We start from the raw sequence: 144179 nt of genomic DNA on the forward strand, positions 1-144179 counted from the left end.
AAAGTTTTCGTACTACCCCAATTATTTTCATTGTCCCTTGACATATTGCTTTTATATTTTGCATATTTTTTTACCAACATGACCCCAACCTATAAACAAGAGCAGACAACTCTATCAAGCATTTTGTCATAATTATGGCCCCTATCCCACTTAGAATATGCAGCAAATGTTAAAGTTATCGTACTACCCCATTTATTTTCATTGTCCCTTGACATATTGCTTTTATATTTTGCATACTTGTTTACAAACATCACCCCAACCTATAAACAAGAGCAGACAACTCTATCAAGCATTTTGTCATAATTATTGCCCCTTTTATACTTAGAATATGCATATTATTGATAAATCTATGTTAAAGTTTGCGTACTACCCCAAATATTTCCTATATCCTTTGACATATTTCTTTTATATGTTGCAAACTTGTTTACCAACATGACACCAACCTATAAACAAGAGCAGACCACTGTATCAAGCATTTTTACATAATTATGACCCCTTTTACACTTAGATAATTGAACATTTTGCTTAAATTGCCATAACTTCTTTATTTATGATCACATTTTGTTATTACTTTGACAAAACAACACTTACCTGAATACCACAATGGATTCCACTTAAACAATACCCCACGCCCCTACCCAGAATCCCCCCAACCTCCCCCCCCCCAATTTTTTTTAAAACATCATCTAATAAATTACCACACCCCACATAATACCCCCTCTCACCCCTCCACCCCCCTACCCCCCCCACCCCCCAAAAAAAAATTAATATGTTTTTTTAACATCATGTAATAAATTACCACACCCCACATTATACCCCCTCTCCCTCCTGTAATAGATTACCACACCCCACATTATACCCTCCTCTCACCCCCCTCCCCCGAACTACCCCCCCCCCAAGCTCTCCCCCCCCCATTTTTTTTAAACATCATGTACTTAATTACCCCACCCCACATTATACGCCCCTCTCACCACCCTCCCCCCCAACCTCGCCCCACAACCTCCCTCCCATTTTTTTAAACATCATCTAATAAATTACCACACCCCACATTATATCCCCCTCTCCCCCCTCCCCCCCCCCTCCCCCCCGAACCTCCCCCACATTTTTTTGAATGCATCATCTTATAAATTACCACACCCAACATTATACCCCCCTCTCCCTCATTTTTTTTCCTTTTCTATTTTTTTTAACATCATCTCATAAATTACCACACCCCACAGTATAGCCCCCCCATTTTTTTTCTTTCTTTATTACCTCGACTCTTACATATGAAATATATATATTACCTCGACTTTTATATATGAATTACATATATATCTATATATAAATATAGTGGAGCTATCCTTCTCACCCAAACAATACCCAACACCCCAACTCAGATTCCCAGTCCCCCCCCTGACCCCCACACAGACACAAACAAATTATTTTTATTTTTTTATTTTGGAATTTTCATCTTATAAATAACCACGCCACACATTCTAACCACCTCTCAACCACCTCCCCTCCCCCACATTTTTTTTCTCCTTTTTTGCATCCTCTAATAAATTTCCACAACCCAAATTACACCCCATCTACCCCCCCCCCCCCCCCCCCAACCCCAAAAACCCAACCAAATTTTTTGTATACGTCCATAAAATATGCACCCTCTTTCACATCTGTCTTTCCACAAAAACATATTTCTCCAAGATACGCATTTCAATACATGTAGTGGTGATGTTAACATTGAAAACAATTACTGGCTAAGAAACGTTTTTCAGCTCGACTATTTTATATGAAATATATATAGTGGAGCTATCCTACTCATCCCGGCGTCGGCGTGAGCGTCTGCATTAGCTTGAGCGTTAGCGTCTGTGCTAGCGTGCAAATGTTAAAGTTTTCGTACAACCCCAAATATTTTCTTTGTACCTTGACATATTGCTTTCATATTTTGCATACTTGTTTACCAACATGATCCCAACCTATAAACAATAGCAGACAACTCTATCAAGCATTTTGTCATAATTATGGCCCCTTTTCCACTTAGAATATGCAGCAAATGTTAAAGTTTGCGTACTGCCCCAACTATTTTAAATGCCCCTTGACATATTGCTTCCATATTTTGCATACTTGTTCACCAACATGACCCCAACCTATAAACAAGAGCAGACAACTCTATCAAGCATTTTGTCATAATAATGGCCCCTTTTCCACTTACAATATGCAGCAAATGTTAAAGTTTGCGTACTATACCAACTATTTTCATTGTCCCTTGACATATTGCTTTCATATTTTGCATACTTGTTTACTAACCCAAAACATTTTTTTTCTTTTAAACATGGAAACAAAAAAACCCCATATATTTATTTTATTTTTGAACGACCGTCAAAACTTCCCACCCAAGCTATTGCTATCAAACTTTACATATAATCTTATTACTTTGTTTTATGTCTTTACAAATGTTCAATAGATTGTGGAAAATATACCTGAACTATAACCTTCACCCTATTGAATAATTTGAACAATTTTACCATGATGGCTTACGTTATACTGTCAAGCAATCAAATAGTCGAGCGCGCTGTCCTCTGACAGCTCTTTTTGGTTATATTGTGACCAAACAAAAACTGGGTACCTGTTAATGGAGCTCGATTGGTCATTGTCGGCTCAGGTACTACTTACATGTACCCCGGGTACTCTTAAGTATACTTACATGTACCCCGGGTACGGTAAACATGCTTAATCGTACCCGGTCGATATTAGACTGTATCCGAGTTGTATTCCCACCCAAAGTCCGATGTCGTGAAACGCGCTACCGATTATCTTAAACAAACTTCTATTTAAAAAACAATATCATCATGCTTTTTAAGTATGAGTTTCGATAATATAGAGGCCATTTTACAGAAAATTGACATTAATGTGAATATAGTTTATTATAAAAATATAGCCGACAATGACCGATTTAGCGTTCAAATTCCCGGTACGTTTAAGAATATTTACCGTACCCGGGGTACTGTTGTATGGTATCTTAAATTTAGTTCCTTGTAAGTCATTGTGTTTTTATTGTTTTGTTAATTTAGGACATAGTGAAAATTAATATGTATGTTGTTTATGCCATCATTATATTGATAGTTTTCTTGATCATGGATATGAATGGATATGAACATGAACATTATATATATTGTGTGTTCACTTTACATATATAAACACTATAACTCTCTCTGAATATAAAATGAAATGCAGCACATGTTTTCACAAGTCTATAACTCTCGGTTTCTTAAATGAAATATTCACATTTTATGTACTAGAACTTTCACTACACAAAGTTTGGATCAAGATCAATTCAAGCGCAGTCTGATCAGGATCCAAAGTGTTCGCTTAACATCTTTAGAAGAACTGACTGAATGACAATTTTGTTGAACAGTTTGGATCCTGATAAGACTGCTCTTTTGGAGCCAAAATGGTCGCAATCGTCCTAAGGTCCATTTTCCTGTTACGTGGCTCATTTTTTCTCATGATTGATACAAATTATCATGATATAAAGCAAGTCTGTTGTATGTTAAAGAGTATTTTTTAGTGTACATATTCCACCAATGGATGAAAGTTACAAAGTTGGTTGTTAAAGCTATTGAACAATGTATAAAGTTTTCAAGTATTTTTTATTTAAGTCAAATGCATGCTATATTTGTTAAAAATATACATATGATATACACTCAACAAAAGTTTAACGATAACTATAATGCACTACACACCTGGCGTGTTGAATAGTCTCTATTAAAGCAATATAGTATAATACATGTGAAAGGTGCTTTTACCTATTAATATATAAAAAACTATGTTTACTATTATTATAAAAAACTTCTACAACAGTGTAATGAGATATATAAAACACTTAAAGGTTAATGCAAGTATACATAAGGTTAAATAGGCTGAATTTTAAATTTTCAAAAATAAAAAAAATATTTGGTTGAGACAGTTTTATTTGGTCGGCTGCTCACTTTTCATGCTTTTATTTTTGACAATTTGCCGTAAAACAAATGCTGGCCTTATAAATTACGAAACAATTAACCTATGGTGGGTCGGTGGGTTGCATGTGCGCTTGTCAGCTTGCACGAAGCCCTAATGATTTTAAATTGTTTTCAAATAATCACGAGATTTGTTTACATGCAATTTGATTATTTTAAAATACACTGCAAAAATCGGGTTTCAAATACTCTAAGAGCTCTCCAGCAGACTATAAACGAGCAGTAGAATAAGGGATGGGAGTCAACACAGAGAAGTCGAACAACATGGTGAACAGCACGAGCAACACAAGTGCAGACATCACCATGAACGGCGAGGAGCTGGAAGAAGTTAACGGCTTAATAGTACTTGGGGTCAACTAAGTTCAAGTATGGAAAAATAATAAAGTTAGAATAGGACTTGCCATGACGACTGCAGCGATGGTTAGAATAATCATGTTGTGGGCAAGCAGCGCAAGCACATTTCCAACAAAGTAAAGGCTCTACAGGTCGCCAGTAGTCTCCATCATGCGGTACGATTGCTAGATCTGGACGTTTGTACGATTGCTATATCTGGACGCTTTATGCCGACACAGAACGCAGGATACATGCCGTTTGACCCAAGTGTCTTCGGATACTGCTCCCCATCTGCCTAGATGTAGAGCAAGAATAACATGTACGTCCGGAACATGACAGCCGCAAGTGTTGGTCGACATGAAACGACATGCGCCAGTCGGGTTTGTAATCGTCATCGGGCACGACCCCCTGGGAAAAGATGTACTCCATATCGGATTTGGTTTGTCGATTATGTTCAATACATTATCGTGAAATTAAAACTTATATTTTGTCTTCCGTTCTATGTTACTCGTTTAATAAGTATATTAGACGTAACAAGTGACAATAGTTATTCCAATCCATAAATTATATAGTTTTAAACTTTCAAGTTTAGTAAAAAAAAAAGTCAACATTGTTTACTTAGGGACCCTCTTAACCATAACTGAAGCATTTAAGCAACACAATCACGGTACGTCATGAGATATACATGAAATAACTCCAGAGGTTTCAAGTTTCATTTCAAGTTCATGTTAAGTTATGTTGATATTTATATCTAAGAACTTCAAATTCTGGACGGTTCTTTACGTATGTATTTTTTCGGAGAAATGTTCAATGACATAAGTTATGGATGGTTTCTGCGATAGATACATAGGATCCAATACATAATGTAAGCATTCAAAATGAAAATCATACTGTTTACAATAAAAGGCACAGGATGACAGGACACATCTTCACCTTAAACAAGTACGTTCTTAATGATTTCAAGAGTGTCAATACCTCATTATGTGTTGAGGGATCCTATAATAATGTGTATGCTGGAAATTGTGGGTTACATACCGTTTATTAGTTAAGTGACCGTTACATGGGTAAGGAACTTGACTCTCATTTTGGTAGAAAAACATCTAGTCTTCTATAAAGGCCTCAAAGATGTTTAAGGACGTTTGTCACAAAAGATTAAATGCATGACGACTGGTGAAATTAATAATTCTATCAAAACTGCCATGGCTTAAATTTATGGTTGCGCATAATACAAGGACATACTTTTTTAACTTAACAGACCTTAGGCATGTATATATAACACAACTCGCGATTAAACCACACTATGATGGATTTGTTGTGACAGTTGTTGACGAATTGAATTGTTTGCGTCAGTTAAATATCCTTCTTAAGTTTTATGAACTTGAATGTCAAATAACTTCAATGCACGAACGTCCCCTGATTTATATTAATATCGTGAAACCGCAACCGCATTGCAACCGCGATGTTATTTAACATAATGTAACTAAGCCTTGTTTTGTTTTAAAAGTAATTTTATACTCTCGTTTGTAAGAAAACAAACTTTGGATTTCTATTCTTAAATGTTGATGGTGTCAAATAAACACTAACATGTGTGAAGCAAAAGAGGTAACAAGTATTAAGGCTGTGTAGATTGTAATATTTCCTAAATGAACATATGCAATAATACATCAAAACAAAATATCATGCGTTATTGAACAGTAGGTATAATAAAACCAAAATACTCTGAAGCATGTCAAATGTTACTAATACAAAATGTCATCACAAGTTAACGAGTAATTTGATATTTATCAAACTGGTTTTTTAAAGAGTGTTTGTAGTCATTTGTTCTGTCATCAAAAATAGTATGTAATGGGCTCAAATTTATCCATTTTCTATTTTGATCACCAAAGCACTAAAAACAGCGGCATCCACATTACTTGATATATAAATAAAGCAACTCAATACTTGAATCAGTTGTTTTAAAACTTTCTACGAGGAACACGTCTTGACTAGACTTTTATTCTGATAGCAGATACATTTTTTTTATAAATTGAAGTTGAAGCAAAGGCAGACCATTATAACAAAATAACTTCACTTAACACATACCTCAAAGACTTAAACTGGGGTAATCGCCTTTCAACGGCCATACTAGTTTCTATCTAGTTCACCGTGAATACAATTATTCTGAGTTAAAACTTTACATTCAGAAGCCCTTTTCAAAATTAAAATGGCTCATTAGTAATAAAGTATGATCGTGTTTCTCGAAAACTTCAGAATATTAATTCAATATATTTATCAAAATACAGTTTTGTTAAAAAAACTGTTCTATATTTCTTTATGTTTCATAACTAAAATTGAACGATTCACCGATGGAAAACATTTTTAATGTGTTTTACATATTCTTTGTTACACTTTAATGACATATTATCATTTATTAAACTTTTGTATAGTACACCCATAGCTTATACTATTCGTGTGTTTGTGTACAAATGCGCATGTTATATTAAGATACTTCTATCTTCTGAGGAGACAATTCCCTTCTGATTTCGAAGACAATACTTTAAATGACAACTAGTCTATTTTTTAACTTTGCAACTTAAAATACCAAACGAAACAAGTATATTTATTTCAATATGTTATATTCATGCTTACTACATATCAACACATAGTTGAAACAATAGTGTGTTTGCAATGTAACCAACATATGAAATAAAAACATGCATATAAATATATAAATATAAATACTACTATTGGTTTACATTTATTGAGCACTATTACTTTATCACATAAATGCATTTTTCATGAAATATTTATCCGTTCTTTATATGATACCTTTTATCTTCTACACTTAAAACTATCAAAACATCAACGCACTGACAAAATGAAGGTTTGCATACATATAGCATTAGTCAACTTTTCAAGTCCAACACCATTACATATAACATACAATTATAATTCTTTACAAGAACTGTGTTATATACTTTAACGAGTATTTATAAAAACAACACAAAACCTGTAAATACATGTAACATGTTTTAAAGTTATCACACATTAAATTACAAAGTTAAAATACAAAGCTGGCGGTACGAATGCACATCAGAGACATGTGTGGAACATTGTTTACAATATAAAGCTTACGGCACCTTTAAGCGACGGATACCAGGAAAGCACTCTGTTATCTGGTTCTCATGGAACACCATCCAGCATCAAACTCGTTTTAATCACATTTTAATTTGCACGGGCACTGGGCTGAAATAGGGAAACATACCCGGAATGTGATTTATCACAAAACAGTTTTATATTTCATATATATTTATTTGTTGACTTGATACTCGATTTACTATTGCAATATTCAAAGCATTTAAAGCAGTAAAGATTAACCCTGATACGCATTACATTTAATTATTATTTTATCAATATTATTAAAAAACAAGAGATGTATTTATCAGAAACTCAATGCCCTCTAAGGCGCCGCTTTGAAATTATTATTTTTTACCATTGACCTTGAAGGGTGACCTTGACCTTTCACCACTCAAAATGTGCAGCTCAAAGAGATACACATGCATGCCAACTATCAAGTTGCTAGCATCAATATTGCAAAAGTAATGACCAAGGTTAAAGTTTTGGGACAGACACACTGACAAACAGGCCAAAAACAGTATACCCCGATCATTCGATCCGGGGGGATACAAATATATTTTATAACACAATACTTAGTATTTGTGTACATATTTAAAATGAACACATTGAAGATAATCAGCTTTAAAATATATTATTCCTATAAATAATTGCTAATTTATCTTAGGTAAATAACACAACAATGGTCGATAAGCAATCGAAATTCATATCGAATATAAAAGTTACCTGTGCGATTGTAAACACAAATTTGCCATATCGTATTGCAATTGAAATAGTGTTGCATTTTGCATAATTGTTTAACAGCTATACAACGATTACTTTTCGTTCCACTTCGTGGTTTACAAACCACATAACAAATATTTTCCCAACCACACCGGTAGCCGACAAACAAATACTATGTTTCTTAATATATTTTAAGAAGGCCCAGATATATAAAAGCATATCCGTATAGGGGACTTTTCACGTTTTGGTAAATTGACAACTTTAAAAAAAAGTTGTTTCAGATTCGCACATTTTTGTTTATGTTATGATATTTTGTGAGAAAACAGTAATACTGATCATTTACCATGCTCTAAAATAGCCATTTTATGAATGTTTTGACGATTTTAAAACCTGAATATTATAAAGCGTTTCAACGCGAAACGATTGTGTGTGTGTGAATAATTTGGAGAGTTCTGTTGTTGTCGCTATATTTTGTAAAACTAAAAGGACTGCTTATATGAAGTATTAAATACATCATTCAATGTATGAGTACGGATGGCCGAGTGGTCTAAGCGATAGACTTTTAGACCAGGACTCCAGGGGTCAGTGGTGCGAGGACTGTTGAGGGTCACTTGTTTTCTTTTCTTAATTTTATTCTTAATTTTTTACTGGAGCTTTTTAGGTCCAATGTTTACATTGATCAATATAAAGCATTTAATGACAAACTTCAAAACATGCCAAAATCTGTGAAAATGCCGCTTTAACCATGTTTGTCTAGCATACACATTAAAACAGAATGATCAAACCTTCAGCTTGCGGCAGCATAGCCACCATACATCAACACACCAGCAACAGCGCAATAAACAGCTTAGCCATGATGTCAACACCAGGATAAACACCCTGATTGTGGCTATCCAAAACCGACAAGCGTTATATTAACGGTGATAACACGCCAGTAAGTGTTTCTACTTGATTTTTGATAAAGCGAAATACGAATATTAAAGTCCCATACGTGTTTTAAGAAAAAAAATCAGAAACGACTTTTTAAAGAGACATTGCACCAATATAACTACAAAAATCAAAACAAAGGTCGTCGTGGCGTTATGGATATGGTGTCCGCCTGGATATGGTGTCAGGAGGTCACCGGTTTGATCCTTATTATCGGGGAATTCTTTAGATATCCCTAAAATCACGTAGTACTGGTTCTAGGCCCAGGAACCGGACTCGAGAGCGTTCTAATAAACCTCATGATTTCGATGCAATCGATCTGAAATAAATTGGTTTAAACTAAAACAAAACTTGAAATCAAATGACGATTCCGTAATGTGCAACGTGTTTAAACACAAAACATAAACAATGCATCATTATAAAATTCATAATAACAACTGTTTTATGTTTTATCAGATTCCAATGGCTTGGTTAAACGTTTCAATGCCGATGTGAACCATACTAGTTTACGCTTACTTTTAGTTATTTTGTGTGTCGTATGGAAATACAAAGTCTAGATAAAACAGCATGCTGTTTGAATATAAAAATTTAAACAAATACATATTTGACCAGTTATATCTTTTCTCTAACGTTCATACATTAAAAAACTATATGCGAGGAAAACGAGTTTGGCAGCTCTTAATCACAATTTGATTACGTATTACAATTTTAGCTACGTATGACAATATATTTTTATACTATACCTTGGGTGACGAAATACTTTCCGCCCTCTGCTCCGGCTGTTGCAAGTTTACATCTAGGTCCATGAAGTTGGCTATTAAGTGGAATGGATATTTCAATACCGAGTCAAAGTCGAAATCCTTGCTGGTACTCGGTATCCGAAGCGAATAACGACCCAGGAACAGAGGAAGACTGTTATGTGGGTATTCTCACTTAAATCGAACATCGAGATAAGGTCGAATACTCTGCATGGTATTGAGAATCCAAATTATTAAGAATATTGAATCATGGTAGAAATACCAACCGTCGATTGGGTATTCGGACTTTTTCAAATATCGAGCTGATATTCGAATAGCAGGATTGGACTGGGTTTTTAAACCACGATAGACCAAGGGTAGATTACCAAAATTTGTAGTGGGTATACACATTTATACTATTTAGCAAATATTGAGCCACAGTTGAATATTATGTTTGATATTGGGTATTATTACGAATAACGAGTAAGATAAGAATACACATGTTGGTATTGGTTGTTCGAACGGGTAAATCTATGTCAAAATTATTAGGGGAACCTGTTCTTTAATATTTATATTTACAAACAATTTTGATATTAGTCAATATTATGCAAGAACATGGGTCGTGTAAAGTTTTCAATGACATCAACAATCGAAATTCGAATATCGAGCTTGTGCGAATACCATACTAAGCTCTGAGACGAAATTAAAATTTCATGAAGGTGCGAATATCGAGCTTTCTGTCAGATCGAAATTAAAACGCTCAACGCATTTTAATACCATGAAACGCATTTTAAAACAATAATGTTGATTAGGTTTTAAATGAAGTAATTAAAGAAAACAATAAATGTTTTGTCTTGAGGTTTCAATTTTTTTAATGAATCAAACAGAAAACTGAAATTCCTGGACTACCTAATACCTATACCTAATCTGCATTTTAATTTCGCAATTTTTACTCTTCTAGACTGAAAATGCGTATTTGTATATACTTGAATTAGGCACATTGCTTGCACGTATATTTTCTTTACATTAAAACAACGCACATTTCAACATCTCATGAAGAATAAACTACGCATATCTGCTCAACCAATAGAATCTCATCTGTGTGATATATTTCCTCCCTACGACCACAATGTTTACCACAAGACGGATACTTGCGCGTCATAAACCATTTATAATTATTATCGATGGTTTAAAAACGCATTATAATCTTAGCCACGTTATCACGTCAGAAAACAACAATTAACTGCGCGACATCCTGTTTTAATTGAGTATAAAGCTATCTCACCTTTTATTGATGGTTCATTCCGATAGCAAACACTGAAAGACGAGTATCATCATGAAGACTGCTTGCCTAATTGTTCTCTTGGTCACGTGCGTTTTGTTTTCAAGTATGCCACAGGCTGAAGGTACGTGCATTTATTTAGGATTATTCCCTTATTGTAACTTTTTTGACATTTTCTTTGGGGTATTTCGGTATATCATAAATCATGCGGAGTGCATGCACATATTTAATTGTTTTTTTTGCTGTTGATTAAATACCACTTAAAATTCTTGCTCATTTGTGAATAGTTTTTCTGTGAGGCATATATAATGTATATATTTATGGATAATTTTAGTTTGATATAAATAGAGAACAACTAAAATCATACAGCAACAGCTAAAATGTAATCGAGTAACTAAAAAATATTCAATGTGCAACTATTCATGACTTAACGAAGATAGTAAGGATGCCTTGGAAGTTAATAATTTACATTCCATATTTCTTGTAGTTCTCTGGTTAATGACAATCCATATATATAGTGCTGTTTTCCCCAGGTGGGATACGACGTATATACATTTTATACAATGACAAAACACGGGTACAATTAGATACATCAAATTTGCTTCTGCATATTTCACTGTACAAAGTATACGATACACTTGATCCTATATTACATTTTTAAGTAAATAATATTTTCCAAAAACAACAACAACAACAACGAACTATCAACAATAAGCACACATTCTACTACATCTCCTTGTTATATAGTTTGACATATACTTTATTCAGTAATTTTGTCCAGTTCTAGTTACCGTTTGCTACAATCATATAATAATTATGATTGATTTCTGCACAATTATTACAAGTAAACAAGGTCAAAATTAATCGTTGACAGTTACGCCGACATAAACAACATGCTTCTGGTAGTAAAGGTAATATATAAATTGCATTAATTTGAGTAAATATTGTGTTTGTTACTAGCACAAGACTCATATCTGACGTTAACTGATTAAAGTGATCGTTGTGATGTGAAATCTGTTGAATCATTAATGGGTTTGTGCATTTAAAAGTTTCGAGATTTGTCCTGGTCGTAGGATGAATTTCACGAGGACTGATGTTGAATGAACTTTTGAATAATACCCAGACTTTGACGCTCTAAAGTTGTTTGTTTTCTTTAATGACTCGTGCTGTTTCTGGCGCTAAATGATTACCACGAGAAAACCGTGTATGGGCAATTGTACCCGGGTCTCCAAAGTACGGACCGCAATCGATTCAGATGGTCTATTGTTTTACAGCCCAGAATGATTACTATCCACCTGGTGGTAATAATTGCGTGTGCAGAATGCAGTGCCGGCCAAGAGAGTGGAATGCAGGTAGCTGTTCTTGGAATAGAATCAGATGTTGCAGCAGGGGTAACACCAACTATTAGGTAAGCTATCATAAAATGAATGTTTATACACTTCTTAATTAAAACACGTATTGACTTATATAGGATAAGAAAATATTTTTTATTATGAAACATTGTATTCCTTTAAAAAAGTCAAACCAATTGGCCTTCGTAATGTAAGTCATTTGCTTACAAGCAGGCGCTCTTGCCGTGTTCGAAATTTACTCGTTCTTTAATACAATTCGCTATTTGTCTTTGTATGTATATTAGTAAACTACACAATGCTATTGCTTCGAATTTATCTTTGAGTAATCCACGACGAAAAAAATGGAAATATATTTACAGGTCTCTTTGATGAAGATGATACACTTTACTTTTTCATGTAAATAAAATATATAATGACAGTAGATCTTGTAAAATATATGAAAATTAATGAAAACACATGAAACTTCGTCACTTTTATAACTTGAATGAATTCTTTTTTCAGAAGTCAGCCGACCATAAGGAACCCATGCAGTTGGATTATTGAGACATCGAATTATACAATAAAGTTCAAGTTATGTAGAGTTGTTGTTGTCATTCGAATAAAACAGCTGCATTTACATTATCATTATCACTTACATGTATTACGATCAACGTGACGTGCTTCAACGGTCGGTTGCAATCTATATCTAGCTTTGCATAAGAAAATATATTTAAAAAATAATGTTTCGAATATGTCTTGAGTACTGTTAAATAAAGTAAACGGGAAAATGTTTTATTAAAGGTTTATGTTGATTTAGGTAAAAATCAATATATAAGAGTAACATGAAACGAAGCACTGAAGAATGTTTATGTATAGCATACGGACAATTGTATTAAATACTCAAAATAAGACCAACAACAATAGCCTAGTTCATTTGCAACATGCATATATGCGTTAATATGAAAATAAAGTGTATTTTAAAATATGTATACTTATATTTAGAACCGATCCAAATTCAAATCCGTGCACTAACGTCGTTTAATCCATAAGATCAACATGACATCTGAGAGTTACATCGATAATATTAGATTAGTTTGTGTGTACGTAAGTTAATATGAAGAGTTAAATACAAGGATTACCTTAACTGCACTGTTTCTGTGTTTGAGGCCACTGTGTTTTTATCTGTAAACAAGCCCATACCGCCCTTCTGACGTGTGCGTAAGTCTAATATCCATGAGTCCATGAGTCTATAACAGTTATAATAATCCATCAAAATCACATGTACGCAAACAAATAAAAAACGTTTTAAATTGATGGGAGTCGACCAAACGTTTTAAATTGATGCAAATAAAACCGTTTCTTTCAAGACTTATACTTCATATTTCCCATTTTCATTCACAAAGAAGAAACCGAATAATAAACGCTTTTAAAAGTATATCACAATAAACAACCAAATATGAGTAAAAACATATTTTCAAAGTGAAACTAATATTTTTAAAGTTCGAATCGATCCACTTCATAATTAGGACAATATTAATCTAGTTATTGCGCCAAGGGGTATATAAAAGCATCTGTATAAACCGTTCTATGTATATTTGTCCGTACGCATTCGACCCCCTCCTAAACTCATTTTCAATAACTGCTCTTCAATTGAGTCTTTATTTAGGTTTTAGATGATTTTTCGAAATACCAGTTGTTCTACTGTATGTAACAGGTTGATTAAATAATAAAAAATACACCAGAAAGTGAAATAGCACTTTGCTAAGAATTACATATTCGTATATGTAACCAACTAAACAACACAGAACACAATATTATTCAATGAAGCAGATAACATCTAAAATTCATAATTAGACCACAGGTGGTTAGCGATATTAATTACGTTTTTTACAAATGCTGGGCCAACTTTTAAGAAATAACACGATACACAACTCGCATGACCCAGTTGACAGTGATCATACAGTCTTTAAGACTGAAATCTTCACGGAGTAAAGGGCAACTTCCCTACAAAGTTCATGTAGTTCAAATATATATATAACAATGTATGCAACTCAAAATCACCCCAAAACGGTGTGCATCGCTTTGAACAGCCATATCTTCATCAATTGTGCAGCGATTTTCACGATCTCGGTCTTATTCAACGCAGAAATGAATATCCTTTCTGAAAATGTATATGTATTACAATATTTTTACAAATGCTGGGTCAACTTTTAAGAAATAACACGATACACAACTCGCATGACCCAGTTGACAATGATCATGCAGTCTTTATGAATGAATACAAAGTTTAAATACAAACCTGACGGTACGTATGCATATCAGAGACAGGTGGAGAACTTTGTTTACAATACAAAGCTGACGGCACCTTGTAGCGACGGATGCCAGGAAAGCACTTCTTTATCTGGTTCTCATAGGAACACCAGCCAGCATCAAACTCGTTGTAATCACATTTTAATTTGCACGGGCACTGGGCTGAAATAGGGAAACATACCTGGAATGTGATTTATCACAAAACAGTTTTATATTTCATATATATTTATTTTTTGACTTGATACTCGTTTTACTATTGCAATATTCAAAGCATTTAAAGCAGTAAAGATTAACTCCGATACACATTAGATTTATTTATTATGTTATCAATATTATAAAACAAAAAGTATATTTTATAACACATTACTAAGTACTTTTGTACATTAACAATGCTTTAAAATGAATAAATTAAAGATAATCAGCTTTAAAATATATTATTCTTACAAAAAATTGCTAATTAATCTTAGGTCAATAACACAACAATGGTGATACAGAATCCGATAAGCAATCGAAATTCATTTCTAATATAACAGTTACCTGTGCAATTGTAAACACTAATTTACCATATCGTATTGCAATTAAAATATTGTTGCATTTTGCATAATTGTTTAACAGCCATACAACGATTACTTTTGGTTTCACTTCGTAGTTAACAATCCACATAACACATATGTTACCACACCGATAGCCGCCAAACAAATACAATGTTTCCTTAATATATTTTAAGAAGACTCCGATATATAATATCATATCCTTAACCATTATTGTCTAGCATACATGAAAAAGAATGCGCAAACCTTTAGCTTGTGGCAGCAGAGCCACCATACACCAGCAACAGCGCAATAAACAGCTAAGCCATGTTGTAAACACCATGATAAACACACTGATTGAAGTTGTCCAAAACGACCTGCCTAATAAGCGGTGATGTATTTTGATCGACTACTTTGAATGATGCGACATTTTATTGTTATGCAGAATGCATGCATAACACGCCAGTAATAAAATAATTGATTATACTTGATTTATAACTAAAGCAAAATTCGAGTATTAAAACCCATTACTCTTTATGGATACAATCACAAACGACGTTTTTACAAACATTGCACCGACACATTGACAAAACAAATTGAGATCGAATGGAGATTACGTAATTATCTTTAAATGAATGCCTTCTCTTACAAATGCATAGAACTATAAATCGGTAGGTAGGATATTTAATGCGTAAAATATATAAGCGCATGATATAAATAAATAAATACGTCCATATATAGATTAATAAATAGATACAATGGAGATGTTACCGCATCATGCTATCGAAGTGGTGACAACTGGTATTGGCACAGATCGTTTGTGTCATTCTCTTTGTCTAAATTTACTTCATGACCTGAATGGGTTTATGAACGCTGGTCGTCGTGTGCAAATTAGAATCGCACTTGTAATTTAAACATTTAGAAACACATATTTGCTGCTTATTATAGTACACTTTCTGATTATGCGAAATTTATTTGAACTGGAAGTATGAAACCGAGGTAACATGTTTCCTTAAACATGTATGCCTTCACAACAGAAACAAACATGAAACAACACTCAATATACAAGTCAAAACAATGTGGATGTATTTAATATTTAAGGTCAGCAGAGTTTGATAAAAGATGGTATGATATCAATAAGAAATATTCGACTTCTAAAAGTTGACTCTTTTTCTCAAAATCTACGAGCCCAACACATATTTTTGGGGGCGAATGCCTGCGAAGGTCCAGCTTAATTTTTTACAAAATTGATAAAAAATTTGTCACCGACTTTAAATGGTAAATGCAAAGCATAAGCTATAGGTTAACAAATGGCACGAGAAGCCTCACATTTCGCCCGGGATTTATTATCAACTAGAAGTGGCGCGGCAGAGGCCAACGTGTATCCCCACAACGCATAGATGTTATATTTAAAGACAATTTTGGGTGGGCAAGGCCTATGTTGGTGGGGCCCCATGTGGGTAATGTGGACATGGATGGTCGAGATAGACCGTGTTGTCATAAGAGATGTTCAGTATTAATTTGTAGTCAATTTGTGAATAAATGAAGAAGAAGTTATGTAAAAACATAATTTTGGGTGGTCGTGGTTTATGTGGGCGGGGCGCCCAAGGGTTGGTAATGGGGCCATGCATAGTTGAGATTGACCATATTGTCATAAGAGAAGTTCAGTATCAATTAGAAGTGAATCGGAGTAGAAATGAAGAATTTATAGTAAAATGCAATTTTGGGTGGGTGTGGTCTATGTTGGCGGGGCCCTGAGGTGTGTTATGGGCACATGTACGATCGAGAAAGACCGTGCTGACTAAATAGATGTTCAGTATTAATTTGAAGTCAATTAATGAATAAATGAAGAAGTTATGTTAAAACAAAATGTTGGGTGGGCGTGGTCTATGCGGGCGGGGCGCCCCAAGTTTTGTAATGGGGCCATGCATAGTTGAGATTGACAATATTATGATAAGAGATGTTCAGTATCAATTTGAAGTAAATCGGTGTAGAAATGAAGAAGTTAATGTAAAATAACCTTAAAAATTAGTGAAAATCTCTGACCCGGCCCCATACCGTCCCCAATAACATTTGACCCAGTGGTCAGATCAAAATTCCAAATAGTGCACTGTCGCACATATGCTCATAGCTACCATGTGTTTAAGTTTCAAGGTTTTAGTGCTAATAGCGTAATAAAAGATAGTGGCCAGGACGAACGGACGGACAGACAGACGGCGAAGATAACCACATTATCACCCCGCTCCTATTTAAGCATCAATTTAAGTTTATCTACATCACACCAGTTGTGAATGTGGGTACGACAATATTGGGTACGAAAAAAAATTTGGGTACGAAAATTGTGGATACGAAAAAAATATGCCAAAAAGAAATTTGGGAAAGATAAAAAATGGGACGTAAAAAAATTGGGTTCGAAAAAAATTGGGTACGAAAAACAATTGGGTACTACGTAAAAAATTTGGGTAGAAAAAAATGTTGGGTACGAAAAAAATGGGTACGAAAAAAAATTGGGTACGAAAAAAATTGGAAACGAAATTTTATATGGGTCCCATAAACTATGTGGGTACGAAAAAAAATGTGTACGAACAAAATAAGGAAACTACGAAAAAAAATGGGTAAAAAAAACATTTCACGAAATCAAATATTGGGTACGAAAAAAAATTGAGTACGAAAAAAAGTTTGGGTACGAAAAAAAATTTGGGGGTACGGGGAAGTAGTACCCGTGGACCTCTCGATAAATTTGAAAGAGGACGGGAACCAAACTGCCTTTCCCTTTATCAATAGCCCTTGGGTGGGCAATGTGGACATGGAAGGTCGAGATAGACCGTGTAGTCATAAGAGATGTTCAGTATTAATTTGAGGTCAATTTGTGAATAAATGAAGAAGTTATGTTGAAACAAAATTTTGGGTGGGCTTGGTCGGCCACTATCTCCTTCTACACTATTAGCACTAGAACCTTGAAACCTACACACATGGTAGCTATGACCATATGTGCGACGGTGTACTATTTGGAATTTTGATCTGACTCCTGAATCAAAAGTTAGTAGCATGTGCGTCGCATGTTGTTAGTAAAAAGTAAAAATGTCCTAATTTTACCCCCATTTTACCCCCCCCCCCCTAACTTGTGACCCAGGGGTCAGCACCGTCGCAAATATGCTCATAGCTACCATGTGTGTAAGTTTCAAGGTTCTAGTGCAATAGTTTATTTGCATATATGGCCGCCGGCCCAAACACAATATACAAATAATAAAAATAATAATACACAGCATGTGGTAATGGTCATAACAATACAATATGAGTATGATAATATCAGCATTATTATCTGTACATTTCCACCAACTGATACCTCTTTTTAAATGAGTAATATATATACATAGCAATGTTTCGTATTAACTTTTCATTTTCAGTAAACATCAAATCATAGAATTTCTCTACAGTTGAATGTTGAAAATAGTACAATGGTATATACATAGAACGAAGATTAGCATACAGATGACATATCAACATAAAATGATACTCATCTTCGATAAGTGTTTCACAACATATTCATAAACGAAATTCTTTATCTATATTAAACTGTCTTCCCTTTTCTATCATGAGGTTGTGTGATGAACTTTGGAAATTTGCAAAACATTATCTAAACTTGTTAATATCTATAATGGATATATACTTTTGCACTTTAAAACTCTGTTTAAACAGAATAAAATTACACAATTTGCTATTCTCTCTACAGCTAGCATTCCAATTTTGCATAGCTTGATCTTTCAGCTGTTGTTCATATTGTAATAAAAACAGTTTAGGGTTTATAATATTTTGCTTTTCCCAGACATAACCAAAACCATTTCTATATAAGTTTAGCCTAACATCACAAGCCCTATTATTGAAGTCTAGATTATCAAAGTACAAAAGTCATAGCATAGTCTGTCATATCTATATCTAGGTAGATCTAATAACCGTAGCCAATATTCAATACAACGTTAAGATGAATAGATATGCATAGGGAATCGACCGTTATCTCCCAGTATGGCATCATTTCATATGCTGTTTTATTTACATTCAAATATCTTTTAGATGCATATATTTGCAATGATTCTATACAACGTGGGTGTTTAAGACCCCATAATTCTGAGCCATATAACATTTCAGATGCAATCTTCGAGTCAAATATCTTCTTTTTTTTTTTAAAATGTCAAACAGGATACATGTTGAAAAGAGTTTAAAATACAAATAAGAACCTTCTTAGCCTTGGTAGACATAGTCTCAGCCATTTTGTAGACAGACAGTCTATTTAAAAACTATATACCAACATAATGTAAAACCATTAACAGCATTTATTCGACTGCTATTGTATGTCCCTTTTTTTCTACTTGCTAATTTGCCACCACGTTTAAACACAAGTATTTTTTTAATATTTACTGTAAGTCTGTTTTATGTACAAAATTCATATAAAATGTTTAATTATTTTTGCAAACCAACAACAGTATCAGCAAGTGTGGCTATATTATCAGCAAACATTAACATAAATATTTCAACAGTATCAGAGAATAATTGGATTCCTCTGGTAGTATTATTGTTTAACATTGTATACAATTCATTGATGAACATTGCATATAAAATTGGGCTTAAGCTACACCCTTGACGAATTCGACAGGACATGAAAATGTACCAGATACTCCTTTATCTGATCGCACACATGCTTTAACAGACGAATACATTTGTTGTATAGCTTTATACAAATGACCTTTAACCCCATTTCGTTTTAGAAGATTATACAAAATACCCCGATTTACTGAATCAAAGGCTCTCTGGAAATCTTTGAAAGCCACATATACAGATCTACCTTTCATGCTTAGATATTTATTAAAAATGGAATATAAGATAACGGCATTATCCACAGTTGTATATTCAGCTCTAAATCCAGATTGAGCTTCTGAAAGCCTACTGTATGCTTAAGTATAAAATGTCATTCTTTTAGTACTAAATGGTTGCACTGCATATTTTACTAAATACATCTAACAATGCTATACGCCTGCAATTATTTGGATTATTTAGACTACCTTTTTGTTCAAGGGTATGATAACTGTTTTTTCCCAACTATCTGGACATTCACATCGTGTAAAGAGCCTCTGAAACAGTTTACGTATATAGGTATTAATGCACTAGCGCCATAAATTAATTGTTGGGGTATAACATTGCCTCCATGTGCTTTCTTCATATTAAGTGATTTGATACCCTGTAGTATTTTTTCATCTGTAATACCATAATTGAAGCTGTTCAATTTCATCAAAATGTATGTTTACATCAAAATTATTATCAAAATTTTCACATCAGTCCTCTTCAGTATTATCGTTCGAAAATAATGTACTTAAGTGCTCAAACCATTTGTCCAGAGATATATCAGCTTCCGATTTTGGTTTGCTTAAAACCTTTTTGAGTTCACACCAAAACTTTCGTGAATCATTTACAGAACTCTCTACATTTTGCATATACGTTTTATTAAATAACAAGGCAAGTCAAAGTCGGTGAGGAACGCGACTAATTAAGGATTTCGAGTTGCTGTTACTTCCTTAGGAAGCTTCTTTTGTGCAACATTCAGAGACGCTGCAAGCTGTGTGTGAAACGAATATGCTTTGGTTTTGCATTGTGTTTTGATACTTGGTAGATGACATATTGGATTAATTACTGTTTGAAATTCGAACTCATGATAACAATAGATAAACGCATGTTTGTGTTTTGAGGGTATTCAATTAATTAATGTGGTTGGTTATGACTTGTACGTTTGTGTGACCATTGATCTTATGAGAGCATTCTGAACCCCGCGGCGTCTGCATAGCGTGTTTCCTGGACTAGAGGTTTCATTTCGTATTGCAAGTTTAAATATTATCATTTTTGTAATATTGTACTATAAAAATGTTATTGATAAACTCTCTTTAGACATTTTATTTCATGTTGGATTTGTTTAATTTTATTATTTTAATGTTTTAATCTAAGTGGTAGAGCGATGCGATCACACATTTCATGATGATTCGCCAAAATGCCTCGTTCGTTACACCGGTCCGAGTCTCTTTCTGCCTCTCGGCCAACACAAAATAATCGTCTCCCTATGCATCCCGGCACAGCTTTATATCAGCCCATCTTATTACATTTTCGGAATTTTTTTTTTTTAACGAATTTATTTTTGAGAGTTTTTTATGTGATTGTTTTCATATCTTTGAACGTTATACATCTAAATTCATATACATCGTTGAATAATAATTCATAGATTTTTTAATTATTAAAGCAGTTGCGTAATCGATGTTTTGGGATGCTTTTTTCTAAAGGTTTCCTTGTTTTATGTTCAGGTTTCAGGATAATTCTATTTGTGTAAGTTAAATGAAATGTTTATCATGACTGTTTTAATTTTTATTCATCTTCAACAAATGATAGCAGCGGTCCAAAATTGTATTTGTTTTTATTCTTTTCCCTTGATGAATTTTCATTTTATTCATAAATCAGTTTGTTTATATTGTATTAATGATTGGAAATGTGTTCCTTTTTTCAACAAATACTCATCGTTTAGAAATTTTCTAAATAAAATATGAATCGCTAAGTTTGTTGACATTTTAAAGACATAAAAGGCATTCCATTCCGCAACCTAAAAAAGTAGCGGGACTAAACAAACATGAAACGCAACAAATTTGCATCATAAACTCCAATGTTGGTGGAGTTAACAATATGTTATTGATGACTTAAGTTTAGGAGCGTTGTCGGATGGGGTATCCAATAACACTTAAAAATATACATTTGGAGACTTTTCTTACACGAGAAAATGAGGTGTGTAAAGTTTTCAATGACATTAAAAATCGAAATTTGAATATCGAGCTGGTGCGAATACCATACTTAGCTCTGTTGCGAAATTCAAACATTAACCGCGAATGTCAAGGTAGGTTGAATTTCGCACATCGAAATTCAAATTCAAAATTAAAACATGAATATCATGCTAGATCTATGAGTGAAATTAAAACTTGGGCTGAATTTTGAGACCACACTGATGTGCCATAGATAGACGAATTACGAATTTCATGAATGTTCGAATATCGAGCTATCTTTTAGATCGAAATTAAAAAGTTAAACGCATTTTAATACAATGAAACGCATTTTAATAACATGATGTATTTAACGTTAAAAATGAAGTTATTTAATAAAACAATAAATGGTGTGCCTTGTGGTTTAAAAAAAGTGTTTTTAATAAATCAAACAAAAAACTGAAATAACTGGACTACCTGAAACCTTAACCTAAGCTGCATTTTAATTTCCCAATTTCAGCTCTTCTGGAAATGCGTATTTTTATATACTTGAATAAGGCATACTGCTTGCAAGTATATTTAATTTACATAAAACAACGTGCATTTCAACATCATAAAGAATAAACCACGCATACTTGCTCAACCAATAGGAACTCGTGTGTCTGATATATTTCCTCGCTACGACCACAATCTTTAACACAAAGCGAATATTTGCACGTCATAAACATTTATTATTGTTATTGATGATTTAAAAACGCATGATGATCTAAGCCACGTTATCACGTCTGGCAATCAATTAAGTGATCAACATCCTGTTTAACTGAGTATAAAGCGCGCTCACCTATCAGTGATGGGATATTCCGATCGCATACACTGAAGGACAAGTTTCATCATGAAACTGCTTGCCTAATTGTTCTCTTGGTCACGTGTGTTTTGTTTGCCAGTTTGCCGCAGGCTGAAGGTACGTGCCTTTATTAAGGAATATTCACTTATAATAACTTCTTCGACATGTTCTTATGCGTATTTCTGTATATAATAAATCATGCGGCGTGCGTGCACATATTTAATTGTTTTATTTACTGTTGATTTAATGCTACTTAAAATTCTCGCTCATTGGTGAATAGCGTTTCTGTAAAGCATATATAATGTGTATATTTATTGAAAATCTTAGCTTGATATTAATAGAGACCAACATAAATCGTACAGCAACAGCTAGAATGTAATCAAGTAATCGAAAAAAAAATACTCAAAGTGAAACTATTCATGAAGATAGTTTGGATGCCCTGGAAGTTAATAATTTGCATTGCATATTCTTGTAGTTCTCTGGTTTATGATTATCCAGATATAGTGATGTTTTCCCAAGGCGGGATACGACGTATATACATTTTATATAATGATAAAACACGGGTACAATTAGATACATCAAATTTGTTAATGCATATTTCACTTTACAAAGTATACGATACACTTGATCCTATATTTCATTTTTTAAGTAAATAAGTATATGCATATTTTTCAAAAACAACAACAACAACGAAGTATCAATAATAAGTACACATTCTACTACATCTCCTTGTTATATAGTTTGACATACACTTTATTCAGGTAATTGTGTTCAATTGTAGTTACCGTTTGCTACAATCATATAATAATTACGACTAATTCCTGCATACGTTTTACAAGAAAACAAGGTCAAAGTTATTCGTTGACAGCTACGTCGACATGAACAACATGCTTCTGGTAGTAATGGTAATATATAAATTGCATTAAGTTGTGTATGAATTGTGTTGGTTACTAGCACAAGACTCATATCTGACGTTAACTGACTAAAATGATCGTTGTGATGTGAAATCTGTTGAATCATTAATGTGTTTGTGTATTTAGACGTTTCGAGATTTGTCTTGGTCGTAGGATGAATTTCGTGAAGACTGATTTTGAATGAATTTTTGAATAATACCCAGACTTTGACGTTCTAATGTTGTTTGTTTTCTTGAATGGCTCGTGCTGTTTCTGGCGCTAAATGATTACCACGAGAAAACCTTGATAGTTCGAAATGTAAACATCAACCAAACTCAAATGGTCCGTGTATGGACAATTGTACCCGGGTCTCCCAAGTACGGACCGCATGTAGCAATCTATTCAGATGTTCTATTGTTTTACAGCCCAGTACGATAACTATCTACCTGCTGGTAATAATTGTGCGTGCAGAAATCAGTGCTACCCAGGAGAGTGGCAATCGGGTAGATGTTCTTGGAATAGAATCAGATGTTGCAGAAGGGGTAACACCAACTATTAGGTAAAGCTACCATTGAAATGAATGTTTATACATTTCTCAATTGAAACACGTATTGACTGAAAAAAGAGAACAAAACGTTATTTATTATGAAATAATGTATTCCTTTTAAAACGTCGACTCAATGGGCCTTCTTAATGTATGTCATTTGCTAACAAGCAGACGTTCTTTTCGTGTTCGAAAATTACTCGTTCTTTAATACAATTCGATATGTCATTGAATGTATATTAGTAAACTACAAAATGATATTGCTTCGAATTTATCTTTGAGTAATCCACAACGACAAAAATGGAAATATATGTACAGGTCCCTTTGATGACGATGATACACTTTACTGTTCATGTAAATTAAATATATAATGGCAGTAGATCTTGTAAAATATATGAAAATAAATGAAAACACATGAAACTAACTTCGACATTTTCATTACTTGAATGAATTCTTTTTCAGAAGTTAGCCGACCATAAGGAACCCATGAAGTTGGATTATTGAGTCATCGAATTATACAATAAAGTTCAAGTTATGTAGAGTTTTTGTTGTCACTCGAATATAACAGCTTCATTCACATTTTCATAATCACTAACATAAAGTACAATCTACGTGACGTAATTTAGATCTAGCTTTGCGTAACAAAATACATTTTAAAAACTATCTTTGGAATATGTCAGGAGTACTGTTAAATGACGTGAAAGGGAAAAATTGTTTATTATAGGTTTATGTTGATTAATTTTAAAATCGATATAAAAGAGTAACACGAAACGAAGCACTGAAGAATGTGAATGTATAGCATACGAACAATTGTATAAAATACTCACAATAAGACCAACAACAATATCATAGTCCATTTGCAACATGCATCTAATAGTATGTGTTAATATGAAAAAATAGTGTATTTTTAAATATGTATACTTATATTTAGAACCGATCCAAGTTAAAATCCTTGCACTAACGTCGTTTAAACCATAAGATCAACATGCCATCTGAGAGTTACATCGATAATATAAGATTAATTTGTGTGTACGTAAGTTAATATGAAGAGTTAAATACAAGGATTACCTTAACTGCACGGTTTCTTTGTTTGAGGCTACTGTGTTGGTATCTGTAAACAACCCCATACCGCCCTTCTGACGTGTGCGTAAGTATAATATCAATGAGTCCATGAGTCTATAATAGTTATAATAATCCATCAAAATCACATGTAAGCAAAAAAAAAAAAAAAAAAAAGCAAACGTTTTAAATTGATGAAAATTAAACCGTTTCTTTCAATACTTATACTTCATATTTCCCCATTTGATTTACGAAGAAGAAACCTAAAATAATAAACGCATTTTAAAGTATATCACAATACACAGCCAAATATGAGAGGAAAAAACATATTTTCAACGTGAAATTAACATGTTTTAAGTTGAATAGATTCACTTTATTATTAGGACAATATTATATCTAGTTCTAGCGCCAAGGGATATCTAAAAACATTTGTTTAAATCGTTCTATGTATATTTGTCCGTACGCATCCGACCCCCTCGTAAATTCATTTTTAATAACTGCTCTTCTATCGGGTCTTCTTTAGGTTTTAGATGATTTTTTTAGAATTAACAGATTTTCAATTTTATGTAACAGGTTCATAAAATAATAATAAAACACAAAACATCAGAAAACGAAATAGCACTCTGCTAAGAATTACATATATGTTTATGTAACCAACTAAACTAAACTTATGCATGTTGGTTAGTCTTTTCGTTTGTAACATTGTTCTTTGTGAAATCGTTTTTTTATCATGGAAATAATAATTTATCATAGTGAACATTTGATTTATCTTGCAGAAATACATGTATTTCTGAAAATGTAACCGTCTACACGTGTGCTCATTGTTCTTGACGATTTGTTAATTGAGTTTGTGATACATCATCAAGGCGACGCACATAAAATGCATTACTCGTGTTAATAACTTAGTTGATACTGCTAAACGATTATATTTCCGAATCGAAACTTCAGTAACATCAGAACATTCTTTAAAGACCTAAGACGTCATTCAATTAAAGCAAACACTTTTGGATTAATTATCTATATAATTCGTTCTTTATTATGCATATACAAGAATACTAGTTGCACAGCCTTAGATAGCACGTGCATATTGGCGATGCAATCGTTCAGATCTTTCACTGTTTATGCTACTGTTCACTTGTCATAGGACCAACAAAAACGATAACTATAAGAAATAAAGTTAAAATTTAATATTTCATCCTGTTATAAGTTTTGTTAACTCGGTTTATTTCTTTTAATCTTTGAAACTCCCTCCACCTACTTGTCCTGAGTGCGAGCTATGGATATGCATATATTTTCAATTTGCTATTCTTATATTGAAATTCCTTTACAAAGTTTTCAAAATAACTCGTATTTTACCTATTTGAATAGAAGACTTAAATGTGAGCACCGCTATATGTATAGGCAAAAGTGAATACGTGTAGTAACCTTACTCACATGGTACGCACAAAGAGACTCTCACATGAACACATGAGTATTTGCACTGCGAACATGAGAAGAGATCAGCAATTGAACAGCCGATCGCAAATACTTTAAAGCAGGATGCTACTTGCTGTTACGATCTGCTCCCGATTTAAAATTGTATCGCTATACCGATTATCGTCGGACTGTGTTGAGCCTTTAAAATTATGGCCCCATTCCACTACGAAAACATGCCCACGATTCGCTACGATTTATCACATTTATTGAATCGGGAAGACTCGTGACAGTCTACGATTCAGTTCCGACACTGGTACGATTGAGTTACGACGAATCGTGGGGTTCGGTTGAAGTCTTGCGAATAGGGTCGCGAATTCAGTACGATGTGTAAGATTCTATTGCGACTGTACTACGAACGATGCAGATCGGTCACGACTAAGCTAGGACCTCACGAACGCACCCATGAATTAGGCGCCAATATCCATTGGTATTTATCTAAATCGCGAGAATCTTAGCGGGCTCGCAACTCACTCGGGTTGAACTCGTGAGAGTCTTGATCTAAATCGCGAGAATCTTAGCTTGCTCGCAACTCACTTGGGGTGAACTCATGAGAGTCTTGACAAAGTATTTACAATCACTTCACTTTCTAGTCAGTTTGAACACGGGACAAAAGACATGCTTTTTCTGGATAAGAAGAATAATAGCTTAGATCTGCCGGCTATTAACATTCAAAGGTCACGAGAACATGGTACACCTGCCTACAACCATTGACGAGTACATTGTGGGTTAGGTACGTGGGAAATCAACATCGAACATTTTGTATATGACCTAAATTAATATGCCTGTTTCTTCTTTTCAAGTACATTTGTATTAATTTATTAGAATAAAAGGTTCATACAATCTTTCTATGAGTGTATGTATTAATTTATAAGTGGTACAGAAGCACGAAAGGGCTTTAATAACATGATATTCGCAGTTATAAACAACAAAGAAATGTCTTTAAAAACGATTGGCAGTTATAACTAGTGTCATTTTTTTCTTCTAAATAAATTAATACAAGACATAGATGATTGGTGAAACATTTTCTCGGATCCCCGATTTTCACTGTCTAGCTATTTACGGGAATTCTCGAATTCTCGATTGTTAGAACACGACCTTAGATTCAACTGAGATCAACTCTATCATTTTTTTTTACCTCTGCATCGAAAAGAATTTAGTCACATATCACTCCATATTTCCAATAGAGAAAATACTGAAGTAAGGTTAATTTGTTAAATATTTGTGAGGCACATTTTCTCGAGTATCTAATAAACATTGTCAGAAAAAAATAACAAGAGTTAATGAACAATATGTATTGATCTTACAGTCAAGCGTAATAAGATCTGCTTACGTTAAGAACATAACAGAATAGAACGGAACAGATAGCTCATTTACGAATAAAGCATGCACAGCTCATCGTGACAATAACAATATAGCAATAATAAATACATACACATCCGTCAAAATAACAACAATTTTGTTAATGCTTTTTTCTAATATATGATTTAGTGAGAATGTAATATGTATGAGAAGGCTCTTTATTATTTTTTAACAAACTTAAGTGGATTTTAAAAATTCGTAATTGATTGAGAATAAAATATGCAGTAAGATAACATAATATACACAATTTCAATTCTGGGGATGAATATTCTCTATATATTTTCGGCCAAAAGTTTAAATGCTTTAATACAGAAATAAGCAAGACCTATCACTATAGATTTTGTGGTCTCAATTAAAAATTGTGAAAATTAAAACATACTTGGTCTTATTCTGAAAACAGCAGGTATAAGTTCATTTCTTAAATTATCTTACAAATGGCATCAGAACAAAATGGTACTCATCTTCAATTTCATTAAGTGTACACAATTTACAAATCCCTTCATTGCTTGGAATGTTTTGTTGACTACCAGTTGCTATAAATAGAACATGGGAAGAAAATCTTAAATTTGCTTATATGTTTCTAACTGTAGAATTTTCAATTTGATCCAGGTGAATGGATCTTTCAAAAATGGGTTTTAATTCCTTGCAAATAAATAGTGACGAAGTGTCGAAACATCAGTTTGACATTTTGAAATACACAAATCATGTAATCTATTGCGAAACATTACAATAAAGCTGTTAACATTAACAGATCTTGGATATATCCACACGTCATTAAATCCTTACTCTTGCAAAAGATTTCGAACGTTTGAAGCCCATGAAATGTAATGAGATTTATCACATGCTTAAATACATTCTTTACGAATAATATTTCTTCAAATACAGTTGGACGATTTTTCATAAATATCGACATATACACATCGGGTATTTACCAACTTCGGCATCCAAAGCATTTGAATTTGTAGAAGCTTTCACATTTAAAAGCCATTTGCAGGATTTGCGGTGGACTCGCTCAATATTTTCAGCTTTAGTGAATCGCTTCCATAATAAAGAATAGAAGCAGCATAGGCATCAAACAGATTAAACATGATTTTAACATGTATATTCAAAGAGTTTGTTCAAGTAATTAATGAGTTCATCGCCCTCAGCGCCTCGGCTGACAAAGTATTTGTGGCATGTATCAATACTCCGCTGCTTGACATAACTATTCCTAGATAATTAAAATTCTTCGCGATTTCAAGAGAATTGTTGTTACAAACACAATTATATCCCTTTTTAATCTGTCTTTGTGAAAGATAACAACTTTTGTATTGTCGACATTGACACTTATATTCCACATCGTGCAATACTCAAGCAAATTGCTCAGAGAAGATTGTAATCCATCAGCGGATTCAGAGATTAATACTGCGTCGTCGGCAAATTATAGAAGATGGATTGATATTGATCAATAGTTATGCCAGCATTTATATCAGCTTGTAAGTGCATCTCAATATCATTTAAAAATTATGAAAACATTATCGGCAAACATATCTCACCTTGTAATAAAGCGATGTCGGATTCAAGGTCGCCGTGGTGTAATGGATATGGTGTCCGCCTAGCGACCGGGAGGTCACGGGTTCGATCCCCACCGTAGGGGCGTTCTTTAGATCTTCCCAAAAGACACCAAGTACTGGTTCTAGGCCCAGGAAACGGACTCGAGAGCGTTTATATAAGCCTAAGGCTTTCGATGCAATCGAGCTAAAATAAATAAAAATAAATAGGTTTAAACTAAAAATATCTGAAATACTATTACTATGTTAGTAAAAAAACCCAAATTAATCTGATTATACAAAGATAAACGGACAATTATTTACCATCGATACCAGACTGAATGAGCTTAAACCAGAGATGCATACGATCCGTTAAGTCATATGCCTGAAAATAATCGACACAACAGCACAGATATTTTGTTTATTGTTTATATGTCTTTCAATCAATGATTCAATTGCAAATATTGCGTCTTCAGAACTATAGCCCGGGTTGAAAACGAAATGTGCGTCTCTTTAAATTTCATAAGCAGAAGCCCAATGTTTTAAGCACTCATTTAGTATGTTATTGAAAAACTTTGCAAAACAACTCACAAGGGTAATACCTCGTTAATTCTTGGATATAGACGGATCGCCTTTTTTATATAAGGTAATAATCAGACCGGTTCTCCAGCTGTGTGGGAATTTCCCGGACTTGAATATAACATTAAATAACAGTTCGAATGCGTTACTATTACATGGTCACTTTCTTCAAAATTTTCGTAAATAATACTGTCCGAAAAACAAGCATTATTATTACCTAATCGTTTCGTGGCCATGACAGTTTCTTCCAATTATATATGTCTATCGAGCTCCGGTCAAGAACTGTCAGCGTTGTGGTTACTGTCAAAATTGCGAAAAAAAAATTATACTGCTGTATTGTGCTGTTTTTTACTGTTTGGGCAATTGGTCACTTGCCTTAAATAAAGGACCAACTAATTGTTTTTAATGAAAATTCAATACTGCTCCAGCAGCTGGAGTTTCACTTCTTTATATTGCATTGCACAACAGTTTGATGTGTGCTGCGTGGATGCATTAGCGTGTATCCCCGTACATATCTTCGATGTTGTTATATTTTCAGCCTTCAGAGGCTGGTGGCGGTATTGTGTTTTTATTATTTTTTAAGAAACCTTGTTTAAGACCTTTCTTATACTTAGATTCTTATACATTCTCTGTACTTATAAAGTAAACGTGTATGTTCATCAATTGAGAGTTCTGCAGGTTATACTGAATTTTTACAGACCATTATCTGACAAGCTGCCTCTTACTCTTTTATGTATGTTGACTTGGCAATGTGTATTAATGTGATTATTAGATTGGTGGTTTCGCCAAATAAATAACCTATGGACAGATTGATTACAAAAAACCCGAAAGTTGTTCTCTCACCATTGAGAATTCCGATTACACGTAGTATTCATTTGCCGTTAAATTATAGACAATTACTTTTTTCTAAACCTACAGTCAAATTAAGTTTACTTCGAACATCTTTCATTGGAGGTACAATGCGGCTGGGTTCTAGTTCGCAGCGTAATTTAGCTCCGTGTAATCGGTATCCTACAATAAATAAGTGCAACTCCAGGAAGTGTTTATGTTGCAAGATTTTAAATATGTCCTCTTTTATTCTTTCATCGGTTAATAACCGCAAATTTTCAGCTAATATTAAATCCGATGTCTCATGAAATTCTATGCATGTGGTTTATGTTATTACTTGAAATGTACCCTGTTGTGGTGCGCAATACGTTGGGCAGACGGGTAGATCACTTAAAACACGCTTTAGAGCACTTTTTTTTTAAATTAAAAATAACAATAAATTTTATAACTTCATTTACGAGCACTTTTATAAAACAGGTCATAGCGTAACAAATATTTAAATTCAACCTGTGGAGCAACTTATTTTTAATAATAGTACTTCAAGTCAGTGCCAATTAAAAGCAAGGTGCATGTCAGAATTTGAATGGATTAAACGTTTCCAATCAGCTTACCCTCTTGGATTGAATGATAATATTATAAATATTGGAACAATTTCTAAAAATAAATCGATTAATTCATTTTCTCTGTTTAGTAAACGTCTAAGAAATAAACGTTCACATGGCATTAGGAAAAATGGTAACTTAAGGCGTAAATTTAAACGTCTGCTTTCTTTAAATGATTGCTACACAGTATTACAAAATGGGGGTAAACATAAATTACTAAGTACACTTTGCTCTCTTTCTGTTTCTTCGTTGGCGCATATTGATAAGGAATGTAAACTTATTTTACTTCAATCTCACCGTCTATATGAATGTGCTTGTATTATTGAATCTTTCACTGACTAGTATCTTAAACCTTTTATTGAAAATGTACTTAACAAAACTAGAAATCGTATCAAAATTGAGTTTTGTAACAAAGGTCTTGATTTAATTGACCTTCCTAAAATATTCAATGATAAAAATGTACGTCGGTTGATTCCCCCTTATTTCCGCAATACTGAATCACCACTTATTTGCTACAAATATAGTAAACCTGTAAGAAGTATCGTTTTTAATTATAATTCTATTTCCACAGATATAAATGTAATAAGAAATTGTCCTACATTATGTGACTGTACTAGTTCTAAATATATATATGGTCCAGTTGGACATGTTATTACTGGGGACCTTAATTTCATTCAAAATAAAAACCTTAGAAATTTGCTACGCAGAGGCCCTAAGTACAGACTGCCTATTCCTGTTGATTTTGATGACTGCATTACGAATATCGTAACATCCTTACATGATTATTGCACTAAATGGTGCAGGAAGGAAAATGCTGAAATTACTGCACTCAATGATTGGAAAACTAAAATATTTAGTATGGCCATGAATAAAATATGTTTTTATGATACACATCCTTTGGCCCTACCACATTCACCTAAATTTAATAAACAAAATCTCTGTAAATTGCTTGAAGACTTAAAATCTAAATTCGTCTTAGTTCCTGCTGATAAGGCTGCTAATAATGTTATCATTAAATGACGAGTGTTTTATGTTCAAACTATTTCACAAGAACTTTCACAAACTACATCATATTGTGAGTACAATAAGCAACCTAATGAAATAATTATCGACCATATTGCCCAATGCTTAAAGTTAAATGTAATAGTCAATATTACTGACAAGAAATTGCCATCACTTTACTGGATACCTAAATTACATAAGACGCCATATAAAAGTCGTTTTATCGCTAATTCAATGTCTTGTACCACCAAACAATTATCAGTGTATCTTACATCTGCATTGAGTGCTATTAGATATCATATAGCTAAATTTTGTAATAAAGTTTATGAAAATAGTAATATTAACCTATTTTGGTCAATAAAAAATACCTTAGAAGTAATTGATAAAATTGAAAATAAAAAATATAAGGTGTCACAGGTAAGTACTTATGATTTTTCGACACTATATACAACGCTTACTCACGCTTTAATAAAATCCAAACTTGTTTTTTTTATTGAAAAAACTTTTGCTAGAGAGAAGTGTTTGTATCTAGCTTTAAACACTAAAACAGCTTTTTTTTACTAATCAGATATTAGATAATTACATCATTTGGACCGGTCTTGACTTTTGTGCAGCACTTACTTTTCTTTTGGATAACTTGTTTGTTGAATTTAATGGTAAAATATTTAAACACATTATTGGCGTTCCTATGGGTACTAATTGTGCGCCACTTATAGCTGACCTTTTTTATATTGTTATGAAAGCGAATTTATGTTAGAATTATCTAAAACTAAGCAAGTAGATTTGATTAATTGTTTTAACCTTACTAGTAGGTACATTGATGACATACTTAATTTAGATAATCCATTATTTGAACAATATCTTCACAAAATCTACCCAAAAGAACTAGTCTTAAATAGATCGTGTATATCCAATACAGACGCTGCGTTTTTAGACTTACATTTTACTATTAATAATAATTTGATCAAAAATAGTTTATACGACAAACGGGACGATTTTAACTTTGAAATTGTGAATTTTCCGTTTCTAGATGGCAACATCCCTAAAGAACCTTCCTATGGTATTTACATTTCGCAGTTGGTACGTTATGCCAGAGCATGTTCGTGTATTAAAGATTTTAATGATCGTAATCTACTATTAACTAAAAAAATTGCTAAAACAAGGCTTTTTGTATCATAACCGAAGAAATAAATTTGCTAGATTTTACTCTAAGTATGGTGATTTAATTTCAAAATATAATGTTTCTTTAAAATGGCATTTAAATAATGGAATCTCCCATACATCATTTTACGGAGATGTTTTGAAGCGTGTCCGCAAATTAAAATATGTTAAACCAAATGTTCATATTAAACTTTTCAATTTAATTAACTTGTTTTTATCAAAAGGATACGATACTTATGTACTTAAAAACACGTGTTTGATGGTTTTCGATTCACTATATCTTTCTTCCCTTAAAATTTGGAATCATTAGTGATATTATAGGCATTTTTCACTGTTGAATAAAATTGTGTCATTGTGTCGTATGAACAAATCTGCATGAATACTACATTATAGGCATTTTTCACTGTTGAATAGAATTGTGTCATTGTGTCGTATGAACAAATCTGCATGTAATCTACATTTGGACTCAAATCGTACATCAAATCATTTCTGTCTTCAGTTGTCAAAACACCTATATACTGTTTGATTCCAATAATGTCGCTTTAATGGAATTACCATTTTTATTCATTTGCTTCTTAATATTAAATCACCTAAACTTGTTTTATTAGTAGCACTGCCCCATTAATATTTTTATGTAGTACTGCCCTTGGAATTTGTTCACGTCATTATGTCATTATGGATTTTTGTGACGTCATACGACCGACTTTCCCAGTTGTAATCTACATGCATAGGTCATTGGGTTTATAACGTTCCATTTTATTTATATTTTCTCTCTGATAAGCGTTTCTTGTTTGATTTAATTATTTTTAATTTTTTTAGCAGTCACATAAACAACCAAGCTATGTAATATGGAATTTTTACACCCATTATTGCTGCTTCTTCCTGTATTTGCGCGATGATTATCTTAGATATTAACTCTATGATTCTATATTCTCAAATCTTTTCTATAAAGAAGGAATGTAGTTGACAATTGTTAATAGTTTTATTTGATCGTTTGTCAAAAAGTTGTAATTCTGTTACTCTTGTATCTTCAATGCAATTGAGTAATTAAATTGAATGCGTTTTAATTCCCTTTTATTATTGTTTAATTTGAGTTACAATGCTATGACGTTAAATTTTATTTACACTTAAATGTATTATGAATATTGCTGGGCCAAGTGTGAGGTTGAGCGCTCTATAACCAGGTTTAAACCCCCAATGCTTTGCATTGACCGTTCCAAGGCGGTGACACCAGCTTTATTCATATTTTGTGTTTATGTTGGTTTGTATTGTGCTGTATTGTGCTGTTTTGTACTGTTTGGGCAATTGGTCACTTGCCTTAAATAAAGGACCAACTAATTGTTTTGAATGAAAATTCAATACTGCTCCAGCAGCTGGAGTTTCACTTCTTTATATTGTTAAGCATTATTTTATACGTATCATTCCCATTGAAACTCGTGAATTCATCCTAAATGCTTTTAATTTTATAGCAAGGAACCAATTGCCAAACAGAACTTGTAAGACATTATGCCCAGATATTTCGTTAATTAGCAAACGAATTCCAATATAAAGAAGTGAAACTCCAGCTGCTGGAGCAGTATTGAAATCTCATTAAAAACAATTAGTTGGTCCTTTATTTAGGGCAAGTGACCGATTGCCCAAACAGTACAAAACAGCACAATACAGCACAATACAAACCAACATAAACACAAAATATGATTAAAGCTGGGGTCACCGCCTTGGAACGGTCAATGCAAAGCATTGGGGGTTTAAACCGGTTATAGAGCGCTCAACCTCACACTTGGCCTAGCAATATTCATAATACATTTACGTGTACATAAATTTTAACGTCATAGCATTGTAACTCAAATCAAGCAATAATAAAAGGGAATTAAAACGCATTCAATTTAATTACAATTTAATTACTCAATGGTATTGAAGATACCAGAGCAACAGAATTACAACTTTTTGACGAACGATAAAATGAAACTACAAACAAGTGTCAACTACATTCCTTCTTTATAGAAAAAGATTTAAGAATATAGCGTCATTAAGTTAATATTTCAGATAATCATCGCGCAAATACAGGAAGAAGCAGCAATAATGGGTGTAAAAATTCCATATTACATTGTTTGGTTGTTTATGTGACTGCTAAAAATTAAATTAATAATAATTAAATCAAAAAAGAAACGCATATCAGAGAGAAAATATAAATAAAATTGAACGTTATAAACCCAATGACCTATGCATGTAGCTTACAACTGGAAAGTTGATCGTATGACGTCAAAAAATCCATGTACCCAGGAACAGAGAAAGAGTTATGACGTAATTGACAGGCGAAGACACAATGACGTGAAAAAATCCAGGGGCAGTACTGTAAGGTAATAATAAAACTATTCATGAGGGGCTACTGAAAAAAACGTGATTTGCATCATTGAAATAATCGTCAAAATAAAGTAGCAGTTTTTTTATAATAATTATTAATACTGATTATATCTTACAATCATTTGATTTGTTCATAAATACATTCAGTACAAGAAAACATGAGTATAAAATATAATGAAGTTTATTTTATCATTATTTTGTAATTAAGTTGTTTATGTAAACAACTATGTACATTTTAATTTCCAATGTGTATTGTTATACAGTTATCTTTCTATCTATGTTTGCATTTCTTTTTTCAATTCTATTGAAAGTTTATGATCACTCTGCATATAATTATCGAAAGAGAAGTAGGCTATAATCCCATCTTAGACAGTTATGTCGACAACTTTTCGCTATTTGTAAACATGTGTATTTAGTATTGCAACCATTTATGTTTGTAGCAAAAGCTGACATGACTAATGACGGCCGGTTTACTCTTCTTCACACAGCAGAACAAACTCAGAAATTACAGAAAGCATACAGGTATACACATGAGGAAAACGTGAACATTTTTTTTCAGTTTTGTTTTGTGTTTGTCCATTTTGTAATTTGCGTGTGTATAATTGAAGTATTATACAGGCGTAAGTAGTTCAGAATCTTATTCAAGATAACAGTAATTATAATAGTATGCAACTAAATATTTACAAAGAAAATGTGTGATAAGAAAACTACAGGTTTATAATATTTTAAAGTCCTTAAACGTGACTGAATCATGCACAAGCGAGAAGTTTGCTTTGTCCAATATATCAAACAATAATGTAAGCGATTCTTTAACTCATTATGGCGTGTGCGAAAACGGCGTGACGTACTGTCTCGTTACGTGTAGGCATGTTGATGGCATTGATCTATTCGCGGGCGCTATGACGGAGACGTTACTTCCGCAGAGCGCAGTGGGTCCCACGTTCGCATGTTTACTGGGCCGTCAGTTCCGGAGGCTAATGCGAGGCGACAGATACTGGCACGAACTCCATTTTGAGTACAACAGGTTTACTAAAGGTATACATGACTATGGCTTTCCGATGTATTTTATGGAATGTATGTGAATGTGTTGAGCAACGCATATGACAATTGTTTTTGTCAATACAAAACAAAGTAATCATTAATACTTGTACTCTTAAGGACATATGTTTCAAATACACATGTGTGTAAAAATAGATACCCAATTAAATCAAAATCAGGTTAAACAAAAACTGTGTCCATCGAAAACGGATGCCCAAACATCCCACCTTTGTCTCGAAACTCCACTCATGTAAAAAAACAAGCTGTTGTATGGACAAATTTGACTTTTTATCTTATTTTGATTGACGCGACATGTCGTCTGCTAAAAGTATTTTAACAATTGCATGATCAATAACAAACTACCTTCCTAGAGAAGCTTTATTTTGGCCTAATTTGATATGTGACCTTTACGTATGTTAACTATGTCGTCCTTAACGTGTATGTGTGGTTCAGAGATTTTTTCTTGTATGTATCGTAATTACTAATGAATTTATATGGGCCGTGCGCAGTGAAAAAGGGATATAATACACGTGCGTAAAGTGTCGTCCCATATTTGTCTGTGCAGTCCGCACAGGCTAATCAGGGACGAGACTCTCAGATTGTATAATATTTATGTTAACAGAAAGTCTCTTTTCAGCAAAAATCCAGCTTAGGCGGAAAGTGTCGTATCTGATTAGACTGAATAGGCTTATATGGGACGACACTTAACGCACATGCATTAAACCTCCTTTTCACAGAGCACTGCTTATATGTATTAAATCTATCTTAAATATATATCTTAAATGGTATATTACCCGATCAAATGTTTTGTTTACAAATAATATTTAAATATTGTAAAGTTATGCTTGTATTATATATTTATGAAAATATCATAATAAACAACACAATGTCCTCTTTCAGGCACTTGTCACATGCAATAACGTTACGGATATTATTTAATAAATAGTCAACACAATTGGCACGTAAATGTTAAAAAAACGTTGGTGTTGTTCATATCTACCCTTATTATTTATATTTGTATTGGTATTTATTAATATTTTTATTGTTATATATTAGGTTTTAATTTCATTTGAATAAAAGATACGCGTGCATTAATCTGATTTTCCTTAAAATCCTTAACGCTTTGGTTTGGGAATGTAACGAAAGATTAGGGCGGAAGACGACTTCTTTCGATATCGAAGACACACAGCCTGCTAAGTTGCATAAATTCTGTACCTTCGATGTTGTTTTTTTATATAGATTTTTGGAAGTGTTAATGTCCATAATGAACTAATTAAATGTTTCAAAGTTATGATTAATACGAAAGCGATGCGCTATAAATATCATTAGGATATTGACAAATGATACACTTATAATTATTATGGGAATCAATATCCGTTGTTATTTAAGCGTTAAAATGAAACATAAATGTTTAGGGTGATTATCCTATGCTATAAACTAAATAGCAAGTGGACAATTGCTTAAAAATGTATATTGGGCTTCTCCAGCGAGGATAAAATGTACACATTGGTTTGATACAAACCAACTGAACTTGAACTTTTTTCATGCACGATGAAATTAATACAAATCCATAGCATCTCGTGTTTGATTAAAATATATGATCCTTTAGTATTTTAACATTAAGATGCAAAGTCATGACAGTAATTAGGTTTGTAGACGGCCATTTATATAGTATTGTTTTGTATACTCAAATAAAACTGTACAAAAACATTTTAAATTTTATGAAGAAAGGTAATATTCTAATGACAACAATTTGAAGTAATAATTAACAAATCGCTATTAAAGTACACATAAGAAATCCGACGTGCCTTTGCGTTTGCAATGAGCGTTGTGTTACATGCTTCGAAATACAGCACATACACCTGATCTGACACTGATGGAGTAATATAATTGAAACATGATGCTAACGATTATTCTATAACAATTTTACAAGGTTGTGCAATCAGGAAAATATTTAATTCAATCACGTAACAGTGTATAAGTAGAACATATACCAACGTGGCCATTACCGAATTGTTTTATGCTTTCAAGAGACTTGTTAGAAAATATCAGTGTTTTAAAATTGTAATATAACTGTAAACACTATTAAACAGCAAAACAGTTTATTAAAATCGTTAGTTTGTTATGTTTCATCGTTATTTTGTTTTGAATATCGATTAATAATTTACCGAAATGGATACCGTTCTAAAACGTTGTTTAACCCATTTATGCCTAGCGTCCTGAAAAAAGGACATTGCAAACAGCGTAGACCCAGATGAAACGCCGCATAATGCGGCGTCTCATCTGGGTCTACGCTGTTTGCTTAAAGGAATTTCTATATGAAATATTCTAAATATAGAAATAAATATGGTAGACATCCCTAATTTTGGAAATAAATTGATCCAATTTAGAAGGATGGGAGAGTTTACTAGGCATGAATGGGTTAGTACGTCAGTCTTAATACGCACATACTAAGGGTGGAAATTAGAACTCAATTGTTGGTTTCGACATATTTCTGCTCAAATCAACTCGTTATCGTAGCAAATACATGTAACCACTTAAATGATAATGTTTTCTCATGTCACTTGTTGACAAAAATCGAGAATCCGAATAAACAACTAACCTCTTTGTATGTGTATCTTTTGTGACGCCCATGTCGCTCTCTTGGAACACGTTTTATTTCCAGTTTTCGTCAATATGGCTGTGTCCGGGCTAGTTTAAGCAATTGAAATAATGGCGTTATGAACGCGTTAATTATAATACTAACGATATTATATAGCGTAACCATTAATTATATTAATTACGTCCACAAAATTACACTGCATTACGTTTCAATGACAGTGTAAACGAAATGCGTGTGTGAACGAATACATTGCTACATACTCCACTGTAATACACGACAGACGTGCGATCTTTGTATGTCTCGTGCAATATCGCAATGAATGTTGCACAACTATACACTAAAAGTTATTAAATGTTTAGCTTACTTACTTAAAATGTACGATTGGAGTGATTTATTATGCACTCTATCAGAGATGACACATACCGTGTTTATAATGTTAACAGACTTTCCGTGTTATTCCCCACGCTTTTTGAAAAGATATTGTGTGGATATTGTGATAATCTCCGCCGTCTGTCCGGTTGTCCGTCTGTCCGTCCGTCCGTCCTGGCCACTATCTCCTCCTACACTATTAGCACTAGAACCTTGAAACTTACACACATGGTAGCTATGAGCATATGTGCGACCCTGCAATATTTGGAATTTTGATCTGACCCCTGGGTCAAAAGTTATGGGGGTTGGGGTGGGGCCGGGTCAGAGATTTTCACTCATTTGTTTAGATTATTTTACATAAACTTCTTCATTTCTACACCGATTTACTTCATATTGATACTGAACCTCTCTTATCACAATACGGTCAATCTCAACTATGCATGGCCCCATTACCAACCCTGGGGCGCCCCGCCCACATAGTCCCCACCCACCAAAAATTGCCTTTTACTATAATTTCTTCCTTTCTACCGATTCACTTCTAATTGATACTGAACTTCTATAATGATTATATAAAAATACGGTAAATCTCAATTATGCATGGCCCCATTACCAACCCTGGGGCGCCCCTGGGTCAAACATGCGGCGTGGGGAAACGCGTCGGCCTCTACCGCGCCATTTCTAGTTAACCATGTAACCAAAACATTACATATATGAATAGAAATGTATATTTATCTTATAATTTCGATTTTAATCTACGTCTTAAAAACAGAGTATTTAACTTTCAAATCTACTAAACAACAAAACACCCAACACGCAGATTGTCTTGGGAAACAACGTATGTTTTTAGACAAAACTGTTCCTGATCCTATGTTAACAAACACATTTTGAAAACAAAACGGTGGATGACATCTACCACACATAACAACAGATGCAGGAAAGGACAAACATGGTAGCGGGCAACTCAGCTAGACTGGGATTCACCATTAACAGAGGGAAAAGCAAGGTGTTCAAGACGAACGCATCCAACGATAAACCCATCCTAGTCCAAGGCGAGGCGCTGGAGGAGGTGGACAGCTTCACATATCTCGGCAGCATTCTGGAAAACCATCGAGAAACGGATGCTGATGTTAGAACCCGCATCGGTAAAGCACGAGCAGCCTACCGTCAGCTGATCCATCGCAATTGGCATCACCACAAAGATAAGTCTCTTCTATGGAGCAGAGACCTGGAGAACCACTGTAACCACTATAAAAGAACACAACACCTGCCTCAGAAAGATCCTCAAGATTCGTTGCCCAGACAAGATCTCTAACGAAGAATTATGGAGAAGAACAAAGCAGCGGCCAGTTGAAGAAGACATTCTTCTGACGTCGGCGTTGGATAGGTCACACCCTTCGCAAGCCTGCATATAATACGACAGGGCAATCTCTCACATGGAACCCCCAAACGCAAAGGAAGAAAGAGAGGCATAGAAACGCCAGGCGCCGTGATCTGGATGCAGATGCTAAGCAGATGCGCAAAACATGGAGGCAGCTGGAAAGACTCGCCCAGAACCGAGACGCCTGGAGGAAGTTGGTTTGCGGCCTATGTCCCAAACGGGTCCTCAGACGAAAAAGAGATTAGACGAACATGTACAAATGTACATTATTAATCGACATCATTGTCTTTGTATAAAAAAAAACGTTGGTTTTAAAGTTACCTTCACTGTAGATGTATTCTACTTTAGTTTTCGTCTTTTGCATAGAACATGTATTTGTTGTCGTAACGCGTAACGCGTTGATTGCTAATATCAAAAACGTAACATATTAGAAAACTCTATAGTTTCCATATTAGCAATCCAGATCATTTAATTAGTTTATTATTTCAAAATAGCTTACTGAATACAATGACCGTATTAATGTAGATTTCGTTATAATTGGATTATTTTGAAAATGTTTATTGTAAATATTTAAGGAGAGCACTTTGACGGATTTCACATTAAGTTATACAAGGCATTAATTAGAAGCATATCATGTGTATTCATAAGTTATTATGCCAGTAAAAATAAGTATAACCATATCTCATCCATTCTTAAATATCATAACTTTTGTTTCCTTACACCTTAATACCAAAACATGCGGTTATTTGATCGAGACGATTGACCTGCATGATTTAACTAGGGGGAGCGATTTCATTTTTGAGCTATGAAAAGCAGTTGAGATTGACACACTTTTTGATTGACATAGCAGGCACATCTAGATTAACATTAACTACTCCACGTGTTTACCTAATGTATGACAGCAGTAATTTGTCTGACCTTTGTGTGAGCGTTGTGCGGACGTGAATTAGAATAATGTAAGCAAACCGATAGAGAGAGTCGATACGAAAAACTTACCAAATGGACACGGCAGTCGAAGATCAAACAGTTTGGTTACTAATTTTTCAGACTAGAGAGTTTTTATTATTTTGGACGTTGTTACTCAAATACAAAATGCGTGACTAATATCCCCTGATCAAAAACGGCAAAAATAAAGTATCAGAAATATAGCCATATAATGATGCATTTGCAGCAACAACGACGTAAGGAAGAACGTTTGCTCTCTTCAAAACCTAGGCAGTTTCAATTTACTTGACTCGAATTTCAAAATTATGCGTGCATTTAAATCACTAGAATTTCTTTCCGAGAAATGTAGATTACAAAGCAATACATAAAAAATCATTTGACTGACAAGAGAAAACGACGCAATCAACAGACTTTAACAATATTTGATGTCGAAAAAAACATAATGCGTTCGTAATTGTTTTAACATTTTTCAAGCTTGCCCACTCGCAGCACATGTTCCGTCAACACAACATGGGGCTTTCATTTATATTGGGACAGGCTCTTTTCTGCAATTGAAAATTCGGCAATGTATGAACGTACTTTAAAATAAGTAACGATTGTTACATAATCTATGTAACGGGATACACTGTATTAATTACAGTGTATTGCATCCTTTGTCAACAACTATACGACGTAAATTCGTAACTGCCAGTCATATCCCGCGTGTGAAAGTCATATTTTAACCTTACATCATGTAAACGTTTACATATGTCATATCAGACGAACTTTGGATGAGCACGCGGTTTGCTTGACAAAGGAGGTACAGCTTGTATTACATAAAGTACTCCACGTGTTTACCTAGTGTCTGACCGCAGTAATGTGTCTGACCTTTTAGTGAGCTTTGTATGGACGTGAATTAGGTAAATAGAGAAACCAATAGGGAAAGGCTATGCGATAAACTTATCAAACGAACACGTCAATCGAAGTTCTTTAGATTTAACATAATATTTACTAATTTGTTCGACTTAGAGCGCTTTTAATGTTTTTGACGTTGTTACTCAAAATACAAAATGCGTGTCTAATATCCCCGGATAAAAACCGCACAAAATAAGTTTCAGAAGTAGAGACAGACAATGTGCACTTGCAGAAACCGCATTAACTTCAACAGCAACTATTTGAGCAGCTATTTCATATATCGTCCTAAGTCACTTACACCTTAAAATGAAGATTGTCAATCCTTCATCCTAAATTGCCTATTTGCTTATTGTTTTCTTTATTTTTTCTTTTATTTAGTTCTCGTTTTTTTTTCTAAATAAATTTCAAAACCTACGTATATGTTTCACTCACATTTCCTATGTCTAACATCAAATAAGTTATATTGTTCCTAATACACTGCCAATAATGTGTAAACATATTCCCAAGGATAGAAACCATATAAGAATTATTACTTTCGTTTCAATACTTTTCTTGGATTGTGTATTTTGACATACTGTACTTGACCAAAGTAATAAATATGTTTAAACTAAGATTGTCAGAGATTCGAAACCATACAGATTTCATCAAATGGCGTTAAGATAACACTTATGTCGTTGACGGTGTAGGCATCGAACTCGTGATTCACCAGTTACATTGTGTGAACCTTATAATTGTATTAAAAGTGTGCCATAAATAAATAAATGTACTCAACAACAACAACAACGGAGAAAACGCGGAAAAATGCAAACACTAATTTAAACTTATTTTGTTCCAGGATGTGTTTGTGTCGAATTGCAATTAAATATTCTCCATCAATATATTGTATGAACTATATTCTTCAAAAGTGGTATTAAACTGTGCGGATTGTACATTGTTTCTATACGAGTTTGCATAGTTCACGATTATTCTAATTAACATGTTTTATATAGGCAAATACATTTCCTCACAGTATGTAGTGTTCAAATGACATACAAAACATGGTTTCAATGAAAAATAACAGGCATGTCGGAAGTGGATGTCAAGTGTTGCTTTACCTCTTAAAATTAACATGAACTAAGATGCTAGCATTAATGAATGCCGCTTTATAAGCGTTAACTGTTTCTTACTTGATTTCAATTGCAATCAACATGAAAACCTAACGGGGCCTCAATCAAAGATAACATTTTATCACGAAATGTTCAATGCTCCGTAAATAAAACTAGACATACAGCGCGGTACAAAATGGCGGTTTCGAAGACATTAATACATAACTTCTGTGATGTATAGCGGTCGGTCAACCCTCAATGCATGATATTGATGCACCTAACACGGAATCGAAACATAGAAGAACTTTGTACTAATAACTATTAGACGTGCACATTGGGCTATTTTGAAGAATAACGAAACAAAGCAATTTTATTTATAAGTAGATACCACTAATATTGAATTGATACATCACGTGGAGGCGTGATTACCTTACGAACAGCGTTTGCAACATGTTTAATAAATTATTGAACATATCACAAAACGTTGCGTATGAGGACAATTATAGAGGACAATTAAATGAAGAAGATTATAGTGACAATAGTCTGCAGCATAAATGGACATAATTAGATCATGAAAAAAACTATTTAAAGACAATATTCGAATGTTAAATAGTAAAGGTATCCATGGTAGTAATGAAACAATATGTGATCACAATAATAACAAATTCATGCATTGAATTGAATTCCTTATGAGCGTCGAGTTCTGTGTTCCTACAAAGGAATGTTATGTAAGACGTTTTATAGAGGTAATGCAGTACGTATTCTCCTTGTTAACAATTTAGCAACTGAATTAATTTTTTTATATAGAACACATGGTAATGTTTGTAAAGTGGTTCAGTTTCAGAAAGAAATCTTTCTTAACAGTTTAGATACATGTTTCAATGTATTATTGTAAATAATACTTAAGATTTAAAAAAGTTAAATTTAAGACTCTAACAGCAATTAATGACCTGCAGAAATTTAACGTTCATAAACATAAGGTATAGCACTAGTTTGCAACGCTGAAGAAATCGGTGTACCCTTCATTTTACATAGGCTAGTATACTTGAAGCATTGTATTTATAACATACATTAATGACCTGAACGTAATATGTATGCCACCACAAAAGTAATTTCGAGTTAAAATGGAAAATGGATAAGGGCATGTAAGATTTTTATATGTATTGAGATTAAGATTACTAGAAGCATAATGTGGGCCTAATAGTAAGGTATTTAAATTCATTAGATCGCATAATAAGTTTTTTTACATAAACAAAACATGAACAATAGCTTCGTCCCTTGCGGGAAAATGACCTGTTTTACCTAATGTGCATAGGATAAAGGATAACGCGAAAATCGGTTACGTCGATTTAAATGCAGATTATTAAGGATGGATCTGGGGAGCTGATCGTCTCACGTCGTCCAGGAAATAAAGCCGCCTACACGGCTGATCGATTTTTGTCGTGCAAGTATTGTCTTGGCTTCTTTTAAAATGTATTTCTTTGGCTTCACATGAAGAGTTGTGCATTAAAGCCAGACAATGAACGGCCATCGAAAAACTTCAGGCCTGATTCATGTGTACTACTTTCGCCTTTCATAAAACCAGTCTTCGAAGAGGAATCCGTCGTTGAAAGCCTTATACAAGGCATGGAAGAAACGTCGGCAAATCCGGGCATCCCTGTATTATAAAGGAGCGATAATTTAATTCGCGACTTTGCAAATTCCATGTTATGCCGTGTGGGTGGATATTCAAAACAAAGGGTGAAAGGCATGGACAATGTAATAACTAAAGTTAGAACGATAAGGCGACTTTTGAAGAAATTGCATATTCAAGGCGAACATCCATTACCGTTTTAACATTTTATGTTAGGACAAATATTAATTCAAGTTGTGAACGCTACTATTGCAATACCAAAGCAAAGCAACTCTCCACAAAGTACTTGTTAGGACAATATGTTTAACACCTGGTATTGCTAAAAGTAAGTGTGTCTATTCAGAATTACCAAAAAGAGGACGCGAATGAAGAGAGTTTCAAGAAATATATCAAGCTCATTGGAGCAACAGGGTGTCGTCCGTCGCAAAAAGACGACAAAAGCTCCGGCATATAAATCAGCCAACACGAATGCCCCTCTCTGAAGATTTGAAAACACTGAACGAATGGCTTTGTGATGAAATGATTGAAGGTATACAAAACAATTAACCTGACAAAAGGGAGAGAACTGCACTGATTACGCTTGTGCGAATTGCGCTTTTTAATAAACGTCGTATCGCTGAAGTCGCCGAGTCAAAGGTGGCGGATTTCATTCAAATACATCAACATGACGAAGACGACAGAGCAATATATAACTCCGTCGATGTCTCCGAACGAATTCTGTCGAAAAGGTAGTAAGTTTGCTGTGTTTAAGTTGTCGCTTTCTGTATGTCTACCCTCCTTAGGTTTTAATCGGCTGATCTTTTAGCGGAAAATTTAAATACGAAAACCATTTATGCACAGCATATATTAATAAAAGTCATTATCTTAGAAAATTGCACTTAATTTGAAATATATCTTTATAAAAAGCTTTTAGTTAGAAATAAAAAGAATGCACTGGAATGATGAAGAAAACAGATTGTTCAGAGACACCTTCCATGACAACATTCGTAATAAAGCAATGTCATCCGGTTCAGAAATAAGCGCATTGTCTCAAAAATTGACCGAACGAACTGCAGCTCAAATCCGCACCAACGTGCATAACATCATATCAGGAAAGTGAAAGAAACACTAGTTCAAATGTTATTATAGCGTATTTTGGTGACATCGACGACAGACTGTCCTTTTGTGTCGCTTAAAATGCAAAATGGAGGCGTTATTTTGTGAGTGGCGGTTGCGGTGTCATAAACAGTTCATGTCGATAATATGTATGATTATAAGGGAAAATTACTAGGCGTTAACGGATATTTCAATTTGAAACACGGCATGTTTGTTTTATGATTCTTGAGGTATGCAATGTCAGACGTTAAATTTTGAATCCTTAATTAAATTACTTCTGTTTCTTTCCTTTTTACAAAAGCAAATATTTTACTAAACTACTTTTTTTTATTTACATAGACTGTAATTGTGAAATTCAAATTCAAATTATTCACCTATTTATATTATATACATTAAATAAAAAAAGAAGTTTAGAAAATAAATCATTTTAATACAAGATGATTGAATATTTTATTTTACACAAAGCTTTTTTGTTGATTCTCTATTATGTCTTGTGTGGTAAAAGTGGGCAAAATTGTGTACATCAATATTTATGTATTCATCCTTTTTGTATTTGTGTTTAGCAGATTGCTATATATTGGCATGGTAAATTTAGACGTTTGACAAAACTTGTGAATATTAAATGAATTTGAAATCATAACACGGTATAAAATATACAACAATTTTGTGTAGTAACACTTGTATTGTTCAGGGGAATTTATTTCGATGTTGTAACCATTTGAATTTCTGTAATGCAATAAAAAAAAATTAAATAATTAAGATTTAGTTTATAAAATGTATCAAATTCCGTTTTCGCTGTTACACGTTTATTAACAGAAAAAAATATTATGGAATCTATCTCTATATAAATGCATTACTTCTTAATGTTTTGTTTATTTAACACCATTTCGGTTCATAAAAGAAATGTAGGAAGGTTTTTCGTGAATACTTACTAACATTTCGTCTTAAAATTACAAATGGACGTGTGTTTTATGAGTGAATAATACAGTCATACAATTAGACAATATCACAATATAACTTTAAAATATGTAACGAATATTCTGGATTTGTCTTCTTGCTTATCAACTGTCCCTTCGGATGTTGATAACAAATCGTTTACCAACACATGTACTTGATTATAATGTTTTCCTTTATTTCGTTGTGTGCTTTTTTGGTAGTTTGCTTTGATTTCAGATCCCTATTCTTGTAAAATCTGTATTTACATGCGCATATTGTGTATCGTATTTGTATCTCCAATACTTGTGGAAAATAAATAATCATCCAGAATGAATACTTTAAACTTCGAACTTTGTTATATTGGCTTTATTTTTTTATTTGCTCGGACCGAACACCCACATCACATAGGCTTGCGGTTTATGTTTTCTAAGAATCGGTACATAGGCCTATATTTTTTTAAACTATTTTAGTATTTTTGAAATGCATAACGTCATGAGTAGTCGGCAATGATTTACATTTCGTCAGTGGTCCGACACTGGGCAACAGTCTTCGGTTACTATATTATTTTGGCTTATCATATCGGTTTGCCAATCGCCAATTATTACATTGTCTGTCGTTTTCTTGAATGTAATATCGCGTTTGCTCATTGGTTTTTTGGGCTGTTGGTGTTTTTTATTAGATCATCACGTAATGGTCTGGAACGTTGATCAGTACCTCTGGGATAATCACTTGCGATAATGTAATTCATGTAACAGCCTATAAGAATATGATACCTTCGTTAGAAAACCGGCTTGCTAATCCTTGCATACCATCAATGTATTCAATATAATCTTCAATCTCGTAATTCACAAGCGGCATATATACTGCAAACACAAATTGTGGCAATGATTTTTCAGCACATATTTTAACTCCGTATATATTTTTATGGTTATGTCAAGCTGATGGTTTTGGTGAAGAAGGACAATGTCTTCTTTGATAATATTGCGACTCCTCCTTTTCCGCATCTATGTATAGTGCCTTTTGCAGATGGAATAACCTGCATAATTCATGTAAAAAATTTTTCATCAGTTTGTAATCGCTCACGATTGCAACATCTTTTGTGTGTTTATCAATGATATGAATGGGACTGCCTACCGACGACATGATGCATCGGACGTCCCATGTGAGAACATTGCATGAATGAGTCGTAGTTATATTTAAGTCATTGTTTAGATCTCGGTGGAAGCAGTACACGTTTAGCACACAATTCACTATTCTGCATATCATTTTCCGTATGGAGTAGAGCGTCCCATTTTTGTTCTAAGAACATACGTCTACAATGCACGTTTTTTGGCCATCGTCTCTTTTCTCTACACGATGCCAATCGTTTTGATAATATGGTATTAAACAGCTTAAGTTTGGTGATAATGTTTATTAATTTAACTTTCAGAGGTTCGACTCCTATTTCAATCAGGAATGCTTTGAGGCCGGCATAGTAAGAGTTTTCTGCGATGCCAACAATCTAGTAACGGTTGTCGAATATATTGCCTTCCACCGTTGTTATTTTTTATTTTTTTTTTGGGGGTGGGGGGTGGTTATTCCTTTTTTGTTATAGGCACAAGAGAAGCATACATACATCTGTTGTCCCATTTTGGGTCTATATCCATATATTTACGATGCTAATATATATATATATATATATATATATATATATATATATATATATATATATATATATATATATATATATATATATATATATATATATATATATATATATATATATATTTTTATACATATAGTTTTTTTATAATAGCCCTTTGTGCTCTTCTTCTCTTTAGAGAAAAGGGTAATATTCATAAATTTTGTGGCTCATTTTGCTTCTATATCCATGTATCTACGATGCTAATATTTCAATTATAGCACATGTTCTAGACACTGTATACTATTCTTGCAAATATTTGTCAATATACTGCCTTTTCACGGTATTGTTTGTAAAAAGATCGAACGTGAAGCATGCAATTATTTGTTGTTGCAATTACTTTTATACCTATGTGTCTACTTTTTTAAGGGCAGAATTGCTACATGCAATGTTTCCAACTTTCTCTTAAATATATCTCTCAATGTTACATTTGTTAAATTCCTAAACCGCATCTCTTTTTTTCATTTTCGCAAAAGAGAGCAACTAAGGAAAATGATATAGCATATTTAACAATTTGTAGTATCTCCATAAGTTTCTTCTTTTGGAAGATTCATTCCCACGGGGATCCGCACATACTGTGTTTTCTATACAAGTCCTTTATTAAGTACCATTCGTACTAAATAGTCTAGTTACTTGTACATATTTTCCTGTATTGTGTATGTTCGGGCTACACTATCCTTACAAACAGTTGTCAAATACATTGCATTTTCAACAAACGTAAAGTGGTATATTTAAGATGCACCTTTCTATTTTTATATTTACTGAATTTATTCTGGCAACACTATCAGTAAGTTGTCCAATATATTGCCTTCCGCCTTTTTTTGTTTCCGTATTGTTCCAATATATTAAAGGCAAAAAGGAAACACATAAATTTGTTGTCTCGCTTTGCTTCTATACCCATTGATCTACAATGATAATATTTGTTTAATGGTACTTTTTCACGTTATTTTTTTAGGCAAAAGGGAAGCATAAATAAAGGTGTTGTCTCATTTTGCCTCTATATTCATGTATGTATGTATTTACGATGCTATTATTTCATTTATAGTACATGTCCAGGATTTTTCCGCCCTATGCCACGGGTCCGAAATTCGGCCCCATTCCCAATGCAAATCTGGTTGCTTTTTTCCCAATTGAAAAAAAAATTCCCAATTCAAAAAAAAACAAATTTTTTTTTTTTTTTTAACTTTAAATATATAAGTTAACCTGATCCGGTGTAGGAATTAGAAAGTGTTGCAAAATTAAATTATCTGTTGTCTTGAATTTGTTTTAAAAACTGTAAAATATGTTAATGATTATTTAAGACTTTCCTTATTTTCCTCAAAATCCGGCGCTTCGGAAGCACGATTTTTTTCACCTCAAAAAAGGCCAGGCCTTTTCCCGAAATTCAGATTAAAAAACCTGCACTTATCTCACATGTTCATAATACTTTGTAAAATTTTAATAATAAGTTATCAAAATAGTCGTTATTTACCAGTTAATGGCTTCTTTGAAATATAAGAAACACTATTTACATGCGATAATTTTTCCCAATTGAGCCAATTTTGCGAATATTTTTTTCCCAAAAAGGGAGTTTTCACGACGCGAAATTCCCAAAATTCCAGTGTGGCGTATTCCCAAAATGGAGCGGAAAAAGCCTGATGTCCTAGTAAACATTTGTCAATGCATAGCCTTCCACGGTATCGTTTGAAACACTAACGATAAAGATGTGTAAATATGCGCAGTGCAGTGAAAACTGAAATTCTATTTAATTTAAAAGATAAGAGAATCTTGACACTGCACTAAATATTGCAATTATTTTTTATCAAATATAATCCCTTTATAGGATATAATTGTAAGAATTTATTACAATCCACAAAACCTTCCAATTTTAATCTTTATTCATTTAATCACTGTTAATATAATGAACGTGAACTAAATTTATGCAATGCACTGCATATTGTAATAATATAGATGATTTAGTTCATTTTCTTGTATTAACACTCGGTATGTTTTCCAGCTGCATATTTTATGTCGATATAGCTATACATTGTCACAAATTGTATAAAATGTGTTTATAGAGCTAATCCATGCTTAGGCTGTCTGACTAAATTGTCAGGTATTGTTTTTGTACATATAATATTTTGTTGTTGTCTCCTTTTAATCTATATATGGTTGCATAGAGAAAAAAATACGTTCTCACGTATAATTTTGTTAAGCATAAAACAATGTATTGTTTATGAAACATCCATTGCTGAGACTTGGGACATGAATTTTTGCATACAGAGTACTCATCTGACCCATAACTCCATTACGCTTAACCTATTGTGTAGGATGAATAGCTCTTCTCTATTTTTTAAAATGAAACGAACCGGACAACCACACACACATAATCATTGACATCACCTTCCACCTTTTTTAAATGATTAAAATATGTACTTTGAATGTAAAAGGGCTAAACAATAAAGACAAACGAATAAAAATCTTCAAATGGTTAGACGAAAAAAAAAAGTGTATGCCTACTACAAGAAAGTCACTTGACACATACTTTAGCACAAACCTTAAAAGATGAATGGGACGGAGACATCTACCTCAGTGGGCAACATACTAATAAACAAGGCATTGTCTTTCTGATTAAAAACAATATAGGGATCACAGTCGATAACTTTAACGAAATAATAATTGGCAGACAAGCAAGTATAGATATCAAAATACATGAAACGCAATTAACATTAATCAACGTTTACGGCCATAACATAGATGATTCCACATTTTACGAAACATTACACTCGTTTGTAATAAATAACCAAGATAAAAACATTATAATCGGTGGTGATTTCAATACTGTTCTTAACCCATTATTAGATAAAAAGAAGGGAAACCTTTATGCTCATTCTAAAAATAGAAACATTTTGAATAACATAATTGAAAATTACAATATGATAGACATCTGGCGTACAATAAATCCAAACGAAAGCAAATTCACCTGGCACTCAAACACAAAACCAACAATATTTTGTAGATTAGACTATTTTTTAATATCTGAGTCACTTTGCAACATTATTGACACATGTAACATAAAACCAGGATATATGACTGACCACTCTCTAGTTGAACTTAAAATACACAACATAGAGCCTGAAAGAGGCCCAGGATACTTTAAAATCAATAACAGCATATTATTAGATACACAATACCAAACGTAAATAAAACAAGAAATACTCAATACAGTTCAAAATAATAAAGATGCGAACTCAAACATCTTATGGGAAGTAATTAAAGGAAATATACGTAACACAACAATTAGATACTCATCATTTAAACAAAAAGAAACACGCAAACTTGAAACTGAAACCATCAAAATCATTGAAACACTTAAAAAAAACAATTACATGAAAAAAACACAAACGATACCAAAGACATTGAGAATGAAATAACATTAAAAAAAACAAGTATTAGAAGGAATTTATCATACACAACTCAATGGAATTATATTACGAGCACGTGCACAGCATGTTGAACACAATGAAAAAAATACAAAATATTTCGCAAACATCGAAAAACGTAGAAGTGAACAAAAAACTGTACACAAATTAGTAGTTAATGGCGAAGATATAACACACACAACTCAAATACTAAAAGAACAACGTTTATTTTTCGAAACCCTCTATAAACGAAAACATGTTGAAAATAACACCCTCTTTAAAAATACACATCATGCTTTAAATCAAGAAGAAAAACAACTGTGCGACGGATTACTTAATGAATATGAATGTGGATTAGCACTTAAAGAAATGCAAAATAACAAAAGTCCAGGATCTGATGGCATCACAGTCGAATTTTATAAAATATTCTGGAACGATATTAAAATACATTTAATTAATTCACTTAACTATTCATTTAACAACAAAAACCTAACTACGCTACAAAAACAAGGTATAATATCACTCATTCCAAAACCTGGAAAAAAACTAGAATCCTTATCAAACTGGCGCCCGATTAGTCTACTTAACAATGATTATAAAATTGCAACTAAACGTATATCAAACAGAATAAAAAAAGTATTACCATCAGTCATTTCAAGATCTCAATCTGGTTTTATTAAAGGACGATACATTGGTGAAAATGTACGTCTGATACAAGAATGCATAAATTATTTCAACCAACCAAACGATTCTGGTCTCATTTTCTTTGCAGACTTTGAAAAGGCTTTCGATTCACTAGACCATTCGTTTATGTTCTCTTGCCTAGAAAATATGAATTTCGGTGAAAGTCTTATTAAATGGGTAAAACTATTTTATACCGATATTAACAGTAAAATAATTAACAATGGCTTCTTCTCAAACAGTTTTAACATCGAACGAGGGGTACGACAAGGATGTCCACTCGCATCCTCACTATTCATTATATGCATCGAGTATATATCACACTATATCCAATCAAATAAACATATAAATGGAATATCGCTAGAACCAGACGAAGATATTAAACAGTCCCTATTTGCTGAAGACGCAACTTATTTTTTAAATGACAGTATTGACTATTTCAATAATCTTATAGAATCGCTTACCCTTTTTGGAATGGCATCGGGTCTTAAACTTAACAAAAGTAAATGCACTGTGCTACGAGTAGGTAAATTTGAACAAAGTAATATTCAACTTAAAAAAGAAATGAAATTCCACTGGACATCAGATGAAGCAACAACGTTAGGAATAACCTTTACAAACAATGAAAATGAAACAGTTCAACAAAACATACTGCCTAAATAACAAAAATTTAAAAATTGTTTAAAATCATGGCAGCATCGTAAACTTACATTAATCGGAAAAAACACGGTGTTGAAAACGTTTGCACTCCCTAAATTAATTTATACACTAACAGTTCTCCCAAACCCACCAAATGATATTATTAAAGGAAAAAATCAGAAATATTTAATTTCATATGGGACGGTAAACCTGATAAAATTAAGCGAATCAGTTAATTCAATCTGTAGAAAATGGAGGTATCCAATCAACGGACATCGACTCATTCTTGAATGCAATCAAATGCAGCTGGGTTAAAAGATATCTAGATAATACCAATACAAATAAATGGAAATTATTCTACCAGAAAATCCTAAACAAAATATGGTGACTCCTTTCTTTTTGAATGTAACATCAGAAATACCATTTTGCATGAAATTGCAAACGAAAACATATTTCTATCTAAAGTTTTATCGGCATGGACTAATGTTACTCATAATCTAGAAACCCAAATCACCAGTCAAACTATTTTATGGAACAATAAAGACATAACTTCAAACAATAAGACTTTTTTCTATAAACTTTGGTTTGAATAAAACATTAAATATGTCGACCAATTGTACGATTACAGAATAAAAGACTACCATTCTTTTGAGAATATATGTTATATATACGGAATACCTTCAAGCAATTTCCTAATATATTACACATTAATTAAAAGCATACCCATATTAAATCTACAATTAATACAAATAACACACCATGTACTCAAACATCATTCACGGAAAACATATTTGCAAAACAAAACAAAACAAACAAAATATTTTACAAACTGCAAATTAAACACCCTGCAGAAAACTCCAAGATTCAAAATAAATGGCAAAGCCTTCTTGGGGAACAAGAATTTATTGGAAACAAATATTTATCATGCCATATAAAACAACTATAGATAGCACACTGAGAAATTTTCAATATAAATATGTCCATAGAATCATAGCTACAAATAAATACCTTTTTAAGTGCAACCTATCCAACACAAATTTATGTGATATATGCAGCGAATACATTGAAACAATAGAACACCTTTTCTGGGAATGCAAACATATTCAAATTCTATGGAACCAGTTAACATCATTTCTAGAGAAACAACAATTAAAATTAAAACTGTCTCTCTTAAATATCAGTTTCGGTGTGAATACTTATAAAAAAAAGAAATTAATAACACTGTGAACCACATTATCATATTAATGAAATATTTTATATTTAGCTTCAAATACAAAAAACAAATACCTACTTTCAACTGTTTTATAAACTATTTAAAACTAAAGATCCAAATTGAAAAAAATAGCCCTCAACAACGATAAACTTCATATTTTTGAACAAAAATGGAAACGCATAACCTTTCATAACCCAGTCAAGTTGTCTTCTACCTAACTCTACGCAACTCATCTATAGGATTGATTATTACATTTAAAAATAACAGCATACACCACTTGCAACCAAGGAAAAACAACAGTATATCCTAGCATATCATGTATAATATGTGTTTGACATGATTACTGTTTTATTATACCACTTTTGTTCTTGCTTATGCACATATTTATATTGTATGTTTTTATATTGAATAAAAAAACAACAAAAATAACAATCTAGTAACGGCGTGCGCGGCTTGGGCGAACAGTTTGGTATATCGGTGTTTTAAGATTTGCTTAGTTATTATCAAGCGTGTATGGCTTGGCGCTATTTCCGCTTTGTATTTTGATATTTTCGACGGCGAGGGATATTTGCACAGTTTTTCTTTGATAAGGTTAAACGTTTTCAGTTTTGGTATGTTGTGCACATGTTGTGGTGTCTTGGTTACATTTTCTAGTAGCAATCACGGGTCTTGCATGTCCCTTCAGTGGTTATGATTTCAAAATGTCTGCATAAGTCTGTATTTTTTGTTTTTTTTTTGCTTGTGCAGTGTCACTTCCGAATGTTACGTGCACTGGGCATTCAATTTCTCGTTCAGCGACATCAGAATGTATTTTATCTTCTGTTTACATTCCTTTGTAGGAACACAGAACTCGACGCTCATAAGGAATCAATTCAATGCAGGAATGTGTTATTATTGTGATCACATATTGTTTCATTACTACCATGGATACCTTTACTGGTTTACATTCGAATATTGTCTTTAAATAGTTTTTTTCACATGATCTAATTATGTCAAATTTTGCTGCAGACTATTGTCACTATAATCTTCTTCATTTAATTGTCCTCTTTAATTGTCCTCATACGCAACGTTTTGTGATATGTTCAATAATTTATGTTGCAAACGCTGTTTGTAAGGTAATCACGCCTCCACTTGATGTATCAATTCAATATTAGTGGTATCTACTTATAGATAAAATTGATTTGTTTTGTTATTCTTTAAAATAGCCAAATGTGCACGTCTTATAGTAATTAGTACAAAATTCTTCTATGTTCGACTCTATGTGAGGCCCCGTAGTTTTTCATGTTGATTGCAATTGAAATCAAGTAAGAAACAGTTAACGTTTATAAAGCGGCATTCATTAATGCTAGCATCTTAGTTCATGTTAATTTTAAGAGGTAAAGCAACACTTGAAATCCACTTCCGACATTCCTGTTATTTTTCATTGAAACCATGTTTTGTATGTCATTTGAACACTACAAACTGTGAGGAAATGTATTTGCATATATAAAACATGTTAATTAGAATAATCGTGAACTAAGCAAACTCGTATAGAAACAATGTACAATCCGCACAGTTTAATACCACTTTTGAAGAATATAGTTCATACAATATATTGATGGAGAATATTAAATTACAATTCGACACAAACACAAAGTTATAAAGACACATCGTGGAATAAAATAAGTTTAAATTAGTGTATGCATTTTCCGCGTTTTCTCCGTTGTTGTTGTTGAGTACATGTATTTATATATGGCACACTTTTGATACAATTATAAGGTTTACACAATGTAACTGGGGAATCACGAGTTCGATGCCTACACCGTCAACGACATAAGTGTTATCTTAACGCCATTTGATGATATCGTTATGGTTTCGAACCTCTGACAATCTTAGTTTAAACATATGTATTACTTTTGTCAAGTACAATATATCAAAATACACAATACACTAGATATCAGAAAAGGATTGAAACGAAAGAAAATTAATATATTATTTCTATCCTTGGGATAATGTTTACACATTATTGGCAGTGTATTAGGAACAATATAACTTAGTTCATGACATAGGAAATGTGAGTGAAACATATACATAGGTTTTTAATATTTTTTAGAAAAAAAAGAGAACTAAATAAGAGAAAAACTAAGGAAAAAAGTAAGCAAATAGGCAAGTAAGGATGAAGGATTGACAATCTTCATTTTAAGGTGTAAGTGGCTAAGACAATATATATGAAATAGCTGCTCAAATAGTTGCTGTTGAAGTTGATGCTGTTTCTGCAAGTGCACATTGTCTGTCTCTACCTCTGAAACTTATTATTGTGCGGATTTAATCCGGGGATATTAGTCACGCATTTTGAAATTTTGAGTAACAACGTCAACAACATTAAAAGCGCTCTAAGTCGAACAAATTAGCAACCATGATGTTAAATCCAAAGAACTTCGGTTGCCGTGTCCGTTTGATAAGTTTATCGCATAGCCTTTCTCTATTGGTTTCTCTATTTACAAATATAAAAAAATATAAAATAAAATAAATCGTACAAACACGTCACTGTTTATTTAAATGTCTTTGGTACTAAACATGTTTCGGTCATAGCCTTCATCAGTAGTACATTAATATAAACAAATACAAAGGAATTGACGTCAACGTCATACAATAACGTAACGTCGTTTGGCGGAAAAATATAGGGTACATAATATTACATAATACATAATACAAAGATGGATCATTGCTGATACATCAGTATATTAGTAATAATATAATTTATTTACCTAATTCATGTCCATACAAAGCTCACAAAAAGGTCAGACACATTACTGCGGTCAGACATTAGGTAAACACGTGGAGTACTTTATGTTATACAAGCTGTACCTCCTTTGTCAAGCAAACCGCGTGCTCATCCAAAGTTCGTCTGATATGACATATGTAAACGTTAACATGATTTAAGGTTTAAATATGACTTTCACACGCGGGATATACCGGCAGTTACAAATTTACGTCGTATAGTTGTTGACAAAGGATGCAATACACTGCAATTAATACAGTGTATCCCGTTACATAGATTATGTAACAATCGTTACTAATATTAGAGTACGTTCATACATTGTCGATTGTTCAATTGCAGCAAAGAGCCTGTCCCAATATAAATGAAAGCCCCATGTTGTGTTGACGGAACATGTGCTGCGAGTGGGAAAGCTTGACAAATGTTAAAACAATTACGAACGCATTGTGGTTTTTTCGACATCAAATATTGTTAAAGTCTGTTGATTGCGTCGTTTTCTCTTGTCAGTCAAATTATTTTTTATGTATTGCTATGTGATCTACATTTCTCGGAAAGAAATTCTATTGATTTAAATGCAAGCATACTTTTGAAACTCGAGTCAAGTAAATTGAAACTGCCTAGGTTTTGAAGAAAGCAAACGTTCTTTCTTACGTCGTTGTTGCTGCAAGTGCATCATTATATGGCTTTATTTCTGATACTTTATTTGTGCCGTTTTTTATCAGGGGATATTAGTCACGCATTTTGTATTTTGAGTAACAACGTCCAAAAATAATAAAAACTCTTAGTCTGATAAATTAGTAACCAAACTGTTTGATCTAAAGTACTTCGACTGCCGTGTCCATTTGGTAAGTTTGTCGTATCGACTCTCTCTATCGGTTTGCTTACATTATTCTTATTCATGTCAGCACAACGCCCACACAAAAGTCAGACAAATTACTACTGTCGTTCATTAGGTAAACACGTGGAGTAGTTAATGTTAATCTATATGTGCCTGCTTTGTCAATCAAAAAGTGTGTCAATCTCAACTGCTTTTCATAGCTCAAAAATGAAATTGCCCTCCCTCCTACAATCATTTAGGTCAATCGTCCCGATCAAATAACCACATGTTTGGGTATTAAGGGGTAAGGAAACAAAATATATAATATTTAAGAATATATGTGATATGGTTATACCTATTTTAACTTGCATAATAACTTATTAATAAACATGATATGCTTCTAAGTAATGCCTTGAATAACAATTTGTGAAACCCGTCGAGTGCTCTTCTGAAATATTGACAATCAACATTTAAAAAAATAACCCCATTATTGTAACGTAATCAAAATGAATGCGGTCATCGTATGAAGTAAGCGATTTTTAAATAATTTACTTATTAATTGATATGGTATGCACATATGAAAACTATAGAGTTTTTTAATATATACCGTTTTAAATATAAGCAATCAAGCGTTGCGCCAAAATATAAATGTTCTATGCAAAAGACGAAAACTAAATTAGCCTACATCTACAATAAAGAGAACTATAAAATAAACGGTTTTAATACAAAGTCAAAAATGTCGATTAATAATGTACATTTGTACATATGTAAACCATCGCCTCAACTCTTCTTCGCCTGTGGTCCCCGTTTGGGACATTGACCGCCAACCGGCTTCCTCCAAGCGTCTGGCTTCTGGGCGAGTCTCCCCAGCTGCCGCCATGTTTTGCCCATCTGCTTAGCATCTGCATCCAGGTCACGGCGCCTTGTGTGTTAACATTATAAACACATGCATTAAAGAGTGCAAAATAAATCACACCAATCGTACATTTTAAGTAAGTAAGTAAGCCAAACATTTAATGACTATTAGTGTATAGTTGTACAACATTTATTGCGATAGTGCACGAGACATAAAGAGATCGAACGCCTATCGTTGTTAATATAATTGTTTTTTACAGCGGAGTACCGGTATGAAGCAGAGTATTCGTGAACACACGCAATGTATGTGTATTGTTATTGAAACGTAATGCAGTGTAATTTTATGGACGTAGTTAAAACCATTAATGGTTAAGCTGTATAATATCGTTCGTATTATCATTAACGCGTTGATAACGCGATTATTTCAATTGTTTGAGCTTGAGTGGACACAACCATATTGACGGAAACGAGAAATAAAACGTGTTCCAACAGAGCGACATGGAGCGTCACAAAAGATACGTATACAAAGAGGTAAATTGTTTATTTGGATTCTCGATTTTTATCCACAAGCATCATGAAAAATTATTATAATTTAAGTTGCAATTTGCTACGATAACGAGTTGATTTGAGTAGAAATGTGTCGAAACAAACAATTTAGTTCTGCTTTCCACCCTTGGCATGTGCGTATTAAGATTGACGTATTAAACAAAGTTTTAGAACGGTATCCATTTCGTTAAAACATTAATCGATAGTCAAAACAAAATAACGATGAAACATAACAAACTAACGCTTTTAATAAACTGTGTTTTTGCTTAATTGTGTTAACAGTTATATTACACTGATATTCTCTAACAAGTCACCTGAAAGCATAAAACAATTCGGTAATTACCACGTTGGTATATATTCTACTTATACACTGTTACGTGATTGAAATTAACATTTTCCTGATTGCACAACCTTGTAAAATTGATATAGAATAATCGTTAGCAGCATGTTTCAATGATATTACTCCATCAATGTCAGGTGTATGTGCTGTATTTCGAAACATGAATCACAACTATCATTGCAAACGCAAAGGCACGTCGGATTTCTTATGTGTACTTTATAAGCGATTTGTTAGTTATTACTTCAAATTGTTGTCATTAGATTATTTCCTTTTTTCATAAAATTTAAAAAATTTTTGGACAGCTTAATATGAGTATGCATAACAATACTGTATATATTGCCGTCTACAAACCTAATCATTGTCATGACTTTGCATCTGAATGTGAAAATACTAAATTATACAATATCTTAATCAAATACGAGATGTTATGGAATTGTATCAATTTCATTCTGCATGAAAAAAGTTCAAGTTCATTTGGTTTGTATCAAACCAATGTGTACATTTTTCCCTCGCTAGAGAAGCCGAATATATATTTTAAAGCAATTGTCCACTTGCTATTAAGTTCATACCAAAATCGCCCTTTAAGTGGCCTTTTCACAGATTTTGGTATATTTTGAAGTTGGTCATTTTATGCTTTATATTGATAAATTTAAACATTAGATCTTAAAAGCTCCAGTCAATCAAGAATAAAATTTCAAAAAAGGAAAAAAAAAGTAGCCGGTACCAGGGCTCGAACCAGTGACCCACGGAGTCCTGGAGTTAGTCTGAAGTAAAAACGCATTAACCCTCTTGGTTATTCCGCCAGGTATACACAGTTGAAGAATTTTTTTCCTTCTATAAGCAATCTTCGTAGTTTCGTACCTTTAAACGACAACAACAGAACTCTCCAAATTATTAAATTGTTTCGCGTTGCAACGCTTTATAATTTTTAGGTTTTCAAATCGTCAAAAGATACATATAATGGCAATATTGGACTATGGTAAATGTTCAGTAATACTGTTTCCTCACAAATATCATTACTAAAACGAAAATTTGCGAATCTGAAACAACTTCTTTCAATTTTGTCAATTTACCAAACCGTAAAAAGATCCCTTTAACAATAATGTTTCATTTTAACGCTTAAATAACAACGGATATTGATTCTCATAATAATTATAATTGTATCATTTGTCAATATCCCGATGGCATTTAGAGCGCATTTCTTTCGTATTTATCATAACTTTGAAACACTTAATCAGTTCATTATGGACATAAACACGTACACAAATCTACAATAACATCGACTGTACTGAATTTATGCAACTTTGCACACACAAAAGTAACAGTTTTTCAACCAATGTGAGTCACAGGCTGTGTGTCTGTTATATTGAAAGAACTAGTTTTTTGTTACATTCCCCTACCAAAGCATAAAGGATTTTATGGAAAATCAGATTAATGCACGCGTACATTTGGTTCAAATAAAATTAAAACCTAATAAATACCAATACAAATATCAATAATAAGGGTAGTAATGAACAACAACAACGTTTTTTTCAAACATTTACGTGCCAATTGTGTTGACTATTTATTTAACAATATCCGTAACGTTATTGTATGCGACAAGTGCCTGAACGAGAGCATTGTGTTGTTTATGATGATATGTTCATAAATATATAATACAGGCAGAACTTAACAATATTTTTAATATCATTGGTAAACAAAACATTTGATCGGTTAAAAAACCATTTCAGGCATGTATGCTTGATATATTATACAAATTATACATATAAGCAGTGCTCTGTGAAAAGGAGGTTTAATGCATGTGCGTTAAGTGTCGTCCCATATTAGCCTGTGCAGTCCGCACAGGCTAATCACGGACGACACTTTCCGCCTAAGCTGGATTTTTGCTGAAAAGAGACTTTCTGTTAACACATTTTTTTATAAAATAATAAAATAAAAGCTGAAAGTGTCGTCCCTGATTAGCTGTGCGGACTGCAGAGGCTAATCTGTGACAACACTTTACGCACATGCATTTAATCCATTTTACACAGAGCACGGCCAGTATAAATTCACTAGCAACTACGATACATACAAGATAAAATCTCTGAACCACACATACACGTGAAGGACGACATAGTTAAAAATCGAAGTATAAAGTATAATTATAGCAAGATGGAAAATAGTATAGTATACATTAAAGTGTGCACACGTTGTTTGACACACAATAATCACAAGTGCATAGATTTTCCTCGGTAATAGTTAAAAGCGTGTTCAATAATTGCCTTCACTTATACAAAGAATTCCCTGTCACGTGCAGTTGTTATAGAAACACACGTTTTTTCAGAAATAAGATTTTCGGTCAAGTCATGCACGATATAACCTGATTTCGAATCAGGTATTCTTCTACGGTTTTGAAATAATTTCCAACGACCTAACCCTCCTCCCCTGCTACACTGAGCGGCGATATATATTAGGCACACGATGATAATTATACACCCGAACACTGATATTATTCCAATTTTTATTTCATATATGTGTTTTTTGTTGTCATCCATGAGGTGATGATATATTTCCACTTGCGATAACGATCCTGACTCTATCTCGTCGTGAAATCGTATGTCCGAACCGGTTTCTATACCACTTCCTTGCGAATCTTCCATGTTGGACAAATACTCCAAAAGACCCTTGCTATTTACATCAATACCAATGAGAAATCAATTTTCTAATATTATTCCTAAGAAACTATGTTAGAATTGTACTAGAAATTCAACTCGGCGACGCTCAATTAAATATTATTATGAAACACGTAAAATAGGAAATGTCGTTTCATTCGTTTAACATGCGTGCTGTAAGCGCTTCCAGTAAAACTGTCGCTTAATTGACGTTCTTTACACTTATAACATCCCTATGTTGATGTAAATCCAGCCTTTTTCGATTTGCTGGCAATTTTCACAGAGCGATTTGTGATTCCGCATTCATTAAGTTGCTTTATTGCACTCCAGTGGATATTGACTTTTGTTAAATTGATTTCACTGCTACGTTTTCCGATACTTCCAGTATATTTGTTTTTTAATGTTTAATTATTTAAACCTGGCTTACTTATCATTCGTTGCACATGTATTTGGAAGTTATATATGAGCCGCGTTCTGAGAAAACTGGGCATACTGCATGTGCGTAAAGTGTCATCCCATATTAGCCTGTGCAGTCCGCACAGGCTAATCAGGGACGACACTTTCCGCCTAAACTTGATTTTCGGCAAGAAGGGTTTAATGCTTGTGCGTAGAGTGTCGTCCCAGATAAGCCAGTGCAATCCGCATAGGCTAATCAGGGACGATACTTTCCGCCTAAATTCGATCATCATTAAGAAGATACTTCCTATAAACGAAACATTCATTAAAAGCGGTAAGTGTCGTCCCTGATTAGCCTGTCAGAAGCGGAAAGTGTCGTCCCTGATAACATTCATTAAAAGCGGTAAGTGTCGTCCCTGATTAGCCTGTCAGAAGCGGAAAGTGTCGTCCCTGATAACATTCATTAAAAGCGGAAAGTGTCGTCCCTGATTAGCCTGTCAGAAGCGAAAAGTGTCGTCCCTGATAACATTCATTAAAAGCGAAAAGTGTCGTCCCTGATTAGCCTGTCAGAAGTAGAACGTGTCGTCCCTGATAACATTCATTAAAAGCTAAAAGTGTCGTCCCTGATTAGCCTGTCAGAAGCGGAAAGTGTCGTTCCTGATAACATTCATTAAAAGCGGAAAGTGTCGTTCCTGATTAGCCTGTCAGAAGCGACACTTTACGCACATGCATTAAACTGCGTTTTTCAAGAGCGATGCATAAATATACTACCGACAAATAAGCATCAACTTTTCAAATATTTTTGCGAAGATTGTAATTTTTGAATAGTTATGATTTCAAAATTTCAATGATTATACATGCCAATATTGCTTAAACAGGTTACATAACATTAAAAATGCATGTATGGATATAATTCATTTTATTCAAAATAAATTGGGCATAACTTTCAAAGTATTTATACCTGAAAGCCTGAAAAAGCATATACTTTCTTATTTAAAATCAATGCATCACCAACGAAGTTTACATAATTTAAATCATGTTGAAGTATGCTTTATGCAGTCAAAAAATATTTAATGAAAAATAAATGACAATGTTAATTTGTAATAACACCACGAAACGCATGTGTTGCAGTGAAGTAGTATATATGGTTTCCGCCTAGTGATCGGGAGATCACGGTTTCGATCCCCACTGTGGGAGCGTTTTTTCAGATTTCCCGCATAGATACCAATTACTGGTTCTAGTTCCAGGAAACGGACTCGAGAGCGTTTACAATAGGCTCCCTATACAATCGAGCTAAACTAAATAGGTTTAAGCTAAATGCATTATGTATATATACGTATCATCTAATGCATTACCCTACGCGGGATAACGGAGGTAAAAGGTAACGTCAGGTGCACATTTGGTTAATGGTATAGTGCTATCAATGTTGCTGAATTCTTTCTTGAAAAAGTTATGTTGAAAAAAAAATAACTAAACAAATATGATGCCTACAAATATGAACTTGAGCGTAAATAGAATAATTGAAAAAATATATAACATGTTATATATACGCATAGGCCCTAAGCATATTATTTGAATGCTTATGACTGTTTTAATGTTTGAATGATGCAGTTTAAATTCCAAACTCAAATTTCATACCTTAACATATAACTATTTTATTTTCATCCAAGCATTTTATTTTAGACTCAAACAGACAATGGCTGTGCTTTACTTTTCTGCTTCATACTGATTATAATTAAAGGCATGTATTATGTCTTGGTATCCGTAATCAATAATTGGCATCATCAGTTATTGATACCACAACTAACTCCGTGCCAAGGCATTATTACTGCGTCCCGACATACTCTGAAATATTGATGACTGCTGATTACCAGCTGCTGAACATTGACTGCCTGGCGCCGTTCATTCCTCATAAACACTATCGATTTGTATATACCTATGTCACACGGGTTGTACATAAAATACATGCATACACTATTTATTATAATGTTTAGTGCATATGTTATTTAATAGTAATAATAATAACTCTCAAGTATTTTGTATCACGTGGGATAAGTTTCTGCTTATATTTGTTAAATGATTTTAACCATCAATCTGGTTTATGACATATATTCTAGTGCTACGCAAGAAATTCTAAAAACAAAAAAAATCGATTGTAAATTAATTGTTAATGAAAGGGAATTTCATGGTAGTCAGTTCAAGTTATGTTTCTTTTCCTAAAATATTAGCATATTAATTGTTAACGATGTTTTGCACTTGTGCAGTAAAGGCGAAAATTGATTTCAAGACATAACTGAATGTTTGTTGTTATAAGTATAGCTTGTTGTTGATACTGCAACAATCCTTTTCATGCACTGTTTTCAAATAGTTATGAGAGTTAATAAGTTTGTATTTTAGAATTGCCCATAAGCCTCGTGTTCTATCGGTTTTTGCTTAATATGACATAATATACTCCGTATGTAATAAACGATTGTTATCTTTTATCCTGATATTGATTGGTTCTATTTGTTTTATTCGACTTATTTCTTCCAATATGTTTGTTGTCTACAATACATGGCACCACATAATATATTTAATAATGTATAGAATCATATTATGCCGTTTGAAATATTAATACGATATCATACGCAGATATTCTCACTTTGAATTTATTAAATTTGATTATATAAAACGTTTTGTGAATAAACGAATGCATCACATCAAACAAGGATTTGAAATCAATCAGACACAATTGATAGTTACCGCTATCAAAAAATAGAAATTATGCGGAATTCAGTTTCCTTATTTAAAAGGAATGCTTAAACTCTACGATCCGAATAATGTCAACATTTCTTCTTTCAACGAATCTTGCATTCAGGGAGATTCCATGTATGCAACGGTACAGCAAACATTTACAATAAGATACCCACATCATATATGTATAATTCATTGTGAATCAATACTGACAGCGATGAAGATTTCTTCTGTTGGAAAAGTTTGACTTTTTATATGGGCCGTGCTCTGCGAAAAAGAGGTTCAACGAATGTGCGTAAAGTGTCGTCCCAGATTAGCATGTGCAGTCCGCACAGGCTTATCAGGGACAACTGTTTCCGCTTTTATGATATGTTTCGTTTCTTCTTAACAAAAATCAATTTTAGTCGGAAAGTGTCGTATCTGATAAGCCTGTGAGTACTGCATAGGCTAATCTGGGACGACACTTTACGCACATGCATTAAACTCCTTTTTCACTGAACGTAGCCCATATTGATAATAGTCTGACCAATCGGACCAGTTACCTTTCAAATAAAACCCACCTACATGGATAATAATTTTAACATAAAAGGTATTGATTTATTGATACCGAGCCGGGAATTGAAAATGTTAAGCTGTTTCTTCAAAATACTAGCAGTATTTCCACCGCCAAAGGTTGTGTAATGCTTCACACAGGTAATGCTAGTGTTATTGTATACTTAAAAAGGATGTGCATTTTAATTATGAGCTAGGTTCCATTGATCAAGCATATGCATTTCGCGTTAGTTTAAAAAAAATTAGATCCCATAGTTAAACGTGGTACGTATTCGCACCGTTACTCCTAGTGCACACTTCCCGGTGTAACTTTTAATCCCGGTACACACCATAAAGCGATAGTAGTTAGCAATAAAATTAAAACAGGTACATCAATCAAGCTAATTCGGTAATAGAGTATTTTGCCAAGTATAAATCTCAACGAAGAGTTGTCATTCCTTCTCTCACATACAATCTGGTTCCAGTCAAATCTTTGCGCTGAGGTTGGCCAAGTATAGCACATTGGTTAATCAGCAGCCATACCAGTTAAAGGCTAGAACCAGTAATCATACACAAGTTATCATATATAAACGTTTGCAGAACGGAGACACCTGCCGACAAATAGCTATTAACATACACTATAATAAATAGCGTACGTACATGGAATTTGAGTGTGTAACTTAAATTTTATTACGTTTCGTTAAGCTTAAAACCGAAATCGCCTTGTGGTAATCGAAAATTAATAAAAACAATTAAAAAACTATTACTTCCTGTGTTTATGTTTATATTTACAATAATATGAACAGTATGGATGAAACTTGTATAGTATTTAAGAAACACAAAAAAACAAAGCTGATGTGTTTGTGCGACATATTTTTTATGTAATAAATACAAAAATGTATCCATAAATTATATTTATGCTTGACGTATTTCATCCAAACAACGGTTCCTTTGGACAGTGTTTCGCAAAGCTGGGGCGGCCGTCGGCCAGCGGGAATTCGCACGCTTTCCATTTTGAGAGGTCAATGCCAGGTATGTTGCTGCAGTCGATTCTTTGATTGTCCCTAAACACGATTTGTTTTAAATTAAACAACAATCTTTTATATTCGTTTTTCACAATTGAATAAAGATACAAAGTAGCCGTAGCCGTTGTTTAATGACATTAACAAACACTTTATATCAATATACAATTATAACGATACTATTTATAATTCTACTACTTCTACTAACAATAATAATAATAATAATAATAATAATAATAATAATAATAATAATAATAATAATAAAATAATATATTTATAATCATAATATGTGTAATAATAATAATAATTATTAGTAATATTATTTAATAAATGTTCGCACATAAAGGTTAGGTTTTCGCCTTACCCAGTTGGCACCCGGAATACGTTTGGCTGAAGTTTTGTGATGTTATAATTGTCGCAAAGGACTTTAGCCAATGAAACTTTTCGCACTTCATGTAGTTGATCTGTGAATGTAAAGCATTTTCGATATGGAGTATAAGATCATAGAAGGGAATAAGGCATACATACCTACCATCATACAGTAAATATATATTATATTCGGCACAGTGTGGAACACATAACATATATGTATTATATCCCTCTCGATGACATAAAGCAGTCGCAATTACCATATATGCCTCTTTTGGTTTGTGTATCCGTCTCGTTGTTTGGATATCCGTGCGTAAAATGCGAGTGTGTATCCTAATGTCAGTTCAAACATATATGTCTCAGTAATAACTGAGACATACATATTGATGTATTTTTCTAATTCTGCTGGACAACAGTGAACTCTTCTCTTTTTTTATAGTCTGGGTTCATTTAAAAGTTAAGCTTTGCCATAATCATATCAAACCTTTATGTCACAGCCATATTAATATCATTAACATAATTATTTGACGGGTTGCCGGTTGTAATACCCATCTACTTACCCTAAGTGAAAAAGGTTAAATTGGCAATACACAGTTGATCTGGACTTTTTACTTGTCATTCATCAGACAATTTAAAAATAACTTACCACTTATGACAACAATAATAGAAAGTGTGTCACGTTTAACACAAATCCTCGTACTTCAAAGGTCAAAGTCATACGTAAAGGTCACATATCAAATTGGGCAAAAATAAAGCTTCTCTGGGCAGTAAGTTTGTTATTGATCGTGCAATTGTTAAAATACTTATCGTAAACGCTGACATTTAGCAGACGATATGTCGCGTCTATCAAAAATTAGATAAAAAGTCAAATTTGTCTATACAACAGCTTGTTTTTAACATGAGTGGAGGTTCGAAACAAACGTGGAATGTTTGAACATCTGTTTTTGATTAACCTGATATTGATTTAATTGGGTACCTATTTTTACACATATGTGTATTTGAAAAATATGTCCTTAAGAGTACAAGTATTAATGATTACTTTGTTTTGTATTGACAAATAACAATTGTCATATGCGCTGTACAACACATTCACATACATTCCATTAAAAAAAACGCAAAGCCATAGTCATGTTTACCTTTAGTAAACCTGTTGTACTCAAAATGGAGTTCGTGCCAGTATCTGTCGCCTCGCATTAGCCTCCGGAACTGACGGCCCAGTAAACATGCGAACGTGGGACCCACTGCGCTCTGCGGAAGTAACGTCTCCGTCATAGCGCCCGGGAAAAGATCAATGTCATCAACGTGCCTGCACGAAACGAGACAGAGTTTAGTTATACGTCCAGCCGTTTTCGCACTAGCCATAATTAGTTAAATAATCGCTTTCATTATTGTTTTATATATTGGACAAAGAAAACTTCCCGCTTGTGCATGATTAAGTCACGTTTAATGACTGATTAATATTATATACATTCGATAATAACAAGAAGTCCTATATTATCCATAAATCATATTGTAGTTTTCTTATCTGTCATATTTTCTTTGTAAATATTTAGTTGCTTACTATTATAATTACTGTTATCTTGAAAAAGATTCTGAACGACTTACGCCTGCATAATACTTCAATTCAAATCACGCAAAAAAATGGACAAGCACAAAACTAAACTGAAAACAAAATGTTCACGTTTTTCCCATGTGCATACCTGTATGCTTTCTGTAATTTCTGAGTTTGTTCTGCTGTGTGATCCGGAAGAGTAAACAGGCCGTCATCAGTCATGTCAGCTTTTGCTACAAACATATATGGTTGCAATACTTAACACACATATGTTTACAAATAGCGGAAAGTTGTCGACGTAACTGTCTTAGATTGGATTATAGCCTACTTCTCTTCCGATAATTATGTGCAGAGTGATCATTAACTTTAAGAAGAATTGAAAAAGGAATGCAAACCAAGAACAAAAGATTACTGTATAACAATACACATTAGAGATTAAAATGAACATAGTTGTTTACATTAACAACTTAATTACAAAATAATGCTAAAATAAACGTCATTACATTTTATATACCATCAACTTGCCAATAGAGATTCGCATTTAAAAAAAGTTAAATATTTCCATTAGAATTTTGTCCTTTTGGCTTTTGTGTATAAATGACAAGAGGTAAAAAAAAAAGCTATTGTATCATTTTTTCTGTATTATTATTTAGCCGCAGTACACTTCTGATTTTTTGCAAAAATGACCAATGAAAGTACGACAATGAAAAAATATCATATGATCACAATTACTGTAAAATAAACAGTTTATAACGTTGTCATTTAACCATATTTCAGATTTAAAAAAGTTTCATTGAAAATAAATGAACATTATCTATAATAAAATATGTACACAAATGCACTCACTATCGCCAATAAAGGATCACTGTTTACAGCATTATCAGATCGACAGTTGGAGCATCTTTTCACAAATTTGTAAAATTGTACATTTATCCAAGGGACACACTATGCAACAATTGTTTTTTATTTGATTATATTTTTTCATGAAATACACGATAGTGAAACCCTATTGGTGTGACCCCCTGTTGGCAAGTTGACTGTGTTTTCTAGTACTTCATATATTTATGAACAATTTTTATGATTGCAAGATATAATCAGTATTTAATAATTATTCACAGAAAAAAACTACTACGTCATTTTGACGATTATTTCAATGATACAAATCACGTGTTCGGAATTCGTTTTCTATGTAACGATATGTCTGAGCATAATGTCTTCCTAGTACTGTTTGACAATTGGCCTTGCTATAAAATTAGGGCAACGTGCAACGATACAGTCTTTCTATTGCTTGTAAAAATGAAGTTTACGTATGTTTATATGTTTAAATGTGTAATTTGTAAAAGTGTAAAAGTGTAGTAATGTCATCAAAAGCATCTAGGATGAATTCACGAGTTTCAATAGGAATTATACATATAAAATAATGCTTAACAAGCAGTATACATTTTGTTCGCAATCTTTACAGTAACCATAACTCTGACAGTTCTTACCCAGAGCTCGATAGACGCATATAATTGGAAGAAAGTGTCATGGTCACGAAATGATTTGGTAATAATAAGGCGTGTTCTTCGGACTACGAATATTTTAAAGAAAATGTCCATGTAATAGGTAACGCATTGGAACTGTTATTTAATGTTATTCTCAAGTCCGGGAAATTCCCACATAGCTGGAGAACGGGTCTGATTATTCTCCCATATAAAAAGGAGATCCGTCTATACCAAATAATTAACGAGGTATAACCCTCGTGAGTTGTTTTGCAAAGTTATTCAATAATATACTAAACGAGTACTTAGAAAATGGACTACTACAAATGGAATTTAAAAAGAGGCACAGTTCGGTTTCAACCCGCGCTATAGTACAGTAGACGCAATATTTGCCCTTGAATCATTGATTGAAATACATATAAACAATAAACAAAAACTATTTTGCTGTTTTGTCGATTATTTGAAGGCACGATATGACTTAACGGATCGTATGCATCTCTGGTTTAAGTTCATTCAGTCTGGTATCAATGGTAAATTGTTGTCCGTTTATCTTTGTATAATCAGATTAAATTTGGTGTTTTACTAAGATAGTAATAGTATTTCTGTTTCTTTTAATCCAACATCGCTTTATTACAAGGTGAGATGTGTTCGCCGATAATGTTTTCGTAATTTTTTAAATGATATTGAGTTTCAATTACAAGCTGATATAAATGCTGGCATAACTATCGATTAATAATCAATCTATCTTCTATAATTCGCCGACGACGCAGTATTAATCTCTGAATCCGCTCATGGATTACAATCTTCCCTGAACAATTTGCTTGAGTATTGCACGAAATGGAATATAACTGTCAATGTCGACAATACAAAAACTGTTATCTTTCACAAAGACTGATTAAAAAGGGATATAACTGGGTTAATAACAACAGTTCTCTTGAAATCGTGAAGAATTTATATTATCTAGGAATATGTCAAGCAGCGGAGTATTGATACATGCCACAAATATTTTATCAGCCAAAGCGCTTAGGGCGATGAATTCAATATTTACAAATTCTTTATTCTTAACATCATGTTTAAAATAATATGCTTTGTATGCCGAAGTTGGTAGATACCAGATGTATATTTGTCGATATTTACGAAAAATCGTCCAATTGTATTTTAAGCGATAGTACACGTAGACAATGTACTGAAGCATGTGATAGACCTCATAACAAGTTATGGGCTTCAAACGTTCGAAAACCTTTGCAAGAGTAAGGTTTAAATGACGTGTGGATATATCCAGAATCTGTTAATGTTCACATCTTTATTGTAATGTTTCGCAATAAATTACAGGATTTGTTCATTTCAACATGGCAAACTGACGTAACGACACTTCATCACTATTTCTTTACAAGGCATTGAAACCGATTTTTGAAAGATCAATTTACCTGGACAAAATTTACAATTCTAAAGTTAGAAACATAATAGCAACATTACGATTATCTTATCATGTGCTATTTATAGAAACTGGTAGACACCAATACATTCCAAGAGATGCATGTATTTGTAAATTGTGTACACTTAATGTAATTGAAGATGTATACCATTTGGTTTGTTATGTCCTTTGTATGATAATTTAAGACATGCACTTATACCTGAAGTTTACAGAAGAAGACCAAATATGTTTTAATGTTCACAATTATTGAATGAGACCTGAAAATCTATACTGATATGTCTTGCTTATTTCTGTATTAAAGCATTTAAACTTTGGGTCGAAAATATATAGCGAATATTCTTCCACAGAATTGAAATTTTGTATATTGTGTTATCTAACTGCATATTTTGTTCTCAAACAATTACGGATTTTTAACATCCACTTAACTTTGTTAAAAATAATAAAGAGCCTATATATTGCATTCTCACAAAAATCATATATTAGAAAAAATGCTAGTAAAAAATTGCCAATCGTTTTTAACGACATTTACTTGTTGTTACTAACTGCGAAGACCATTTATTAAAGACGTGCCTCTGTACCACTTGTAATGAAATACATTAAATCATAGACAGATTGTAGGAACTTTCATTCAAACAATTTAATAAAAATGTACATGAAAAGAATAAATAGGCATATTAATTTAGGTCATATTTAAAATGTTCGATGCTTATTTCCACGTACCTAAGCCACAATGTACTCGCCAATGGTTGTAGGCCGGTGTACCATGTTCACGTGATCTTTGAATGTTAATGGCCGGCAGATCTAAGCTATTATTCTTCTTATCCAGAAAAAGCATGTCTCTTGTCCCGTGTTCAAATAGACTGGAAAGTGAAGTGATTGTAGTTAAAAGCATTGTGTTTGTATATTTGTCGACTTGTTTGAGGATATATTTGCCCATTGAATCACTCAGAAATGCCACAACACGATTCGTATACAATCAATGCTTTGTTTGCATTATAAATAGAACTGATACTAAAACACATAATGGTGCTGTTGTTTTATCCGAAGATTAATTAAATGTAACGTGCTGTCAAATTAGTATTATGTAAAAATGAAGCATCATTTTAAATGTAATGTACACCGCTGCCTCAGAATTATAGGAGTTCTCTTTAAAAAATCCTATATATAATTCTGGCAATTTACACATTTCTTAAATATAATTTAATCGTGCAGTACAATACACTTACATAGTACAAAACAGAATATTGTGTTTGTTAAATGGCTGTCAACATAATAAACATTTTTTGGTTTCAAATGTCTCGTCATTGCCTAGCACAGATACATTCAAACACATACAACTCAATAGAATTTATTAATGTTCGACCTGCGTTCAAGCAACTGAAGGTCCATAGTATTGAACAAAATACAATAAATAAATAATCGATGTAAAAACCTGTCAGCTAACGGTTGAGGATCTGTAGACAGCCACCTCGCAATGCCGTCTAAAGCATGGCCGTGCTCATATATGACCATATGAGGCTTGTGGTAGGTCTTCCAGATAGGCTTCTTTTCGAGGAAGTTGAAGTTTTCGTCCATCGTAGCTTGATAATCCGCAATCTGAGAGTGTCCAAACCTACAGGCATAAAGGCATACAACACAATACAAAAATGTAGCTTCTTTTTACGATACATATCTTCGAAGGCGAAATATTTGTTTTAATGGGATATGCAAAAGTTGTATTTTAAAAATAAATTAGTGAATAAACAACAAACTTCGCAACCTTGCCCTAATTAAATTAGACATAATGATTTTTTGGTCGAAATTCTGAATATCTAATGATTATATGATAAGTTTATAAATACTTTCCGAGTTATTATCGCACCAAAATATGTCAAAATGCATATAATTACTAGATCTTTACGAATTTAAAGCCAGCCAATAAATAAGAATATAGGCGAATTTAATAATTGATGCGATTTTTTTATCAAATGCTTATACTGCGATACTCATTGAGTTAGGTCATGTTGATTTGTATATGTTGTATATGATTTGCGAACAGATGTAATAAATAGATGACGAGTTTCGCAAATGTATCATTTATTCATGACTATGTTACCTGAAAGCAGCTACTGCAAACTCGTTTGTGACCGATGGGTTCAGTTTTGGATGGTAGGTATTTGCATAGCGTGTCGAATGCAGGTTCAGGCGGTATTTTTTCATTGTTTCCTCATTTAATATCGACGGAAGGTATTCCTTGTATGTTATGACCTGTTACATAAGATAAGTAACGTTTAGATTGTGCGAAATTCGTTCAATGTACATCAATAGTATTTTCAACTTAAACTACCTAAGTGACAGTGTTGATACAATACGTCACTTAGTAATATAGAAAACAACAAAACTCGTTAAGCGTTCTTAAAATGAAACTCTTAGTTCAGAGGGGCGATTTAACATGCATTAAAAACTTGTAGATGTTTTCAAGATGATAAAGTTTTGTTTTAGAAACGGTCCAAATCACTTACACAGATAAGTAATTAATTTGCGTCTGATTTCAACTTTCCTTCACATGAGAATAAGTGTATTGGTCGTTACTTTACATGTATATTTGCCGCGTTGAGTATTTTTTTGCGAACGATCAGTTAGGACCTTGTTGATTGACGGTTAGCCAAGATTTTCACAAAATGTCAAAGTAATTTGCCTCTCAAAGACACTGAAATATTCATAAGACAATAAGATCTGTAGTCCTCGAGCGTTACAAATTACTCTACTTGTTCTATGGCGGCGATAATTCGACGTGTTTGCTGATAGATGGCATCGTCATCCCAGTGAGGATTGATGGCAGAGAGCGCCTTGGCAATGCGGTTGTGCTCGCGGAGCAGGGTGGTGTGACTCCAGCCCAGGCTTGGAACCACGTTCACCCGGATATCGCCTGAGTAAATACGAACATTTGTATATGAGCCGCGCTCTGTGAAAAGGGGTTTACTGCATGTGCGTAAAGTGTACAGTTCGCACAGGCTAATCAGGGACGACACTTTCCGCTTGTATATTTTTCATTTAAAGAAAGTCTCTTCTTAGCACAAATCTAGTTTAGGCGGAAACTGTCGTCACTGGTTAGCCTGATCGGACTGCACAGGCTATTTTTGGACGACACTTTACGCACATGCATTAAACCTTCTATTCACAGAGCACTGCTCATATAAATGATATTAGTACTTATAAGCTTTTTTTTATCAACTCTTTCTATTGTGTTATATATCGAGTTACAAATATGTTTCGCCAAACAACGTTGACGTCACTTTTGGTGTTTATTGTAATGTTACTGCTGATGGTTTAGGCTACCAAAAAAACCACAATTTTCGTCCAAAAAAAATTGAAATAATGAACCCGATTTATAATACATGTAACATGGGAAAATACTATCATGATTTTGAAATGTTAAGTACTCTTTCATCATATTGTTACACATATTGTTACAATGAAATTAATTTTAAACAACAAAAACAGACAAACATAATATTAAAAATATTCAACAAAATTTGCATTAATCACATGTAATCTACAAGAATCAGATACTACTTGCGAGTAGAATTTTGTTTCACGTCTATTTAAAGTATACAATTTACAAAACACTCTTAAAGTATGTCGAAAATATTATTAATGCCTTTAAGTTATCTCCACAGAACATCTGCAAAAACAAATATTATTGTTTTATTGTTTTATGTAAACAAAACCACGTGTAGACGTTTCCTAACAAAACACGTATTCAAACCAATATAGCCCTCTTATTTTTTAAAAAGCACTTTGTTGAAATTTCGACTCAGAATAATTCAAAACATAAAAAAATCCTGTAAATTTAATTAGAGTTAATCAACAAAAAACTTAAATGAAAAACATAACTACAAAAGTAAAATTCTCAAAATAGTTAAGTGATAACAATGTGAAGTAAAACGCATAAAATTACTTGCCTTAATGACTGAGCGGCCTGCAACATGCCGGTTGCGCTCTTGACTATTCATACGAGAAATAGTGTACCCGGTAGGGAGACAAATAGCAGCCGTACTGTCCGCCCATTAGTCCGTATGTCTGTCAGTCAGTCCATACGGAATCCGTTTCCGGATTTTTTTCACAAACGGTTTAAGATTTTTTGGTATGTGAGTCTACCCGCATGACTTTCAGATCAAGTTCCAGTTTCGGTCAGGTACATAGATTTTTGCGAAGTAACAAGCCTCTAAAATAACAGGTTTTTTTCATACACGCTTGCAGATATTGGCCTTATGTTTGGTTTGTAAGTCTACTGACATTACTATCAGATCAAGTTTGAGTTTCTTAACGGTCTATTGATTTTTGACGAAAGTATGGGCCTTGGACTAAAAAAAGTCGTTTTAAAGTAAAACTTGTTAAAATTGTTATCCTAAACCTTTCACATAATGACCTGATTTTTGGTTTATGAGTATATAAATACATAACATACAGATCACGTTCGATTACCATTCCGATCCATTGATTTTTGACGAAGTTATGGGCCTTTCACTTTTGTATACAATTTTCCTCTAAAATATAACTTTTCCGGAATGTTTCTGAAACGCTATTAGATAATGACCTTGTTTTTGGTGTATGTGAGCCTAACTACTTGATATACACATCAAGTTTAAGTTTGTTTGCGGTCCTTTGAATTTTGACGAAGTACAGGGCCTTAGACTTAACATTTTTCTAAAAATTAGTTGCTGTGTGTCTTCAAAGCGCTGAAGGGGACCGAAAAACAGCTTTTGTTGCAATTAATTTTATGATATCCTGGTTTAAAAATCCACCTAGACGATAAAATTGAAAGTAAATTAGAAATATATCGCTTACCACTATTTGCATATGCGCACAGATCTAACAATACCTTTCCCTGGTGCTAAAGCGTCCGATCGTGACGGTGTTGCATTAGAAAGTCTCCAAGTGTATATATCAGAGATTGATAACTAGCGTTTATGGCTAGATAATGTATTTTATACTACGACATAAACATACCGGCTTTCATGCAGTAGTTTCCATCGTGTTCAAGAACACATTTGTCAGGGGCAAACATACCGGCTTTCATGCAGTAGTTTCCATCGTGTTCAATGACACATTTGTCTAAGGGCGTACATACCGGCTTTCATGCAGTAGTTTCCATCGTGTTCAATGACACATTTGTCTGGGGCGTACATACCGACTTTCATGCAGTAGTTTCCATCGTGTTCAAGGACACATTTGTCTGGGGCGTACATACCGGCTTTCATGCAGTAGTCTCCATCGTGTTCAATGACACATTTGTCTGGGGCGTTCTTAGGAAGCATCTTACCAGCGGGAAAGTCATCAAGGGTCCTCATCAAGCCTTCAATTCACATTGAATAAGCAATAAAACATTCAATTCTCATTGAATAAGAAATTAAACATTCAATTAACATTGAATAAGAAATAAAACCTTAAAATTACATTGAATAAGAAATAAAACCTTCAATTTACATTAAGTAAGAAATAAAACCTTCAATTCACATTGAAAAAGAAATAAAACGCCGATGATGGAATAGAGATTTGGGTAAATATATATTGCAATAAAAATTACACGTGGTTGACGTTTATTTTTACATTACATAATACACATGTCATTTACCATTTTAACTATTGATTAATTTGGTAAAATATCGTATATGTGTTTAATCAGCGTGTTAAAAAAAATCAAAAACTAGAACCCATTTTAACAAAATCAAGAAACTGGTAACATCAAATTTACATTAAAAATCTAATTGGAATCTGAGATTTTAGATGAAATGTACTAACCGACATTCAATCTTTAAACATGATGACATTTACAGAATGGCAGTATTTTGTTTTAAAAACTGTACCTACCCGATTTCATTGTTCTCAGGTCCATTGCCGCTTTGTATGTGGACCCATACAGGGCAGATCCGTCAATAAATGAGGTCACTTGGTTTATTTGTTCTCGGATACCTGTTGGGAGAGATATTATATGCTTTTCGGTGGAATATAACATTTTCTTGGCCAATATTTTTAATTGCAGTGAAAATCTTTATAACAAATGAAATACTGTTCCATCACAAACATCGGTCTTCCAGTGCAAGCTAACTGTCTCTGTAAAATACAATGCATATTTTCATCGTATTTGCTATGCATAAATACAATGCAAATATGCATTGTATTTAGGAGACTTGAGACTTAAAGAGTTAAAAAGTTCTTGAGACATAATATCGACGACAAATTGTGTATTTGTCAACTCTCATCTACCCATATAGGTTTCACTTAACTCATACAAATCTAAAAAAACGTATTTATCAACAGCGTCGGACAAATTTTGACAATATGTACCGGTAATCTTACCATACTAACCAAGCTCACCATAACAGAATAAAGGTCGCCGTGTCGTAGTAGATATGGTGTGTGCCTAGCGACCGGGAGGTCAGGGGCTCGAAAACCTTAGTGAGCGTTTATTGGATCATCCCAAAAGACACCAAGTACTAGTTCTACCCAGGAAACGAACTCGAATGCGTTTCAAGATGCCGTAGGCTTTCTATGCAATCGAGCAAAATTGAACTGGTCTTAATTAGATTTAATTAACCACGCCATTTGATGACGCCATATGAGACCAACGTACGAAGTGTTTTTTTCGTGTAATATTTTAATTTAAGGAACTAATCCATTTACAACTTTGTTGCTCTCTGTGAAGAATTTAATGAATATTTTCACTCATAGACACCGAAATACAAGTACTATTCGTCTGAATCTTAAATTTGCATAAGACTCTTTAAGCGTTAAACTGCAGTTTTATGCTGGAATAATTAAGCAATAACGTCAAAAACTACGTGATTTCACAGTTAAACAATTTAAAACTTAAGATATTTTTTTCACCAACGGAAACAGTAAACGTTTATTTAACTCTCTGATAAGCCCCTATAACACACAGAGAAGCTTTAAGTAAATAGAATCTAATTTTATAAAACTGTTCTGGTAACTTATTTCGAAGACAACAATTTAATAGCGGCATCGTTAGTGGTATTAAGGTCAAATGAAAACATATTCTTGAAAAAAAAATATATTTTTTTCAGATACAGCTTTCTTCTGTTGACGTGGATTACGGGGATTTCAGTCGTGGTTGAGTACTAAGGATGACCTACATATCATAGTGGTGACCATGCAATTAGTGTTTGGTTTCAGGTTTACAGACGAGTACCTACAATGCATCCGAGAGTTGACGGGTTAATGCCATAGATCCTGCTTACCAGGATTACAGTCGACGTTGGGAACCGGGGATGACCTCACGAGATTCATACATCTTGTCTTGAAGTGGGGGTCGCCCTCCGGGATGTCGATGGGGAAACACTGCGATCTGCATCAAAGGCAATTAGGCGCATCCACATTTTAACATTCTAACACGACACTGATGTGTGTGCTATAGAGGCAGGGCAGAATTATTGTTATTGTTGTAGTAGGCGAAAGGCAATTTGCCCGCTCATCAATAAACGTTAAATTTTGTATTTATCAATTTATAACATTGTTTCGCTCTGATGCATTGGCCACTCGTGGCTAGTTAACAATGCTTATTTTCATCAACTAGAAGTAAGTCGAAATCTGGGATAATCGGGCTGAATACATGAGCGTCAAGTGCGCAGTCTTCAGGAACCACATTTTCCGGTTAAATAGAATGTTTGTTCACACGAAGTTTCTTCTAAACGAACATGTATTATATGCAGACATAATCGTATTTGTTAGCTTATGATGACTGCTAATCTGTCTGCGCAGCCTTACCTGCGACGATACTGTAAGTACATTAAGCACGTTTTTGCAGAGATCGGCTCATTATCCTATGGTCGTATCAAATGATGAGAAATGAATCTCACACATTAAGTACGTTTTTGCAGAGAGCGGCTCATTATCCTTTGTTGGTATCAAATGATGAGAAGTAAATCTCACACATTGATTCAACATTATTCAGTGCACTCATGCATCGTGAAAAAAAGATGAAAACAATGGACATTATAACATATACGGCCCGCTGCTCATAGCGCGTGGTCTTTTTAAGGCTATGGCCGATTATAGACGTCCAGCTCAGTTCTGCTGTTCGTAAGTTTTTATTTTATCCCATTTTCACCGCGACATTGACGGTATAACACGTTGTGGAATATACTTGCTTGTATTCAACACTGTGGAATATACCTGTCGCGTGCACGGACTACTTTTTAAATGACGTCATGCGATATGCGCTAAAATTAGGTCGATATTGTTTGGTTCATTGATTGAATTTTAAGGTCACCCATTAAAAGAAAATGTGCATATTTTGCAGAAAAAAATATATATGACATATTCACCAAAAGAAATGTTGAAATAAAATATAAAATTACACGATTTTTGTTTTGTTATTTTTTTATTTATATTTACTTTACCACTGAATCATTTTTCATAAGAAACAAAGTCGACAAAACTTGAGCTTCAAAATTATACGACATTATTTAGTGTAATGTGCATTGTTTATAACCAAAGCATATACTTTTGACATTTAACTTAAATATTAAGAATGTACAACAAGCCATACACATATCGCACAGTTCATAAATAATCTGCTATGTTTGCTTTCCTATTTAATTCACGTTAGGCATAGAACTGTGTAAAGTATAAGATGGTAAAAATAGCACCACACTGGAATTGGGAACGTCCCATTTTTTACACGGGTATTTTCTACTCATTTATCTGTTGTGTACTGGAATGTTTTCCATTCTTTGTGTATTTATATATTAAATTATTTTCTCGTACAATAAGTGTATTTACCATAGATAAATAAAACATTGTGCAAGTTTAAACATAATTATGTTTGTATGCAGAAATCTGCAAATGCAACCGAGTTTACCAACGGCTATTATTAGATAAACTGCTCCGGTTCATTTGAACAGCAGAAATGTAGAGTAAATGACGTAGCGTGTGACGAAGAAGAAAGTTTATCGCGTTCATAAACTCATTTGAATAAAGTGATAGAATGGCATTAGGGTCTTTATTTAACTATGCTAAAATAATTATTAATGACCCTAGATGCAAAATCGTCAATTATTTAGTTAAATGGATTATTAGATGGATTTTAAAGGATAACTAAAGGTAAGATACTAGTTCTTACGTGTTTTGATTTTTGTTTGTACTTTTGTCGTTCCCTGTTCTCGGGGAAATGATTTTAACATAGGCGCCATTGATGCATCGGATCACACACGGCATACCCATAACATTATATAAAAAACACGTTCTGCGCGTCCTTAAATTCATCGTCCGAAGTCGGAAAACGTATTGCCCTGTATATTTTGTCAAATAAAGTGTCAGTCGCTGCAATTGTCTGTTTACTCGTCAAAATTGTCAAGGTCTTCGATAGCTAAAGAAACTTCAGCGACAGCGTACAGTTTATTTAGTATTGATAGACCTGTACAAAGTCGCGCCAGTCAAAAATCATAAAAAGCGACATTTAAAGTTATGGTAGCCAGAACTAGGTCGTCGATGGTGTACATGTATGTTGACATCGACAGCATTTTGTCAGGAGCAATCGCCGCCATATTGGATTTTGATCATTTTCTTTCGAAAATAAAATAAATTATAGTAAAGTAAAATCTTCTTTTCGCGGTCGTAATGTGTTTAAATTCGCATACTGCGTAAAATAGAATATAGGCATATGGTGATATTTTTACTTGTTTTACAGTTTGTGTGTGAATTTTTTAAAGACTATTTTGCGTACCAGAACAAATACATGTATATCACTACGCATGGTTACATTTGTTAGATTTTAAGCGCTTTTATGACTGAATTAAAATTATTGTTAAGGTTATTAGATCTATTTATGTTAAATGTCACGTTGAAAAAATCAAATGGGATAAATAGAATACTAGGATTAGCGTTGAATACAGAGAAGTTTATGTTGCTCGGCTCGAACACCGAAAGCGCTCGCCAAGGCTCGCGCTTCCGGCGTTCTAAGCCTCGCAACATAAACTTCTCTGTATTCAACGCTAACCTAGTATTCTCTATGTACACAACGTACTATCGTGTTCTGTTGTAGACGTATTTCATTGTTGTAAATATATTTAGTTCATAAATATATTTATTCTGAATGATATTGAAGTAAATTATTTTTTAAAGGAAACATTGCTCTGATTGTTCAATAGTTTGACAGAGTAGATTTTAACTGTAAATAGGATTAGTAGCGTTCTTTTGTAGTAGTTGATTAGTTTTCAGTATGTAGAGACTGGGTAGAAAGGTGAACTGTTTTAACTAACATTTTAATACGTTAATTGGCTTGTCAAGCATGAGTTTATTCACTCAACCACATCCGTGTGCATGAATGACTATTTCGAATGTCATTCTTTGCATATCATTCATGCTGTCAACCTGTATGTTTATGATATTAAATCATAAATATAATATATTTAGGTAAATATGCATTTTATACATCTTTTATATTCATGTCTGTCGGTTGTATTATTGTAATTATTTTGTTTTAATAGTTGTATTTGTGTATTAATTCTGTTGGTATCTTACCGTCGGAACACATCATTTTATATATAATTGAAATGTATACTTATTATAAGAATGTCATTCTTTGCATATCATTCATGCTGTCAACCTGTATGTTTATGATATTAAATCATAAATATAATATATTTAGAAACCCAAACGTGTTGTTCGAAGAAAGAACCCTAAGCGCCCATACGGCAACACTGGCGCCCATACGGCAACACTGGCGCCCAACAACGAGTCTTCGGCAACAACAGCGTTTGGAACAGAAAAACGGAAGTAGCGGACACGTTACTACGACGAAAATCCCTGAACAGACAGGAGCCTCAGACCGGTAGCGAGGAGGGGGAGAGTCCAGGAATTTAACACAGCGATTCCTTGGAAACCGGTTTTTGATTTTTCCCGGGGAGTAGGAGTCCACATTTTTGCGCGGCATCGAGCTCGAGCACCGATGTGAGTACAACTACGTATTTCTTGTGCACAAAACTTTGACGTCAAAACCGTTAAAACGTACGTACAGGATTTCACGTTCTGCTACGCAAGGAAGGATTCACGTTCAATCAGGACGGAGAGTGATGGACACTTAAATCGTTGTGGACATTGTGTATCGTGTCATTATTGTGTTTTGCTTGTATTTTGTAAGTGTTCCGACGGAGTTCGGTGAGTGTAAATATTTTTATAATTATTGTGCAATGTACATATATCTATTTATTGTAGTTTCATTGTCGTAAATGAATGATTTGAAATACCAATCAGTTGACTTACAAAAACAACAACAACATATATAGCTAATTTAAGTTTATGTGGTCATGCATTTTGCGAATTGGTCGAGATAAATGAAACGACCTTTTGTCAGCTCATTGGTAAATTAGTGTCATATGAAGTTATTTTAAGGAAATTATAGTTCCTTCACGAGCACAAAGTTTATTGCATGGCGAAGTTAAATCTACTCACCACTTACATGACGTTAAGTAGTAGATAGGTTTGAGTAACTAGATTTATTTAGAAGCAGTAGATTTTGCCCAAGGGTTATAATAAGTATCGAGAGGTTTCAATGCGTAAATTTGTTAATTTGTCATACTTTACGTATGGTTGAATTGAAAACGCTTTGTGCGTATTTTTAAAGAGAAAACTCTCTTTATAAATACCGAAAAATAATCACTGTTTCTTTAAAAAAAAATTAACTGCATTATGTAGTTTAATGCGTGTATATGCGACTGGCGTCTTACCGGTAAATGCACGTGCTCGCGATACCGTAGCGCAAGAAGAACGCTATTTCGGCAGTGTGGTAAACACGCGATAGTAAACCAGTTGCGGGTTCGAATCGAAATAAAATCGAACTTAGTAAACACCTGGTACAAAATAAAAGAGCTTTGATTAGATATTTGTGATAGTCAGGCTGTTGGCTTAAGATAAGCCAAAAGGGAGGTAATACAGGTGTGTTGAGATAACTGTTTCGGTACGTTTGTTGGAAAAAAAGGAAAACGGCGATGTGGGCATTAAAACCGTCCACCGGAATCATCTGCTGCCGTGTTCCTTCTTACCGATACAGGAAGTACAGCGTGTTTCGTCACCTGAAGTTTCCGACGAGTCCTCCACGGACGTGGATGAACGCACAGGGAAGACGAGTTCCGACAGCAATCAGTCGGAAGATGAAACAGATACACGACGCTCCAAACGGAAGAAAATACCACGGCGCCGCAGCCAACGTCAGACCCGTCGGCCGGCGTGGTTTACATCCGGGGAGTATAAATTGTGATAGGTGTTGTTATGTATTTGCAATAATGATTAAGTACAGTGACACCATACATTTAACATGTGTGGATTTGTATTGGAAAGATACACAGCTGTTAACATTCACTTCTGAGTATTTAAATACAAATTAGTGTATTATGTTTTTATTTGTCAAATTGTCATTGTTTTCAAATTGAAAATAAACAGTTGCAAACGAAAACGTTAATATTGTGGTTGTCATTATTTTTTAACAACGATGCTTTCATAGATATTTTGATCACGAGATTAATCAAACCTCGCTTTACAAGCGATGTTTGAATTTTAATAATGTCGAGGACGACATTTTCTTAGAGAGGGGAAATGTGTTGTAGACGTATTTCATTGTTGTAAATATATTTAGTTCATAAATATATTTATTCTGAATGATATTGAAGTAAATTATTTTTTAAAGGAAACATTGCTCTGATTGTTCAATAGTTTGACAGAGTAGATTTTAACTGTAAATAGGATTAGTAGCGTTCTTTTGTAGTAGTTGATTAGTTTTCAGTATGTAGAGACTGGGTAGAAAGGTGAACTGTTTTTACTAACATTTTAATACGTTAATTGGCTTGTCAAGCATGAGTTTATTCACTCAACCACATCCGTGTGCATGAATGACTATTTCGAATGTCATTCTTTGCATATCATTCATGCTGTCAACCTGTATGTTTATGATATTAAATCATAAATATAATATATTTAGGTAAATATGCATTTTATACATCTTTTATATTCATGTCTGTCGGTTGTATTATTGTAATTATTTTGTTTTAATAGTTGTATTTGTGTATTAATTCTGTTGGTATCTTACCGTCGGAACACATCATTTTATATATAATTGAAATGTATACTTATTATAAGAATGTCATTCTTTGCATATCATTCATGCTGTCAACCTGTATGTTTATGATATTAAATCATAAATATAATATATTTAGAAACCCAAACGTGTTGTTCGAAGAAAGAACCCTAAACGCCCAAACGGCAACATTCTCTCAATACAAATATTAACGAAACAGCTTTCCGTATGTGTATTGTCATTAAAAAAAACAAACCTGTTTAAATAAGACCCTCTGGATTATCGGTGCAACGAGTCTGAAGTTGTTGTCTTTTTAGTACAGTAAAATATTAGGACAAAAGTTTAATAAACAAGCATTGCAAACTCTTAGATATGTTTCGGATTAACATTGTCATGAAACTACGCGAGTCGTTTATTTAAGTTTGTTTTATTTCCTCTTAGATCAAACCGTGTCGTCTACCTTATCTACAGTGTAACGTGTAATGGGTATTTGCATATTCCTAATGTTTGTAACTTTTAATTTATTCAATTATCCGATTTTGATTTGTGGCTTATTAACCATTGTTGGATTCTTTTCAGATGTAGAAAAAAAACGGCCCGGGGCCGATATGATCATATTCGCTCAACAGAAACGATTAACGACCCGCTCAATTTGTTTTTGCTACTATTATTAGTAACATTATGTATAATAGGTGATTAAAACGAATTGTTAAAAAAAGTACAAATGCAACCAAAGCTGCTTCAAAAGATAAACGAATGTAAATATAATAAATTTACATTTCACAAAGTAGAAATAACTTTAATTGGCACTGGAAACACTAGTTACTTTATTAAATGTCCACTGTTAAAGTCTTCAAACATAAGCTGCGTACTTGATAACACAATCGTGAATTTTGTACAATTTGGGTTGTTATTGTTAGCAACACTGGTTGTATAGTTAAGAAAACACCCATATATATGGCATATATGAATATAATAATTTGTATTCATGCATCAACCAAAGCGGTAACTTAAAGTGCGTGCCTTTTTACCTGTCTATGTAAGTAAAGATGGTTCAATATTTCATCTTATATTTGGTTGACGTAGTAATAAAAAATGGAATACATTTGTATTGAAGGAGTCTAGCAAGAATGAACACTGATGTTTCAGCTCTGACAATATTCCCCTATTTTGACGTTTGAATCTTTGGGCCAACCGTCGTATTAAAGATCACTAACCTATTGACATTTTCATCTCCACAGCATTCAATATTCGCATCCATTGCACCTAAACAGAAACAGTATGAATACATTTGTATTAGTAACGAACAGTGTATTTAGTTCATGAATATTCAATAACGCTAATCCTGAAGTTTGTTATATTGTTTGTTCTTTTAATTGCATGTATAACCTTTACGGGATACAAACATGTTAGGTCACGAATTTACCTATGTGTTCATTTCTTTATACTTTAATACGGAGGTAGTGTATTACTGTCGGTGTACATAAAGTGACAACAGAAATGTCACAACTGATAGAGCGAATTACCCCTTAAAATTCCAAAACAAAACAAATGATATTCGGTTATTCAAATATTTTATAGGAAGAAATATAAAACTTATTAAATTCTGTAACGCGTCAACCCACCTTTGAGAACCGGTGTGGACACAAACTCGTGGTCAATGAATTGGCCCCATTGCATCACCATAGAGGTGAAGTCTTTGTCGCGAGGCGACAGGCCGTCCACACTGTGAACCACGTTACTGATAAGCCTTGCGCTTGGCAGTGGGTTGCCCAGTCTGTCCTTGCGTCTAGGTTCGTCAACACCTATGTGAACAGAAATTAGATGCTTATAAATACGCATATTAATGTGCTTTATTGAACCTTTTTTTTTATTTGTCTGTCCATTTAGCAGATCCATGTAAAACATCTGAAAGCATTAACGATAATGATGTAACACAATGCAATGATTCATTCATAATGTAAGTCATTTTATTATTAATGTATTGTCAACTTAACAAATCGATAACAATAAAAAACCCAACGTATCCGTTATAAGTTATACTGAACTACTGATAACAAGCCAATTCAAAACGAAACCATGTTTCAAACAAACACGTTTCAGAGACACAATCTGGCAATCCTTAGTGATAGTATTCAAAACATTATTTCTTAGTTTTAGCTTGAATTGAATAGCCACGAATGAGTAACTTATGTTGACAATCTACATATAATAAATTTTAAAATATTTTAATATTAAAAAAATGACACTCGATTCAATCGATTGTATTCCAATTTTTTATAATAATGATAAAACGATATGTTTTATCAGGCATTACTAACAAAAAACATCTCATCAAAATACGTTTGACAATGGTAGCATTGAACATGTTTCAACATGTGTTAACCTCAGAGTCTCGATACAAATTGCCGATTTGAAAAATGCGCGCTTCTTTATTATTCATTAACGTATAAGCTATATATATTTTCGAGTGTCGTCATTAATAATAGATATTTCTCTGTGTCGACAGTGGGTGGATAAGCGGATATAAAGTGACACAAACACTCAATACAAGTATGTGGCAAACGTATTGCGTAAAGGGCGAATCAATTTGCATGAAACTACGTTTGACAAATCCTAGACAACTCTATCTATGTAGTCCTTCATCATATGACAAGAAAACCAGCGTAGTAATCCGCTATTATCGTGTTAAGTATGTGATCTTTGCGATCTTTAGGGACACGTGGTAACATGTGGTGGCGACAACTTATGAATGCTAGAAGAAGCGTAAGCTCTTAGATTATACCTCCGACGTAGGTGAGAAATTGATTATTCGTGAAGGAAGTGCGTTATAAAACTATTTTTATTTTCAAATTTAACTAAGATTTGTATACGTTGAACTCAAACATATTCGTTTTATATAAAAGTAAACATGCATTTTTGATGAAACAATAATAATAATAATAATAATAATAATAATAATAATAATATTAATATTAATAATACTACACAAACAACTGTGTATTTACATTTGTATGACATAGAAACGGCAAAAACATGTATCAAACTCAACGGGAGACACAACGTTAAAGTGACTCAGCGTGACGAATAATATTTACGAAGCAAAGCACGTATTTATGTATTTAACACAAATAGGTATAGAAGGTTTATAGAAAAATGCAATTTATATATTCTTATTAATATCGCAAAATGCAAACGAACAGCAATTTAAAAGTAAATCCAGCTTTATTCCCCCACAATTTCTACTAAAAAAATGCGAGTTACAATATTGGAAATATCATAGAATACAAATATAAATGCAATCAACCTTTACGGTATATTTACATGGAGGTAGAGAGGTAATTTTATGTGATTGCCACCCGTGTATCAAAGCGAGCACGAGTTCTTACCGTCGTCATACATGGGCGGTATTTCCCTCAGTTGTGGTGTGAGAGAGGCGCCCCAGGTCGGGTTGACCACGTTGTTACACGTGCCGTCATATGAACGGTAATAGGCTTTCTCATCACATGGCGGACCCTGGATGTGTAGGTACATAATATTAAAATCATTAAGTTGTTTTATGGAAGTTGACTCTCAAAAGAAACAAACATGTTAACGAGCAGCATTACGTTTCTATGAACAGACATCCAATATTAGCAGACCCAACTACAAGAGGAACATACACATTATTCAGAAGCAGTTACGTGATTTAATAAGAATACCGTTAAAGTATACACTCGTAATGGGCAGAAAGATTTTTATAGTAACACGCACTTGTAAATAATTTGAGCCGTGCTCTGTTATAAAAAGTAGTTTAATGCATGTGCGTAAAGTGTCGTCCCATATTAGCCTGTGCAGTCCGCACAGGCAAATCAGGGACGACAATTCCGCCTATTTTTTTTTGCTAAGAAGTGACTTTGTTTACACGAAAAATATCATTTTTTTAAAGCCGAAAGTGTCGTTCCTTATTAGCCTGTGCGGACTGCACAGGCTAATCTGGGACGATACTTCACGCAAATGCATTAAACCCCCTTTTCACAGAGCACGGATCATTTTTATTTTGCAGTTGTTTATTATGTTTCATCGAACAAAGTTATATACAAAATAAAATCAACAAGTTATTTATTTCGAAGACATTGCGCTTATCAAATGTTAGAATAGGGCTTAGTTGTTTTGAATTATTTTCTTAATTTGTTTATTTTAAACTGGAACATAATTACTTTCATTGTTATAGTTTGGTATGAATGCACTGTCCAACATAAGTCATTTGACGCATGTACGGACGACACTTACATCATAAGAGATAGGACAAGTGTGTTGAAAGCGTTTCTTCCAAACCCTTAGGTATCGGCGGCTTACTTGAAGGCGAAACGGATTCAATTTTTCCCTGAAACAATGTCATGTAAAATGTTTTATATAACAAGCGTTTTTGGACACCTGTGCTTAATACATGTGCGTAAAGTGTCTTCCCAGAATGGCATGTGCAGTCCGCATATACTCATCAGGGACGACACCTTCCGTTTCTATGAAATGTTTGTTTTAAGATGGTATCTTCTGAACCAAAGTCAAGTTATGCAGACAGTGTTTCCCTGATACGCCTGAGAAGACGAATAACGCAACGCACTGTTTCCCCAGAAAGCGGCTCATAATGACGATTGCGTTTCACTGTTAACACTTATGTTGCAAATATATTATATTTAAAAGCGCTGTGTAAGGTTGAAGTAATTTAGACATTACTATTTAACAATGCATGTTTACTTTCATAGAAAAAAACTATTTTATTATAATATTTCACCCAAATGGGCTTTATCAAAGTTTACAAACATGAATTAACTACACAGTTATAACTGTCATGTACATAAATACACTACTGGATACAACATACTGGTTATGAAACTTAGTAATTCATGTTTAATTCGAATATAACGCAAAACAGATTAAACCGACAGTGTTTTACTTAGAGTGCTAATTTTCTTCATAAACCAGATTGTGTATTTGATAATAAAAAGCCGATCTAAAACATGAATTAAATTTATTTTACTTTATAACTTCGTTTGCAGTCGCTCGAATTTGAGTGAATTGAGTGAATGCATCGTACACAATTAAAATAAGGTTACACAGATATGAGTTCCTTGAGTGCTTTGATTTGGATGCTGGCCAGCTTTGCCAGACGCTTCGTTTTTTCGTTTGAGTCGGCGAATAAACCCATCATGCCGTTGGCAGTTTGAGAGTCCTTAGTCTTATCAATGCCTGCAATAGATCAAAACTCCAACATTCATATTATGTCAATTGCAATTTTCGTTAACCATTAACGCCGGTTTAAGCATTGATATTTACACCCTTAAGTATGAAGCCAAGACAATGATTTTAAAAAGAAAAGACAAAAACTACAAATTTTCTCCGCGTGAGTTCGAACCAAAGACCTTTGAGTGAAAAAGCCGTTATCTCATCTCATCAGTCTTTTTAGTAACCAGTCAGTTACGCGGATATTTTTAAAACCTTAGTAAGTAATGAGTATTATATGGAATCATTCATGAATATCACCGTATAACGTTCATGAAATTATTTCTTGTCACTATTAGCACTGCTCTTATCATTGCTTACCGCTGTCCTTTTTCTCTTGATCCACCATTTCGTCATGTTTTACTGCCTCTTTTGCATTTTCCACTGCAGTGTCCATGTTTTGCTGCGCGGCGCGGAGGTCTTCGCTGCCCATACCGCCCATACCGCAAACTGCTCTGGTTGTCATTAGCAACAAGAGTAACGGCAGGAGCAGCGGCCCCATCTGGAACATTAACATATATTCTGACAACGCCACGAATGCAGGTTTTAAACGTTTAAGCTATTTATTAAATATAATACTATGCAAGCAATACAAAGCTAGGTCTGTATTTGAGCTACCTTCATACGCAATTTCAGCGAAATACTAAAATTTTAAGTGATTTGTTTTCTACTTTACGTAACAATGGAATTGCAATATACCTGACTGGCCCCAAAATGCAATCCTAATCTAGGTCTTCATATAAGATACCTAAACACAAACTGTGAGTGCAATACTGAACACATTGAGTGATTGCTTTGTTCTATTTTTAGTAACATTAACAATCGTTGTTAACAGACACGTCACAAATATATTCCAAAGTTAGGTTTACACGCAAACTTACTGTATAATAAGTTTCATCACGATTGGTCGATTCAAACAGTGACCTTGACCTATATCCGACTTGCCATAAAGTAATCCAATGCCAGGCCTCACATATGCAAACAAAATGACAGTGCATGTATTTTCCTAACTCATGTTTTTGAGCGACAACGTGTCCGGTTTTTAGTAAAAGGGACCACGACCGGACACGGTCCAAATACAATCCAGGCAAGGTACCCAAGCTAGTATGCTGTAATCAAATTAACAATTCAAACCAAATATATTGACCGCAAACTACTTGTTTGATGCCGCCCACCTTTCTGCAATGTCCCAATAACCCATGTTTGTCAACTCCGTCAAAACCTTAGTTAAACATTTTGAAGCTAACGTATACGTATACATGAACGTCGTATCTCAAAGCAAAAATATGCAGCTCACTAATACTCGCACACGTACGCCGCATCTCAAAACGTATATTTTTTACTGCATCTCAAAACGTGAAATATTAAGCTAACGTATTCTTATACCCGTACCGTTACTTAAAAAAGGAAATACTATGCAGCTTACGAATACTCTAACATACACGCCGTATCTTAAAGAGTTATTTGCAGCTAATGTATGTTATGTACGCAATGCCTCGCAACGTAAGTGTATATTTAGAAAAGGTTTGATAGTACATGTTCATAGATATATTCAATTAAAAAGGAAATATGAAGAAGTCTATGGTAACCAAAGCAACAAAACTAAGGTCCTGTTTTGATTATTATATCAGGAGAAGTGCAGTCGTACACAGGTAGATTGTAAATTCAAAACAAAAATTAGCGGTGCTATGTGAAAAGAGGGGCTTAATGCATGTGCGTAAAGTTTCGTCCAGGATTAGCCAGTGTAATCCGCACAGGCTAATCAGGGATGACACTCTGCCTAAACTCGATTTTTGCCAAGAAGACGTTTTCGGTAAACGAAAAATGCCATAAAAGCGGAAAGTGTCGTCCCTGATTAGCCTGTTCAAACTGCACAGGCTAATCTCTAACGACACTTTACGCACATGCATTAAACTTCCTTTTCACAGAGCATAGCCCAAATATATTAGATATGTCGTTTTATTAAAATATATACTTCTAAACATAATGCTACTTTCAGTACACATTGAACGAAGATGACATACGTTAGGTATTGCTTAATAACATTCATGGTACTACAAAGTTCTGTTAATTTTATCCGGTATGTCATGCATACGTTAGATGCTGGTACGACCTATTTCGAAGAAGGTTTCGATTAGGAAGTATTAAACTGGTAAAAGAACGTTGTACCAGCCTACCCCTGAGATCCGACAAGGGTTGACATCGTTTGTAAATCAACTTGATTAAATTGCATGACTTCATTATTTTATATTTCAATTAGTAAATTAAAACAGCATGTAGACTATTATAATGTAGACATTCAGGTCAAGCAATTTCTATTTGTTGACTTTAAATTGACAAGTTGCTATTAAATAAAATGAAGCATATATCAGTAATGTTTTATTCCATTATATAACATTGTTTTTGAATGTCAAATTTATTTGTGCATATAAGCAATAAGCATTTTTAAATTAGAATTTACCATCACTAAGTTACAAGCAGAGAGTCATTACCGTGCAATTCTAAAAGATGGATAACTCTGTTTAGATGCAGATTGATTAGGAAAAAGTGGACTGGTGGCTGGATTTTGACTGTGTTATATAAGTTATGACCTATCATAGTTTGAGTTTCGGACTGGCTTCATCCTTCAGACACGTGAGGCCATGACATATTCACATGACTCTTGGAGTCCCCGCGATAAACTGTTTGAAATATGATTCGAATTTGATAGAGGAATATTTAATTTCACAGAACTTACGTGGGATGGTGATTCTCTATGTGAGTTGTTCGGTAAGCTTATTGTGAAGAGCCCTTGCATTAATAGTTAGAGATCGCATGTTCGATTTAATAATTTTAATTTACACTTCACAAACCACATATTAACAAAAAACAAACTGTACATGTTGACAGAAATCGGCGTTAACAGACAAAACACTGTACATTCATTTCATATTAAACGGTAAATGAATAAAAATAATAAACGTTGAGTTTACTAAAAATTCCTTTATTTCTTTTTGAAAAGCATGTAAGACAGTAAATTTATAACGTTCGAAGAATCCCTTTATTATTACTATCTAAAAGTTTCAAAACTGTTTCATACTTGGTCTTATTGAATAGTAGTTTGATATGTATTTGGCTCTTCTTTCTAATTAACATGGCCATTCAAGAATTAAGTGATATTCGTCTTCTTTATCCTTAGGACTACATAATGTACACATTCTTTCATTACTGATAACGTTATAATGTCCTCAAGTTTCAATTTAAGTGATATTATGCGCATTTTCACTGTTAAATTGAGCTGAAAAGAATTAACAGGTCAAAATAGTAAGTTAAAATGCGGTAACTGACCAATTATCTGCAACTCATCTTGCTAACAGCTGTTTATAAAATATATATATTACATATTCGATATGCATGACTGTCCCAGTCCTCTAAGCCGAGCGGAACTGTCTTTTTTTATAAGAATCGGAGTTAGTGTGCGTGTGTCGTATGAACAGATATCGTTGTAGGAAATTAAAATAATCCGTAAAACAAAATTGTGTCTTTGTGTCTTGTGAACGAATCTGCACTAAAACTAAATTTAGATTTACATCGTACATCGAATCATTTTTGTCGTCAGTTGTCAAAACGATTGTAGTACGGTTGATTTTTTCTCTTTCCTGGATATTGTTTTAGTATGCTGATGCTGCATTAACAAATATAAGTGTATATGAAGTGAAAACACCAAAAATAAACAACGGTTGCGATAGACACCAATAAACATAGCACATACTGTTAGATGGGCATAATATCACAAATTATGTGACGAAAGACGTATCTTAGCAATGCTGTTTCTATGTTTTTTTATTGTCAATGACATCTTAATACACAAATCTTTCAAATACAGGTATAAGGTCTTTATAAAACAGTAATGAAGTTGATGCATCAACATTAACTCTCCACTCAGATAATACTTATCCCTGAGTCTAGTTTTTAACAAAAGATTTGACCAGGAAACAACCATTCATCTGTAAATCCTCTTTGGTTTTATATTTTGCGAACTTTAAAGGATCAATTAAAAGTGTTATTTGGTGTTTCAATTTCTTATATTTGCACATACTTTCCTTGTTTCTTTTGATGTAGTGTTAAAAATATTTAACAATTCTTGGGCATCTATCAATGTATAAAGGGACAACTTCAGCATAGAGTGACATTGAATTTGTTGACAGTTTTTCATTTAACAGTTTTTACAGAACTTTCTGCGAATGCGTTCAATATAAGTTGCCGCAATAAATCCTCATATTTCGCAATTATATTTAAGGATTGACAAGATAAATGAATCAAACAGCTTGAACATAACATTTATTGGCACTTCTATATCTTTCGTAATACAACAAAGGGAATTCATCGCCCTTTTAGCTTTGCCATGAACAGTGGCAAGTATAAATGAGACCCCATTTGACATGACAATACCAAGGTAGTTTACTTGCAAACTATGTCAACGATTCCCTGGAGTCCTTATTTAGTTTATGAGAAAATGACAGTAGCATCCGCACATAGGAGGAGATAAAAAGACAATTGATCTAACGTTATTCCGGCCTTTATTCCATTTTGCAAACTAAATATTATATCATTAATAAATAACGAAAACATGATCGGCGATGTTATTTCTCCTTGTAATAGACCGGCATTGCCACTAAAAAGGTCCAAAAGTGAGCCCATGTGATTTACTTGAAGTTTGATCTCGCCCTACATAGAGCGATTAAGTGAAATGAACTTCGTCGATTCCCGATAAATCATTTTATGCAATACCTGTCCGCGATTATAAGGTCGTAAGCCTTCCGGTAATCGACATAGCAGCAGAAAAGTTTGTTTTTACTATGTATTTGCTTTTCAATTAAATGATAAAGAATTGAAATTGCAAGGACATTGCTGCAATAGAGTTTGAACCCAAACTGAGCGTCTGTAAGAATGGCATTGGGGTCCGCTATAATGCACAGTTCACTTTGTTAGTTGGATAGCTACTAGCAATACCGGCGGTTAACCCATTTATGCCTAGTAGACTCTCCCATCCTTCTAAATTGGATCAATTTATTTCCAAAATTAGGGATGTCTTGTATATTAATTTCTATATCTAGAATATTTTTTACTGAAATTCCTTTAAGCAAACAGCGCAGATCCTGATGAGACGCCGCATCATGCGGCGTCTCATCTTGGTCTTCGCTGTTTGCAATGGCCTTTTAAATAGACGCTAGGCATAAATGGGTTAAACAGAAAAATACCGAAACAATTGTATCCTGGCTAGTTATGAATTGACATGTACACATAATTTCTGCGACGAGCTTCAGAATGCAAGCCTTTTATGATAATCAACACACGAAGGAAACAAAGCATCAACACACTTATAAACTTCAAAAGGTAGACCTAACTGAAGAAATAAACATATACACTGTACGTGTATGATAACAAATATACTAAGTACTTTGTCATTAACACAAATACAAGTAACAAAAAACGTGTAAAAGTGTTGACTTTAAATAAAGGAGTTTCAACTAAATATTATATCTTTTATAACAGTTTCGTACATACTCATGTCGGAATTGCGAATACAAAATTATAAGCTAACTTTGTAAGTCCAATTTACTGGATATGGAATGTAAAATACTTAAGTGATATATATATATGCAAGAACTCGTCATTTGTACGCAAGGAAAAATCCTTAGGACGAATCTAATATTTACTTTATTTCTGTTCCATTTAACTCAAATCAAGTCAATGTAAGTACCTAATCGCACGTCACATTATTATTATTTGTACACCACGTTTTATATTTTATGGCAGTTTAAACATCGCAAAACAGAGCACAATTTTCCGATTTAAAATAACAGACTGATATTTTTTATTCCATTTACGAGTTCTATTGTGTAACGTATGTGAACATACCTCTAACATAAACTCCGATTTGTTATTGAGAAAATGGCAAGACGTGCGTTAGTATATACGTGTGTATCAACATATGTCACCATGGATTTAGGTATTATCTCAAAAAATTGCATACAGAGGATTGCCTCTATTTTATATTGCGATCTGATATAAAGGTATCCTTACAAGAAATACGGACGTCATGAACATCATCAATCGACTAAATTACATGAACGCATAAACTCTACTAGAAACGTGACTTTGGTGTATATTTGCAATCATATAAAAAATTAAATACTTTAATATAAAGTGTATCCAATGTTCGTCTTAGTGATACTTATGTTAAAGCGGCCGTTTAAAGAGTCACTCAGTGCCGTAGCCAGACCCAACTATAAGCCGAGGCAGTATCTAAGGTCCTTCTAGGGGGGTCCGGGGGCATGCCTCCCCTGATTTTTTTTATCCCTAGAACGTCTCTGGTGCGTTTTAAAGGCCACTTAAACAACATTTTATACCTAAATTATCGGAATCGTGGACGTTATATATTACCGTTTGGTATCAATAAAGTTAACAAAAAAAATCTGCTACAAGTTCATTGTCAATTTTATATTCTGGTACCATTAACGGCGTTTGAAGTGACAATGATGTAACAAACTTAACTACAGAAAAATAGTCATATTCTTCATTTGAAGTCAGATAGAAACAAAAAATTGAGACACAGCTCTCTCATACAAGCCATAGTATGTATATGGATAAAAGAATGTGCTTTACATATTTATTATTGAAATACTAAAATAAAATAGATCTACCTTATAATATGAAGAAACACATCTATCAAACATTTTAGCGAATAATGTTTCATGAACATGTTTTATTATTCTTCAACTTTTAAATATCAATCTTATTGAACGCTAATTCAACTCTCCTGTATCCAGTCGAATCCCACATTTTTAGAATTTGTTTTCGATCAACTGGAATGTGTTTATGCACAAACATTAAAGCGATGCCATTAAGCCGTTCCTCTTTCATAGTAGAACGTGTCCACGTTTTAAGCCTTAGCAATGCGCTAAAACTCCGCTCACATGTACACGAACCAATAAAAAATATTAATTCTTAAGATAACTTCAAATCAGCTTCCGCAAACTTGCTGTTGTAGTTCAGACAAGTTCACCGTGAAAAAATTCGTGGACGATTTGTTTTTCCATTTAGAGCTTGAAAACACAATAGGGCTATTTAATGAAATATTTAAATGCATTAAATCAAAAGCGTTTTCAATCATAAACACAGATAAAAAGGATCATTGATGGAATTTACTTAAACACAGACCTACTGGGATTCAAACCAACGCAGTGACAATAAAATAGTGAGCAATGGATCCATAGTCTGACGCCTTACCGATCGCGTCACAGGGGCATATTGCTTATTATGAGGAGTACAGATATTTAACTTAAATCAGTAAAGTTTTTTGGCCATTTTTTTCAATTTTCTTGTGTAACATTTTGTTTTTGCACTGCGTCATCATTTTCTGTCAGTTTACAGTTTTATCATCAACTTCATTGACTATTAAAAAGAAAAAACTTGAACTTCTTTATATCAAAAGAGTTTAATACGCGGGATATCATAATTTGAAAATTCTAATGTAAACAAAGATTCTTACCACCTGAAACGGTCCTTGATTAAACTCGACGCCGGCCATAAAGAGGAGGATTCCAATAAAGGCGAAAACGCCAACCACCCGAAGTGTGTCTAGGTCCAAAATAGACCCAGACCTGGCCGTAAAACACCCGATCCTCGCTCGGTACGTTCCGATCTCCACAATGATTGTAACATCGAAGTGTACAGTGCGACGCTTTGTTTAATATACGGATTTTCCTAATAATTTAATTTCATTTTGCTGAGACATTTGGCATCAATAGAAGTGATTAAAATGAAATAATTATCTGCCTCAACATGAGCCAATTGTACTCAATGATAATATTAAATTGCCTCAATTTCTTATATAGAGTTTATTCTTTGACATAAATTTTCCTTTTCCCCATGTAATCTCAACATTGCTCTGCAAATTTTAGCCGAGGCAACTGCCTCGGTGTGCCTCAGCGTGGCTACGGGCAGCTTTTTACATCATTTTACAATAAAGACACACATTTTGTCATTTAAACGCGACATATATGTTTATATAGAGGTTATTTGTTGGATTCGGTGGATTATCGATTTTAATTCACGAGTGATCATAGAAAATATATATTTAATATGATCATGAGTTTTCTTTTCTTGTTATTTTATGCTTTTTTCACAGTTTATATACATTGTTAAAGAGTTCAACTTAAGAATTTCGCTGGGAAAATGACGTCATTTCGTAAAAAAAATGACGTCATTTAACATAAACATTGATAATTTTCACTGATAATTTTCATTATGTGAACAGTGAAATTATCAGTTTTAATTCACTGATATTTCTCTATAAACCACCGGAAAGCATAAAATAAACCGATATAACTGTAAGTTAAACGTATTACATCTTATCTGCTTTAATTATTCAACGTTCAAGTCGTAGACGTGCCACGTTCAGTTATTGTTTGTGTAATGTGATACAATACTGACAGTGTCAGGGAAATGTTTATTAATTCCACAGACAAAATACCAAAATACACTAATTTGGTGCAGTGAATTAAGGCTGCAAAGGGTCTTGATTAGTCTGAAAAAAGTATGTGTTCGTGCTTCAAGATGTTTAGAAAAAATATAACGGGCAGCGTTCGTTATTGAAATAATGAGAGTACCGGCGAGATGTGTAACAGGAGCCGAACGATTTACGCAATTTTATATGTTGTGGTCACAAAATCACTTGACCTTATGCGAAGACTACCCTAATCGAAGACGAGCATTTTGAGCTCTATGTACGGTCACTCTGCAGGCTCGAATTGGACCTCATCGAATGGAAGAAGTGTGTATGTGTTCCGGTCTTTGCGCTTTTGGACGCCTTTAATTTTTCTGCACTGTCGCCCTCCATTAGGACGTGAAATTGTCAATGGTAGATATAAGAAAGTATTCAACGTATTCCTTGTTTCCTTTTCTTTTTAGCTTTTGCCGCCCAATTGTATCTGGTGCATGGCAAACACAGGCCGAGTTTCGTTTTCAAGCCGCCTTGCGGAAAGCATGACAAAGCTGTCACAATTCTAGAATGCGTTCGGGCTTGCGTCTTAACATGTTTGTCAGCACTTAAACTTAATAAACAATCATACAATTTCCACATAAATTGTCACACATGTTCGCTTTTGGAATAATGTGTACCATGTGTGAGACCAATTCCGCTACCTCAAAGGTCAAAGTTGCTATGTTGTTATCCATAATGACTTTGTTTAAAGAATATTAATACTCTCTCCATATGGTATTCAAGTCGGATTATTGGTACTTAAACACAGAATATTTGCCCACCATAGAATCTCTCATCATTATTTATCTCAGCTGACTGAGCTTAGCAATAGCTCTGTGGGACTTTATTTATAAGCTATATTATTACAGTAAAATATATTGAAATGTACTTTGTGTATCTTAATGTTTCTTGCTTATTGTTTATTATGTATTGTTTATCATCATCATCATCATCATCATCATCATCATCATTATCATCATCATCATCATCATCATCATCATCATCATCATCATCATCATCATCATCATCATCATCATCATCATCATCATCATCATCATCATCATCATCATCATCATCATCATCACCATCACCATCATCACCATCACCATCATCATCATCATCATCATCACCATCACCATCATCACCATCACCACCATCATCATCATCATCATCATCATCATCATCATCATCATCATCATCATCATCATCATCATCATCATCATCATCATCATCATCATCATCATCAATCATCATCATCAATCATCATCATCAATCATCATCATCATTATTTGAGAAAATTAGTTTCATTATTTATTTAAAATTGTGTTCGGATTAATAAAGTGAGTATTTAAAAAAACAATCAATAAGAATATCTTTAATTATAAATCATTAAATTTAACATACTTTAATGTTGACAGTAATCCGATGTTCCCATTACAGTAGCCGGGTTTCCCGTTTATTGAGGCTCGATTGGTCATTGTCGGCTCAAGTACTACATAAATGTACCCTGGGTACTCTAAAGTATACTTACACGTACCAAGGATGCGAATAATATCCTCAAACAATCAAGGCCAATTTAAATTGTTCGCGAGTTTTATTCCCGCCCAAAAGTGGATGTCGTAAAACGCGCTACGGAATACAAAACAAAACTCTCTTTGAACGACACATGCCTGAACATTTTTTTTGAGTATGAGTTTCAATAATATAGAGTGTAATTTACAGAATATTGACATAAATATGACCATAATTAATTTAAAGAAAACAAACCGACAACGAACAATTAAGCGTTAGACTTCCCGGGTACATTTTAGAATATTTTCCTTACCCGGGGTACATTTCAATGTACTTAAGAGTACCCGGGATACATTTAAGTAGTTCCCGAGACGAAAATGACCAATCAAGCTTTAGTGAGGTGATAAGATGTGTGCATCGGGGGGGGGGGGGGATGGGGGGGGGGAATTATAGGAGAGCTTAACTAGTCCTTTAAGTAATTTGTGCATTATACAATTGTAGTTATATATTTTACAACATTTTGTTATTTTAGCAAATATACCATAATATCACCTATGCATTTGTGTGTCTCTTAAGTCAGTATTTCCAGCATCCACATCGTCAGACTTGTTTTTAATTTGGTTTATTAAGGGGCATTGCCAAACTCGATGTCGGGAAAGTGACAAGGGGTTTTCAATAACTATATTTACAAGAATACTGAATCAAATTTGATATGATGCTAATATCAAGTAATACTGTATGTTTCTCTATAAAATTGTCATACGCCAAGAAAAAAAACTACATGAGGTATTTGCGTATTCACCCAATCACAATATTGACAAAGAATTAAGGGACAAAAAAATCTTGGAAAAGCAAAAACATGGAATAACCCTGCTATTCTGCTTAAGCTAGATCGCTATATATTTATGATTTTTAATTAATTGTACAAGTGTTTTTATATAATTGAATTTTAATAATGAAAAAAAAGATCGTCTTACACACTTTTCACTTGTTTAATGTCCGTAAATATATGCGCGTGTCGGAAGAGCTGTTTAATCAGTTTATTCAACAAACTTTGTATAATAACCTGATATATTCCATAACAAACATAACTCGCGTTTTGTGACATTGATCTGTGTATAGAACGACATACAGACAACCCTTTTTCAACAATGGTGATATTTGCATATGCAACATCTGTACAGTGTGATAATAGCAAAACATGTCGTGTCACAAAGAATCAGAAAGTAGGTCAGGATCTCGTATATAAGCTCATGTTATGTGTGCATGTATGTAACGAAAACATGACGATATTTCATGTGTGTTTAACAAAATCCAAATGTACTGCAGATAAGAATGTACAGTATATGGTATCAGTACATTTTTGAAACCGTTATAATTATGACACTTACAAATAATTTATTTTCTTGGCCGAAAATATAGATGCTCAGATTATTCCCCTTCTACAGTGTCCGAAAAGTAATAGACACACGGACCATATACCGAATGCACTGGATGTTCCTTAACTACCGTTCATAACATCACCTATGAAAAATAGCTTGTGCTTCTATACATCACACCGTGTATAACTAATTACCAAAGGATATGTATGCAATAATTTAAATATAATATCAATGTGTTTGTTTTTTATCGAAAGATATTTGAAGGATGTACTTCGACAACAGTACGATGATTAGCATTGATTAACTGTTGTAAGAATGTTGTATATGCGCCACAACAAACAGTAAAACATTTTGAATCGTTGTCTTAAACATATGACCATTTGGAGAAATAAAAGCTCTGCCAGTTTGTCACATTTAACTAGGAGCATATAGCTGTAAATAAATTAATTGTTGATTGAAACTTAAGGGAGAATCGTTCTTTTTATAATATAAAAAACACATTCTTGCGTCTATATAAAATCAAGGAGTTGTACCAGAATTGAAATAGACCAAAAAGAGAGAACGGATTAATCATAAGTAAATGTATCCTTACTATGATCACTTCATTAATCATCGGGTAAAAATGTGTCTTATTGCGGAATATATACCTATTTACAAAAATAAAAACAATGTATTGGTTCAGTCAATTCTTACATACACATGCAAGGTTTAATGACAGTTATTAGGTTTTAAAACGCATGTGTGATGTGTCAGCGGATTAACGCACATAAGGTGATTTCTGATATACATGCAATAGTAAAAACATTAAGAGTCATACATTTGTTGTGATCACCTTTGGTGTCCGCAAAGTTGGCATAAGAAATATTGCTGCTAAAACAGAGGATTTCCAAAAGCTTATCGTGTCCTAAAATAAAGACCGATTACGTCACTGCAGTTTACAGTGCGATGAAGATAATTTTAATAATTGAAGGTAATTTTTATCTTTACACATTACTCATTGTTTGAATGTATGGAAAATATTGAATGCCATTATTTTTTATAAATATGTGTGTAATTTAATATGAAATCCATGTGTTCACCAAAGTCGATCACCGAAAACAGATATTGACATGATATTTTAACGCTGAAAAAAGGAACAATTTTTAGGGAACATATTACGCAATAAAAATGTATACCACACCCTCCGTAAAACATACAAAAATGCATTTCAATATGAGAAAGTCGATTTACTTATCGTTTTTGGATGCAAAGTTATACACTAATTATAGAATGTCAATCGACTCTAAATAAACGTAACGCACTTTTTCTGAAAGGATTATACCGTGAACATACGCATCGTACACATGTAATCTTCATCGTCAAGCAGGGACGTTACAATCAAAGGAAATATTATTTTATAGAATTGAATAGGCGCGGAAATAATGTGCGGCGGTGTGTAAGGAATTATATTTTTATTTTGCGATGTACAGGACTGGTTAGTATTTAGATGTCTGTTTATTGTATAACATTATTTGAGTATATTTATCAATTTTGTAAATTACATATTCTAAGCATCTGTTTATTAAAATGCTATATTCTTTGCAATAAATAAGTGCTCATATTGTCTTATTAAGTGATGATCTCAAAAATACAGGTCGTGCTAAGTGTTTTACAAAAGCTTCAAACTATGTCAGTCACAGTCATATGGCTTAGATGTTAGTTGCATAAACCCGTAATAGTATTATAACATGTGATTAATCAATCTTGAAATAAATATATAATCTTATGTTCAATGTTCTATCAATGTTCCCGGATTGAATGGCCTACTGACGCAACAGGATTGTTTCCGCTGTACCCCTTCAAGAAATCATATACTTAAACAACTTTCATTGAATTTTCATTTAATTTTGGTGATATTGTGGTATATTGCAATGTGCTTTTGCATTGCAGTCTTTTTTTGCAAACAAATGTGAGAAATTTCTTTTTGTTTTTCTTTCGATTGCTTCGAGTGCGTATTGCGTATATATTGTCAGTTTTGTATATGTAACGATGAACTGCAAATATTCAAGTTATATGAATAAACTTTCTGGTTTGTTCTGTTCTGTAATAATTGGCAAAGAACGTAATGGTCTGTTCTATAATTTCTATAAATCATGCAATGTAGATCAAATTCGAATGGGATATAAATGAACAACTCGTTTGTCTTATCATGATCATGTGTTATGTTATCAGCCTAACGTTCGTTAATGAATTGTGTCTCTGTTCTTCAGTCCGAATGTCCTTCAGTACGAACGTACATGGCTTTTTTTCTACTCACTGATGTCGACGTTAAGAGAATATGCTATTTGCATATACAATTTCCTGTTAACAATTTCAACAATTTCTTAACTTTACTTTAATGTATATAGAAGGGATACAACTCGTATTGGCAATGCGGACACGAGTTGGCAAACACAATTTCAGCCAGTCAAGTATTGAACTTCTTTCCCGACTACCGTCACTGGAGATTAACATGATTCATGCATTAAAAAGTCGTAATTTTTTAGGATAAAGGTATTCACAAAATAGGTAAAAATATTTGTTTGAACAAATGTGCAAAATCAATAAACACCCAATTCAGGGTAAAGAAAGGTCGATCAAAATAACATATGAATTTTAATTGTTACTTCTAAGTTCTTTTAGCTTTTAAAATATCATTATTCCCGCTGATTCAACTCAATGGAAAAAGTCATACTTTTATTACATAGAATACATAATGTATTTGAAAATGCGACTTATTTATGTGATTTATTCTGTTTCAAATACCTATTATGTGAGTAAGTAATATGCATAAGACTTACATTGTAGATGGATGCTAGTTTTGTACACAATGATTATTTAAGTTTCCAGGTTAATTCTTGTGTGCATGTAAAGTGTATACTTAGTTTACTTACTTATCAATCAAGTACTGTGATTGAATAAATAAATCAATTTGAGATAGAAAACACTCGCCAATTTTATTTATCGCATTTTTTACGTATGTGACAGTGTCTTGACTGGACAATTCGTAAACGACGTCGTTAATTAACAGCTGATAGGAACTTAACGATAATCAAAGAGATAAATATGATATTTAACTCGTTGTTAAGTTTGTGTGTGTCGTACATTGTGTTCAATATATGAGATGGTAGATGATATAACCACAGTAACAATCTATGACATCGAGTTTGTGTTTACATACATGTATAATATATTGCACCAATCTGCAATCATGTTCCTTTTTGATTGTCGACTATCAACATGTTCAAGTATGCGGAGTTCAAACGCATTTTCTACACATTTAGTTGACGTTTGTGGATTTTCAGTTTCCTGAATGGGAAGCGAACGGGGTAAGTCTTGGTTCCAGGACCTAGCTGAGTTTGCGTTGGCGGTCTCTACATTCCGCGTGCTGTCTTCTGGAATATGGTTGTATACTGATTTATATTTTTTTTATATGTTCTACCATTCATGTAGTGTATGCTGTATATTGATATATTTGAAAAAAGAACACGATGATAGCGTTTCAATTATCTTGCAAGTTAGGACACGATGCAAGAAAATATATTCTGAAACTGGTTTACGAATCGCATGTAACTTAATTTGGAGGATTTCTATATTTAATTCCTGTAGAGATTTTGTAATAACATTTTAACGTGTTTAAGTACTCAGCAAGAAGCCATTAGTTCACTACTACTCGTTTTTATACATCGTGCAAAACACGAAGAGCAGTTATGGTGTAGAGTACATTGAACTTCCGATCCATTCGCATATCGCTACAAATGCTCTAGCGTTGGGCAACGGGTCCGTTTCAATAGTGCATATGACTAGTGGGGTCATATTACCTTGTGACATAAGCTGATGTTCTTCTGTGGGTTCCGCTTCAGTGTGAGTGTGCGGAGGTCTATTGTTTCCTCTTATGTTATTTCGTTTGAGCCGAACAATCTGACATGCGAGTGCAAAGATACCACACAATGATATTGCGAGCACAACGACTACTATTACCAGTGCCGTTCTATCTCCTGTAATACAGTTAAACTATTTAGAATTATATATATCACTGCAATATGATCATTTAAACAGGTTCTTACTATCATCGCCCAATGAGACTACCAGCAAATTTTCATCCTCTTAATTTGCAATTTTCAAATTCGATCGGACGTCATTTTCAAAGATTGTGAGAACAGATCTCATAACGTCCTGTCAAGAAAACAATGTCATTCTGGTTCATGAACGGGTGGACGTTGCGGTCTGCGATACCGACGTTAAATCTCATGTGTATTTTATGCAAAGAACCACAGCACCATCGCTGCGGCCGAAACAGTCATTGTGCCAGTATTATATCCGCATCTAATGAATAAGCTAGACCAAACATAAACAACTATCACTGTCATCCAATTTATAAAATAAAAACTTGTTTAACGGCGCAGTTCTTCCTTGGTGATATCAATTCAAGGAAAATACCATAACAACGATGTTGATATATTTCGTATTTTCGAACCAAAATAATTACCATTGCAATGCGTCATTCTGCAATACATGTTTCGATATAGGCATATAGCCAAATGAATGATATATTTTGTGTTTGAAACCAAAACTTGATATATAATTCTTAATTAAACATGTATATGCTCATAAGCGCAAGGTTTTGAACCCAGTGTAGGCTTATACCTGATGAGGATATATCAGGAAGACACACGCGAAGGTACACGAAGGACTCCCTTTCTCCTGATGACGTACATGTTACTGTCGCATCCCCATTCACGTGGTACCCAGCTTGACACTCCAACAAGGCATTGGTTCCCGGCAGAAGCCTGAGGTCTGGTATAATCCACTTTCCGTGTGATATTGGACGTAAAGTTTGGCACGAAATTACTGAAAAATACCCATCTTTGAACATAATATATTTTTACATATTCAAAACAATATTTGTTCTTTAATATAGTGTATTAATGAATGTAGGTGGAGTCAGTAGTTTTCATAGTCCAATATTTAGTTTTAAAAATTATACAGACAACACTTCTAAGACGTTGTTTACACGGAACAAGCAGTTTGTCATTTAGAAATCTCACGCTTATTTTGCAGCAAAAATCACGGTTTACACACACAAATATATGTATTTAAACACAAATACAAGTGATAAACGATTGTATTAAAATCTGTATTGATTGAAGTGTGAAATATTCGCAAAGATTATTGCAGTATCAAGCTGGCATATTGCATATATAAGCTTACAGTACTGATAAAAAGACAATAAGTTGTAGTGAATAAAGGTCCATTAAACTAAATAATACAATACCTTCACAATAGGGCGATGGCAATTCTAGAACAGAGAAATCGCCGCATCGTACAACTGGGTTGCCTATTAACCGGAAACCATCAACGCAGGTAATCTCTAAGGTTACATTGTGCGGTAGGTGTGTTTCGTTCCTACTGAAACGACCATTTTTTTTGGCGGAGACGGTAAGGTACAACCTTTTACTGAAATTCAAAATATAAACTGTGAGTTTTTTAACATTGCGTCTCAAATTGTGAGGAAGCAACGCTTTGGTTTCATATGTGGTATATGGCTGGGTATATCAGTTTATGTACTCTTAGACATTTTTTAAATTATTTTTAGCGTAGGCATTATCAATAATCTCAATTGTACTTTAAGTGTGTTTCCTTTATTGACCAAACCATGGCCGTTAATCACGGGCGCCACCTCTTTTTTGCGATGCATTACGAAATGAATAAAATTAATAATAATTAATTAATATTTATCAATCTTCGCTGAATCGCACTACATCGCCCGATTATAAAAACAATCGAACTATGTTGAAAAAAACAACAACATAAAAAACTAACTCACTATGTAGAATTATCCGTTACATTTAATAACATCCGGTCCTTAGCGCCAGCTCGGAAGTAGCATTGGCTCATTTATCAACGCAAAAAGGAGGTGGCGGCCGTGATTAACGGCCGTGCAAAAAACAATAACATATCCAAATAGACCATCACTTATCTCAGTTGAAGATATTAAGTATGCCCAAACAATTTAAAGTTCCTATAAACTTCGATTTAGACTGTCCGCTTACCTCGCTGAATCTCCAAGTCCTGGTGATGTCGATACTCTGAAATTAAATAGTGTTAGTTATAATGTACCAATACTACTGTTCATGGTATGATACATACATCCAAAGAACAGAAAGTTATTACGGCACTAGGTATCAAAGGGCGATAACGGTTGAGTTGAATAAATCCTTCATATAGCCAAGTGGCTAGACTGATCCAACTTTGAGTATACGCAGCTTGGGGGCAGGACCAATGCGATTGATTTTATTTTCATTTCTTATTATTTCAACTTAAAAATATACGCGTAAATGCATATGGCTGTACTACTCTTAAACTTATGACCTTTGAACAGCGTCCATCTCTGTATCTGCCGGTATATAGCGATTAAGTTTAGAGCCCTGTGTTTTCATATCTTGTCTTTCCAAATTACAAACACAAATAACAGAACACCTAAGATGGGAGTTTGTGCATTTTCATCTTTAAAAAAGCCTACCGTAGCAATATTCGGAACAGTTAGCTTCCTGCTTTGACGTAAAACAATCCTGACGAACATCCGAGCATTGTCGACAACGCCGGATCACATCTGCCGTATCACAGAACTCCTGTTGTTCGTTCCTGTAACATGGAGATTTATTTTTTATATTGCTGAGATTTTATTGACAGTGTATTAAGTCTGGCAGACTTTCTTAAAATGTTTGACGTATCAATATTGTAATACATTCAAGTTTGGTGAGCGCTGTTTGGTTTGAAGAACTTTCACCCCGACGGGCATACAGACTATTCTTAGGTCGAGCCAAACATACCGAACGTCTGCATGACATCGTTGACTTCTTAGTAACATGTTTACTAGACAGCGAATTTTTTTTAATTGCTCTATACACTATTAAGCAAATTTCAACGTAGGGCCTACCATACATTTCAAATATTGATGGCATTTATAACAGGATATCATTACTGTGTTTGATCATTAGAGGGTACAATGTGATGTTGAAATGACGATTTAATTGTGTTTCCTTCAAACACATTTCATTATGTTGTATCTACGTTTTTAAGGTTATCAAAAAAAAGCTGTCGAAAGTAATTTCCAATTAATAAACAAATCTTTTTCTATCAAGTTTCTAAATGTTGTCTTATTTAAATAACCCTTTAGTTAGTGCAATTATACCTTTATACACCTTGTAGGACATCTTTGTTTTTATCGAGCATATAATTTATTATTTTTAATGCATAGAGTATAAGGTTATACACATGAACACGATACATATGCAAGTTAAACCATCTCAGAGTTTTGTGACACTTTTTAATGGCACTCTCAACCCTGACTTTCACAAGTATTTTTATGTTTGTTTAAGGTGAGCTTTATTTTTAAAAGCTATCCCGAGGGGGGATATGTATAATCCATTATTTTAACATTTCAAAAGACAGCACTTTATTTGTTCAAACCGACCACTGTTTTAATAGTCAAAGATATCGCATGCTCATTCAAGTTTAAAATAACTGTGACTGCAGTTTATTTTTAGACATTAACAATTTGTATTGTATCATATCATTTTCCAAACCATTTTATGTCGTTAATAATACAAGCTCTATGAACACTATACAAAGTCGGCTTGGCAATTTTAAGTACAATTCACATTTAATACTTTCACATTTTTTTGTTTTGGTCGAAAACTAATGTAGTGGTTTAGGTAAAACAAAAGATGCTAGAACTATCTGTAGAAAAGACAATCCGGATTGACATAAATAGTTTGTTGCTTTCACGTATATTAAGTTCATCTATGATTATCGGTCACGTGATTTCCCACGACATTTTCAATACTGTTAATGGTTTTGCAAGTATTTGTTGCAAACTTATACACAACTGCATAGTTTAAGAGTTCATAGATATGCTTATTTTTAAATATAACCGCATCCTTTAAACAAGCGTGAAAATTGTTTTCGTCGTATTATATGTTATTGCTTAATGATAGACATTTCTAAATTAATGTTGTTTGCATTTCCTTATTTTGGACACTTTCGCAGAATTCTTTTGTGCGTTACATGTTGCTGCAGGACGAATTATCGCAAAAAATCTAGATATACACTCAGCTTAATCAGATATGTCAAAAACAATGTTGTCTTTTAGGTTTCTTATTGCAGCATAGAAACAATTGTGAACTATAAGTTACTTACGCATTGCAGACATCCGCAAAACACTGAAACGGTGGAAAGGTAACTGGAAAAGCCGAGACCACGTGGAAAACACAAATGTAAGCTGCGATCTCTGGTGACACTGTAATTGTTTAACGTATTAAATATTTAATTGGTTGTTTTTAAATGCAATGCCGTACTTTCATAATGAACTCAAACTTCAAGTATACTAAAATGATAAAAAATGTATTAAAACAGACACATTACAGTGAATTAATATTGAGATGTTCTAAATAAAATGCAAGAGAACCAACATGATTTGGTGCGCGATTTCTTTGACCTCTTTTTACACTATATGCTTTACGTGCATATAGTATTTAAGCGTACACTTTTTTTGACTCGCATACAGAAGTTTAAAAATAAAAATACACACGTTTTTTCCTCTTGTGAAAATAAAGCAAAAATTAAGCCCGCAGTAATGCCTAAGCACATTGTGCAAAGCCTGTTATGAATTACTGAAGTATCTCTTTCATCATTGTTTTTTTTCTATTCATGCCTTTTAAATGGGTCATAATAATAATAATAATGTTATGTGCTTTAAGTTATATTTGTAACACATATATACTTATTTTTATGCCACTAGTGCGCCCTAAATTGAAGACGCTGACTTAATATTTTTAAGTTTTAATATACCACAGGCCGGTTACATATAACTCCACCCGCTTTCTGTTACATTTCCTCACTGAGCGATAACATTATTAAGACCTACCCAAAATGGTCGTATGTGCTAATCATGCTGAACTGCAATTTGTTCAGTTTTTTAAGTCACGCCATTTTTTATGTGTAGGAATTCAGTTTAAAGACCAATAAAACATCAATTTTGGTTAGGAGTTTCATAAAGCATTATGAATGAGGCATACCTTCGACAGTTTTAGCAAAAAGACAAAGAAGCTAACAGTACAAATACAAATTATGTATAATATGTACAGGAATAAGTAAACGACATTCATTTGCTGAAAAATGAAATAACTTTAATTTCGCCGATCGCCCATCGCCATATTTGCAATTTATCGTCATCAATAACACGAATATGTGTATGGGACAAATAAAAATTCTCCGCATGCTATTATAATCACATAATTATAATTAAGTAAGCAATTATTTTGGAGATCGTTTTATGTGTTGTGTTTGTCTCAAAGTATAATATCTAATACCAGATTGTGTGTACGATGTTACTTGCAGCCAGCGAGCATCTCAATTGACGCAATACATTCAGGTTATAGCTTGTAAATATGTCATGCAACTGATGAATTTCATGAATAAAAACTCATTTCAATTATTCTGTTTCAAATTGTATAAATAAACTTTGATAAATTAAATAACCTACAAAGAATCCCCAAAGATTCAATACAAACCCACATAACTACCGCGTAAAAACCAAACTTTGATTCTGCTTTCCCATACCTTTTTTGACATCTTAATTTCCATTAACATGTGTGGACAAATTTCCCGCTATTCGTGGTAAATATGATCTTAAAGAGCTTCGCCTAAACGGCATATCTGTACTTAATTGTTTGTACTTTTTGCACTGCGCTTATATCCTTTTAGTCACAATGTAGACAATATATTGACTTTTGCTACAACTATATCGAACCAACTCAATAAATATACATGTAATTTGAGATTTATTGACGTTTCACTGTGGGAAACAACATTCTTAAACAAGTTTATTGCTTGTCTATGAAATATAGAACTACATTGATGTACAATACACACGGATGTGTTTGGTCATATTTTTAAGAAATAAAAATAAAACCAATTACATAAATACATTACTCTTTAAACAACGTGTACAATGTCCATATCGATCGAGCCTCATAAAGTAGGAATGTGAAAATGAAAGTGGATGGACTTTCCCCTGTCACACATAATTTCGATATTTGACTTATTATTAGGATAAAGAATAACAGAAAAAGAATCGATTTTATTGTAAATAGTTAGTCTTGATAAGATATATGATAACGATGATACTTAAACTGTATCTATTATACAAGAGTATCGTGTACAAGTACTGGTAAAACTGTATTAAATGTTAATTTATAGGTAATGTAAATTTATAGGCAATCATACTCACCCATCTTGTAAATCCTTATAATTGATTTCAATCTTGGGGATATTGCTTTTGATTTTATCAAGACAGCTGACTTTATTTCTGATCTTATATGACACAGTGCACTATGGGATTCGGTTGAATCATATCAATGTATAAACTATAAGCTATATAACACTGAATCGAAAAGTAGCATACCTGTATGTGAATATCTAAATATAGTATCTTTATCTTTATTTGTTCTATTACTACGGCAAACAGGTAAACAACAACCAATTAGGCAAACTATACTGGCATATAGAAAATCCATTCTTATTTTGAGATTATGAAGTCATCGCTATTTAAAAATCGTAAATATTGTTTTAACGTATTTTATGTGCATCATAGAGTTTTAACAGTTAGATAGGATAATACTTATGAAAATAAATATGTGCGTACCATGTATGTAATAAATTTATGAAATGTATGTAAAATGCCATGTACACAATGCATGTATTGTACTTTAATAATTTTTAATTCAAATTAATTATTATGTGTATTATCCTTAACACATTTGCTATCTGTTTCAATCAGTAAAAAGCAAAATCTATGAATAACTTAACTTGCCTGTTTTAATTTAGTACTCTAGGATGATGAATTTGGAAATTTCATAGAAAGAATTGTTTAATCACAAGCAGATGTTGAATTCGTCTTTTATTTCAAGACAAGTTTGGCTTTGATTCAAGAACACTTTTTAGTTTGATGATGAATTAGATGATCATGCAAATCCCTAGTCCAAAAATATTCATCCAAATAAAAATTAAAATCTATACAACACTGGATAATAATATTTAAAAATGAAATCAATTATTTTCAAAAAGTGTACAAACTCATTGTTGCACATGAAAACGAAAATAATGCCACGGAAAAACACGCTGACACAAATAAATTCCGAAGCATTCATGCTGAGAAGAGAAGAGTAAACTTATCCATGAATTGACGACGATCAGTTCGATCACAATGTGGCCAGATTCCTTCTGTTTCTTACAAATCAAGTCGATTCTTAATATTAATTGGGTTTACATGGTTCCTGAGTATTATAGACAGGTACAGCGCACCATCATGTCGACGTCAGGGAATGGGTTTTCACTCAAAAGGTAAAACTTATATGAAGCTAATTATTTATGTAAATCGAAACAACACAAAACGTAAAGGTATTCGTCAACACCTGCTTTAGACAACACATAACTGTAATGAAATTCTTCTGAAGCTAGCATTTAAGATTTAATCAATAATATTGTGCCAACAGTAAATCTATTGCAGAAGTTGATCTCGACACAATCTATCAAAGTTGTGTTGGTAAAATGTGATAGCATTCACGCATACCCATTAAACAGCTGAGAAGCATACCCCTTTGCAGTTGTTTTTTTTTTATTATTGATATTTCACATTGTAGAAGGTGTAACGTCGTTAAGACTTTACACCTTTACGCTATTTTCCTAATATAATGTAACAATCTTTTTTATGTTCACGCAGAAATCGAGGAAAATACAACATAATACATGCCGGCCGTAATTACTAGACGTCATACGTAATTACGAGTCTTTGGTTGTAACTTCTTTGTTTATACATGAGACAGTCTTCAATGGGGGAAACAAAATGTTGGATCTCAACAGTGACGTAGATTTGACGGCAGCTTTACAAACGTTGACTTCATCACTGTGAGCAATAATGAAGGACACGGCTCAGCTGGCTACACAAAACCTTCAACTGTGATCGGAAGTACATACGCTACAGGCGGAACTAAATGAACGACAAGTCCCTGGTCTCTGAGATCAAGACTCTTAAGCCAGACTCATCTTCAGTTATCTTCACGACAAACGAGTTGTAATATATTGTGGTTAGTTGTTGATTTCGGTGTATGGTCGAATTTAATTCTGTGAGTGAGAAGAAATAAAGAAAAAATCAACGAGCGGCGAAGTCCTGATGAACATGTCTGTTTTTCTATTAAAACCAATTATAGCACAATTTTTATTTAGCATTTGCGTTAGCACAATAAAAAAAACCACAAGTTAACAAAATAGCTGTTATCCTACAGCTGAATTGTTTTATATAACAAATTAAGACCCGTTGAATAAAGATAAGGATTATTCAACAGGTTTCTTTATTTAACACTTGCTATGGGACTACTTTTGTTTACCTTTCATCCCTTGTTCATTAGTTCTTAAATTTGGATGTATACATGAATTGAATTTTTAATTTTCAAATCAGTATACCGTTTATAAATACAAGCCGTAATTTATCAATCAAATGCAGCGTTTCTTTCAAATTCGTTAAGCTTAAAAAAGAAAAAAATCTGAACCCAACGGGGGATTGAAGAAGAGTCTGTCGCTTGGTAACCAGATACTCTTACCGCGACGCTAAAACGCTTGCACAATGCCACCTATGTCAGAGAAGAGCTTATTTTACTACACAGCTAGACCTTACCTTACCACACAGCTGACGAAAGCACTTGATTGCGTCATTGAGGTAGAGGACGCTTATGTCTGCATTTGGAACGATTGTTTATAATAAACAATATGAATAATATTTTTGGAATATATTATTCCAATGAAACCGGTGAGACTCAATTTTTGATTTCTTTAAAATGTCGAATGTACTCGAATAAAGCGGTGTTATGTTGAACAATTGACGGATAAAGAAAATTGTCAGTGAATTGTTCTTTAATTTTTAAAAGGAAATCGATTTTTACTTCAAACGTTAATTTGTTGTATGAATAAGTCGTTCCTTTGTCATTCGATCAATGAAAGTTTATCCACAAAAAATAACCTGCTTACACCAAGCGCTTTAAAATGGAAAAGATTGATGGAGATGAAGGAATGTACATTTTAATAATGTGTGCCGAATTTTCATTGAATTTTTTCGTCATGGCAACAAACAAAACTTGACGGAAACAAACATGGTTGTCACCCAACGTTGGTGAGTAGAACAAGAACCAGTAGATGTTTGACTGTTTATGCCAGTTTGTTAAAGTGTGTAACCAGAAGAGTTGTTTATAGACTTAAATTAACAATATTGGCGGGGATAAATGCTGAATCATGCTTGACGAGTACGTTTAAAATGGCAGCATTATTTTTGTATTTTTTTTGCAGTGGTGAACTAGAATTTTAGTTTGAACAAAATGGTCTGGGTTCTACTAGTGTGTGGAATGGTTATTACATATAAGTCGAGGCATTTAGCAATATTTTGTTTTGTTACTCTGTTTTTGCGTGGAATTCTAAAGGACTATTTCGAGTGGCGTAACCGGGCACGATCACAAACAATTTTAATATTACTACGCAATATTAGTTTCAGTTCATTTAATTCGTTTTTGCAATTGAATTTAGCAATAAAAAGACTCTTATTTTATTGCATCAGGAATAAATTAAATATACACAAATATCATAGAATAAACAGAATAATATGTTAGTGTGATTGCGAACTTGAATTTATCCGACTCGTCTCAGAAAGGCTTAAGCGACTCGGCAAGTCTCGCCATGTAAAACTGTCTTCAACTCGTCGGATAAATTCAAGTACACAATCACACTAACATAGTATTATCTATATATTCATTGATTTTCACAAAAGTGAAATATATATATAATCTTTTCTTAAACATTTTCCACTAAAATCACATTTTCTTTTACCAATAAATAAATTTGTTATTCAACTTAAAAGCTAGAGGTCGCCGTGGTGTAATGGATAGGGTGTCCGCCTAGCGACCGGGAGATCATGAGTTCGATCCCCAACGCGGGAGCGTTCTTTAGATCTCTCCCAAAGACACCAAGTACTGGTTCTAGGCCCAGGAAACGGACTCGAGAGCGTTTATATAAGCCTCAGGCTTTCGATGCAATCGAGCTAAAATAAATAGGTTTAAACTAACTTAAACGCTTATAATAAAACGAGTATGTATTTGTTTTGTATTGCTCTTTTTCATGCACATACTACATGGACGCTTTAAAAATGACCTAGTACATTTTTTCGTAACTACAGGTTCTGTTCACACAAAATGGGGTTGGACAGATTGTACAACGAGGAAAGAGCTTGTATATGACTCAGTCTCTAATAAACCGATCTCCGGCCGATGTGTCCGATCTCCAGGCATCTGGAAGACTTAACACGTTGGAGCCGTCCGGCGTCCGATTAGCGATACAGTTTAATACATCAGTCACAAATCAGCAGAAGATGCATTTTTCCAATTATTGGGTTGGTGCCAGGTCGATGATCGCACGGTCACCGGGTCATTTTGCAGCGTCGGGCGGCGTCCGGATTAATTTTAAGTCTCACTTAAAATTTTACCCGACGTCGGTGTCGGGAAGCAATCGAGTTGAGATCGAAAAAATACCGGACGATCAAAGAACGGTTATTGCTCGGCGATCGCCCGACATCGATTCGTTGTACGTATATCACGACGAGCTACGGCCTATGTATGGCCCTGGGAAATATCTTAAGTTTAACCGATATACGTAAAATAAATCCGATGTCGGGCGATCGCCAGGCGATAACCGGTCATTGATTAGCCGATCTTTTTTCAACAACACACTCGACGTCTTTATCGCAAACAGACCAAGTCTCATAGAAAAACAACACCCCTTCCCAGAATTGTCCGTGTCCAATACGCAGACAAAGTACCAGAACAACGACCAACCAGCCACAAAATCCGTGTAGGGAAACAAGCAAACATCTAACAGGTGGCTATCAAGTTCTCGTCTGAATTCACGGCCAAATGTAGTGATAGAACATAATTTGTCCAACTTCATTTAATTCTGCACGACAGTCATCGAAACAAATGTACCGTAAACAATGACATAAACAAAATACAAGCAACCTTGGATGAATAAAAAGATAAGACGTCTTTCAAACTAGACAAAAATGAGCATACATGAAAACTCGCAAATTGAATGACCTTCTAGATAAAGAGCACTACAGCGAGCTTCGTAAAAGCTCCACGTGTCCCAGCTGATTGGTAGTTGGTGCATGTAATCCAAGTCTTCAAGAAAGGGGACAGAAACAACCCGGCTATCTATCGCCCAGTCTCCCTGACATCCTTATGCTGCAAACTTATGGAACGCATCATCAACAGCCAGGTCATGTCTAAATAAGACAAACACACAATCATGGTCGACCAACAAAAGGCTTCTGGCGAAAACGCAATGGTGAATAACAACTTATCCTTACCTTACAGGACGCTGCTTAATCCCTTGATGCTGACGAACAGATAGATGGAATCCTAATGAACTTTTTTAAAGCCTTCGATGCTGTTCCGCATTAACGACTCTTCACGAGGCTGAGGCACAATGGAATCACAGGATCTGTCCCGACCTGATCAGAAAGCTTCCTGACTGGTCGAAGCCACCTTCAAGAGAGGCGCTAAACAGCTAAGTTCACTATGATGTACAGGATCGCTACCAACCTGATTGATATCTCATCTGACCCCTCCTCCGCCCTGCTATAACATCCACAAGAGTCAACAGTATCAGGAACATCGTCCCATTCTGCAGAACAGACTACCTGAGACACTCCTTCTTCCCGATGGAAAATAAATGCCATGGTAAAAAGCCAAATGTACTAACTTTCATCGTCGATGTATAATGTTAACAAATTGTTTGCTTGTTGCCTTTACGAAAGAATACATATGGTAATTTACGTAATGAATGGATTATATGAATCAGCCTTTTCTTTTTACGAAAGTACACATATTAAAATTTACATCATGAAGAAAATATATGAATCAGCGTATATTTGACTCTAAAAAATAATATAAGCAAATACCAACTAATTGTTCAATAAATAATAAACATATGACAAGGCATTGAATGTGTTTATTTAAAAGGAAAACAGCTTTTATATGTGCATTACTTATTCTTGACCGAAATCTGCCAGTACACGTCCAAGATGTTACAATAAATGCACTATTCCTAAACAAAGGCACATAACTTCAGCCATATACATGGTAGTCAAGACAACGCACATGACCAGGAGAGCAATCAGATAAGCAGTCTTCATGAAGATACTTTCCGTCGACGGTTTGCAATAGAATTACCGTATCAGTGATCATTAAGCGCTCTTTATACTCTTTCAAACGGGATGTTGTTCGGCGCAATGTTTTCGAGACGTGATGATGCTGTTACGACCATCATTTTTAAAGCATCAAAACATAAATACATGTTATGCTCTGCAAATATCCGTTTTGTTGTTAAGATTATTGTCGAAGCGAGATGCTATTGGTCGAGAAGGTATGTGTGGTTAATGTCACATTCCATGTTTAAATGCATGCTTGTATAAGAAAAAATAAATGTAAGCAATCTTTCCAATCGAAGTTCAAAACAAAAACACATATTCATTCTAGAATAGTTAAAATTTCGAAAATAAAAGACGGATATCCGAGTATAACGTTTTCAGTTGGATTCTATGGAAAGCCTTGACTGTCTTAAACGTACAAAATGAACATTGTTGTGTCCAAATATAAATATATTTAGTCACTTTGTCAATCTATTAAGTCAATATGTCATTATATTGGGTGCTTGTGTCAATATATTATGTCAAACCACCCTTATATCGAATCAACGAACTAATATATCATGTCGATGTGACCTTATATTATGTCAATACGTCATTACATTTGGTGCATTTGTCAATATATTATGTCAAGCAACCCTTACATTGAGTCAATATGCAATTATATTTGGTGCATTTGTCACATTTGAATCTATAGATATCCCAGTATCAGACCTACACATTCTTAAAGCTATACAAAAAACTTGGTATAAACCAATTTTCTTCAATCTACAATTTTATATCTGACTTTTTTTATGGTATGAGAACCACAAATAATCCATCCGCTAAACAATTAACCATACATTAAAGTAAATATAATTTACCTCTCCTTGGGCAGCAGTCATGATACTTCATTATCATAAAAGGTGACCAGAATTTGGTTTAATATATTAACTTATTTATTTTTTACATAAGGTACTAAATTATTGTGTTTTATGTTTTAAGTGAAATGGAGTAGCGAACAGTACTGCATCTGTGTGCTTTTAATACCTGGAGGATAACAATCATAAATCAATTATCAAGTCAACGTATTCACATGGATGCTCAAAATAAACAAGTTTGTGATTAAAATCCATTGTTTTTATAAACCCCATCCTACGTCCGTTTCCCTTGTTCAGCCGTGCGGGGGCAAACTGGGTGCCCGTGCAGATAGAACTGTGCGCCTAACGAGCGGGATGTGGACGAGTGCTCCTTAAAGCAAAGGGAGTGCTGTCGTGGTCACCTTCCTTAAAGGTACCGTCAAATTTGTTTAGTACAAAGTGGTACAAATATGTCTATAAGGGTATATTAACATATGTTACAGGTTTAAATTTATTTATGATTGTGTTAAACTACGATTTTATACTGAACATTCACCATGCTCTAAAATATCTATTGTATGCATCTTCTGACGATTTTACAAACTTAAAATTACTAAGCGTTTTAGGAAGGATGTCCGAGAGGCTCAATGAATGTTAATCTATAGAATTAATATTAGTATGTTATGATTATATGTATTTATATTTATTTTCAGACGTCGATGAAATTTCAGACACACGATTATTCTTAGTATGATCTGTTAGTCTGTTATGTAGTAACCATAAATAAATAAATAAATACAAGTGTTTTTGTTAGCATTTCAAGTTACGATTCTTTAAATAAACAAATTGCTATTAAAATCAAGGTAAACGGAATGCGAATTACATTGTACCCTCGCAGTATATTTGTAGTACACGTTGTTGTATTTTACACAATGTGTTACGTAGAATAAAGCCTTTTTACATTATATGATTTTATATTTACGGACCCTTGGAAAAGATACTGTCGCACACATGGTAATGAAACAAGTTTAAACACATTCATCGACGTTTCATTAGCGTAGTATAGTATGGTATTGCACGATTATGACTTAATTGGTTTATTAATTGCTTGATACTATAATCAATAACAGCTTTATTTATTGAGGTGTAAATATGACTTTTGTATTGCAGCCATGTTGATTCGCAGAATATTTATATTTGTTGAAGCAAGCACACATGCCCGGAAGCCTACGTTCTGATGCATATGCACGTTCCAACGATGAAAAGTCAGTTACCATAGGATAACACATGCCAACACTATTTTACAGAAAAAATTGACATTTCCAAAAATATAATTAAGTAAAACAATCTGATTACCTAATGTTTTAAGAGGGCAAAACATGTAGAAATAATTGTGTCAGATATTCAGACCAATTCGATTACTGCAATATTTTAACTCTATGCTTTATATAATATACTGAAATAAAAAGGGTCTCAAAGAAATGGTATTAAGACTTAGTCTGTTGTTTATAGATAATGGAATTGTATCCTATTCAGCGTTCATAATATTTTGTCTGACATGCCTAATACCTTCGGTATTCATAAGCTTTAATATGCAATTGAAGTCATCACGCGCATAATGGCCAGATTGATGAAGGAAATGCAAAACAAAATTAAACAAAACTTCAAGACTGTCAACAGTTGACACAAGGTGTCATCGTAGAAGTCATTGGGTCACCCTGCCACAACTATAATAATTGTAAACACGCGCATTAAAAGTGAAAACACAATGTTTGCAGATGAAACACATTATGAGGGAAAAATCCTGTAGAACGTCTATGAGAATAGAACTTTTAAACACGTACACGTGAATACATTCCAGTACCTCTATCACATCGAAGAACCATCCAGAACTTGCACCAGAGAAGAACAATCAAGAATTTGTGTGAGGAAAGAACCTTCCAGAACTTGTATGAGGCAAAAAACATCCATAATTCGAATGTGGAAAGAACAATCCAGAACTTGTATGAGGGAAAAACCATCCAGAACTTGTACGAGGGAAGAACTATCAAGAACTTGTATGAGGGACGAACCGAAAATGCTCATTTCGCTTCAGATGTAACAGTTTTGGTATGCATGTGTATATGGACAAGGCTTTGCCATACGCATACACATTTGACCCTGTCCTTGAACTTAGGGCCCGCGTTTAGACACATGGATTTTACAACCTGATAAAGGTCATAAAACAGGGCATAGGTGCGGATGAATGACTCTGACTACTTATGTAAGTTAATTGATAATTGTTTCGAAACACAAACGTTGCGGCAAATCAATTATCAATTATGTTATGTACATCTTTCCTTTCATTTGAAACTTTACTCGAATATATGCAATTTTAACAGTATTGTATTGTTTTTATCTCACCTGAGCTATTGAGATTGCATTTTATTAATTTTGTCTCTTTCAATTGTGTCTATATGCAAAAACTTGTGGAAATGTAATTGAACTTATTAATCAAATAAACAATCATTAAAACATGAGCACTTGTTTTAATTTCTTTGATGCACAAAATGTGGAATCATAATTGAACTAATTAAAAATAAATATATAAATACGTAAAATCGATCGTATGCCTATAGTTAAAACGATTTTGTGTATTTAGTCAAATTAAAAACCAAGTCCGAAATAGCCCGGAAATTAGACCGAATGAGCCTAAAATTTTGGCCGACGATTCTGAAAAAAAAGGCCGAGAGAGCATGGTCCCGAAAAAGCCGACACCCGTCCAAACGTCTCCAAGTTAAAACATCGCTGAAAATTGGTGAAAACGGTCCCACAATTTTGATTGGAATGGCACAATTTTGCTTGAATGGGGTTAATGTTTTCACTTATGATGAAACCGGCCTACCAATGCAAAAAACGCACAAAATGCACGAATTAGTTTTCAAGCTGTAGTTTCAAAAGACATAAGTGTCAAGTGTTTACATAAGTCGACGTTGCAGTGAAGAGCTGGTCCGTTAGGTTTTGTGTACTGTGCCATGATAAATAATTTGATTTAACTTTATAACAGTATATGTAGTTGCATTTTTATGTATTTAAAAAAACATTGTACTGGGACATTACTTTGTTTTAAATATTTTCACTGTTTTACCAGCTTCAGAGAATGTTCGTATCCGTTTAAATCTGCGTATTGTTGTTTACTGCAAAATAATACAAATATAGCATAATCTTTATTCGTTTTACAATGGCATTCTATATACGTTAAGCTTAATTCAAATATAAATTTTGCGCGAAAAGAATAGAAAAATGGTTACATCAAACGGATTAACTGATAAGATACACGACAGTGAAAAATACTTTGTAAGTGTCTTCTAAAATAACACAATTTATTAATTTTTAATTAAGAAAACGCGTTATTCTGAAAATACAAACTACTTTTTTTCGAGCAATTAAACATGACATCAAATCATCTATGCAAAATGAATACTGATGAGCTCTTTTATGGCAGACAGTTCACATAATAGTGGACATCACGCATATCACGCATATAAGTGCTTGACTTTTACTTCAACGGCCAATTGTTTGAGCCCGGTTGAGGATTAGTTTTTTGTTTGTTATTTTATTATAGTGTTTTGTTTACTGGAGCAAATTGGTTTCAATGTTTACATTTATTAATTTGAAGCATTTAATGACAAACGCAAAGACATTCTAAAATCTATGAAAAGGCCCCATTAACACAGGCATAACTCATTTTGGAAAGGCAATTTACATATTTAATGAAACTGTATTGGTAAACACAATGTGGGCTTTAAGCTGCTTAGTCAAGTAAGTCTAACATTTGGGGTAGAAAACGAAACAAGTAGTCCTGTTTGGAGAGGATACAGATTTACTTGTGCTATTGTGTCATCATTATAAAACTAATCTTCAGACAATTATTATCAGATCGGCGTTACGAAAAAATAGCCAACACGAAGAGAAGGAATGGGCCATCGAAGAAACATGCAATGTGCTTGGTAAGACTGTTTGTTATGTTTTGCCATTACTGCATGCTCTAACTGGGTGTGACACGACCTCAAGAATGTATGGCATAAGCAAGTCAGCTGCATTGAAGATGTTGTCGAAAAGTGAAAGGTTTAAAATACAATGCCTCGCTTTTAATGAAGCTACTAATATCGAAACCATTCAAGGAAATCGTGAGCAGCTCATTGCCATGCTGCACGGAACAGAAAACCCGATTGTGCATGACGAATTGCGTTTCAAAACGTTTTCTGTTAAAGTAGCTAGCAGCACATCTCATGTAGCAGTCAAATCTCTTCCACCCATTGTGGTGGATGCAGTGTTCAAATTCCGTAAAACCTACAGAACTGGACAAAATAAATATATAACATCATAGTATTGATATGTGCCAATAATATAATATACATGTATATTCATATATTATTGGGTAACTTTTTTTATATTTCCTTTTTGTTGCAAATCTTTATTCAGTGGTCTTAAGTATGTAAATAGTGCACTTTTTGAAGAAAAAAAGAAAATGTATTAGTGGGTGGGGTAATTTGACCCCGAAAATAACAATTTCAAATAAAAAAATGCATATGGCCAGTACACATTAATACAATTTAATTGTAAATTGTTTAGTATAATAAATGTTGCTTTTGTGATGCAAAATAAAACGTTAATTCATTGTCAATCGTTGTTGTGGACTCATTTTATTAAACCAGAAAGATCAAATGAATTTTGCAATAGCGTTATCACCCTCTTGTCTAGAACGAAAAAATCTTTTTATTGGAAGCGGGTACACTTGAGGACTTTTTAACACATTTACTACATACATATACATATTTGTTGTTGAAAATGCAAAAAGAAATTATGTTGCAATTAATTCTAGGTTCGACCCTTTTTTCAGCTAAACTGACTGGACTAGATCCTTACTCGCAATTTAAGTTTTATAGTGCTCACGCCGGGTATGCGGATACTTTGATAAAAGATGGCACTTCGATACCAAATAAAACAAAAGCCACGCGCGAGAGTTGAGTTCTTCAGCTTTTTGCATTTATATTCTGTTCATTTAGAAATAAAATTTCATCGATAATCCTCATGAATTAGATGATCAGCAAAATAAAAATACTTGGAAATAAATCAAGAACGTTCCACCTAATAAAATATCAATATGTCAATTAATGTTACAACATGTTGCATTTTAGTTGAAAAGCGTATTTGAGGAAATTCAAATGTTTTAAGAGTCCGATGCCAAATTTTCATGGACACTTCTTTTACCGATCATCTCAAAGACAATGTCACTTCGATTCCAGATAACTCGACGCTTTCTGCCAGATATAACACACTCAATTTAGTGAATCAGAAATGCAGAATTCGCTGTGGAATACCGCTATAGTAAGCAGACTGTAAATAAATTGTATGTACTGACGTAAATTAAAAACGGAATACCGAAACATGTTCTTATTCCTTTGGCATATGATAATACAAGGGAAAGGGAAGTGTAAAGTTCAATAAAAAGGGGAATTTTCCAATCTATTTTAAATTTTGTGGCTACGCATTAATATCGTCTTCATAATGCGATTCTAATGAGCACCAATGACAAAGGATAGTATGATGTGTACTGACCGCTTTAAGACCCCTTGCTCCCCTTATCTAGAGTCCTGCTATAATTTCAATTGAACACATTCGTGTATTTTCAACTCTCTTAATCTCAATTTACCACTTAAAAACAAGTTTATTATTTAGACAATTATTTTCGGTCGTCACTTGAAATATATTATTTCACAAATAACATTAAAATCATATTTAAAATCTGCACTTATAATATTAATTATATAAATTAATAGTAATACTATTTTTGAAAACGAACAACGCCATTGGTTATATTTTACATGTGTATGTAATTACGTTATTCATAGATTCCCTCATAAGTCGGGCTTCACAATGCAAATTGATTCGTACTTCAAAATGTTTGGTAAGAATAGGCCATAATATACATAAATGCATTTCAGGTATGAGTTTTATGAGTTTTCATAAAACTCGGTTATCAGAGTGCCCAATTTGATGAAAGTCTCTGTTATCCGAAGTGCCCTATATCGGGAATCAAAGTATACACGCTTTCATGAATACCACCTATTAAAACATGCTCTATCTTCGTTTATACTTCATTGAATACTATCCAAATTTCAGTATTTGAAGCACATTGATTACCCTACATGCTGGAATATCACACAATTTCTTGCAATATTTCTAAGAAGTTTTATGTTGCTGAATTGTTTAGTGTTCATCCAGTTTATGCTGTTTTCCTTCCGATATTTCTATTTTTTTGTAATGTTTTTCCTTGCAATAGAAAAGGTTACAACATTTATAAACTCGACCATTCGCCTTGTCGAAAAAGAATCGAAGTGTAATCTGTTATCAAAGTATCCGCATACCCAGCGTGGTGCTGCCACATATGTTGTATGGTTGAATAAGACGCACATCAAAACGTATAGGTTACACTAAAGTAATTGGTAAAGCAGTACAATCATCTATAGGGTAATTACACCACCGTCATTACTCTTTTTGTTTTTACAGTAAGACTTGCACCAGTACTTATGTGTGGTTGAAGGGCAACCACCATAGGTAACATTACAATCTATTTGTATCATTTAAATATTGTTTAAGATTGTTGAGAAACGGACGTATTCTGAACAAACAAAATAAGTTCCTCATTTACATGTATTAACAATTTGCCTTGAGATGTCATCACTAAAAGATATCCTTGTGGTGAACGTTGGAGACGTATCGGATTGTTTATTTCATTTCTTTAATGCATTTGATTACATGAATGAACAATTTGACGACACTCATATTGAAACATTTATTAGTTTTAATTTACATAATGTAAAACACCGAACATCACTCGCGAATTTAACATCATGAACATGTGATTGATTTATAAAGCGAGCCGAGAAGACTTGATTTTACCCCAGTCTCTTTGTCAGCATAACGTCGTTTAGTTTTGAAATTCACTGTTGAACCTTATCAGTAATATATAATAATAATAATTTTTATTATATATACTTTTTTCAGTTATATGATTTCACAGTGAAGCGTTTATTATTAAGTCGTTATGTGATTATGATTATGGTTACAATGGTAATCAAACATATAAATACGATTTTTATTATTACACAATACCGTTACGGGACGCTCTCTCTGTCCTAATGAAGTAACGAAAAATGAACTAAACGTCGGCCGAATAAGGAAGGATGCGGTAATGTTATAAAGGCCAGAAACTTATCTTTTAATTTAATAGTGTAGGTATTATGCACAATAGGCAAATCAAACATTCGGAATCCAATTTATATCATAGGAATAGTCTTTTTAACTATTTTGAGACAAATATCGTTTAAAAATGATGTTGCTGATTCAAACTATTGACTTTTAAAAATATCCTACAACTGTTTCGCCTTTAGCGCTTAAAAATAGCATTTTAACAAGTTCAGTTTTTTACAAAATAAAACTTAACAAATAAAAACGGCTGACAAGACCGCATTTTCGTGTCTTGACAACATAGCCTTGAACAAGATCCGCTTTGAATCGAGTATAAAGAGAGCTCGAAATGAAGTAAACAGTAATCACTTGCGTTGTCATGGTTACCATGCCAGTAACTGAAGTTTAGCAATATTGTTTCGGACACATTTCTGTGTATGTGAGTAGGACCTTCTCAATTCTGTCGAGGTCATTTGATTGAACAAATATTGAAAATATTGTTAATATTTTTTTTTCTATGGAATTCTTAGAGATAGTAAAAAAAGAACAAACATGTACTAAAATGAAAGATACACAGAGCTTGGAGTAATACTGAGGTACAGAGAATGTGCGATATTTTGTAGTCTTCACAACTATCCTACATTCCAGGTATAGTTCAGTACATTGCGCCGTCCTGATTGGGAAGGCTCATTCCTATCCATTTGTCAATTTTCAATTGCAAGATGATTTCAAAAGAAAGGACTTTTATTTCAGGCAAGTTAACAACAAACAAGAGGATGATGCAAACAATATATTTAGTGCATTACATAAATGGAAATTTTAATTATATTAATTAGTAGCTATTATGAAATGTGCTTGTAAACTTGGCATGTATCAAGGTACATTTCGTATTTAGAAATCAACATAGGGTTATGCAATTTTGGAATAGGCAAGGCGCACTGGACTTCCACATTACATGTATTTAAATGATGCATAAAGTTTGTTATGTTACCTATGGTGGTTACCCTTCAACCTAAGTGCTGGTGCAAGTCTTACTGTATAAACAAAAAGAGTAATGCCGGTAGTGTCTTTATCCTAAAGGTGATTGTATAATTGCAACCTATTATTGTATTGTAACCTGTTTGGTTACCCTTCATCTAGAGAAAACGTTGCATTGGAATTCGCACGGTATGTACAAAGTGAGCAACACACGCGTTGTCTTTATCCTAACGCCGTTTAGTTTTGAAAGTGTGTACTTATGGTGAATGTAGTGTTCGAGCTCGTAGCTCAGCGTGGACCACCTGGTGGCAACTTCCTGCGCTAGGGGGAAACTTATCGATACTGCGAGAGGTACAATGGTCAGTGTCCACAGAACTCAAGGCATGACAGAAAATATGTATTGTGTTGTAGCCCAAGGTTACCCTCCACCCGACCCTGACTGCCATTGTAGTAGTCTACCATGTCCTTACGGAACAAGAGAGTCCGGTCGGTGTGCATACAACTCACGACAGAGGAATTGATGTAGAAAGTATTGAGGTAAGCATGCTGCACATATTTCGACCATTTTTCAATTCACACATGCTTGATTACGTTACAAAAACCTTAAATTCAATATTGAACGGTCAATGAACTAAAACTTATTCCATAGAAGTTATGTCAATATGTTATTTAAACATTATAGCATTCCGAGTATACAGATTAATTCATTGGTGTACATTTATTAATTCTGATTATTAAAAAAATGTTTGTAGTAATTTAGACAATTTAAATGGAAAAATAAATGAGAAAAACAATATTTCTTTCATCCAAAATAGTAGGTTAATAAATAGGAATAATCAATTGCTTGAGTTTCTTTTGCTTCACACCAGACCACATTTGCATTCAAATGTTCTGGTTAGGTTGAATACATAAAACAGCGCAATTGTTTATGAGTTGTTTAAATTTTCTTCACTAGAGTTGTACCCTGCACACGGCAACAAATAAAGCAAAACACCACACCAACATTAAAGTTTCATCATTGGTAGATCATTCGTATTTATAATCATTGCAACGCCCTTTAATTGAGGCAAGTAAAATATTGCCATACATTTAGATACAGGAGAAAAACTCAGATGACGTGAACATATGCCGATAAATAAAACTGGAGTTACCTTTGAACGATCAGTACCAAGAATAGAAATTAGGTCAACAACCGACAAGCAAACATCTCAAAGTTGGATCAGATTTTTTGATAATTAATTTAAACTTTGTAACTCGCCTTACGATGTTTCAAAAAGTAATTATAATATATATTTTGTTTATAAATAATGCTGCATATTTATTTAAAAACTAAATCGCTCATGCATTATAAGGGCTTATATAGTATTATACCTATATTTCAGTTCTGCAAACAATTATATTTGTTTTTTTGTTAAAACAAAATATCAATAACTGGTAGCGATAGAATGATTTTGTTGCAATCCTAATATTCACTATAACAGTTCGCTGTCTTAAACGATCGTTATGATATGGAATCAAATATTGATATGGAATTAAAAGCGATTGTATATATATATATATATATATATATATATATATATATATATATATATATATATATATATATATATATCCCATTTTCAACGCGACATTGACGGTATAACACCTTATGGAATATACTAGCCTGTATTCAATCTTGTGGGATATACCTGTCGCGTGCACGGACTGCATGTTCTGTAGCTGGCGAATTTCGATAGTTTTACTCCTGTAAAATCGGCACTGATCTTTCGGTCAGATCGCAGCCGACATAACATTTCTACGAGTTCGAGAAGTGTTTGCTTGTAGTTTATTTTGGCAAGTAGCCGTTTTTAGTCATTTTTCGTCACGAGGCAACCTTTCCCAACAAAATGGTACATAGTTTACGAAAATCGACCGCCATTTAGGCAATTAATGGTTTAAAAATGTTGATGTAGGTGATTTTCCTGTATCAAGAGATACCTACCTTGTATATATATTATATCAGAATAATTTTGTTGTTGGTCAAAATGAGTTGGCCAAGCACCCAATACCTGTGCTTTTGTCGTTAACTGTTCTCGTGGAAATGGTTTCAACATGGGCGCCATTGATGCATCGGATCACAGACGGCATACCCATAATATTATATAAAACACGTTCTGCGCGTCCTTAAATTCGTCGTCCGAAGTCTGAAAACGTATTGCCCTGTATATTAAGTCAAATAAAGTGTCATGCAGTCGCTGCAAATGTCTTTTTATTCGTCGAAATTGTCAAGGTCGTCGATGGTGTACATGTGTGTTGATATCGACATCATTTTGGGAATAAAACTGCTGTTCATGTATATATGAAGTCATCAACCAGAAAAGTACAAGGAATATGTCATTCAAATTATAAACTAACTGATTTTACTGACTAACAATGCAAATTTATTTTTAATAGACATTCCTTGTTTCCTTCTAATTATAAAATTGCTTTCATTTTTACCGTTTATGCGTTTTCCTAAGTATTAATGTAAATCAAGGTAAAATTTTCAATCAATATAGACAGTATATCTGACATTTGCATGAAGCCTATGGTTAACCTATTAAACATGGGGCGGGATATAAACTTGGCTTTAATTTGCAATCGAAAAACAACAGAATTGAATATGAGCATGTAAATGAAGTTACAACAAATTTATACTCCTAAATAAAGGCACGTATTTTCAGCCACTCCCATCATAGCCAAAACAACCAACTTGACTAGGAGGGCAAGTAGGCAAGCAGTCTCCATTGTGATATTTTTTCTTTCGGTGTTTGCAATCGGAATATCTTAATACTTTCAGTTGAGCGCTATTTGTACTCTGCTGAAACAGTGTGTTGTTCAACGCAGTGTTTACCAAACAAGACGATGCGGTACGGCCATCATTCACTTTTAAATCATTAACAACATTGATACATTTATGTATGACCCGCAAGCATTCGTCTTTTGTTAAAGATTTTGATCGAAGCGAGGAAATATATCAGACACATGCCTTTCAATAAGCCAAGCAGGTATGAATAGTTTTAGTTTATGTCACGTGCCATGTTTAAAGGTACGTGTGTATAATTGAAATATGCATGTTTAATAAGATGTTATTATACCAATACACGCACAAAGACGGCTTTTCAGGTATATCAGTTTTCTTTTTTATTAATTACCTTTTTACGTACATTTTTGACGAAACACATATCATTGCGTTAACACTGGGGGCTGACGAGGTCAAAGCGTAGTCCGTTTCGCTACGACGTCGAGTATATGTTTTACTACGAAAACATTGTTTAAATACACATGACATCGAGAACGGATAAGTCGAAAATTGTGTTTAAAACATGTAAGATTATGATTTTGTAATAACAAAACTCTGAATTTAAGCACAATGTCATTTCATAGGTCTGTTACATCAAATTATAATCCAAGATGTGTCTGGTTTATGCGGTTAAACATGAAATAGACCGCTGATTTATCAAACCGAAGTCAAGTTTCACTTTAAAAAAATGCAATTAAGGTTTACAACTGTGTTTAATTGACACAATTTTACAATTTCCATATTGATCTATGTATTGTTAAGCCACTGGGGTGTTTAGAAATGTGTAGGGTGACCCAGTTATCAGAAATAAAGGCTACATATTATTATAAGGCATGATCATGTCTCTGACAGCATACGTATATGCCTCGCTACGACAACGCTTTAGCGTGCATGCGTTTCTCACAGAAGACGTATTGGTTATCTCTCAAAGGCAAAATAAAGAAGAAAAAAATTAATACAGAGTCATGGAGTGGCTGGATGTTTCCTTTGAGACAGAGGTAGTAACAACGGCACAACATGATCCGAAGCGCACAGTCGACATGGTTATGCACATTATTATGATATAATTACATTCACGACTAGGCCAAAGGAAACGATTAAAATCGAAAATCCATATATAAGATGACAGTTGAGAGTCGAGAACCTAATGTCGTCGGTCTCAATAAAAATGACGCATCTTCACCTTTTGACAATCCCTTATACATTCATTTTGATAGAGACCAACGATAGGTTTTCAGCATACGGTACTCTTTATCAAATGACATTCGATTCTCGTTATTCCCAACTCGCTTATCACGAAACTCTGCTTATGTCAAAGTAAATCCCATGTTCCAACTTCGATCATTATTTATCTCATACGGATTTTGATTTTTACATTGTATATATCAAAGCGATTTTCTTGAAAATCGGTAATCGTCAACTAATTTTGAGGTGAATTTCATGTTCGTATACATGATTGTACCTGTAAAATCCACACCTGTAACAGCCGTAAGGTGTGGAAAGTAGGACCACAATCGCACAAATCCGCAATTGCATAATCAATATATTGTTGTAAAGTTGTGGCAGTGGGTTTCTGTCACAGGTTATTGTTAACTGCGTACATGACGGCCGGTTAATTTACTTCATGTTACAATGCGGTTAAGGCCCAGTCTCACTATGATGCCGGCGGAGCCCCAGTGCGTGATCAGGCATCTACCGGGATGAACCGGGGCCCTACCGGGATGAACCGGTGCTCCACCGGGATAAACCGTGTACGACCGGGGACAACCGGTGCTCCACCGGGAAAGTATTAAAATGTTTAATACCTCCGGGATGAACCGGGAGTCACCGGGTAGGACCGGCAACGACCTGCGTGGCACCTGGAACAACCGGGACTGTACCGGGAACAACCGGGACGGCACCTTAGCTCCAACGGGGCCCAAAACCACCCCGGCAGAGCTACGGCATCGCCCCGGTGAATGCCGGCAGAGTCCCTTTATAGCTACGTTACATAAGTAAACCGGTGCTCTGACGGCACCGTCCTGGTTGTTCCCGATGCAGTCCCGGTTGTTTCCAGTGCCAAGCCGGTTATTGCCGGTCCTTCCCGGTAACTCCCGGTTCATCCCGGAGGTATTAAACATTTGAATACTTTCCCGGCGGAGCCCCGGTTGTCCCCGGTTAAACCGGGGCGTTGCCGCAGCTCTGCCGGGGTCTGATGCCTGTATAACCCCGGTGAGTGCCGGCGTAGTGACGGTATACCGGGGCTCTGCCGGGACTCTGCAGGCTTTCACCGGGTTCAACCTTTTCGTTTGGATGTTCATGCGCACAGTGAAGCACGGCATCTTTTGCACTGGGAAATGGCAGTCTGCAGTAACTGAAAACTGCATGTGATATGTCCAGAAATGGATACAGAAACTTCGTTGAGCAACCTATACATTATATTTGTACTTCGTTGCGCAACCAATACATACTCTGTGCGAAACCTTTACATAAAACGACTTGTAATTTCCTTCGAAACAAAGAATTTGCATAATTAAAATATATGTTCGTAACCTGTTTTGTACTTTAAAATGTGTAATGTACACTGAATCGAAGTAAAATATAGTTTTATTTAATTTAAGTTACCGTAATTGGCTATTTTAACAGAATAACCACCTAATGCATTGCTTCAAATCAAAATATTTCGATTTTAGCTCAAAATAAACTTAAAGGTTGCAACTACGCGCATTTGTTATTAGTTTGTTATTGAAAATAAGTACCTACCATTACTGGATGTTCCGTTCTCTAATCCATAAACACCAGAAAATATGAAACTCGCCTGATTAAGTAGTGTATTTGCACCATGTTTTCGTAGTAAAACATATACCCGACGTCGTAGCGAAACGGACTACGCTTTGACCTCGTCAGCCCCCAGTGGTTAAATAGCCGCTAACATTTAAATTTTGATCTAAAAGGTATCTCGATACTCGTACAATCTCGGGAATCGCAGTTCGCCATAAAATATTTATGTCAGTGCGAGAATAAAATTAAACCTAAGTCGATATTCGATGTTAACATATTGATCGAAGAGCTAGCACGAAATTCACACAAGCTCGATATTCGCGGTCGACCTTTGAACTTCGATGCCAGTTCATGCACGAAATTGAATCTACCTCCATATTCGCAATTTATGTATAAATTATATCTCAGAGCTAGCGGAATATGATTTCAAGCTCGACATGCGTGTTCCAATTTGTTATATACATATTAGTGATGGCCAAAATTTCAACCTTACCTTGATATTCGCTTTTGTTGAAAAACAAGATACCCAGATTGTTATTCTTCCCTTTATCGTTGCTAGCAAATGTTCGATTTCCCAATACTATGCTGGATTTAGGACACTTGTTCGATATTCGCAACAATCCGAATAACACAATACTTAGCATTGTATTCGTCATGCTCCGATTTGAGATAAAGATTGAATACCCAATGTCCAGCAAGTAATTATCCCAGACTCCATATCTGCTAAATATCGAATATCCAATACCCCGCTAGGTATTCGCTAAAGCTAAAATACTCAATACCAAGCTGAAAATTGAACCATAGCTCGAAACTGATTGTAACGTAACAGCCCCGTAGAGATAAATTAATTAATTAGTTATATATCCATTTAACATATTTATTATTCATATAACATAAATGTTATGTTATATAATATAACAATATGATTTAATTACAGATAATATTAATACTGTGATAGGAATTTGTAAGTTAATTTAGTCATCATAATTGTATTTCAGAAATTATCAAGAGATGTTTATGCATTTTAAGAAATTAAATAGATTTTTAAGAAATGTAAGAAAATGTTAAAAGTCCATTTACATTTATATAATACATCTTACATCATAGTAATAAGATACCTTTAAAAAAGATTTGAATGTTAGAAACAGTAATAACATAAATGAAGTCTGGAAATTTAATAATTAAATCTTTGTGATATATTGACAATGATTAGAGGATTTCAAAATTATTATTATTTGTTAAATTATAAATATTATAATATAATAGTAAACATATAATATAACTTTAATTAAGATCTCTTGCAAGTAAAAACCAGACATTTTTACATGCATTGTTAAAGTAGGCTAAATCAACAATTTGAAAGGTCAAAGATACGATACTCTAGATGAATAAATCTGTTACTCAGCAATGTGTATTTAACAAGGTATCCAAGTTGATAAAACGGTCAAAAGTACTGCCGCGGGAATTCTAATCTTGTTAAGATATCTCTTAAATCCATTGAACTGCGCGAGTACCGACGATTACAATAATATCTTATCATCACCAGACTGCCGCGAGTATCCCAATCTTATTTAATTATCTGTTTTATCCATTGAACTATGCGATGAATACTATTACAATAATACTTTATTATCACCAGGAGTAGTCGATTAGGATGTCTGAAAGGGATATCCGATAAATGGGCAAACACGTGAATAATTTGGTTACACAATTCCGGGGGAATGTCATTTTTGAACAATACTTTAGCGGGCAGCCAATCGGCGAGTAACAAGTATTAAGAGAACTCTTTGACCAAGCCAAGACTGGAATTCACATATGGCGTTGTTGTTGAATATTTCATTCCACATTGTTATATGGATAAATTGACATTAATGAAAATTGACGGACTTGCCCTATTCGAAATGTAGCAATATGTAGTTAATGCGAGTCACATCATTGTGGCAATATGCGCATCACGTGTAATAGAACGATTAGTTACACACTATTAAATAAAGTGCAATGAACTTTGTTTGTCAATGTATGCTCTCCACGACCAATAAGCGATTATGTGATTTGATTAAGTTCCAGTACCCAATTCCAAGCAGGATCTTGACCCTGGCTTAATATTCCCTTACGTTCGAATACTTATCACCAAGTTGGGTAATCGAGTTGCCTTGATATTCGCTAATTTCACAACAAACAAAACCCACTCTGACTCGGTGTTCTCGATAGTTCGAAACCTCAGTTACTTACAAGGTACTCGTTCCTGACTTGAGTTTCGATAACGTCCGAAGACTCACCATCTAGCTGGTTTTTTTTCTCTGGTTCAATATTCTCAATATTTCGAATACTCTATACCTAGCTGGGTTTTCGCCCTGGTACGTTATTTGCTTTATTTTGTCTAGCAAATACCAAGCTAGGTATTAAACTTTGAATCGGTTTTGATCTTTTAATACCAAATTCCAGCCAATTACATGCCTTTCGTTTCGACATTTTAGGATTAATGATATTAAATTGAAGTCATAAAGTACACAATGTGCTTACAAACGTATCAAACGTGTCATAATTAAATAGCTTGTTAATATTAATAATGCAATTAAAGAAAAGTTATACATTTAATACATGTCAATAGTTGTGTTACCTAAAAACGATTGCTATTCACTATTTTCAAATCAAATAAGACGCATACAGAATTATAACATTTATCTTTAATTGAACACATTTAATAACAAATCTTGTTAAATATTAACTGTATTGTTAACACATTATTTATAAAACCTGTTCGCAATGTGCTTATTGCTCTTTTTTTTTTAATGTGTCAATTTGCCTTTTACGAAAATATTATGTTGTAATAATATTAACAAGCAGGACGCTTGCATGGCATAAAACAACTATATTATAAATGTTAAGCGAGCTTCACACTGAGTTCTAATCGATCAAACCGCGAATGATAGGAACAAACAGGAGTTTCGTAGTTGATTGGCTTTCTTGTTTGACTCGTCGGACGGTTGGTTAAACGATGTCGCTGAAATAAAACAAGTATGTAATGGACGAACTCTCCAGAGCATATATAGTTTAAGACCCTTTATAACTTATATAAAGGAAAAACCATTCAGAAGTAGTTTAATCGAAGAACCGTTCGGAACTAATATTGGACAATAACAAATACGTTTATAGATGAATATCTTTAATAACTTACAAAAGGAGAACACCCTCCCGACTTTATATTATTGAGTCAACCAGGAGTTATGATGTCTGCAGAATTTATAAGAGGGAAGAATCTTGAAGAACCTAACAGGTGAATAACCTACATAATTTATGTAAGTATAGAAAAAAACATGACTTTTGTAAGTTAATACTTACACTTATTTGAGGGGAGATATGAGTGAAAATACCTGAATAACGTATATTAATTAAGAAACATGCAGAACTAACCATCGTGAAAAAAGCACTTATATCAATACAAAAGTAACCATGGCCTAAATGGGCGAGGAGCAAACTTTGTAACAAAAATATATATGAATAAGAATGTTAGTTTTACTATGGTGCCTATGAACAGTTCTGTTCAATACAATGCATTTGTGGTCAGGGGCAAAACCACAACATTCTAATAAATAATTATTTAGAAACAGAAAGCCTATGTGATATGGTATATCTGTTCCATTTGTATATATGTCTTTTGCTAAAAGAGTCATGTCTTACATAGAACATTATGTGTTGTGATGGAACTTTCATCCCGTTTTACCTAAAGTACTCCTAAATATGCTTAACCGTGATATTCAGTTGAAAAACACGTATTAAACAAATACAAGCATCGCGTTAAGTCTTCAAAGAAAAGTCAATACCTGCTTGTTTAACAAACATAAATTGAAACTTATCCGCTCTTCCAAATAGTGAGAAATTAATGTTAAAATCCTCACGTGTTCACCAAAATCTGCGTCAATCTTTTTTTCTGTTTACAAGTGCGTTTACGTAGCTCTCTATTGACGTAACGTCAAGTTCAAAACAAAACCAATCTTTCTAAATCGGGAAAGAATTGTTTTCAAATTTGTGCACACTTCTTAAATTTGAAGATATCTTAATCCATCACAATCTCATGTGCATTCATGTCGCCCGATATGAACGTTTCTTCAATTGAGACGTCGCCGTACGGTAACGTTTATCGTACAGACAGAAAGTGACATGTATTTACCGATCACTGAGCAAACATATATATAAAAATAGTTAATGTAGCGGTAATAATTCTTTACACTGACAAACACAAGCTAGAATAACAATGCAATGTACAAAATAAGAGGTATATCATAGTATGGTTATTGTAACTTCATACATATTACAAGAAAATACGAGTGACGCAGCGATAACAACGAAATACATGTGACCTTTTTTACTAGGGCTGCACCGAATATCCGAAATATACGAGATTCGCGGATCCAAACGAGGATTCGCGGATCTAACCGAGATTTGTTAAATCGGTTTCGAATCCGGATCTTATTTGAGTTTAACCTTTTGTTTGCGTTAATTGTTTCTTTCGCCCTAATACGTTTCGTTAAATTGTTTCTTTCTGTTTGAAAGGCTGACTGGTATGTAGCTTGTCACAATTATCGCTACTTTGTCGACAAAAACATGGTACTACACAGTCCACTTTCGTTTTCGATGGTGCAAAATGGCGCAGAAGAAAAATCGCGATGCACCTAAACAATTGAAGGCGAACAACTAACTTCGATTATAATGAGGTAGATAGTTTGTTGTGTGAGGAATTTATTGTTTCATCAACTAGTTAAAATTCTTTAAGGATGCAATCCTGGTACTCTTCTGTAGAGAGCCCATCTTTTTAAGCTGCAAAACCGGATTTCTCAGTCGGTGAATCCTCAGTTGTTTGGTTTGGGAGTGTGTATATGTATTCTGATGGCGGCTTAGTGAGTTCTTTGCCATCCGTGTTCAAAGCAATTTTACCAACGGAGCAGTACCGACTACTAAACGCATTGGTCTGCACATCTTACAAATGAACACAGAGGACGTCATACCTACGAAAGGGTGGAATATTTATCGATAAACTGTATTTATTAATAGTCTATATTATGCGTATAAAGCTACCTTAAGATATGATTTTATATTGAAATATAACTATCCAAATTATTTGATCTTTAATACAAAACACTCTATCTGATATACTGTTTCAGTGAATGATAGACATTTATTATTTACTTGCAATTTCGTTTTATGTTGTTTTCAAAACAAATAAAAAAATAAAAAATAAGGTCTGTTTAAAAAATCTTACATCCTTCAAGCTTCGGTGACCCATGAAAAGTCTTGCTTCCAACTACTGTTGAACCTACTGGCATGCTGAATCGCTTGCTTTATGGTCTCAGGATCACTGGCAAGGTCCTGGATACTTAATGCACTATCTAACAGAGGCGATTCATAATTAGTCCTGACCAAGAAACAAGGAATTGCAGATCTCCAAGACCCAAGAACTAGTCGTTTCATAGGTTTAATCATTCTGTCATTCACACAAACTTGAGAAAAATTGGTTGCAGGTATACAGCGTATTCCTTAAATATCAAGTTACCTATTGAATGTGAATAATGAAATGTTGGCGCTGTCAATTTATAGCTGCCATTGAGAAAATAGTGTTGAAACATTTTAAGAAGGCGGTAGCAATCAAATGAGACGTTCGAAACCATGTTATTGTAAATATAAATTCATTTACCTACAACCGCAACAAACATCAGTTACTGCTTATTGTTAAAGCACCGCTTAAATATTGGTAAGCAGTTAAAATAAACAAAACAAACACATTTAATATACCTTTAATTGCTATTACGAAACGTGTTCCGGTATGAACGATCGATATGGACCATTATAAGAGGGCAGTCACCATAATTAACCCCCATAGACGACCCGTGCAACGTCTAACACTTTATGCCCACAAAGATGAATAGCGCGTGCTTGTTTTGGTTGGTCAATTTCCGAATGCAGCTAACATTTGGACCATATCTTGCAAGCGCTTGTGAAATCTTCAAGCGCCGCGGCGACATGATAAGATAATCAAGCGCCTAGGGATAAATATGTATATGCGAATACAAAAGTCTATGAGCGTTTCATTCAAACATTATAATAATATATTAAAATTATATGTAATCAATTCCGCGATAACGGTACACTCATATATTAATGAAACCAAGTGAATTATTTGGTGTTTCAATGCAATGTTTTATCACAATTTATTCAAGAACATATGTAGTAAATGTATTAAGAACTCTAATCATTAAAGCATTAAATGATTTTAATATTTATTATCATTATCATTAGTTAAGGGCCTGTAATTTATGAATCAAATGCAAGAAGATGCAGCCAAGTTCACCCAGTACAGCAGTATATGACTTTTTGACGAATCAAATTATTTTCGTACAGTATGTGAACAGAATACGGACAAGAACGAATTAGTAAGTGATTTGTGAAGACGTGTTTTTGTTGTGGACGAAAACCACGATATCAACTAGGAAAATGAATTAAGTCATGTAAACGTTATACAGAGTTCTTGCAATATAGTTGACCATATAACCATAATGTGTAAGTGGCAACAACTATTTTGAATAAGCAGACCCCTGGCCACTGTTCGACTCATTGGCATTCAATTTTATCGAAAACAAAAACTCTAATTCATTTTAATTTGGGTCGAATGTTCACAAATGGATCTCTCTTTTTAATATAACTCTATGTCAGCCATTCAGATCAATGGATTCCTGTCAAAATCATTTAAAATTGAAAAAGGCTGCCGTCAGGTCGATCCGATCAGTTCTTACATGTTTATACTATGTGCCAAATTACTGGCAATCAAAATACGAAACACAAAACAAATTAAAGGAATAACAATTGAAAACATTGAATATAAAATTTCCCAATTTGCATACGGCACATCACTTTTATAAGACGGTTCTGAAATTTCTATAAATACTGCACTTGACATACTGCATATCTATGCCCTGGAATCTGGACTAAAAACAAACTATGACACACCAAACTCGTATTGATAGGCTCCAAGAAATATAGTATTATATAGTCATTGTTGGATCAATAAACAATCAAACACAGCTCGTGTGTCTTGTATTTTATTGAAGATGTTTTACAACAACGAAGACGCGCTCTCAGGAACGGTACTGTAATATATTTTCTAAATCATGAGAATAACAAAGTAGGTATAAAACCAATAATAGGTGTGATACTACTTTATGAAGTTGCGTCGACACTACATTCCTCCCTACCTTGAATAAAATCTTCTAAACCTGCTAAGAATATTTATCTTAATCAATATTCATGAGATTCTAATGAAATGTAAAAATATGCATCATTTCAGACTTCAAAATAATTAATAAAACCTAAACAAGTGTTAAACAATGTGAAATGAGTTGATTACAACTTAATGACAGACTAGGTTCAATTATTATCATAAAATTTAAGAACATGATAAACAAATTGACTAGTGTTGAGGCTAGTTTACAACAATTTAAAAGAATGCTTTGAAAGATATGCCCTTAACTTTTTACTAGAATGATTAAGCCTTCAAAAATATGTATCAAAAGACTAGTACGACAATTTCAACAATTTAGGACTAGATTACTGATACTTAAAACAATAATGAGCTAACTTATACAAAACACACATTATGTATTTTACTTCAAAACATAGTCTTTGAATTTCGGAGGCATTCCGGCAGAGCCAGAAGGGTTTCTTCTAGGGGTTGAAGGGACCGCAGGGCTCTGACTTATGGTTTGCGGAAATGGCTCAGAGATAGGTGGGGATCACATGGAGGTGGAGGTGTTTGGTTTTCATGTGATCTAGCCATTGGCTTATGTACCGGGCGAGGACTAGACAACGAGATAGGGATTTGTGGTTCAGTTACCACATCCGTCTAACTTTGTTTCTCTTCATCGGGTAGAACTACGCCTTTCACTGGTCTGAAAAATGAAGAGTTGCGTGTAAGGAAATGATCGTCGCGCTCGGCTGTGATCATACTACCACGCTTTTGAACTATAGTATATGGCTCGGGATCATAAGGAGGGGTAAGCTTGTTCAGCTTTGGCTGCTTAACCAACACATGGCTGCCAGGCTTGAAAAGGGACATAGCTGTATGCCTCTTTTTGTCCGCATACGCCTTCATGGTGTTTTTGCTAGCACCGTCATTCTCGAACATACGAGCTGAAACAGGTATGGGTTGTTCGGATTTTCGGACATCAGGAAATCCAATATTCATTTTACGGCCTGTGAGAGATTCAAATGGAGAAACCTGAGCTGGGGAATGAGGTGTAGCTCTGTAGTACATCAGTACATCTGTAGTACATATGAAGTTCAGCTTTCCTATCACGGTTGCCTGCAACAGATGCTCTGATAAACATGTTCAAAGTACCCATGAACCTTTCGACACATCCATTGGCTTCAGGCCATAAAGGAGTTATTCGCCTGTGCTTGTAACCACAGATTTCAGCAAAATCAACAAAGTCTCGACCCTGAAACGGGGGACCGTTATCTGTTTTGACCACAGTAGGGTATCCATGGCGAGCAAAGATAGACCTAAGACGGGGAATAACAGTATTCACAAAAGTAGAAAAGATAATCTCTACCTCTGGGAAACGAGAATATTCATCCATTGCAACAAGAAGGCATTGTCCCGATGGGAAAGGTCCAGCGAAATCTAGGCTTATTTGAGACCATGGCCCGGGAGGGAGAGGGGTTGGACAAATGGGTTCCCGTTTGTTAGAACCGGGATTTGACGCTTGACACTGAATACACGCCCTTACTGCCTCCTCCACCATTTTATCAATGCCAGGGAACCAAAACTTTTCCCTGATCAGTTGTTTTGTTTTGACATTACCCTGATGAGTTTGGTGAGCTATATCAACCACCCTGTTATGCAAAGATTCTGCGATAACCAGACAATGGTCTCTGAGCATTACACCATCATAGATAGAGTACTCATGCCTGAAACGTACAAACTTAATGAGATCTGGGTCACTCGACCATCTGCCTGTCTGGATCGCAATCATAACATTCTGTAAGATTCTGCTACCTCTTGTGGACTCACGCACTTCATCCAGAGACATCGATTTTGGAACGGCATGCTGGCTTACAAAAGCAACATATGCCTCAGCAGCATTATCTCTTTTTGGCTTTTCATGAGGATGCCTACTCATGAAATCAGCAGGGTTAAGCTCGTCTTTACCTGGTCTGTATTCCAGTATGAACTGGTAAGGCATCAGTCGCAGACGCCATCTTTCCATTCGAGCAGACGCATGTTTGCGGCTATTAACAATGCCCAAAAGCGGCTTATGGTCTGTGACCACCTTGAATTCGGAAGCGAAAATATACAAGTGAAAATGTTCGACCCCAAAGACAACCGCTAGCATCTATCTATCTAGTTGACTGTATCGTTGCTCTACATCGGTCAAGGCACGACTCGCATTGCATTCTACTTTTCCCTCCTGCGTTAGCATTACTGCTACATCAACAGGGGAAACATCAACGAGACTCTCTGTGGATTTCTTTTGATCAAAGTAAACCATTACTTGAGAGCTAGAAAAAGCAGATTTGAGGCTATCAAAGGAAGACTGTGCTTCTTCAGACCAGATCCAGGGTTCATTTTGTCTAGTGAGTCGCCTTAGAGGCTCTGTCATGGTGGCATAGTGAGGTTTGTATCGAGAGACATATTGGGTCATACCAAGAAATGAGCGTACCTCACCTGGGTTCTTTTGCGCCGAATGGCCAGCGATATACTTAATCTTCTCCGGATCAGCTGACTCACCCATATTGCTGAAAACATGGCCAAAGAAACAGATTTTGTTGAGTTTAGCACCAGAACTGCTAAGCCTGCCCAATGTGAGTTTGAGTGCATGATCATGGTCCGCCTGGGTCTTACCGTGGACAATGATGTCATCAGAAAGTTTCCTAGCCCCTGGAATGCCGGCTAGTAGGTCAGCAACAATTTTCTGAACAATTTCAGAGGCAGCATTGACACCAAACAAAAGACGTTTGTATCGTCTCAACCCAACATGAGTTGTGAAAGTGGTAATGTAACGACTGGACTATTCAAGCTCCAACTGATGG

At 33.9% G+C, this 144179-nt stretch overlaps 4 protein-coding genes and 3 long non-coding RNA genes across 7 annotated transcripts; 3 read left to right on the forward strand and 4 right to left on the reverse strand.

Annotated features, from left to right (window-relative positions):
* Positions 1-3988: 3988 nt before the first annotated feature.
* Positions 3989-9971, reverse strand: LOC127854919 (uncharacterized). The gene is made up of 3 exons (XR_008037197.1): positions 9839-9971; positions 7451-7556; positions 3989-4739 (listed from the first exon to the last, which is right to left on the reverse strand). It is a non-coding gene; the product is annotated as an uncharacterized LOC127854919 (long non-coding RNA).
* Positions 9972-11098: 1127 nt separating this feature from the next.
* LOC127856457 (uncharacterized) lies at positions 11099-13082 on the forward strand. The gene is made up of 3 exons (XR_008038039.1): positions 11099-11238; positions 12389-12522; positions 12968-13082. It is a non-coding gene; the product is annotated as an uncharacterized LOC127856457 (long non-coding RNA).
* Positions 13083-22937: 9855 nt separating this feature from the next.
* Positions 22938-24887, forward strand: LOC127855515 (uncharacterized). Its single transcript, XR_008037575.1, has 3 exons — positions 22938-23031; positions 24233-24366; positions 24814-24887. It is a non-coding gene; the product is annotated as an uncharacterized LOC127855515 (long non-coding RNA).
* Positions 24888-27501: 2614 nt separating this feature from the next.
* LOC127854621 (thyroid peroxidase-like) lies at positions 27502-41942 on the forward strand. The gene is given in 4 exon segments (XM_052389685.1): positions 27502-27616; positions 36751-36832; positions 37176-37345; positions 41704-41942. Coding segments are annotated over 4 exon segments (606 nt in total).
* A 26441-nt stretch (positions 41943-68383) lies between these two features.
* On the reverse strand, positions 68384-99400 carry LOC127856350 (peroxidase-like). The gene is made up of 18 exons (XM_052392491.1): positions 99258-99400; positions 92042-92222; positions 91555-91687; positions 90731-90824; positions 89848-89974; positions 88084-88263; positions 87676-87724; positions 80628-80734; positions 79240-79341; positions 78620-78724; positions 76134-76294; positions 75482-75633; positions 74819-74998; positions 74107-74246; positions 70619-70703; positions 70055-70224; positions 68914-69013; positions 68384-68591 (listed from the first exon to the last, which is right to left on the reverse strand). The coding sequence occupies exons 1-18, from the start codon at positions 99291-99293 to the stop codon at positions 68459-68461; spliced, it is 2235 nt and encodes a 744-aa protein (XP_052248451.1). The 5' UTR covers positions 99294-99400; the 3' UTR covers positions 68384-68458.
* Positions 99401-106102: 6702 nt separating this feature from the next.
* LOC127854622 (uncharacterized) lies at positions 106103-118997 on the reverse strand. The gene is made up of 7 exons (XM_052389686.1): positions 118861-118997; positions 118038-118157; positions 109213-109248; positions 108435-108616; positions 107807-108010; positions 106981-107157; positions 106103-106554 (listed from the first exon to the last, which is right to left on the reverse strand). The coding sequence occupies exons 1-7, from the start codon at positions 118995-118997 to the stop codon at positions 106313-106315; spliced, it is 1098 nt and encodes a 365-aa protein (XP_052245646.1). The 3' UTR covers positions 106103-106312.
* A 23354-nt stretch (positions 118998-142351) lies between these two features.
* LOC127854623 (uncharacterized protein K02A2.6-like) lies at positions 142352-143356 on the reverse strand. Its single transcript, XM_052389687.1, has one exon. The coding sequence runs from the start codon at positions 143354-143356 to the stop codon at positions 142352-142354; it is 1005 nt and encodes a 334-aa protein (XP_052245647.1).
* Between the last annotated feature and the right edge of the window lie 823 nt (positions 143357-144179).

Source organism: Dreissena polymorpha, chromosome 13 (genome assembly GCF_020536995.1).
Source record: "Dreissena polymorpha isolate Duluth1 chromosome 13, UMN_Dpol_1.0, whole genome shotgun sequence".
Classification (NCBI taxonomy): Eukaryota; Metazoa; Mollusca; class Bivalvia; order Myida; family Dreissenidae; genus Dreissena; species Dreissena polymorpha.

Coding starts and splice junctions, on each gene's coding strand:
- LOC127854622 (XM_052389686.1), bottom strand. CDS start 118,997: ATGGCATTTATTTTCCATCGGGAAGAAGGAGTGTCTCAGGTAGTCTGT. Junction 118,158..118,860: donor TCAGATGAGATATCAATCAG/GTTGGTAGCGAT, acceptor CCGTGAATTCAG/ACGAGAACTTGATAGCCACC. Junction 106,555..106,980: donor ACATCAGCTTATGTCACAAG/GTAATATGACCC, acceptor ACCATATTCCAG/AAGACAGCACGCGGAATGTA.
- LOC127854623 (XM_052389687.1), bottom strand. CDS start 143,356: ATGGAAAGATGGCGTCTGCGACTGATGCCTTACCAGTTCATACTGGAA.
- LOC127856350 (XM_052392491.1), bottom strand. CDS start 99,293: ATGGCCGGCGTCGAGTTTAATCAAGGACCGTTTCAG. Junction 88,264..89,847: donor ACCGCCCATGTATGACGACG/GTAAGAACTCGT, acceptor CTGTTCACATAG/GTGTTGACGAACCTAGACGC. Junction 70,704..74,106: donor GCGAGTACATTGTGGCTTAG/GTACGTGGAAAT, acceptor ATATGTTTGTAG/CAAAAGCTGACATGACTGAT.